This window comes from Paramisgurnus dabryanus, chromosome 9 (assembly GCF_030506205.2).
Source record: "Paramisgurnus dabryanus chromosome 9, PD_genome_1.1, whole genome shotgun sequence".
NCBI lineage: Eukaryota > Metazoa > Chordata > Actinopteri > Cypriniformes > Cobitidae > Paramisgurnus > Paramisgurnus dabryanus.
The window spans coordinates 11,163,200-11,307,378 of NC_133345.1; the positions used below are offsets into that span (position 1 = coordinate 11,163,200).

The following is a 144,179-nucleotide window of genomic DNA, read 5'->3' on the forward strand; positions in this document are numbered from 1 at the left end:
CAGGATTGACTGTAAAATGTAAGAGCTCAGGACAAAGATTTATAGTTAGAAAGTAAAACAAATTACAATAATTATAGAAATGTTACATAGAGAAAAAATGAAGGTTGATATTAGTAATGAAGGACATCAGAAGAGAGATGGATGGAAAGAAGAGCAGAGAACGGGGGATGGAGACCAAAATAGACTGTCGCAGTGTGACTAAGATGCTAATTGCAGTGGAACAGCATTCTAACATGCAGTAATAAAAAACAGCACAAGACTCCACAAGATCCAAACCAGCACAGTATGTTCAAATCCTCTGATCCATCATGAGCAGCGCTTTATCAGGGATATGGAGGTGGGAGAATCTTAAAATCTGGTGCTGGTCCTGAGGCAATACGTTGCTTAACTGTTGAAATCCTTTTGTTGAAGTACACTAGTATATTTGCTAGGAAACCAAAAATGAGTTAGCCATGAACGAAAGGGAAACAATGCGTAATATAATGTTTTTCAAAGGGTTTTTTCTTACTAAATGGCTATGGAATGTGTGTTCTTTATCAAACTGCATCATTGCAGACTGACAAACAGCCAATGATAGTACTTCTTTTTTTGAATCCAAGGTGCTAAAATTCCATTCAGGATCATTCCAGCTCAATTTAACCCCTGATCATGAGGACATTTCCCATAAGCACATTCAGCATTCCTTCTTACTATAGTCTTTTCCATATCGTCATTTCTCCCCGGGATAAAAGCGTTCTCTAAATCTGGTGTTTTATGTGAGCAAACATATGTGCAGTTCCCCACTGCATGTGTGAGCGCATGTGGGCTGTTTTTTAACAGGCCTGTCATTAGAAGACTTTCTCATTTGTACACAAAAGCTTAATGGCTCTGCTCTGTATACTGCGTGTATATCGTTTAAATTTTATGAAACTTTCACCATATGTGTGAAGAGGTTTGTATGGGTGTGCAATCGCTTATGTACCATAATCAGTTAACTTTGTTGGTGTATGTGTGTTTCTGCTGTTGTTTAGAGCTGGAATGCAGAGTCTGGCACAGTTTATAGTAAAACTATGAAACTGCACGCATTGCTCAGATGTTAATAATCTGCACACAAGTGTAAACGAAAAATACACTCGGATTTTGTAGCATTCTGACCATTTTGTTTCAATTCACATTAATGTTTCTCTCTGTATGTTTTGTACTTTGTCATATTATCTCAATAAAAAAACCTGTTAAAAGAAAATTAGATAAGTAAATGATAAGTGCAGATGACACAATACACAACAGTGAAATTGTGAAACAGTCATGTTTGGCAGAGCATGCAGTAGCAACACACTGGTCATGGGTTCGATCCCTAGGGAACGCACATACTGAATAAAAAAGGGATTAAATACAGTATACGTTACTTTGAATATCAGTGTCTGCCAAATGCATAAATGTAGATGCATAAAGTACATTTTTGGGTTAATGCTGACTTAATGTTGTCGTGCTTATAACAGAGCTATATACTTAAAGGGCCCATGTCACAGGACTTTTTTAAGATGTCAAATACATCTTTGGTGTCCCCAGAGCACATGTGTGAAGTTTTAGCTCAAAATACCATATAAATAATTTATTATAGCATGTTAAAATTACCACTTTGTAGGTGTGTGCAAAAATGTGCCATTTTGGGTGTGTCCTCTAAAATGCACATGTGCAGATCAAGTGCAAACACTGATCACAATGATGGTGGTTTGTTGAAATTGAAACTCAATTGTTCTGTGAATTATTTTCTCTCTGCACTAAATGGCAGTGCTGTGGTTGGATTAAGGGGTTGGATTATTATAATAAGAGCTCCTTATGACATCATAAGGAGAGCCAAATTTCAACGACCTATTTTTTCATGTGCTTGTAGAGAATGGTTTACCAAAACTAAGTTACTGGGTTGATCTTTTTCAAATTTTCTAGGTTGATAGCATCACTAGGGACCCAATCATAGCACTTAAACATGGAAAAAGTCAGATTTTCATGTCATGGCCCCTTTAAAGAATAAATAACTGGAATTGAATTATAGCAGACTGAAACTTTTTTCAGCATTACATCATTTTTTAAAACACAGAATTCCACAACATTCCACTCAGAATCAGAGCACATTAAGAGAGCAAAGCACATTGTAACAAATTTCCACCCACTAAAATGGAAACATAAGTTTAAAGTTTGCTTTATAGTTTTAAGTAAATTGCAATTGTGCTGTCAAAACTACACGCAGTGATAAATTATTTTTCTTTCCAACCACATTGAATGTAATTTTTGAAATTACATTCACCACATAAAAAAACATTGAAATTGAAAGCGTATGACAAAACATTTAGGGAAAAAAAAGAAAAAAGAATGATTACTGCATAACTGAATGACCAAATAGGCAGCAACAAACTATCGTTACACAATAATAAAAAATGGGTAAAAAAATATTTTGTGCCTTTGTTACACACATTACCTGTAAATATTATAGTAAATTATGTATAATTACATGCAACTAACCCTAAACTAAACCCATTCTATTGTAATGGATGATTGAAATTATATGTACTATGTAAATGTAACAATGACCCCAATGTAACCGAAAAGTTATTTAAATATTCAAAGTTTCCATACGGTGACGTACAGTCTTGTTCAAAATAATAGCAGTACAATGTGACTAACCAGAATAATCAAGGTTTTTAGTATATTTTTTATTGCTACGTGGCAAACAAGTTACCAGTAGGTTCAGTAGATTCTCAGAAAACAAACAAGACCCAGCATTCATGACATGCACGCTCTTAAGGCTGTGCAATTGGGCAATTAGTTGAAAGGGGTGTGTTCAAAAAAATAGCAGTGTCTACCTTTGACTGTACAAACTCAAAACTATTTTGTACAAACATTTTTTTTCTGGGATTTAGCAATCCTGTGAATCACTAAACTAATATTTAGTTGTATGACCACAGTTTTTTAAAACTGCTTGACATCTGTGTGGCATGGAGTCAACCAACTTGTGGCACCTCTCAGCTGTTATTCCACTCCATGATTCTTTAACAACATTCCACAATTCATTCACATTTCTTGGTTTTGCTTCAGAAACAGCATTTTTGATATCACCCCACAAGTTCTCAATTGGATTAAGGTCTGGAGATTGGGCTGGCCACTCCATAACATTAATTTTGTTGGTTTGGAACCAAGACTTTGCCCGTTTACTAGTGTGTTTTGGGTCATTGTCTTGTTGAAACAACCATTTCAAGGGCATGTCCTCTTCAGCATAGGGCAACATGACCTCTTCAAGTATTTTAACATATGCAAACTGATCCATGATCCCTGGTATGCGATAAATAGGCCCAACACCATAGTAGGAGAAACATGCCCATATCATGCTCCATGCTTCACTGTCTTCACTGTGTACTGTGGCTTGAATTCAGAGTTTGGGGGTCGTCTCACAAACTGCCTGTGGCCCTTGGACCCAAAAAGAACAATTTTACTCTCATCAGTCCACAAAATGTTCCTCCATTTCTCTTTAGGCCAGTTGATGTGTTCTTTGGCAAATTGTAACCTCTTCTGCACATGCCTTTTTTTTAACAGAGGGACCTTGCGGAGGATTCTTGAAAATAGATTAGCTTCACAAAGACGTCTTCTAACTGTCACAGTACTTACAGGTAACTCCAGACTGTCTTTGATCATCCTGGAGGTGATCATTGGCTGAGCCTTTGCCATTCTGGTTATTCTTCTATCCATTTTGATGGTTGTCTTCCGTTTTCTTCCACGTCTCTTTGGTTTTGCTCTCCATTTTAAGGCATTGGAGATCATTTTAGCTGAACAGCCTATCATTTTTTGCACCTCTTTATAGGTTTTCCCCTCTCCAATCAACTTTTTAATCAAAGTACGCTGTTCTTCTGAACAATGTCTTGAACGACCCATTTTCAGCTTTCAAATGCATGTTCAACAAGTGTTGGCTTCATCCTTAAATAGGGGCCACCTGATTCACATCTGTTTCTTCACAAAATTGATGACCTCAGTTATTGAATGCCACACTGCTATTTTTTTGAACACACCCATTTCAACAAATTGCCCAATTGCACAGCCTTAAGAGCGTAAATATCATGAATGCTGGGTCTCATTTGTTTTCTGAGAATCTACTGAACCTACTGGTAACTTGTTTGCCACGTAGCAATAAAAAATATACTAAAAACCTTGATTATTCTGGGCCCGGTTCCCCAAAACGTTCTTATCGCTAAGTAGTTCTTAACCTATTCCTTAACCTCTCTCTTAACTCTATGGCATGATTCCCAAAACGTTCGTACGCTAAGTATATCTTCTGTAAGTCACACTTTCGTAAGGTTGGTCTGGACCATTCGTAAGCTCTCTCTTAGCGTTGTTTGAGCGCAAAACGCTATCGTCGCAGTCTTTAGAAATCAGCGCAGCGCAGTACAAGTCAAACTATGGTATGCTGACAATGATTTTATGTTATGGACATTTTTAAGACTTATAATAAAATATGTTTGCAATGGATACAGGACTATTGATGCAGTTGACTTTATTTGGTATCAGAACTAATGAATCAAAGACGGCGCCGGTGTTTGTTCCTCATTGAAGTCTGTTCCCTCTATGTTTATAGCGTTTTCATCACGTTACATTTATAATTTATTTAGAAAGATTAAAGATTTCAATTGGTTATACTAAAAAGCAATATTATCATGTATTCTATTATACAATTTATTAAATATTTCATATGTGACAGTTTTATGTCTTTTAACATAGCCTGTCTTTTTCTTTTCTTTTCTTTTTTTCTCTACTGTTTGTTTTAAAACTGTTATGTTTCCAAACATAATAAATATATATTATACATATAATATGATTCATACTGTAAAAATAAATGACTTACAATCAAGAACAGTCAAGATACATTACATAAATGCACACATATACATCTCAGTAGCCATTAAAAGTTTCAATGTATATAAATAATAAACGTATAATGTGATAAAAATGCTATAAAAACACTAGACTAAAGGGAAACATAGGGGAAACAGACTTCCACACAACACCGGCCGCGTAACTGTTAAGTCCATGCCAATTTATTTATTCGTCAACCCTTAAACCTTTTGACATTTTGCCTGACGAGGCTAAATAAAAAAATCGCCTTCCAAGACAACTCATTATGGAGCTGCTTGATCTTCTCAGACCATATTCTCTACCTAGGTTGCTTTTTATTGAAAACATTAATGGTAAGCAATAGCCTACCGCATTAAACAGAAATACTGCAATCAATTCTGATTGTTAAGTACCTTAACAGTCGTATAAAAGTGTATTACATATTTTTTTAAAGTCAAAACCCATGTCAAGAAGCGGCACAAGTGGCACAATGGGATAAGGAGGGTGGATAAATAGCGAGGGATACCCGGTTCGTCTACCCGTATTACTGACAATTTGATCATTTAATTAATAGTCTATATTTTACGGATAACTTAAACTATGTTAAAATAAATGTGACTGGAATAATTTGAGTAATGTTCCATTTGTATATAACGTGTTGTCTTTCTTAACGTCGTAATGCACCTTCGCGTGAAGTGGAAAATCGATCCCTGAGTGATCGATTGCAAATAATTCAGCACCTTCACTTGGGACAGCGCCATTGTACGTCGTTCTTAGAGGCAGCGTGTTAAGAAGCTTCTTAAGAGACACTTCGGGGAACACACTTAGGAACATCAACAACTTTGGTAAGATATATCTTTTTGAGTCTTCTTAGCACGCTAAGAGTGAACGTTATCGGGGAATAAAGTCAAAACCCAGGTTAGTCACATTGTACTGCTATTATTTTGAACAAGACTGTATATCCGATTGAAACAGGCTTCTGAAATGAAATAAGGTAGGGCTAGATTTTTATTTGTCCATTGAGATTTTTCTGGATCATTTGAAGTTGGGTCGTGTTGCTAATTGTTAAGCGCAGCGATCTTCTCCCGAACCCTGCCCACCTGCCATACCATAAGACTGAAAGTAAAGAGAGATCATTTTGAGAAGGGGGGGGAATTGCGTTTCTGATTAAAGATTATGAGGGCACATTAATTTTTTTTTAAATTATGAAGCTCACAGATAATACCATAATATTCCAAAACAAATTACAGTTTTTTATTTTATTTTCATGGCGACTTTAAAAATACATAAGCATGCAATACCTCATATATTGGTCCTATCAAAGTGCAAGTTTGAGGTAGGACAGAAAGCTATGATTGAGAATTCACTTAGATATGTGCTTATGAAAACATCTCTCATGTTGTGTTTATCATTTTATTTGCACTGAAAAAATCCTGGTTGCCGTACATTTTTAAGTTAAATCAACTTGAATTTTCAAGTCATTTTAACTTACTATTTTTTATCTTGACTACTGAGCAGTTGCTGTAACTTATAAAATTAAACTGAACATTGAGCTAATTGAGCTTTTTAACTTTTTTATTGAGCTAATTCAACTACTTTTAAATTACAGCACATCAAGATAAAAGAATAGTGAGTTTCAAGATGATTATACTTAAGACAACCAGGATTTTTGTACAGTAAAGTGTATATGGTAATTAACCTAATATGTTGATTTAACTTTCAAGTAAATGAGTTTCTGTTGAGTCATAAAGCGCCTATTATGTGTCCCTTACAGCAGCCATGTGTGTATGTGTGATACAGTAAAGAATTTATGCTGACAAAACAGGTTTTTCAAGAATGAACCTCATGATTATTTCCATTTATACCTGTCAGCTTTGTAAGAAATACCATCTGCCCTGCAGCAAGCATAGAGAGAGGCTTTGTTGTAGGTGGTGTGTTTATTTGACTCTGATGTGACTTACGTGACTCTGAAGATATATTCCCAAGAGCCCACTGTTTGCTTTAATAGACTGAAAAAAAAATAGTTCTACTTGTCTGATTACTTCACAGACTTAATCAAGTGCTCTCTGGGTTTGACTGTCTCCCCACCTTCTTATCTCTTCACTTACAATCAGACAGCAACAAAGCCCTTTGGGTTGTTTTAGTGTGTGTGATGTGCTGTGTATGTGTGTTTGTGGGTTTCAGTGGGTCATGCCTTAGGCCCCATTGCACCAGTGCTGATAGTCAATCTCTGAGGTTAATAAAAGAGATTCTCTTTTGATAAGTCAGTCTGTCTCCTGGCCCACTGCATTCATCCCTCACCTGCTGTACTACTGACTCTCCACTGAGAAAAGGCTTCTTTTATCTCTGTCTCAAAAAAGAAGGATGGAAAAGCAGAAAATTTAGATTTGGTTTGAACATTATTGTTGGATTTAATGTGCCAACTGTACATATGTTTTCATAAATCATTGTGTAAATATGGGAAGGGGGTTACCTCCACTTCATTCCACTGGAAATTCTGCACAAAATATGGAATACTGTGAGCACAATTTTGCATTAAAATGTAATTTTAATTGTAAACAGGTGTAGATAAAGCCCTTACATATGATCTTTCTTTGAATTAGGTTCTGTAAGAATTAAGGGAGTTGCCCATTCTGTTTCTGGCCAATCAGGAAACCTCTCTACTTTAATATCTCAATCATTTACCTCAATCAGGTATGCAGGCATCAAGTTATAGCCTGTTCATGAAGGTTGTTGTTTTAAAGTAAGCTTTTTATACAAAGTGAGTTTAAATGAGTCTACAGCACCATGGAAGCAGTATCAGTCCTGCATCCTCACCATTACCAAAACTGTGGGGGTACCATGGTACAGGATATGGGAATATCATAATATTTTAATATATGCATGAAATGTCACAATATTCATATTTCATAATTCATATGGTCTTTAAATAATACCATACCTGTGTTATTGCCATGGCACACATCCTAAAATCACAGCTGTAAAGGTATGGTAGCATCCTCCCTTGTGTGTTTTTGTAATTCTAAAGATATGGTAAACATCTGACTACACTACTACAATATGATCTTGTGAAGTCAAAAAGCAAAAAAAAAACTGTGATTTTTATAACATTGTACAAACCTTGTTTGGGGTTTTTTCTATATAAGCTTCTTTGGAGTGATGGAGGAAGAGGTGTCACAAACTGTGAGTAATTTAGCCTGCAGTGTGCTGTACTCATAGTGCTGTAAACTGACTGTGTGACTCATTTACATCTACAGCACATACACAAACACACTTTGTCAGCTATTAAAACAAATGTTTGTTTCAGGTTACATCTTATTAAATTTCACTATTAGATTCTGCATTACTGCATATCTCACCTCTGCTCCTTCCTCTCTTTTTCTCTCTATATCTCTTCGACCCTCACATCACATTCTCAGTGGGCTCATAATTACCTTAATGACCAGAGTTTCCTGTTAATATGCAATTTCTCTCCCACAGTCTATGCTATTCCTATCTCAAAATCTTAGTCTTTTCATGTCTTTAGATTAAATGACAAATAACATAGGCCTATAAAAGTGCCAAATGGTAAAAAAAGTTGTAAAATTGGACAAAGCATTGGTTCTTAAGAAGGGTGTTGAGGAATGCACTTTACAATCAATATTGACCAAATTTGTGGACTTTGACTTGAAAAAATAAAAGTCTATTTATTTATACAACAAAGAATATAAAGCCTTACACTACTCAAGACACTCTTAATCTCACTGCTGTATGCCACTTAAAATCTACACAGTGGACCTTTAAAGCAACACTATGTAGTTTTTTTAACTTTAAATAATGTCTCTAAAATTATTTCAGTGATAGAACAACTTTTAACTGGACAAATTGTACTGTTGCTGCAACCTGAGCAGCCTCCTAGCTGCTACAAGCACACTCTGAAAGTGGCGGTGGAGGGTAGGAAACACAGCCCCGCCCCTCCCCCTGCCTGCAGAAGAGTGTCTGATACTAGGCACTGTTGCGCTTTTCAACCACACTGGGGAGCTGTAAGTCATTTTTACATGGAAACTACATAGTGTTGCTTTAAAGGTAAAATCAAAGAGGAAACGAGGTATATAAAATAACTATAGAAGTAAGAGATTCAAATCACAAAAAAAAATTTAAAATTTAAAGTAAAAAGACAGAATTTTTAATATATTTTTGGATATTTAGATTTTAATATAACAATAAAGATAATGAGGAACGATATCATTGGGATTACTTTCAGAGTTGATGAACAACAACTCACACATTACAGATAACGAAGTTAATGAAAGATAAAACATTGACAGCCAAACTAAATCAAAGGGTATTTAAAATGTAGAAGTGCAAGCATTAGTATGAGCATATAAAGTTTTTTGGTATGGACCAGGCTTCTGCACAATTCAGAATTTCAGAATTGGCCTCCATTCATTTCATGAATTGGATTTTGAATTGAATTCACTCCGCCCTACAGGAAATTGAATTTGAATTGGAATGACAGGAAGTGGAATTAAATTCATGGCTATTCAAAGAAATTCCACAGTCACACAACAGAAAGAATCTCACATATATTCAGTGTTAGGAAAGTAACTTTGGTAAATTGTGCGGCAACCATTTTTAAATACTTGGTTAAAGTAAAGCATTTTGGGAAATAAAGTTGTGTTCAATCGTGTTCCATAAAATTACAATTACAAAAAAATTAACTTAATTATTTGTTATGTGACTAGAGTTTTTAACATTAATTGCTGGGGGAAAACATTTCCTGTTAATTTAATCTGTACAAGTAGTTCAAACTAATATCATTTATAGAATATGTAATGCAATCATATCTGACATATAATGAAGGCTTCATTTTAAACACTTCACTTACTGTATAATATGTATATGAATTTCTTTGAATTTCTATTGAATTGCAATTCTGCTTCATTTAATTCAAATTCAAATTGTAATTCTAGATCCTGTTTTTGACATCAATTCAAATTCAAGGAATGAATTGGAATTCAGGAGTCATTCTCAATTCAATTCTGAAATGTGCACAAGCCTGGTATAGACACTAATATAGTATTTGTAGTTATATTTATAGTTATTGTTCTTGATGTGGCAGGCTTTTAGTTTTACTGTTAATGCATCGAATAACTACATAAAGTGGCCATTTACAAAAAAGAAAATAGACGAAGTAAATCTTAAAAATGACTTCATGTGTAAAAAAAGAAAGTTGCTAAGAAAAATGAGTTTGCACTTCACAAAAAAATCACAAGATTCTACACTAAATTGTTTATGCATACCAGTGTGATATTTAAACATGACATGTTTATTTGTAGATCCATGTGTGTGAGCTATAGTAAGACATGCAACAGCCTATCTCTGTAAAGCCTGTCTATGCTGATAGCTCATGTGATTGTGCTAATGAGATGTAATTTCTGTCTTTAATCATAGGAAAAAGTCTCTGGCGTGTGTGTGTGTTCCGCCCGGCCAAAAGGTTGAAACACTTAAATGTAGATATTCTCACTTAGAGAGATATTCAACTGAGAACATTGCTTATCTTCTGCTGAAGCAAATGGGCAGATTTGAGGGAGTCATCAGGAGTTTGAAAGGGAGGGGACGAATTTAAAGGTGCAATTAAGAGAAGCTGAAGAATTGCACCAAGGGAAATCCTAGGAATGCAGCAATGCCATAAAGGTTTACAATTGAGATTGTGTTTGTTAGCAAACACCCAGTCACATTGGGAGAACTGCAGTGATGTGAAATCTAGTGAGTAGTGATATAAGGTACATAATTCTCTCACTTTGTTTATCTGTAATGTTCTGTCTTTCTGGATTGTTTTCCCACAGTCACACTCCATTACTGCCCCACCACGTAGCTATCAAGGAGGAAGTGATGTTATCATGACATCCTGTTTTCTTAATGTGCTGTCTTTTAAACTACTGATTGTTAATACACTTTTCCAGAGTATCATCTTTTTAAGTTGATGTGTTTGTATTGGAAGTATGTGGGTCAGGCAGTGAAAATCTCTTATTTCTCTCTTTCTCTCGCTCTTTCTGTTTTTGTTATTTTGTTAAAGCTTTTTTTTCGAAAATCCTATAAACTAATGGTGCGACATCTCAGATTTTTCCTACTTCCAAATTGCACGGGAAGCTGAAACATCTTTGCTTGTAGGAAATAACAAAGTGAGTTTGCATGTGTTGGCAGGCAACTTCTCAGTCATATCTTAGCATCTTTTGTTTTATAGATGAGGATAACATCTTAACCACATGACACAACTGTAATGTTATAAAAACAAGTGGAGGTGCGCACAGTGAACCAACCATATAGATATTCGGATACACTGTTTAAGTCCAACAGCTTGTGATCCACTGTTATGGATGTGTCTTATGTGACTGAGGCTTTCAAACCTACAACCTTTGCATTGGTAATGCAATGCGACATTTTGTCAATCGCTTGGTTTCCATTTCTGTGGCATAATGTTGGATACCTATCCCCACCATCTCATTGGTTCAAATGTTTCTGTCTGGACTAATGGACAAAAACATTTCTTTTTAAATAGCGTAATAGGGAATCTGGTTTATTCATATATGCAAAAAACAAAAAATCTGACACACTATAAAGCATATATTTACTACAGTTGTATCTGTTATTAATAATATTTGTTGATCCTCTTTTATGGTAATATTTTGTAGTCATTGTCCATTGACTATGTCTTTATAAACTTTGCAAAAGTGCACCCTTAAATATTCTCAAAGATGAACTTCAGTTTATACTCCAAATACACCAATACAAAATGATTTTTTATGCATCTTTAATAAAATACAAGTGCAGTATTACAAGTTAAATAAAAAGCAAGATGTCAACTGTTCAAAGTTGAACATTACTTCTGGCCACTACTGTGTAGTAGGATGTTACATCATATTTTTTGCACTATGTACACAATTTATACGATGTAGGCTATGTAAAAGTGTTAAATGGACACTTTTTTTGAAAATATGCTCATTTTCCAGCTCCCCTCGAGTTAAACATTTGATTTTTACCATTTTGGAATCCATTCAGCCGATCTCCAGGTCTGGCGGTGCCAGTTTTAGCATAGCTTAGCACAATACATTGAATCTGATTAGACCATTAGCATCGCTCTAAAAAATAACCAAAGAGTTTAGATATTTTTCCTATTTTGTCTGGAACCGAGCTGAATTAAACCACTATAATGTATGACACTTGCATTACATACGAACGGCCCCTACGCTAATAGAATTCTGTTTTTGTCTCCCTGTCTCGTCCTCGACCCCGAGGACAATGAGACAAACAGACCCAGTTCCCGTTTATTGTGAAGGTCATCGCACCACTGATCTGTCCTTCAACGTGATGCCCAGCCGATGCGCGACCAACGACCACCGGCTGAACCAGTTTAATCCGCTTACCCGCTTCCTATCCCTACCGTGTCTATATATATATATAAACAATTTGCACTCACTTTGTTTGAGTAAATTATATCCTATATATTTGATTAAAAAGTACCTAAATTTAATTACTATGATAAAGTAAAAAAAATTAGGTAAGGTCTACCTATTTTTTCATAACTAATTACTTATAAAAAAATGAATAACATTAACCCTATTGGTATTAAGGCACAGATCTATTAAATTATTATTAATAATGATAAGCCATTAAGAAACATTACATATTACTTATTCAGAGAGGGTTGAATAAGAAAATAGTCATGCACAAGATTGCATAAATTGCTTGCTTTATTGACCAAATAACATTCTGTAAACATTTAAAACTAATTATTGGACGTATAATAACCCCAATACATTTCAAGTGAAATACAACATATCATAGTTTTACATAAAGCTTCTTGAACATATTATTTCATAAAACAAAATAAACCAAGGCTTCATGAGATGTTAAAAAACCATTAAAAGCAAGATTCCTAAATACTGTTCTTCACGTTATCATTAGAAAATTAAAGAAGACAATAATATGAGAGGAAAAACTGATCTCATTTACCTCAGTAGACTAGCATGCTATATCGATACAAACAAACATTTCAACTTCATTTAAAACTTATTAAGTGCAAAAATACAACTTCATATTATGCTATAACTCACAGTACACGTGCATAAAACATTGAACACTAACAAGAAGTACTTACATTCAATTTTAAGTGATTCAACTTCATATACAAGTCTCATATATAACATATGAACTCCGAAATACTTTTTTGAACAGACATTAAAAAGCGAAAGGCAACGTTAAGTATATATCCGTAAATGATAATAATAATAATAATAATAAAATGGCTTCATAAATGGATCCCTTCTAAAACAAAACTCAATATATTAACAGATAAATGCAAGAAAACTTTTACAGTAATTATCTAGCATCGACAGCTTTACCGTTGTTTGTTTTTCTGCTCGACGCCCTCCCGTCTGTATCGTACATCAACCGTCCGCTGCTCTCTCTCGTCACGTGGCTTGCTCAAGTTCAACCACTCATATTGAGCAGCTCCGCTGTTCACGAGATTCAGACATGTAAATAATAATAATGGAAGTTAATATTTTAATCATAAATATGGATATTTATTCGTATTCGCAGGTGCAAGAACTGGGCGATGTTTCATTCAAAGCTAACCTGACTGACATATTCTAACCTATCAATCTGTCAACAACAGAGACAGAGAAGCACGCAAATGACTAAACTTCTGGTAGATTTTACAGTTAACCAACTTAACATTTCCATTCATGATGATATCAACAAGTTAAATAAAAACTTACCTGTCAACAAACCGCAGTTCTCCCGCCGATATGATATGAAAAAATGGTGACTCGAGTCCCGCCTGGATGTTGATTCATGCGCACTTTGCGGTGCTAAGGCCAATATTTTGGGGTATATGTTACTTATTTTTTTAGTGTTGCAGTTATTACTGTTAAAAATTGGATAGTGAAGGTAGAATATACCCATTATTTTTTATTTTACTTGCTAGCTTATATACTTAATTAAATTATAACTAATTTTCATGGGTTAAATTTAACACCCTCCAGAGTAATTTTTTACAGTGTATATATATATATATATATATATATATATATATATATATATATTAATCTCTCCCTAGGGTTTTTTGTCCTTCTAGGAGTTTTTCCCACCGGGTTTTCTCCTAGGGGGGTTTTTTAGTCCCAGGGAGAGTCAGCCAACTTTGGCTTAACTTAGCACTTTACTGTATACGTGACATTATTAATACGCTCGCTTACACGGTTTATCCATAGCCGCTTTATTCTACTTCTTATACTATGTATTGATTTTCAGTGTTCTCCTCTACATCTACTCATGTAAAGCTGCTTTGCAACAATTGACAATTGTGAAAAGCGCTATATAAATAAAATTGAATTGAATATTTTAAATTTAGGCTCTTCTGTAGTTACATTGTGTACTTAGACCGATGGAAAATAAAAATTTGCGATTCTTTAGGCAAGTATGGCTAGGAACTATACTCTCATTCTGGCGTAATAATCAAGGACTTTGCTGCTGTAACATGGCTGCAGGGGGCTCAATGATATTACGTAGTGCCTGAAAATAGTCCACTGCTATTGAAAGATACTAAGGGGACTATTTTCGGTTGCTGCGTAATATCATTGGGGAGCTGAAAAATGAGCATATTTTCAAAAAAGTGTAGTGTCCCTTTAAGTCATGCGGCAGTTTCACATTCAGTGCAGAGACAGCTTGTTTCAGGAATCTTGTGGTGGTGTAAACCTTTTAAAGGAAACCATCTGCCCTCTGAGATTCACTCTTTCTTTCTAATTTACTCATTCTCAAACATGTATTTTTTTCTCACCCCTGAGATTCTTCCTCTGTAACCGTCACCCCATGATGCGTGAACTTCTCTGTCTTCTCCAAACTCAACAGAGACTGTTCATCTCAAGCATTCAGAACTGAGAGATCAAACACTCCCACACACTCATTTGAACAAAGCACCACTATAAATAAAATAATGAATCGTGCCAGTAGGAACACGGCGATGAAAAAGAGAGCTCTGATAATACTGAGATTTACACGATAATCCCTGTGGCACAGATAAGATGATATCAATTTGTATCTTACATCTGATGCAGCAATGCAGGTCCCTTCTCCTGTAGTGTTAATGTAAGAAGATGATCTCAGTTATGTTCCTGCTGGCCTGCTTTCGCTTATATCCCTGAAGAAAACTGTAATGCTGAGAAGTTTTTCTCAGTTTAGGATTTTTCAGATATGATTCATTAAGGTGTCAGCTTTGTCTCAGATGCAGAGGTGTAAAAAGTACTCAAAAATTTTACTCAAGTGAAAGTACAAGTACTGAATGTAAATTTTACTCAATTAAAAGTAAAAGTATCTGGCCAGAATTATACTTGAGTAAAAGTAAAAAAGTACCACATTAAAATTGTACTTGAGTATTAAAAAAGTAAAAGTAACCGGAAGAAGGAAAACGAGAGATTCATGTTTAAGCTCTCTCTAAAAACATGAAGTGAATGAACCACATACAAAGTTTTATCCTTTACAACTGTTTGTATTTAATTGTATTTCATTATCAAACTATAAGACTACTACATAATTTCCAACATGATCTCACAAAGTTCAGTGGTATAGTCACAGAATTTTTTGCTCATTTATCCGTGTCATTGTCACGGATCTACGCATTTTCCGTGTCTGTACCACGGACTTTCTTTTACGTGTCAGTTTCACGTATTGATTACTCCTATTTTTAAACCATCACGTGGGTTTGGGGTTAGATTTGGGCTTTGGGTTAGGATGTCACTTTAAAGGTGCTCTAAGCGAATTGAAGCGTTTTAGACCATAAAACATTTTTTGTTACATACCGGAAACATCTCCTCACTATCTGCTTGCTGCCTGTCCGCTGATCAAACTGTAAAAAAACGCGATATTTGTAGACAGCCCAGGCTTCACAAACGGCAATATCAACAAATGGCCAAACCTAGCTCACAAAACAAAACAAAGTATTCCAGCCAATAAACGACAAGAAGGATTTGGGGGTGGGGGTTGGGCGCGTTCATGAAAGCACGGAAGGGAGGGGGAGGGGGAGGAGTTAGCTACGCTCCGTCTGTTTGAAAACAGTTTCGAAAGTCAACAATAACTAACGTCTCGCAGATTCGCTTAGAGAACCTTTAACAATTGGTTTATACAATTTTTTCCATACTTTTAAACAATTGTCGCCTGACGTTAGGGTTAGGAGTTGGGTTTGGATGTCATTTTATGTTACAGAAAGTCGTTCTAACCCCAAACCTATGGGAAAATGGTAAGAAAATAGGAAAAACAATTGAGTAACCAATACATGAAACTGACACGGAAAAGAAAGTCTGTGGTACAGACACAGAAAAATGCGGAGATCCGTGACAATGAATTTTAGTATGCAACATGCTACTCAAAATTGTAAAACCTCGAACTTAATTAAAATTCAAGCTCTATCCAGCCTCCCACAGGAAGCCGATGCAGGATAAGATGTATTAGACCTTTTTCACACTGTCAGTCCAAATCCGATTTTGGTGCATATCCGATAGGAATCCAATCACATTTAGAACGGTGAACGGCTAAAAACCACATGAAATCTATTTTTCTAATCCGTTTCTGGCTACATCCAGAGGTGTTTTAAAAATCCATTTCAGTCTTACCGCCCTGATCGCATTTGTGTAGCTTTTCGGTTACGTCATGCTGTCACGTCACATAAAACATGTCAGACGTCGAGGCAGATTGTCATGCCAGCGCGATGTCATTGCCATAGAAACAGTGCAGATAATCCGGAAAACGGCTACAGGATGCACAGATCAGATCTGAACAGTTGTGAAACACAATGTGGACAGTGAGTCTGTCAAATTAGATAGGCACCAAAATTTGGACTGACAGTGTGAACAAGGTATTAGTCTTGATAGAGAGGCTGCAAACCGCAGGAAACGTGTCACACTTCATGTGTTGTCGGTTTCAAAGAAGCAAAAAATCTTTATCATTAGATGAACTGTTTGCCAATTCCTCAGTGTGGTCCAAAGGCTCCAGAATAAATAACATTTCAATTAAACTGACCATCAGCGCAATTCATTGGTTTGACAGAGCAAGCAAAAATAGATCTCTAAAATAGAAGTACTTTTTGACTGTAAATAAAATTGTAAGGAGTAAAAAGTACTTTTTTTCTTTAAAAAATGTAATTAAGTAAAAGTAAAAGTACTGATTTTTAATTGTACTCAAGTAAAGTAAAAATCCCCAAAAATAATACTTAAGTACAGTAATCAAGTAAAATTACTCAAGTACTTTACACCTCTGCTCAGATGCATCTCTTGAAGTTAACATACAGTATAAATGTGAAAAGCACTGATGATATATTTCTAAAGTATATTAACTTTTGGCCTTTAATCCTTTTTGCCTTTATGGCCTCTCATCTTCCTCTTTCCTGTCTGTCTGTGAAAAGCAACCAAGCAGAAATAGACACCCGATCATGCTTCACAGCACCCACTTTGACCCCAAGTGTAACCTCGAAAAGAACTTCAGGTCAAGCGTCTGATGTCAACCAGGGGCTATACTGCAGATGACTGTCATAACTTTGAATCTACTATATCTGAACTCTTTAAACGGGTTTTGTTTTTGTCAGGTTGCTTTATGTTAAACTGTTTGTTCAGCTTTTTTGAAAGCAACATACAGTAGAAAAATTACTTTCCTGTAACACAAATGCTTTCATCTGTTTGTGGCTGTTAAACTCGCGACATCTTTATTACTGTGAACTTTAACCCTTGGGATAGGCTTGTATGTTGAGGTTATTCAGTTAACAGTCAAGCTTCTAAGCAACGCCTTGGGTGTTGGTATTACAAACAGTGTGTGTTTATGTGCGTTATGTTTGAGTGACAGTAAAAAGTGCATCTAGTTTATCCATCACTGCCCTTGTTGTCTTATACTGCATGCAATGAAACAACATGACTACAAAATAGGTCTGAAATACTACAACTGGACATACTGGACTGTGTTCTGGTCAGCCTCGTGGAAACATAAAGATCAAAGTGTAGGTCATTAAATCATAAACCATTAATAATTTTCTTTACACTCAAAACAACATTAAAAACAGACTTTGGGTTTAAACACTGCCTGTGGAGCTAAACAATTCTTTCACAATATGTCATTTCCAGGGCTAAAGTCTTATGACTGGCAGGAATAAAAGAAGTGCTTTGTTGAAATGTTCCTCTTTTATTTTTTCCCTTACCAGCAAACCAAATACACGTCCGCCAAGCATGCAACTGCTCTTTAAGCAAACAAAAATGAAGCTCTGATAAAATTCACTTGAATGCTGCGTTCATCTGGCATTTTCTTCTTAGTAGATAAGTGTAGGCATAAGTACATGGGTGTTAAATAGATGGAAATTAAATTTTAAATATTTTGAAACACCTGTTTGCTTTTATAAAAATGGTCCCAAGCTGTCATTGTTATATACAGGGGCGTCATGCACCAATTTTTTTTAAGGGGGCACAGTGTGCACAGATACAGAAATGTATACATACACGGACATCAAACGAAATATTATAAAGCTTTCAGTCTTTTCCATGGCACTATTTTGAGCCTTCCTGCCTTCATGACAAAAACCTCCAAAATAAAAGTGTTGACTAACTTTCATATCAAATACTATTCAATCGGAATAATGACATATTGGCATTTACATCTGGAACGGCATGTTTTGTTTAATGACTTGTTTAATTGTGTCAATACATTTTGCACAACAACTGCATAATCCTATAAAATTAATGTAATTTTAAATCCATAAAGTTTATAAACAACGAAAATTACATAAGTTATAGCCAAATTGATTTTAATGTTCAATAATGATTCAAACATTTTTTTAGATAAAAATTATTAGAGAAATTTATTTTTGCATTCAACTTTACCTCATGTGAACATGTGTGATATTCCGCGTCCCCGTGAACTTTGGCGAACTTTGGCGTTGTACCAAGAAGATGAATCTAAAATCTCTACTAATATAAAGTTGAGACGGTCACATTTTAAACCATACAACCATACACAGAGGGAGTTAGCTGCACAGTACAGTACTGGGGTTTGGAAATGTTGTGAACGTTTCTTCCACGTTTTAATTCCTCAGATAGCAAAATGCAGCAGCAACAGCAAAGAGCTCGTGAACGCTCTCAGATGTTGATGACATCATTGACTGCGCTGAATGCAGCGCCTGCCGCCAGCATAAAGTAATGTAACACGATCAAAACGGCGAAAATCTCCGAAAAGTGACAAGGATGCAGCACATAATTAATAATATTGTGCATATTAAACAGATTAAAAGACAAATAACAGATTAATGGACGCTTCTTTGATTTTGAGGCTCAAAAAACCAAGGGGGCAAGTGCCCCCTCAGTTTGAATGGGCATGACGCCTCTGGTTATATAACATATTTATGTAGATACAAATTGGTGTACAGTATCAACGCTATCTCACGAGAATTCGTACATATTTTACAAGTTGGCTAATTTGTATTAATTCATATGATCACATCCGTAAGTTTTTGTATGATTTGCCTTTACCCCTGTGACGTTGGGGTTAGGCGTGGGCTTAGGGGTTCGGTTTTTTTTTTTTTTTCATGAGAATCGTACGATATTGCATGATTAACTTTGTATGAATTGATACGAATTAACCAACTTGTAAAATATGTACGATTTCTTGTGAGATCAGGCTGACGGTATGGATACCTTAACTAATATGAGCTCTTTACATGCAAATGTGTACTTTTTGAAAGGGTAACAGCTAAGGACCATTTCCACCATTTTTTAGACAGTGTAGGGGTGCGCGGGGCAAAAACTAACGCGGGGTTAGTTGTAACAAGGACTGTTTACATTGTTGCACAAGGTTGAGCGTTTTGCTTTTCCGGTATTTTTTCAGGCTGCCAAAAGATGATCTCTCGCAAATTATTGGAAATGTATAATGTTTTTCCAGAGCGTTATTGATGAACGAGTGTTTTGGTGGCATGTAAGTACATTTTTTCATCATATGTTTTTTTCGGTTTCTGAGTTGGGTGTGTAAGATACCAAATCCAGTGCTGTGTCATATTAATCTGTGTCTTGTTGACTAAAACATAGCATCGTTTTGAAATATGTCTGCAGGTATTAGCAACTTTTTTGATGGGCTTGAAAATATTTTGACCCAGCGGGGTTAATTGTAAAGCGTAATTCTTGCTGTTGTTTTAAATAGGCTACACACAAATGATTGCTGGCTGCCAACAAAATAAATTTTAGTCTTATCAAAAATCGTGTGTCAAATTTATTTTTGTTCATATCTTTAATATTGATTGAATAAGGTCACGTCAAAGATTGAAATCATAATGAAATGAATGACTAAAATCAGACTTTGATCCTCATTATCTCAGAATTTGATTTTTGAAACTGTAGTATGATTATTACAGACTGGGTCACATATAAAAAAAATGTTTTTTCATAATCGTGCTGCTTTTTCTGACATATTTAGACATTGGTATCCATTTATAATTGAACTATGGTTAGATGAGGGATAAATAGTGTAGATACCTTTCTATTATAGGCAGATATATAAACAATATCCACTTCAAGTATATAGACAAAATAGTATTGAAATATTTGCCTGCTAACTTAATTTTTAGCAAGTGTTACAACTAACCCCCTGCCTGTTACAATTAACCCCACCTACTTGGGGTAAGTTGTAACGTTTGCACTTCTGTCACGTTTGGTGTAATTGTCCAAGAATGGTAAGCACTAGAAACAAACTTCAAATGTTCATTTGTGGCAGAGATGTGTGTGTTGCTTGTGTAAAAATATAATGAATCAAACTCAAATATTTTTTGAACGATTTAGCCTAAACAAAAAAGCATTTGGTTGTGCCCCGCTCTCCCCTACTACTGTATATCCCAAAAAGAACACTAATAATATTTTAACACTTTTTTCATATTTCGACAGGCTGTTCAAGCCAACATTCTGGAACAGGGAAAACAATCAAACTTATATATAAAACACATCTTAAATGTAATAAAGAAGGCATAGAGCAAAAAATCTTAATAAAAATCTATGCATGCATGGTTGAAGAAGCAGCTATATGTAAGTGTGATATATTGTTTTGTGGAGTGGAAGGAGTGACTGACTTTGAGCAGATGGGGGTGGTGAAGTGCGGCAGCAGGCAAGTTTTGGGGGGGTAATTAAGAGTGTTTTTAAGAGGATTGAAAGAACTGTAATTATTGTAAAGCAGAGGGAGGGGAGGACGTGGGCAATGAGCAGGCCTTTCTCCCAGAAACAAGAAACCCATGGGTATTGCCACAGTATGCTGAAAAGGCACTCAGTTTTGATGCATTTTTGTAAGTCTCGCTGGCAGGACATTAATGCTTTGTTCTGAAAGATGCCACTGTTCTGCACAACAACAGGAACTTGAGGAGAAAAAACTGTTATCGATTACAATGAATATGCTTCAGGATGTGTTAAGGCACAGTTTCTGACCACAGTGCGGTTGTTTTATTGAGTTTAGCCACATTGACTGATCATTTACAAAAACACTCTGCTATTGTTATGATGAAAACTTGGTTGCTTCAGCCCCCGCAGCCTTAACTGATACCAGTCCAATTATGAACTCTTTCACCCGACTCATTCACTTCCCTTCCCCCTGAAGCTATAAAACGTTGTCATGAAAATATGTAAAAACGCACATGTCCAAATCTTCGGCAATTTTCTTGTCAGACAGATTTCACAATTTACAATTCATTTGAGCATTTTTACCCCAAAACAACATTCAAAGATCAGAGGTCATTCATTTGCAAAGAAGAGTTGTACATGTTGCAATAGTCATATCCATAAGTCGTACCCAACTTGTCTCAAAGCTTACTTCCTGTGTGCTTGGCTTAACATATACATGATATCTCACACTTCAGTTGTCTTCTCCAACAGTCTAAATATATTTTAGTTTCAGAGAGTCTTTGTCTTCACAAGAAACTGAAAGATGTGAAGCTGAAAAAGAGAAGAGATGTTTTTTTTAGTCAGTTTAGTAAAACAAATGAAAAAATAACTATCTATATACAAACACACACACGTTTCTGTTCCAGTATTACAAATGTATCACACATGATTATTGGCACTTAGAGAGAAAAATGGTGAATGAGAGGCATAGAGAGATTGCAGAAGTGCAATTACTGACCTTTAAAGTTGAAGTGTGCAACTTTTGTAAAACTAGTGTCACAAACCAGAATAGCAAATAAAGAATGCTCCATTTGTCCCCCATAAACACATACAACTCTAACATGCCAATGTTGATTTGTTGGGCTGGTTAGGATACTTGAACAAATAGAATCACATTGTTCATATATTCTACAGAAATTAACCTGTGTTGTCTCACACATTAAGCTAGATAAGTTATTCAAACTCAGCTTTCAATATCTTTTATGTGTATTAAAAGAACAGCAGTAGTTTTGCTCATTTGCACCACAAATCGTTCCAACATTGACATCCTTTGTAATGTTTCTGGGTGAGAGTCCAGAGGTGAGTACGCCCCCTGCTGGCCTTTAAACTGTGGTACATTGCATGCGCTATCTCTAAGGTCATTGCATCTTTCAAAAAGTGCTACCTTTGAAGGCAATTTCAAGTTATTGACATGAATGAAAAAAACATGCACAATCATGAAATTATTATTACAGATGACAATGAAATTGAAAACTTTTTGATACTGAATTCTTAGAATAGTCATAAGATAATAAAATACTTAACATTCCTGAGCATGTTTAAGTTTTGAAGTAGCACACACACACACACACACACACACACACAAGCTGACCTATCATTAGTGTTGTGGGTAAAGCTTTACAAGTAACGTTCATTACGTAATAATATTACTTTTCTGAAGTAACGAGTAAAGTGATGCATTACTTAATAAATGTACACATTAGTATTTTAGTTACTTTTTTAAAAAAAGTAATGCAAGTTACTTTTCAGTTTAATCAATTCAATAAAAAAAATAATTTACTGAATTAAACTGAATGTAGTCACGTAGAATACTGCACTCTATGCGTGTGCGCCTGAGCGGGAACAGTTTGAGGACCTGTTTATACCTACATGGTTATTTTGAAAAACCGAGACATTTCCCTTCGTTTGCGCCCTTCGTTTACACCCAAACGGAGAACTCGCCTCTGAATCCAATTCTTTCTAAAAACTCCGGCCAGAGTGGAGATTTGGAAAACCTTCGGTTACACGGTTGCATGTAAGCTGAGACAAACGGATGTTTAGGCAGCCAACGTCACAGTACTGTATGTGCCATAGCTCGCACCAACTCCAAAAGTGCGACCTTGTTTAAAAGAGGAACAGGAAGTGATTTGTTGCTGTTTTCGGGATTCTGATTGGCTAACGTGGGCTTGAACTTCATGTTACACTGCCACCTAGAGGTTTGGCATGCTCTTGACGGCATGGGTACGTGTCAATGAACACTTTTCTGAAAACTGTCATGTGTGCACAAAGTTATTTTTGAAACCGAAAAGGTTGAAATGTCCGTTTATGAAAATACACACTTACGTGTAAACGTAGTTTGAGTCAGAAATGAAGATTGCAGGCCAGAGCTTGACATTTTTGCAATGGAAATATGCAATTTCTGTTCATAAAAAACATCTGCAAGGCCTGAAAGAGATCAAGCCTCAGCCAAGTAAGGAAAAAGTAACACAAAATTAACTTTAAAGTAATGTAAATATTACATTCCATGAAAAGTAACTAAGTAACGCAATTAGTTACTTTTTAGGGAGTAACTTAATATTGTAATGCATTACTTTTAAAAGTAACTTTCCCCAACCCTGCCTATTATCTGTAACAATGATGTCATGTGAGTGCAGTCAAGCTTTCCTGTACAGGATATGGGAATATGACATTTTTGTTGCTGCAACTTTGGAGCCAAATGTCAACCACAGGTCAGTAAAATAATGTTAACCAACTTCCAGATGGCACAATAATCGTTACCATGGTTTCTGCAATATGTTTTCAGCTAAAGCTGGTGTGTTGTACAGTGTGCAGTCATGCTTGGCACTAAAGGGCATGGGGCACATGGCACTAATGTGCACTGCAACCCTGCCTGGCGCGAGTGGGGGATGTGTTAAAGCTCCTGTCTGTAATTGCTTAACAATAATGCCAGTTTTATCCTCAAAATAGGGTTAAAATGAGCAAAGATTGCATTTTAATTATAGCAATTAGACATCACACTATATAAAAGAATGAGATGTAAAACATGGAAAGGGTTTGAGGTAAGAAGAATTCTGGGTAATAAACTACTGAGAAGGAAGTGCAAAGAAGAGCAGAGCCACTTGGTACTTACAAAGCGAACTACAAAATAATATTGATAGTATGATGCTTGCTAAAGCACAATTGCTCATTGGATGTTTTTTCAAAATCCTCAAGTATGAAAGTATCAAAGCTAATCCTGGACTGTTCATGGTGAAGACATGAATGATACCTAAATCAATTGATCAGGTCAATGTGTGCAGCTATTTTTCTGCTACTACATTTTAGCCTGGTGGACAATAAACAAGATCATTTTGATTTACATTAAAGATGGAAACCAACCCATACACTGTAAAAAAAGCTCAAAATATGTACCCCATCTGTCACTGGTGTGGCAGGTTTATACTGGTACCTCAGGGGTACATATTGGCACATCAAATGTATATTAGGACCTTTTTGAGGGGTACTACCCCAGTGACAGCTGTGGTAGATATTTTGGCAATTTTTTCTAACAGTGTAGAGATGAACAGACTGCAATAGCTCCTTTGCCTTAGGCCAATAAGTAACCACTTAGCAACCACGCAGAACACCCTAGCAACCAAATACTGTGCCAACACAATAGGGACCACATGGCACTGGTGTTGCCCTGGCATTGTAAAGATTTTTATGATCACATTAATATTTCTGATCTGTTTTAATTATTATCTCTTCTTCGGTTAGAATATCTTTTGATCTTTCCATTCGTTGCTTGTTTGAAAGAGTTATGATAATATAATTTAATGCACGCAGTAGTACACTTTTATGTACAGAACATCTCAGAGCTCAAGGACGTTGCCAGGCTATTTCAGACCTCGATGGACCCGAAATGGATGCTTTACACCCCCACCTCAGACGCTGAGCCAGCGCTTGTGTTTTTTATTCTGTAAATGTACTGCATAACAAAGCCTTTTTATCTCTCTATTTTCTTCTCCCCAGACAGGTGAGGTGAAGATGGAGGGATGCGTAGGAAGCGTGGGCTGAAAACGACAGGCTACAGGAGGGAAACAATGTGAGACAGCGAGGGGAGGAGAGAAAAAGACGTGGTCAGATGCAGCTCTCACAGACATGGTTTTAATGGACCTTAATGATGGGTTCAACTGAATCACAGACAGGTGACTCACTATAAAGATAGAGAGAGGATAGATGAAGGACTGAAAATGACTCACTTAGCACCAATGTGTTGTGAAGAAAGAATGTGCTTTTTACTCTTTTTTGTGGTGTCATGGATATAGATGTGATTAGAAAGTCCGAAAAAAAAAAGCTTATATATTGTTGCTTAACAAATGTATCCCTTATCCACATATTGCTAACACTCTTTTAAAATAACAATAACAATATTGCGCCATTGACATTAGACCAGGTTTTAGTTGGTCAATGGCCTAGTCTAGTAAAATACTTACCGTAAAATAGCAATGCACTGACAATGCGCCTAAACACAGCTAATTTTTATACCAGAATGGGTGCAAATGCTTTTGCTATTTCAACAACGTGACGAGAATGTGAAAATGACAACTGTGCGGGCTGAAACTAGCAAAAACATTTGCGTCGCACTTTGCCCTGCATTGCACCGGGTGTATGTTGTTGCTTCTTCTCTATGTCTATTAACATACTTAAAATAAGGCCTTCAAAAAGGCCTGCACCACATTTTACTGTGGCCATTGTTGTGATATGACCTTTGGGAACCTTGTTTTACATCAATTGCCTCGTATGGATTTAGGGTTACTGCATTTTCGTAGCGCAGTAGATTTCCTGTTTCTGTCCATTAGCTCCCTGTTGTCTGTTACTTCCTTGATGTATTCTGATAAGGGGATGTTGGCTTTGCATGTTTCAGTGCAGAATAACTTTATAAGAATTTATAAGACCACAAAGGCTTAAAACTGTTTAATGAACTAATAAGGCATAATTTTTAATCATTCATAAAAAATGGACATTACAATGACCACGTTTACATGCACACCAAAAATGCGATTATTTCCAATAATGCGAGTAAGGTCTTAATCGCAGTAAGATGTTTACATGACTGGAGCTAACCTCTTCACTCGGTTTACATGCAGTTTTTATTTTCGGATTATTCACACAAAGTTCAATGCAGAGCACAAATGATGAACTCACATATATGGTCCACTGTTTTAATTTACTTACGTTAAATGACAAACACGTTGTTATAGATGTATTTCATTATCCGGTGCCGTGATGAAGATATAAATATGACAGTGCCTGTAAAGGGCGTTCACATGATATAAAAATATAGTTTTAAAAATCGTTTTATATTAAAGATAATAGCAGAGCTCACACAACAACTATAACGATAGCGATTTTGGCACATGATGAACGATAAACCATTGACAGCCAATCAAATCTATTTGAACTTGAAGTGCACGCGCACTTAAAATGCAGCAGAAAGCTCATTCATTGCTGAGGTTTATAACATAAAATTACCTCAGGTATCCAGCGCTGATGCTGTGAAATTTTTCTACCACACTGACTACGCCAAAAGGTATGATATTATTACACAAACTACTACATTCATTCAGTTGAGGACATCTGCTGGTTTCCCGCTGTGTAAATGCAACAAGAACAGCATATGTACATATTCAGTGACATGTAAACAATTGCAAAAAAAGTTTTTATTACAAGAAATATCCAATATTAGGTAATGCCGCGCTCGTTTTATCGAATTAGCATGAAGTTATCATTATGATGTGGTCACTAATATATTTATCGTTATAATTATCGTTATAATGTCATTTAAAGGTTTTATACACTGCTGTCGTGTTATTTGAGCTGTTTCTGAATGAAGGCAGACTGCTGATAGCGAGTCGTGTTGGCAGAGTTCATGTAAAACTTCCTAATGTCAAGATTAAAACGATTTTGTGCTTAAGGTGCGTGATTAAAACACACGTGCACTTAATTAGTGCGGTATAAATGCGATTAAAGCGTTTACATGGACGCATACTGCGATTATAAACGGCGTACGCCACCTCTTTTAATGCGATTTTACTTATTGCGATTATGAGCTTAATCGCATTATTTTTATCGAATTATTGCGTTTACATGAGGTAAAGTATAATCGCAGTATTGACAAAATCCCATTATAATCGCATTATTAGGGTGCATGTAAACGCGGTCAATGTTACATTTTTTTACCCTGAATCATCTGTTTATCGCTATGTCAATGGAATTAGGTCACACTGCTGCTGACCGCAAGATGAAGTCAGCCAATAAAGATGAAAGACATTTCCTGGCTGTTTTGAGTGTAGGGCATCCTGGGAAAAAGAAAAATGAAGAGGGACAAAGTACTTTTGTAAGGATGTGTCTGAGAAACTTCCAGTTTCATTTCCTCTGAGGACCGGAGACTCTTATAAACCCTGCTTCCTGCTTCTCTGTCTGTAGGTGAGGATGCTGTTAGAATCATACTTCCTTATTTTTATAAGAAAACACTTATTCCCAATGGCAACACACAGAATCTTACTTACAAAGCTGCTTCTACCCAGTTCATATACACGCTCTTAAAAGTTATTTTTAAGCCATGTTGGGAAAATATTGGACAGAAAACACACCTGGGATTAAATGAACCCAATGATGGGTTGTTTAAACCCAAATGCTGGGTTATTATAACCCATGCATAATAACAACCCAACATTGAGTCATTTTTAACCCACCATGGGGTCATTTTTAACCCAGCACGTGTTCTGTCCAATATTTACCCATTATGAGTTAAAAATAACCTGACCATTAGAGTTCACACTATACCAATGCTGCCTTCAATTTTAAGGGAAATCAGTTACATTTTGAAATCATTTCAATTTATTCTTTTATATTTTATATTTACATCAATTCAACTCATCAAAGTAATTCAAGTCAACACAACCATTGTTGATCCTAAGTGCTTTACAATAAAAAGATGCTTAAGAAGCAACAAAGATTAAAAATGAAAAAGAGGAGAAAAAACATATAGACACATAAAACATCAAAAGTACCATTCGGCATCACTCAAATGCAAGTTTGTTCAACTTATTTTTTACAGTTACTCACCACTGGTCAAAATGTAAAATAGCTTAGCAATGAAGCCAATTTGTTTGTAACAAATCTGATTGTACTTAAATAGCACCTATTTCATTGCTAAAAACATTGTTATTTTATGTATTTGGTATATAATACAATGTGTTTGTGTGGTTTATGGTTAAAAAACACATTATTTTATACCGTACATTTTTGTAGCTCCACATTTCCCTCTCTTTTGAAAAGCGCTGTGTCCCTGATTGGCCAGCTAATCTGTACGTTGTAATTTGGCCAGAATTTGAAGCTCCATATTTGAAAGATTTGGTTGCTAACAGGAGTTAATTTACAGGCTGTGAATCCGAAGCGGGAGGAACTATGATAATTTCGGTCTTGTCTACATCACCAATCCCAGGAAGTAAACTGTTGCCTACAATCCATGTTTTTGTTGTAGTTCAAGTAAAGAGATTTAAACTGGAGACGAGAACTTGCGTCATCATTTACTTTGGGGTTTGTACCTTTTGCATATCGTTAACATGTAATAATACACACTTTAACACCAAAGGAAATTTAAAAACGTGAATCGGACAACAGGTGCTCTTTAAAAACTTAAAGCAGAGTCAGAGGTTTAGAGACAGAAAGAGTGTATAAAGGCTAATGTAAGTCTGACCTGATCAACTCTTTGGCTTTAATAGAAGCTTTTCAAAGGTGAAGTTTGATATGTCATTGGGTGGCATCTGTGTGTGAGTTTGTGCATGTATGGTTACTTAGCTTCTTTTGTGCATGTATATCATTTAACTTATGCTGTCACTCAAGCTATTCTCTGACAACATAAATGAGAGATAATGTAACAGGTGAAAGCAATTCTAAGTTTACTCTTTCAACAGATTCATTTGTGCATTTTGCTCCAGTTTCTTTGAAAAGAAAACTTATGGAGAGATATGTATAGTAATGTCTATAATACCAAGAGGTCAAAGTTTGGCTGAATAGATATACAGTATTCAGTAACTACACCTTCTGTCTTATAAAAAGCTTGCTTGCATTGTGAAGGAATATAATTTCATATTTTTATTTGCATGCAACATAAATCTTAAACTTTTTGTGCAGTTTTTAGAGGGGGTTTTAATTAAATCGACTTCAGCAAAGTCTGTGGTAACTTTGGTATATTCAGAATAATTGACTCCGGTCCTTTGACGGCGGTCCTCCATTATGTAAAAATAATGCACACCCACAGTGTAAGCATTATTTTCGAATACTTCAAAGGCCCATCTTCAATTATTCCTTACTTGTTTGACATTTACAGAACAAATCCTACACCTCCTCAGGTGCTCACAAGCAAATTACGGCCAACCCAATCATATCAAACAAGTTTGATGTTAAGGATTTTTAAATCGGGATGATCACATCATTACTTTCAGAATAGCCAATGAGCCAACCGCGAAAAAAGCTGCTGTACAGGTCCGGTAGACAGTGGAGATGCAGAAACTAATTGTGAAAACAACACGACTGCCTGAGTATCGCTGCCATCAAAACTTATCATTATTGTTGACTTAGCATGACTTTCCCCACTGCTCCAGTATGCAGTGGCAGCCGGTGACGTATTTTTTTTTTTAAGAGCGCTCGATGCAAAGTTTGTCACAACATGTATGTAGTCCGTCATGTGTGTGGTTCCTTTTTCAAAATATGTGTTCTGCGCATCGAGAGATCCTGTGTGCATCACGTGTCTTGTCAAAATAAGTGCCTGCTGCAGATGCGTCTAAAGGGTTTATGATAAAAGAGACGCTTTGGTTTGCCAGATACTCGCATAATCTCATGCGTAATCAGAGTTTACTGTTAAGGGAGTGTCTTGCGTGTATTTTGTGAACGAGAACGTCTCTTTTATCATAAACGGTTTTGACACGTGTGCAGCTGGCACTTATTTTGACAAAACACGTGATGCACATGGTTCACATGACACAACAAACACATATTTTGCAAACGCAAGCAACACACGACACTCCAAACACTAACTTTGAATTAGCACCCCTCTGAAAAGGAGTTACGAGCTGCCACTGCCAGTATGAGTGGTTACATGGTATTTATGGCTAAGGTGATTGTCTTAAAAAACATTAACTTGCAGAAATAAGTTCCTACTGTATGAGCAAAGCAGGTTTTAAATGACATATTTCCAAGGGGTCTGGAAGCAGGGTACAAGTTGAATCGGATGGGAATACAAACATCCAGGTATTATAGACCTCTTTAAATACTACCCCCATTGCAAGATGCCCCTAACTGCGTTTGCCATAGTGATCGGGTTGACAAAGGAGGAATTTGGGGGGTTGACCCCATGCAGGACTTTACTTCGGTCCGAGGACCCTCACAAACACTTTTCCATTACTCACCAACTTTCCCAAAGCACCACTCTTGTCAATGTCATCTGTTCACTCTAGCTGTTTCTGTCATCTGTATACCCGCCTAAATATGAGCTAGCAATAGCATCAGATTCCTCAGTGATGCTCGACTTTTGCTGAACAGCAATTGCTTCAGGCTGTTCTGTTGTTTTATGTGCATATCGCCGGGCCCTTCTTCTCTGTGTGTGTATGTGTACCTCATATTTTAAGTTTTTTGGAAGTTGTTTTACTCTAGAGGTGCACTGTGGTTGCCAAGCAACAACTGAGTTTTGCCACTCTGTATTACTGAATGGGGTGACAGATGGACCATGGGCTTGATGGATTGTTTTGTGTATATTAATAATATTAACAGAACAGCACGTATATGTAAACTAACTTTTATTAAAGTAGTAGTGGACTGACTGCTTTATATCTTCATATTACACTTTATTACAATATTGAATGCACTTGAAAGTATAGCTGAGAGATGTTTGCATTATTCTAGTGCAAATCGACATAAAACATTTTTTTTTGATAAAACTTAACTTGATTTGAACACTTCTTTAATCCATGAATTGGCGATTACTTCTTTACTGAAGTATCCCAGTGGATTGTTGTCTCATTGCTATTCAGCACATGTTTAACAATTAAACCCCTCTATTACTTCTGTCAGTCAGCACACTGCCACCCACCACCTAGATGTCAAAGGTGAAAGCATAATGTTCATGAGTAAAGCAACTGAAATAGACCTATGGGCATACAGTGATTATAGTTTTTGTTTATACTGTGAACACAGCCTAATACCAAACTCATGGATCCTTGCAACAGTTTCCATAGAAACCATTTCTGCTCCTCTTCATCCACAAGGTCTTTTTAGTAGAGTGCAGCAAAGAGGTAAAAAGGTCACAACCTGGTCGATCCCATCTTTGTAACTCAATACATCTGTGTTTTGTCGCGATTCCTTGCTGAGGACGGGAAAATATAATTCTGGGAAACTTGAACCCTGCTACCTGGTTCGCACCTGTCCGAGGATTCCATTTGAAGAGGTTTATGTGGTCGGCATGTGATAGTAGATAGAAAGATTTATGATGAGAAACAGGGGCGTCATGCACCAATTTTTTTTAGGGGGGCACAGTGTCAACAGCTCACAGAAATTTGTGCATACACAGACATCAAACGAAATATTATAGAGCTTTCAGTCTTTTCCATGGCACTTACATTTCTAACAATCTGAAAACCCCCGCTTTCATGTAAAAACCTCCAAAATAAGATTGATGACTAACTTTAATATCAAATATTCAATCGGAATAATGACACATTTGCATCATATTTACATCTGAAACGGCATGTTTTATTTATTTAAGTCTTAATGGCTTGTTTAATTGTGTCATTAATGCATTTTGCACAACAACTACATTATCATATAAAATTAATGTAATTTTAAATCCATAAAGTATATAAACAACGAAAATGACATAAGCTATAGCCACGTGATTGAGTTTAATGTTCAATAATGATTTAAAAAAATATGTTTAGATAAAATTATTAGAGGAACGGATTAAATTTTTGCATTAAATTTTACCTCATGTAAGCATGTGAGATTCCGCGCCCGCGTGAACTCTGGCGAACTTTGGCGTTGTGCCAAGAAGATGAATCTCTACTAATATAACGTTGAGACGGTCACATTTAAAACCAGACATGTTCTACACAGAGAAGGTTAACTGCACATTACCGTACTGGGGTTTGGAAATGTTGTGAGCGTTTCTTGCACGTTTTAATTCCTCAGATAGCCAAATGCAGCAGCAAGCCAGCAACAGCAGAGAGCTCGTGAGCGCGGCCAGACGCTGATGACGTCTGCGACTGCGCTCTGACTGCAGCGCCAGCTGCCGCCAGAATAAAAGTAATGTAACATGATCAGAACACTATCAAAACGGCGAAAATATCCGAAAAGTGACAAGGATGCAGCACAGAATGTATAATATTGTGCATATTAACAGATTAAAAGTCAAATAACAGATTAATGGACGCTTATTTGATTTTGAGGTTGGATTCAAAATCCATTGGCTCAAAAAAACCAAGGGGGCAGGTGCCCCCTCAGTTTGAATGGGCATGACGCCTCTGATGAGAAAGTTCTCCAGAAGAACTTTCCCTAGAACACCTGCCACCATCATCAGAGGAAAGCATCTCACCACAGAGGAAATTATGGGATGGTGGGTCATGCTCCAAGGCAGTTTCATTTGTCAATTAACAATGAAGCTGGCATGTAAAAAGATGGGGTCTGGATAGACTAATTGCAATCACAGATCCAGACAGGAGATCCCAATGGGAGGACAGTCTCACTCTCAACTATTTGACAGACAGATGAGAAGATTGGAATGCAAAAATAGGCACCCACGACAGAGTTAAAGGGAAGTCAGTGAGCCGGTGATGGGTTTGCTGAGAGGTTGCCCCACATTTATGCTGTAAGCTCCAATGGGAGTGGTTTGACATGCACGGCCATGCTTATATAAAGTGTGACTTTCGGTCCCTGAATCAGATCTCTCTGCTGTCTCATTGTACCTTGTAGCTTTTTCTCTCACTCGTTCTCTCTGTGGATCTCATTCACTGAATGTGCGCATATTTTTCCATAAAACCACATGCAAATGTTTTTACTCAGAAATCGTGATTCATTAAATCACAGTCAAATGTTTTTGAAAGTTTTGAAACAACTCAAACCACATGGCTGTTGACTTGAATATAAGAACTCACAAAAAGTTATTTTTTGTTTTAGAAAATAAATTGTGTGCATAAAATCTTGATATGGAGAAGGTTTGAATGTGTGCTAATACACTCCCACATGTATTTATGCAGACTATTACACAATTATTTGCATTCATTATATTTAATGTAACGTAAAAAAAAGTGAAAATATAACCTTAATATCTTTAACATTGACTGAATAAGATGGGGGTCACACATGTCTCACAGTTAAGGAAGTCATCTAATCTTCTGAATGCTTTGATGCTTGATGTATAATATATCTAATATGATATAATGTCAGTCACTGTCAAATGTAGACTGAGGGAGCCTTGTGAAGTAAAAAAGTAACACCAGAGAAAACATATTATACACCTTTGATAGAAATGGAAATGAAGAGAGTCGGAGAGGCACAGAGATGATGACAGGGGTTGTAATGTTAGGAGGACAATGGAATTTCACTTTTTCATAGTGGGATTTTAAAGAAATTGTAATGTATTTCATGGCTTTGTTTATGACAACCTTGATTCTTATACTGTAACTAACTCTTAATAGATATATATACATATTTACATAGTTACATATCATTTAACCCTGACATGGCCTATAATATCACGTGTAGTACCATATTAATGTTTGTATATAATATTATTTTTGCAGCTAAGACATTAAAATAATATTTATTTATGCAGAGTCATATACTTCATCATTAGATTTTAATGTGAGTGTTACATTAAAATATTTAGCTGAGCCTTAGCTTCTTTAGGTTTGTTTCATAATAAACTTAACACTAGGGCTTTTATACATATTTTTATTTATCTCCACAAAATTAGTGAACACAAAATGTTGGACCCTCTCTTCTAATTTCAGTTTACTAGACAACATTGATTTAAATTAAATAGCCACTCAACAATATTGTGGCTCACTAAATATCTGATGGTAGTGCAGCTTACACAGAGATACCAACTCAAGTTTGTCCCTGTCAGCTGCTGTGAAACTTTACATTATCTGCTGTGTGACATGACAGACTTTAGCAACAGTCCATACTTATTTTCCCTTCCTGACTTTAAGTGCAGCCTGTTTTCAAAATGTCTTCTGAACCTCTGCATCTGTCTTTTGCTTTGTGTAGAAATGCTCTAAAATCAAAAACATTGAAACAGTCACAGATGTGGCCTGGTTGGGAGCATATGTTTAAATGCAGCTGTTTGAATCTGACTTACTTGGTTATTTTTTCATTCTGTTACAGTCTTGAGCTGCATCCAGCACTTCAAGTCTCAAATGGAGGCATTATGCTATGTGCACATTCCAATAGTCAGATAAAGATATTTATTATTTAATTATTTATAACTATAATAACACAAACTTTTTTGCTAATATCAATTATATGCAATTACTCATTAAACATTCAAACCAATAACAGGGTCATTTTTTTGTTGTTGTTTATTAAACAATATTTAATTCATGTATACTGATCCCATTTGGGTTTGTCCAGTTTTGGCCAAGCACTTTTGAAGATAATGATTATCTATAGGATTAATAGCCACAACCCATTTATATGGTTCATACCTTGACATTTTAAAAGGCTCTTTTTGGTTATTGTAACGTTAGGCAGAGGCAGCGGATCCACATGCAGCTTTTATTTAAGTGAATATAAAACAAGGTACTCCAGGAATAAGCCAGAACAAGACACAGAAACCAAACCATCACACCAACAAAGACTGACAAAAGACAACTGAGACACTGGGCTATATATACTGAGGGGAAACCGAGATAACAAGACACACCTGGGTAACAATCAAGAACAAGGACCAATGGAACAAAAGAACTACAAAAGATTACAAAACAGAACTTCAAAATAAGAGAAAAGGAAACACAGAATGAGATCATAAACTGTTTCATGTCAACATACAGCATTTTTCCCTTCCTGCAAACCATTATTCCATTGTTTTTATAATAGTTTATATAAAGTTTAGTCCATATAAGTTTGAACTGTTGCAGTGACAAAACTATGAGGCTGCTCAAATAGTCTTTTGATTAAGTCAGATACTGTAAATGAGACCATGGCTGTTAAACTTTGATCTAATCACAAAGAACTCTTTTGTTCATGGACATTAAAGCCCCATAACATAAAAAAATGTACTTTAAAATATGTTTCTAGCAGAAAACGAGTCGCAAGTGTGTGTGCTGAATCATCCTGTCATTGTACAAATACATCTATTCTTCTCTGTGTAATCTGTTGGGGATCCCCTATCAATGTGATGTCACATTGATTACGCCCCATCCATGACCGCTCACAGACTCCACCTTATGAGTGTGTAGTTCAATCTTCTGCCAGAGACAGATGTTTTGATGTAGTCCAAAGCACATGTGAAAGCGCTCTACCCCCTACTTTGCATACGGGAAGGGGAACAGAAGCACAAAAACAGCAAATTTTTCATCCACAAATGGCAAAGTTCATAATCGTATAATGAAAGATCTGTGGTGTATTTTGAGCCTAAACTTTACAGACACATTCTGGGTATACTAGAGTTTTATTGCTGAAAACACATTGATTTTCGGCCCTTTAAAAGAAAATACTGGTTAGGACTCTGCCATAATCTTGTTTGGTTATTATATCTAGTTGTGTGTGGCAGGGTCCTGACAGTACAATGTTTTGTGTGTTTTTCCCATGTCTTGTGACTTTTCCCCCGCTCCCTTGCATTTTCTAGTCTTTGTTTTTATGTCTTGTTTTGTCTAGCGTTCTGTTTTCATGTGTATATATATATATATATATATATATATATATATATATATATATATATATATATATATATTTATATATATTGTATATATAAATATATTTATGCGTTTGTCTTGTTAGGGCTGTGGTTGTCTCGTGTTTGTTTTACAGGTTCACGTGTGCTTTCCTCACAGGTGTTCCTGTTCAGTGTGATTGCCTCCTCTTGTCTTCCTCACCTGTTGCTTGTTATCCTCTCGTCTGGTCTGTGTATTTATTCCCTGTGTGTTTAGTGTGTCGTTTGTCTATGCACGTGTTTGTAACGTTGTGTGTACTCCCCAAATTTCTAGTTCTGCTAGTTACCAGTCTTGTCCTGTCTCTGTTTCCAGTTTTTGGATTTAATCTCTCCTGGTTCACCTCCTCGGTGTGTGTGTGTGTGTGTGTGTGCGCGCTCCCCTCCTCAGCCGTCTGTCCTGGTGTGGCTTTATGCCCAGACGTGCCATTGTCTCTGTTTACACACATTATTATTTGAATAAAGCTTTCTGTTAACTGCATCGGGATCTTCTGTCTTTTTCTGAGCCTGACAATACCTACATCAGCAGTGGCAGCTCGTGACTGCTCATCCAAGAGGCGCAAATTCAAAATATGTGTTCGGAGTGTTATGTGAGTTGCTAGTGTTTTCAAAATATGTGTTTGTTGCGTCATGTGAACCATGTGCATCACGTGTTTTGTCAAAATAAGTGCCTGCTGCACACGTGTCAAAACCGTTTATGATAAAAGAGACGTTCTCGTTCACAATACACGCAAGACCTTAACAGTAAACTCTGATTATGCATGAGATTGTACGAGTATCTGGCAAATGCGAGCGTCTCTTTTATCATAAACCCTTTAGAGACGTCTGCAGCAGGCACTTATTTTGACAAAACACGTGAGCACATAGGATCACTCGACACGCAGAACACATATTTTGAAATTACGAACCACACACATGACGGGCTACATACATGTTGAAACAAAATTCACATCGACCCCACTCGAAAAAAGAAGTCACCAGCCGCCAAATCAGTCTGCTAGTTGTACTGTATCAGTCATTAAAGCAGTATTAAAGAATTGATGTTCAGTATAATGAGCTGTTATAACACACCCCAGCTAACAGGTGACGAAATCTGTGAAAATGAGCTACATTATAGAGTTTGCACTGTAAAGGCATTCAAACATCATAAAAATATGTTATTGGGTCCAGTAGTGCATGCATCAGCAAAATTCTGCATTTACACACACAGATATGCTCCCTCTCTTTCTGTTATGTTTTACTAAGTAATTTGTTAAAGCATTCACTAGCAAAGAAAAATCATGATGTCAGAACACCCTTCATTTTGAAATTATAAAAACAACTCCCCGGTGAGTTGCAATGGAATTAGACTAATACATCATCACAGATAGAATAAGATTACTAAAGTTGGCTGTTAATGAATGTCTCTATTTTACACTCTCCAGAGACTTTGACTTTGCAAAGTGGAGTTAATGGAGAGAGAGAGAGAGAGAGAGAGAGAGAGAGAGAATAAAAGCAATGCACCACACTTCCTGCCTCTGGGGAGTAAATAGTGTTCAGAGTTTCATTGAGAATGTAATATAACTCTAATTCATATTCCTCTTATTCCTTTATTCTCTGCTCTGGTAATATTAATATAGGACTAATTTGGATATTAAACTAAAACTCTATCTAATAACAGTAAGCAGTATTCAGTAATTTTCAAGGTTGAGAAGTTACAGTAATAATGTTTACCTTGATAAAACAGATGCACAAATGTAAGTCTAACCATCTTGAAACAAGACTGTATCTTTAGCTGTACCATATTACCACAACTTTGATGGTTAAAAATAAATAAAGCGAAGAGTGAGAGCACAAATGCATTGACTGTTGTTACTATATAAACACTTGCATTAAGTAAACAGCTTGGTATGTTAGTGTTTCTGTGTGCATCATCCGTACTTGAAAACTGCATCAATTTAATGTACACTGTTGTGAAAGCAGATCAAAGCACTGGAAAATATGCATTTGTATTTGTGTTTGTTTTTGCATTTGCCTCTTTACACATTATTTAATTTTTCAATACACTGTAGCTATTATAGCCATTGTTCATGCAATGGGCTCTGTTTTATAGAGGATGTGACTTAATCTCCTGGCTCCATAAACAGAGATGTATTGAATTAAAACAATCCTTTAAACAGGATGGCAGATTTTATTACTCTATTTTTCTTTTAATGATATGGTGGAAGAGGAATTATTGAAGATGCATTTCTGTGATAATGTGCAGTTTACAGTCAGTTTATAGAGCTTTGTGTAGTCATGTTCTTTTACATTAAACTTCAATCAAGGCTTAACCTTTTTCACCCCCCCCCCCATAGACTAGATATATTGGTGCTTTGTCTAAAAATTAACATGTTATGCCTTTGATACTGTTTTTGAAAGACCATTCAAAATATACATTTTATAATTGTATAACTGTTAACTCAATCCTCTACTGAGCTACAGTAGTACAATGATGTGTTTCATAGATAAAATGGTTGTTTTTTGATAAATGTGTTTACGATCAAATACCGCATGTAAGCTTATATTATATATAAGCAAGGTGAAAATGATCAACCTGAGACTATTTGTTTTATTTATTAAAAAATGTTTAAAATAAAAAGTTCTAAAAATTTAAATTTGAATTAAACAAAACATATTAAATTATGCAACGCAGTGTTGTAGGTTAGTTTTATTTTTCTGAGGTTTAATTACACAGAATTTATGATAAATTCATGTATTTTATAAAATGTCATAAAATTGGGTCCCCCAGTTTGAGAACCACTGTGCTAAAAAAAAAACACTTTTGCAAATTTGCGTTTCTGTGATAGTAACTTTACGCCACTAGGTGTCAGTAAAAGTCGACAGCCACATTGGCCAAATAAATATAAGCAAAACAAAACTGAATGTATCTTTAAAGTTGATTATTGTGCAGGAAAACAAATATCCTTAGTAACGTTTTTCTGTTGCTATTTAACAGACAATGATTATATTTTTTTATATACAATACTAAATAAAACAATAAATTATTACATATATGTAGTAGTTCAACAAATAATTAAACTTATTAAGCAATCCAGAAAATGTACGTAGTTGGACAATCACAGTGTTAAACTGTACAATTGAAACAGACATGTAACCCTGGACCATAAATCCATGGTCATAAGGGTACATTTTTGTGAAATTGAGACGGTATCTGAAAGCTGAATAAGCTTTTCATTTATTTATGGTTTGCTAGGGCAATAGGACAATATTTGGCCAAGATACAACTATTTGAACATATTTAATCTGAGGGTTCAAAACACCTAAATATTGAGAAAATCACCTTTTAAGTTATTCAAATGAAGTCATTAGGAACAAATATTACTAAAAATAAATACATTTTTGTTATATTATTTACAAAATATCTTCATGGTACATGATCTTTACTTAATATCCTAAGGATTTTTCTCATAACAAATCACACAATGTATTGTTGGCTATTGTTACAAAAATCCCCGTGCTACTTATGACTTATGGTTTTGTGGTCCCGGTCACATGTTGTGCTGTGAACTTCATAAGACTGATTTTTTCTTGTTTCATTTTACACAACATTTCCCTCTTCAACACTTTTTCTCTCACCCTGCGGGTAAGAAATGATTTTTGGTCCTTTTTAAGCCTCTTTTAAGAGCTGCAAACCTTCAGCCTTCAGTGTTTAATGATCTGTGCTCTCCATCACAAAGTTTCTCTTAATAGATGCAGTTTGTCAATGGGTGTGAGAAAGCAGAACAGGAGTGAAGGTGAGAATTGTCTGACACGTCAAAGGAGTTTGAAACTAAATGAACAGTATCTGGAAACAGTGGGGGTCCAAGCTTTACTGACAGCCTCCATAACCAAGACCACCGCTGTGCCACTGCTTAACCTGAAGGGAACAGACTCCATAAACAACACTGACCTCTGCTCACCCGCAAACCTCCATACCCACGCTGAAATGAAACTATAGTGTCCTTTAAACAGGTCAATACAGTTCCAGAAGACGGTAACAGAAAGATGATGTTCAAATATTCTTACATATGCAATAATTGCAGGTTTAAGTTACTGGAAAACAGCTGCATAACTACAGTACTTTTTTACAGTGCATTTGGGTTTTGAAAAACATAAAAAACATTGGGGGTTCAAATGACATGAGGGTAAGTCAAGTCAAGTCAAAGTTTATTTATATAGCACAAATTTAACACAAATGTAGTTGATGCAAAGTGCTTTTTACAACTGCATTTATATTCTTGTCAAATTGGAAATAAGGGTCAAAATAGACACCAAGATTTTTTTTATAATAAATATAATACATAAGGTATAATGCAAAAGTTATATCATTAAAATAGGGAACAAAATCAGATCTTCCTTTTTCTTTGCTGTCTAGAAACTTTGACTTTCCCGTTATGATCTTCAGTATGCAGTAAGTATTGAACAGTTAGCATCCAAGCATGATAATCTGTCAAAATGAGTCACAGGACTTGACTGGCTTTGCAGTACTGTAGGCTTAATTATCTGCTGGAATCTCTCAATTCTGGTGGGGTTTTAAGGCATGCAAAAAGCCTGTCGAAACGCTTGATCCTTTAACTTGTTTGCATCCACTTACACAGCCCACGCTCAATTTAACCATGAGGTTCATAATAAACACTCTCAGGAGAAACGCAGTGTCAGTCCCTTCTGCACACTGCAGTGACTCATCAACGTCACTCCAAGACCGAATGTATCTTTTTCAGTGCTACTACAATACAAACTAGATCCAAAATGGCAAAGTTACATTTAAAGGACTCTGCATTTGCACGGCCAAGAAAAGACCCATGTCTGAAGTGAAGTTAAAGATGACGAGAATGAACAGAGAAAAGACGGGTAGGGGGTTATTGTGTGGGTGTGCAGAGTTTGTCTGTCCTCCAGGCATATGTACCCGCTCTCCAAACACTACAAACACATATAGCCCACGCATGAAAAGACTGAGTGGGTACTTGATATTTACAAGCCTGGACACTGTGGACTAATTTTGGAATAATGTGGAGAGGGTGTATAGGAAGAAAATGCAAGATAGCTATGAAACCAAAAGCAAGATGGCTATTTAAGGCTGAGTGAAATCTATGGATGGTGAAAATGAGGGGAAAAGCAATGGCCATGATATATATAACAGATATACTGCATAATATACTGTGGTGTAGTGTAGTGTATAGTATGGCATTGTTATGAACATCACCGTCATTGCTGCAAGACGCTTATCTTTTAAACTTTTTTAGACTTAGTTTTCACAATCAGTGAACCTTAAACCAATGCAGCACCTTTTAACCATTAATATTTATGACTTTCAAAGGTTGTGTTCTGACCTCTTTGGCTATGTGTCAAATTAGAAATTAATGTTAACAGTTTTTTGTAGCACTAGGAGGGTGATTTAATATTTAATGCCAATTAGGAAGAAATGTCTGAGCAGATGTACCTGCTATATACTGTTTTGACAATCATGTTTGCACAGCAAGATGATCTCAGACATGTGTGTGCAGAGATTATATAAATTAAAATTGTTTAGCCAATATTATTGGTGTATTGTATTTTTCACTATTTACTATGCAAACATACTTGAACCAGTTAAATATTTGAACATTATACTAAAGTGTTGGGCACAAATGTAAGAGAAATATTTGGTTAAAACTGGTTATTTACAACTCAGCATTGTCAACATTAGTCTTGTACCCTTGACAAATTTGACGTCTTGGTATAAACCCACTCTTTCTCTCTCTTATTATTATATATTATTTGTAATTGTTTTTTGTGTTTTATAATCTTATGTGTATATATAGCCTATATATTTTATATATATATATGTTTTTTTTTTCTGGTGAGAAAACTTGTGCTCTGCTGCCCTCTTGTGGTTGGATTGAAACTTTCAGGCAGAAGATACGTTTTTTTCTTGGTTAAAAAGTAATGAACTTACAAATTTAAAACAGTCACTGCTGGCTTATCTCTACTAGTAAAACTACGTAGAGAAATGTTGTATATATGCTTTCTTATTTTTCCTGTTCAGCATAGACTGCTAATTCCAAAATCCGCAAAGTAAGTTGACTTTAAAAGCATAATTTATTTGTCATATAAAAACACGGTTACTCACATTTTATTGCTAAAATCTAAGTGTAAAATCAATTGTTTAATTGTCTAATTGATTGTCTAAAATCTGAACAACACCATATTAAACCACCATATAATAAAGACTAATACAATTGCTTATATTTATTATTGCCATCTAGTGGTAGAACTGTGTACGTACCCCGCACCTTCGTCCCAGTTAAGTGTAAATAAAATATGTCAATGCTTAATATCGTATAATAATAATAATAATAATAATAATAGGCTAAAAATAATAATTATTAATATTTATATAATTATTATTATTAATGACAATCAAGTTCCAACAGGTTTTTGAATACGTTGTAAATGCAGTTAAAGACCACAAGATGGGGCTAAATATCCACTGCTCTCGTATTTTATTTATTTTCAGCATCTATGGTTATATTCATGAGTTGGGGCAATTCACCTACCAGTTACTGTCTTTGGGCTGTGGGAACAAACCCAGAGTAAACCTACGTTGACATAGGCTCAATTTAGCACTTCGCAGAATGCTTTGAATTAAATATACATCAAAATGTCGTTTAAAACGATTGGAAAAGATAAACTAAAATGATAAAAAAATTAAATACGAACTTCTTTCTGCGTCTCTAAACAAAACATCTCCCTAATCGTGGAATGACAGCGTCGCAGTTGAAACCGCCGCTTGTGCGAATGAGTGCACATGACGTCACATGAACTTGGGAACTCGTGCGAAACTGCGCAGAGCGAGTGTCAAATGACGTTAAAGTATCGCGAGAACGAGTAAAAGAACAGCTTTTAAGTCGCTCTCGCGGAACTTTGTTATGATGCGCTGATAGGTCTGCGTAGTGCGGCATGAAATTAAAAAAAAACTATTCACTCACTGCACTTCTACAGTCAGTGTCAATCTGTACTCTCTCATACACACAAACACACGCACTCGAGACTGAGACAGCGAACTTCACCAGGAGATGTAAGAGATTTGCAGTTTAAAGCACTTTTTTTTATTGTTCGCTACTCAAAAGGAAAAAGCACACGACGACCACACTGGAATTTTCAGCGACAAGAAGGATTATAATAATTCCTTACATAAAGGTACGCAACATTTCTTTCGTTAAAAGTTTTTGTTTGTTACTTTTACAAAGCGCGGAACTTACAGAGATTTATTATAGCCTGTTTTTACAAAAGTACTCTCCATAAACATCCAACATAATCAAAGTCTCTCATAAATAGTGACATTTTTTCCTTTTTCTGGATTTTAAGTAGATATTTTACTAGAATGGAGTTGAAGTTTGTTTCTTCACACACTTTTGCAGTCTGTCAGAAACTTGCAATGCCGTTTGAACTTTGTTAATAAGTGACTGATCGAAACTCTCAGAACACAGTTCACCTTCCACTGAGTTTTTACCTCTCTGTTTCAGTTTAGTCACGGTTCAGCATGATTTCTGAGTGATATGAGTGGACTCGGTATGGATTTCGGCAACGAAGTGGATCTTTCCAATAACAACATTACTCCGCTGTGGAAAAGGCGAAGCGAAAATGACATGAAGCCCAAGTCCAGACCTCTCAGTTACCAAATGGACAGAGTTGTCAGGTCGGACTTTCCTGTGGATGATAGGTGCACCATCACCCTCACCCAACCTGCTGAAAAGATCAGCAGCACTCCATCAAACCCTGCTGTGCTGAAGCACACCCTGAACAAACCTACAAAAAAGACTAGGGTGGTAAGGAGCATCAGCATTGGATATTTGTCTAATGGACGCTTCTCGCTCGCAAAGTTTGCAAAGTCGGAGGATGACAAAAATTCAGAAGCCACTAACCCTGCAAAACCACCGACTCCAACCAAGAATGGAAATGGTCTTAGCGTTTGGCACAATAAGAATATAAGAGATCCTCTCAGGCGTCTTTCAAATCAGTTGACCTTAACTTCTCAAAAAGATCAGATTATTTTCGGGGATTCATCTCCAACGACGGACATGGTTTCACCAACAAGTTTATCTCCTCAGAGCCCCGTGCGCCATCTTTCACCCCAATCTCAGGATGTCCGTAGGTCACCCCGCAGCTCCTCATCCCACAGTTCCACCTCCAGCATCCCCTCCCTCAATTCCAGCCTTAGCATCCCCTCAGACCCCCCTACTCCCCGGACACCATCGCCCACCGAGAGGTTGGGGGGAGTCCTGTTGCACCGGCAGGGTTCAGGGTCATCTCAGGGCTCTGATGGCAAGCGCCCCCCATCTCCAATCATACTGAGCACCCACAGTTCCGCAGCACATAAGATGGGCACCCAGCAGATCATACCCAGGGGTCTGGCCTGTGACACGCGCTTATGCAAGCCACCTCAGAACCAGCCCCAGCGCGCAGGCCTAGGAGGGTTTTTGGACACTGGTAAAAGTGCTTTTCGACCTCGAAGTATGTTCGAGACTGGGTCTTCTTTTTCCGCCAGCAAAGGTGACGAGCTGGATGGAGAGGAGAACGCAGGGTTACTTTCGAGAGGCTTGCGCTCGAAATCATACCGCCGGGCAGTGGTCAGTGGGGTGGACGTGGACGTGCCATCTTCAGACCCAAAAGCCAAACGGATGTCCCAGCCTGCACTTAAAGGTGTTTCTGAGGACAAGGAGATGTCGGCTAGCCCGAGTCCAACTAAAAGCAAGGTATTCTGAAATTAATTATTAATGGTATTATTAAAATGCTAGAAAGGGTATTATTTTGCAATTATAGAGGTGTTGTATTTCACTGCTGTTTGACAGAGAGGAAAGTTTGCATCTTTCAGTTGTATCTAAGATAATGATCTTGTTTGTAAAACAGTTGTGCCGCTTTTCCAAAAGTACTTTTACTACCTAGGGAAATGTAACACAATGATAGCACAGTTCGTTTATTGCTTGTGGGATCTAATTTGACATTGAAATGTAGGGGACTTTGTCCTCAAACAGAGGTATGAAGGTCTGTAACCATTCACAAATATCACTGCCCTCAAATTAACCGTGTCAGGCACAAAGGTCATCTTTAGGGTCAAAGGTTGCATGCAAATAACAATAGACTCCCATTACTTTAGTCTATCCTTCAGAATCTGACAGGTCAGTGTTAACAATCACAGCACAGAGAGTTAGTGGACCTAACAGCCCAATAAAGGCACCAATTCATTCCTATTATAAAGAAAGGAAAACAGGGAAGACTAACTCTAACCCTTTAGACACTGATGTGTGACGTACTTGGCCCACAAAGTTCCCGTGTGAAATCAATGTCACCTATCTTGTGTGTCATTGTTTTTATTTGTAATTAGATTTGGAAACAGTTTAATGCATTTCTCTACCAATAAGAGTTTAGTACCCTCAGTCTAGTTTAACACATTTTACCATTTTCAAATCCATATCACATAATTACTCAGATTACTCCTTACAGTCTGTGTTATAAAGATAAACACATTCTGTGTCATTTTGGGTATAACTATTACCATGCTTTATTCTTTACAGAAGTGTCAGAATTATCACACTAATGAACTAATTCAGCAGTTTTTGTCTTTCTTTTTTTAATGAGGACTCATGTTTCCTAAAAATCCTATTTGTAAAATCCAACTAATCAGTCACCTGTGCTTCCGGCAGAGTGCAGAGAGGAAGAAAGGCCTGCCGAGACAGCGGACATTTGACAGTGGGGGTAAGCATCGGTCAGCCAGCAGACTTGTCTATGTGCTGTTTACGTATAGCTGAGACTATAGGTGAACATCCTCCATTTCTGTGTGCTCTGCACTTAACTTTGCTTTGATCTTTCATGAATGTTAATTCTTATGACAAAGTCTGGTTTAGACGGGCCACTCACTGTAGGTAATCATTTTAAAAATAAATACCGTTTTTACAGTCTCATAATGTTTCTTTTCTTTCAGAGGATGAAGTTCTATACCAGAACTACCAAGAGAAAGCCCTACACAATGATTCAGATGAGGATGCAGAGCCCAAAGAGCCCCAGCCAGATAATGGCATTGTGGTCCAGTTCAGACCCATACGGACCTCCTGGAGTCAACTCAGTGTGGTGAGGAACCGTGGAAACAGATAAACACACAAGGGCTTGGCTTTAACATTGTTGAGTTTTGATGGACATCTACGTTTGTATGGTTGACACAACTGGTTGTTTGTTTATGAGCTCCAAGACAAATACTCTGCTGTTGCAGTGTTTGGGAATGCTGGTACAAGAATGTTGTCCAGCCCTGTTGTGCTGGGTGTCCCAGCCTGTCTCGCATGCAGAGAGAGAAAGCAGGTGGGCTTTATCCGAACGTGGGAGGGAAGGAGAAAAAGAGTGGGCTGGGAGAAGCTAGGCTGCTGGGACATGGTCAGGCAAGGCGCCAATACCAGAGAATTCTTCTTCATGGAAAAATGAGGAAAATGTAGATGGATGAAGCAGTGTGCTGACTCCTGTCATGGAATTGCGTAATCAAGTCCGGAAGGCTATAATGCAATTTTGAATATACAGTATGCATATTATTATTTACTAATATTTGGGAATGTTGAAGCAGGAATGTGCTGATGCAGATTAAAAGAGAAGCAATCTATATTAATGAACAAACAGCCACCAGTGTGTGCATGTGCGTGCGTGTGAGAGTGAGAGAGAGAGAGAGAGATGGGAGTAGTGGAAGCACATCTAAAGAGAAAACATCTAAGTGATAATCAGGGACACTAAAAGAAAAAGACATAAAAAAGATGTTGTGTGAAAGGAGGAAGGGAAAGAATATAACAACCTCAAAGTAGATGATTTCGGGTAAGGTGGTTTACTTTGTGATTTTGCAGAAGGATGTGGACTTTTTATCAAGGCAGTAAAGGCGCGTTCATTTGTGAACAAAAAATCAATGGAAGTCAGGTGAATACAATCAATTGAAGAATTGAATTTTGATGGGTGACAGCCTTGACCATCATTATGGTACTATTAGACAAAACCACCTAAAAATCTAAAATGTTACTAATGTATAATAAATATTAAAATTTAATATTCTGACATACCAGAGCAGACAATCATACAGTATATAATGTTTTAGCCTTTGAAAAGTTATTATCTATGACTTTTGTATTTATAAAATTACAGGTGTTACTGGAAAAACTCAAGGTGGATTTGCTGGATTCCTTGGTTATGTACAAATAACAATAACTAGATCATTTCATCATAAATGCATCGTAATGTAACATTCGATTTATCTACTACCCTTAGCCAAACATGTTTCATGAAATGCTTTCATCACAACTCGGTGCTGACTTTGCATTTTAGTTGTACGGTATGTGGTTTCTCAAAAGCGTTTCGATTCTCTCAAAACAGGGAGAGGTGTTTAGAGACAATATTTGCATGTTATGTAACATTATCTCTTTCCAGTCAGTTCTTATTTGGCATTTCTGGCAGCTTTTGCACAAAATCCAGTTTCAGGTCTGAACATTTCTGGGTGGAGTTACTGGTTTGTCTCTTACTTATTTTGCGTCCTTCACAGTTGCACTTTAAACTCAAAATGAAATTCTAGAAAACATCTTAACTGTATATTTCTGTAGTTTCTGTAATCTGCATCAGAAGGTTATGGATGTATAATAAATGAAATTAAATCAAGAACCTTTCTTTACCATGCAAACTTCTGGTCTGGTCATCTAAACCAGTTTTTAGGGCCCAGCCTGATTTCCTCTGTGTATACAGTGTGATAGGTATGTTTGATATAAAAGGACCCAAGAAGGTTTTGCTTGAGTGTAGATTTACTTTTCTTTGGCCCGTACGCTACTGTGCCTTCACTTTCTTGTTTTTGTGACCTGGGTAAGAATTGTTAGAATGTGCCTCAGGTGTCTGCAGTCTCCCCGGAGGAAGCATGATAAGGTTAATTAGATTTGGTGAATTGAGCAGACGCAAGTTACAAGTACAGTTGCTAAGATTTGTTTGGTTAGCATCACGCCCTTATGCTGCACAAACTCGCACACACGCACAAGACCATGTGTATATTTATTTGGTAGTTCCAATCATACCGATGATATTTTCAGAAACCACAAACCATACATCTTGATTCAAAGAGCTGTGCACACGCACTTGTATATACAACTTAACATTCTTCTCTATGAATGGGTCTGTTTAGGGGAGTTCATTATTGAAAGAGTGGTAGACTGGTGGTGAAAACGTGAATCAGTTCGGTTTATTATTTATTTATTTAATAGTTTGTCTGATGCAGTGTTTGCTTAACACACAGCAGGACCACATCATGTATACATAGACAAATCAAAGTGTGTCTTGCTGTCTTATAAACACTTAGTTTCTTTTCAAAATAATGAGATGCTTATCCTCAATTTGTCCCAGGTTAAAAAAAGTGGATTGTGTGAGAAGTTAAGTCAAGAAGAAAGAAAGAAACAAGAGGTAACGTTCCACATGTCAACCTTCACCTTTTCTTTTTTTCTAACTGGTTTTCTTTTTCTGCCAGTGTTTTTCTTGTTCTTATGCTTCATCATTCAATAAACTGTATATTTGCCTGTGTGTCTACATATCTAGTAAGAGGAACTTGTTATAGTTGGATTTGTGCAAAGCATTTTTCAAAACCAATTATTTAGACATTATGGATGGGAAAACTTTCTTGCATAGATAAATGAGTTTGATCTGAGGAATTTTAGTAACCATTTGGATCTCAAATTCTCAATGTCTTTTAGATTAGTCAGATATGTTTGGCATGTTAATCAGCTCCTTTTAACTGCCACCTGATATTATCCTGCTTTTTGTCAAAATACAGATCTCTTAGAAATGAGCTGCATAATATCTGAATTGATTTAAGTGTAGTCACCAGTGTGCATTTCTTAAGGTAAAATTCATGGTTTCTCTTCTGCAGGCCATATTTGAGGTCATCTCATCAGAGCACAGTTACTTGCACAGTCTGGAGATCCTCGTCCGTCTCTTCAAGAACTCAAATGAGCTTAGGGGGACCATTAACAAAACGGACCATCACCATCTCTTCTCCAACATAGCAGACGTCTGTGAGTCAAGCAAAAAGTAAGAGCTCTTTGCTGAATAAAACCTTGCACCTGAGATACATTTTGCAAGAAGCAGATAAATGAGTAGCTTTTACATTTGTACAGCAAGCTGTCGGCTCATCAGATGCAATCTACTGTAAGGGAACTGATTAACTACAGTATGCCACTCCCTGTTTGCCTGTTGAAATCACTGTTAGATTGACGGGTTGTCCTAAGAAGACACCCTATTTAATACCCTAATAAAGTTTAGACTAAATTGGTTTCTCAGTTTGAAATCAGAGAACTTGGTCGAGCTGTCTTGTTCGGGCATGCAAGGTTACTTGATCTTTCATGGGAATGTTTTTTTTTTTGGACAAAAATTGGAGATTGTCAGTGCTTGTTGAATATGTGAGGTGATTTATTAACTGTATGTTTTCCTGAAATTGATTACTGTGTTTAATAAAAAAAAATATAGAGTAGCATGTTCTCAAACAGTTGCCTAGCAGTTTAAGGTACAGATTTTAACGTTTTTGTGTTAAGTTTGAGAACTTGGGTTTAGTGCTGCAACAAATAATCGATACAAATCGATTATGACATTCGTTGTTAGCAGATTTCATTATCGATTAGTTGGTCTGTGACTTCTCCCACACCACCGTCGGCCAACATGCACACGCGTCAGGTGCTGTTTCTTCATACAGCGCGAGCTGCCTGCTCAAAATCAGTCACGTTTTGTTCATACAATGCAAGCTGTGCACTCAAAGGCAGATGCTGTTTCTTCATACAGTGCAAGCGAGTTGTGCGCTTATAATTAAAGTCAGGTGCTGTTTCTTAATACAAGCAAGCTCACTTTTACTTTAAGAAATCACACTTCTACACATGAATACCCTAGTTTAAGTAAATATTTATATTTTATCTGATTAGTTGATTAATCGATTATGAAAATAATCGTTAGTTGCAGCCCTACTTGGGTTTGTTATCCTTGTTGCAGCCCTACTTGGGTTTGTTATCCTTTTTTTCCCCACTTCCCAAGAGAAAATAGACTGCAGGGTTTCCCGCAGGAAATTTGTTAGTCAAGGTGGTAGGGTTGGGCGGGTGGTTGGGTCCAAGGGTGTGGCAATCAAAAATATTAAAAATATTTTAATATAGTAAATAAATAAAATATTTATTTTTAAAACACTCAAATAAAACTTAATTTTAAAGAAACTATGACATAAAATGAGCACATACGTACTAGATTATTAATGAATTTTAATGTTTTTAGCAGATACCTCTAATGGGAATAGCTGCGTTATAAAGTGATAAAAACCCAAAACATAAGTCCACTTACAGTTCTCACGGACACGTGTTTTATCAACTGGCTAGTTATCCTCCAGACAGTGACGGTCCGGACCACGTCTTTCTCATTTCGGCCATGTGGCGCGCGTCCCCGCATGCGGTGTGATGCGCGTACACGCTATTCTCCGAAATGAACATGACGGCTTTTTGTGCAGCGAATATTTTTATTTGCTATGGCTCTGGTACAGGACATCGCCTTTTTACACAACCAGAATTGGAACAGTGTATGTTCAGATAACTTATATTGTGTATGCATGCATGCTTTATGTGCTTCCCGTCTTTGCTGTCTATGCTACATCCCGACACCCACATCTGCCCATCCTCGTGAACACATCTTCTGTTGTGCATGGAGCTGTAATGCCCTGCAGACAGGAATTGCCACTGCTGACCTATGAGAGAAGCACAGGGCTGTATTTTAGGAATACAACAAATGATTTTACTTTCTCAGATACTCTGAGAAACAGCACAATCCAGTTAGAGACTGTTAGCCAAATTTATGAGTATCCAAGCTAACACTGGGATATTTATGCACATATCTAATAAGTCAGTAAAGCTGATAACTTTGAAAGCTGTGTTTAGTGTTTTCCAGCATATCTGTAGAAAAAACACTGGACCGTCATGCGGCCAAGTGCTGCTGTCTTTCACAGTGCAAGTGATGTCATGTTATATGTGTGTGGGCTTTTTAGGAAGCAAATTTTTTTGAACAGATAAAGCTTGCCCACATGCACAAGCATTGGTTTTTATGGGTTAGCTTTAATCATCCAGCTGTATGTATATGGGTTAGAGAGATGTCTTCTGTACTTCCTCTGCACTGTAACATCTCCCTCCTGTAAACATGCAGAGCTCTGATGAGCCCAGGTCTGCTTGTCTTCATGAATGTCCATCAGAGCTGTTCACTTCTGTGACCAGTGTACATTTATACCTGATGATCAAAGTCTAGTAGTCTAGAATGATAGATAAAGCACTCAAATTTTCCACTGATTTTATTAAATATTCACTAGCGATAGACATGGGAGTGGTGTCATAAACTGGAGCTTTAGGCAAAATTGAAGAGAAGGATGGTGAGGGGGTCAGGCTCATTTGTATGGACTTTCCTGCATTCTCATACATTTAAAGACGTCTGGCAGTGAGCACCGCTCTAGTAAAACATAATGAACTCCTTGGGTAACTGCATTCAACACACAGTCTGGTTATTAAACCTTGGCTCTCTTATTAAACCTGTGTTGTGTCTGAAAAGGGGCTGTGTGAACGTTATTCTGTAAGTCGCATTTCACAGCCAATTATGGAAAGACTACAGTAGGCCTATAGATGGTTTCATCGGACGCACGTGATACACGTCTGGATCCGAACCTTACTTCCGGTTTCGTTTTTTTAATGGTCTGACTAGTTGCTAAACTGATCTCTTGAACAAATGCCTCGTCGAAAATAACAAATGTTTTGGTTTCCTAGGTAATCTATGTGTTGTTTTGTTTGCTTGTTATATAAATAAACTATGTTTAAAGAATTTGTTGTTATTTATTATTAGCGGAGTTTACCGGAAGTTACGTGCGGACCGCGACAGCGGCGTGTTTATGTTGTTACCGCTGAAACGGTCTATATTGTAGCATACATTGACTGGTACTACTTATAAAAATGATTAGACCTTTATGTTGTGATGTTTCCATAGGGCTGTAAATTAAATTAAATGTTATTTTTAATCCAACAATTTCAGAACACAGCAACTTTTCAGCTTAATTTCTGTAGGTGATATGTGAAGTGAGGAAGAAATCTTGATATCTGATGTATCTTTTAGTACATCAGACTCTTATATTCAAAAGTTCATGCAAAATTCTTATCATTTTTCATGGCATGACTCCTTTAACCTGATTCTGGGTGTGCCTTTTAAGGAATGGAAACACTGTTCAGTCATTAATGCCAGCTGCAAAAACCAACAGTATTCTAACTATTGTACCACAGGATTATGGAGTCAAGACACATATAACCAAACACATATGGGTATGTGTATGCATATGTTAACTGTCATAATAGTGACTGGGAGATTGTATTTTTATGAACACACCTACATGTACTGTAATAAGCATAAGTAGCATTAGATAAAATACAAAATTTAATCCAAACAGACCCACAGTTCATTAGTAACAGGGACGGTCCCACTGGAGCAACTTGAGGTTAAGAAGGCACTTAAACTCCAGGCAAATTTTTCCTCAGCAACTTTCTTGGATAGAATTAGTGAACTGTATTTAAAATGTTTTATATGTGAAGAGCTCAAATGCAAAACCCTGACAAGTGCATCGACATGTTTTCTTATAAATGAGCATTTTTATCAGGCTCTTAATGGATTCTGCTAACAAACTGGTATTTTTAAATGACCTGAGGCCGGGATTAAGCAAATTTGAAGCAATACGCGTCGAGAGCATTTGATATATTTTATCATCATCTCATTTTTTAAGGAGATGGCATTTAACGGAATAAAGTTCAGCATTAAGTGATAATTTTAAATGAAATTAGATTTAAAAAATTATGTCTATTGAGTACATGCTCTGTATAGTTGAATGTTATAGTGAGTTTAATCGAGCCCAGTTAGCACATTTTACATTAGGAGGGCTGTGGACTATATCCAGGGCATATCACAATAAAAAGGTTGTGATGCAATATGTTGCGGCACATTGTGATATGTGAAGTGGGGCGATATAGTGGGATATTTCCTCTTTTAGGAATATAATAGGATATAATTTTATGAATGCTGTCATTGACAAAACACCACCATAGCAAAACAATTTGTTGCATGCCCTTATGTTAGTACTTCCTGTCAATGTTTAAGTTCAAAGATAGGAAGCATGTTATCTATTAGTCGGGATGTAAACTCCAAATGAAACAACTGCCATGAATCTTTTATGATTAATATATATATATATATATATATATATATATATCGCATTTTTGAGAATCGCTTTAGTATTGCCAAACTAAATATTATGATACTCACATATATCAGTATTTTCTTACATCATTTTCGTAACAATGTCCTTCCTTCCTCCATGTTTTCTTGTAAACAATGAATGGATGTATGTTCTTTTGAATTACTGGTATAGCCAGATATTTTATTTCTCAAGAACCACACACTCACTCCAGTAAATATATCGCTTACGGTCGAAAAAGGAAATTTCTGTCTTTCCCAGGTATGACCTTGTTTAGGTTGAAAGTGGAATTATTCCCTGCAAACCACAGGAAGACATTGTGACATGCTGGTACTTGTTTTTGTCTGTTACTGACACAATAATGTCATCAGTCTGTCAGTTTACAAACTTCCAATATATTCAAAATTATAAGACGCAGAACTTAATTCACGGAATAACATTGTTGCGTCATTTCCAGGAAAAAACATGGGCGTTCAAATAAGATTTTGTTTTATCTACCTATCAATCTCTCGGTTGTTGACATGACATAGTCAAGACTACTGCAGTGATGTTGTTGTCTGGCAGTGTCTAATCCAGATGGTTTCCTTGAAAACATGAGGATATCGTTTCTTTGAAACCATCTGGATATAGTCCATATAATGGGACTTTCCTCTCAGATGCCTTATGAGCCCTGATCTGAAAAATGACATGATCGTTTTTATTAAACGGACACTACTGCGGCTTACGATACAGATAAACCACACACCAACATGCTGAGATACTTTATTACAAATACAGTAGCCTTGATTCTGTTCCAGAATTGTTTTTTGTTAGAGCTGCCAGCAGAGCAGGACTGCAAAACATTTCTAAAATGTCCCACTGCATTTGTCTATGTGCATATGTGTGGGTTATAAAGTATGACAGCTTGCTTGTATAAAATAGCTCAGATGCTTCTGTTGTGTTCGCTTTATTGCTGTGTTTGGTTGTTAAAGGAAGGAGTTAAGTTTCAGAGTTTGTCCTCTTGTTGGATCTGCTGATTATTGTGTGTCTGCCACATTGTACTGTAAATCATTTATCAGCCTGTTCATTTTTCACACAAAAATACACACCTTGACAAAGCAATATTACCACCTAAACTATGCTAACCTTTTTAAAAAGTAGACTTTTGTTTTTTGCAAAAACACAACTTATGCTGACTATTTTTGATGATCACCATTCATGTAAATGTATTTTTAGTTCTTCATTCCAATCCATCAATTAACTCTGGTTTCTCTGGGAAACTTGAAGGGCTACAAACACCTGTAGGAAGGGTCTGGGGTCATTGCCCTGTGTTAACAGCCTGACTGACATTACTTCTAGATTTAGCCTTTAGGTTGTGACTTTGTGTTGTATTGTAAGGTACTGGAAGCAAAGGTCACGCTGGGTTTCACCACAGATGGCTCTGAGCTGCATCCTCTAGATCATTGTATTGGGAATACCCTATATATGGGTCATAATGTGTAATGCGTGTGTGTCCTGTCAGGAGGAGCATGCGTATGTGTGATCACGTGGAAAGCATTGAGTTTTGCCATCCCCTCGTTGGTCATTTGTGGGACTGCGGGACGTCCTGTACTCTGATGTGATTGCGAGCTATGGAAAGAGGTGTTCGAACAGCTTCCGGGCTTTGTGTTGCATATTTGCATGCTTGCGCATGCATACATGTGTAATGACTAAACAGGCTGCTCCCTGCATATAACAGTCCCTGACTCGTGTCGCTGTTATGACAGGTATCTTACAAATGTTAATGTCTCACGCAATTGTTTTCTCTCCTTGTCCCTCCTTTTCTCCTCCCATCTTTCATTCCTCCCTCTTCTAGGTTCTTTAAGGAACTTGAGGATCGGCACCAGCAGAACATTGCAATCGATGACATAAGTGATATTGTAATAAGACATGCCCAGACAAACTTTGACCCCTATGTGACGTACTGCTCCAATGAAGTGTACCAGCAAAGAACTCTACAGAAACTTTTGTGAGTACAGCGACACAATCAGTTAATTTTGCTTCTATGCGATATGAACCAATTCAGTTTCATAATATTGCCCTTTTCAAAATAAATATTGTTAGTGCTTTACAACCTCCCCCCTTCCCGAAGCAGGGCTGAACATATTTTTCAAAATCTTATCATACACAAACAATTTGAACAGATGCAATTCAGCCACATGAGAACTGTAATGTGATATTGACTTTGTGTGCATATGTTATTATTTTATTGCTTTGATTAATAATACATATGCACTTTATCATTCCCTTGCCTGATATTGATCTGTGCATTCTACCTTTTAGCTTCGCACAGAACAGAGTTTCCTGGGTAGAGATCAGATTTCCTCTCTTAACTTCTCCTAGAATTTTTTTTTGCTTTGTGCACCAAAACAGTGCTTCATCTTTGTGATCACATGACATTCTACAACCAGCTGTTAGTATAACACTTTATGTATCTCTTTAGAAACAAAAGCGTGTCCTTTAAGGAGGTGCTCACGCGAATTGAAGCCCACACAGACTGCCGGAACCTTCCCATGATCTCCTTCCTCATCCTTCCCATGCAGAGAGTCACGCGGCTGCCTCTGCTGATGGATGTGAGTGCCGATAACCATTTATCTTAACCCTTGAACCCTTAGACCCAGCTTGTGAACTCTGCTTACACCCTATGAACTCTTAAGCCTGGTGTGTATTTAGTTTTTTACTTGTACTTGTACGCAGAGGTTCGATTAGGGAAAAAAAAATGCATCTCCTGGGCTACATACTTAAAGGGACGTTCCACTTAAATATCTAAATATGCTCATTTTCCAGCTCCTCTAGAGTTAAACATTTGATTCTTAACGTTTTGAAATCCATTCAGCCGATCTCCGGGTCTGGCGCTAGCACTTTTGGCATAGCTTAGCACAATCCATTGAATCTGATTAGATCATTGCGCTAAAAAATAAAAGAGTTTTGATTATTTTTCCTGACTCTTCTTTAGTTACATCATTTACTACGGTCAATGTAAAATGAAAAAGTCGCGACTTTTTAGGCAGATAAGGCTAGGAACTATACTCATCATGGCGAAATAATCAAGGACTTTGCTGTAACATGGCTGCAGCAGGCGTAGTGATATTAAGCACCGCCCCGCAAAAAAATAGTCCCCTTGGTTACTTTTTTACCCAGTCTCACAAGGTTTCGTGATATAGTCACGTATTTTTTTTATTCTTTTTTTGTGATATTATCACGAATTTCCGAGTTTTTTCATGATCGTATAACTAATTCCTGTTTTCTTGTGACTATCACGTATTGGTTACTCATCTGCTTTTTCCTATTTTTAAACCATTGTCGCTTCGGTTTAGGGTTAGATTTGGTGTTTGCATTAGAATGTCACTTTATACATTGGTTTATTCAATTTTCTTCTGATTTATTTTTTTATGTGTCGCCTGGTGTTAGGGTTAGAGTTGGGTTTGGGTAGGGATGTCATTTTATGTAAATCTAACCCCAAACCGAAGCGACAATGGTAAGTAAATAGGACAAAACAGTTGAGCAACCAATACGTGATAATCACACGAAAACAGTTATTACGAATTTGTTATACGATCACGAAAAAACACGGAAATTTGTGATAATATCATGAAAAAAGTACATGACTATATAACGAAATTTCGTGAGACTGGGCTGTTACTTTCAATAGCAGGGGACTTTATTCGGGCACTGCGTGATATCACTATGCCTCCTGCAGCCATGTTACGGCAGCAAACTCCTTGATTATTAGGCCAGAATAAGAGTGTAGTCCTAGCTATATCTTCCCAGAAAATCGCAACTTTTAATTTTTTGTCGGTCTTAGTACACAATGTAACTACAGAAGAGTCAAGTTTTAAATAGGAAAAATATCCCAACTCTTTGTTTATTTTTAGCATGATTCTAATGGTCTAATCAGATTCGATGGATTGTGCTAAGCTATGCTAAAAGTGCTAGTGCCAGACCCGGAGATCAGCTGAATGGATTCCAAAATGGTACAAATCAAATGTTTAACTTTTGAAAGCAAATTTTCAAAAAAAGTGGAATGTCCCTTTAATTCTCCTGAACACGCATGCACTCCCTACGCATACAAAGTACGTGCGTTTACAAAAATCAAGCAGTGCGTGTACAATTCTGGTGAAGAGATTTGCATCACGCACACTGTATGCTGACCCTCACGTATGCATAAAAACTTCTAGCTTAACTTTATCAACATTAGCGGCATCTCTGTGTCCATGAGTTTGATCTGGAGGACTTTCAATGTTATGTAACACAGCACATTAATCTAATTAAAGTCCCCAGCTACTCCTTGTTTTTCTTTCTCTTACGTTATACTTTCTTTTTGTATTCCCACTCCCATCTGGTATTAAAAGGTTTTTATTTCCCATCATCCTTACCTTTTACTGCATTCGATATTTCTTTTTTATTGTATTTCTGCTATTTTTGTCATATTTCAGCTAATTGTATAAGGTTTGGGTTGGTTTTGAGATCATTTTATTAAATTTCACAGTTCATTTTCTTTCCTGTATGTCTTTTCCTGTCTTAAGAGGTTTGTGTATGTAATATAATGTGAGGGAAGCCGCTCCAAAGATGACCTAGAAACATCTCTATTCTCTTTACTCACTGCTCAGGATTTCATTTTCAGTCCTTCCTGTAAATCGCTTTTCACTTTTTCATCCTCCCACCCTTCTGTCACTTTGTTAGTGGATCCCCTGAGCCTGATTGTGGGTTTCTTAGTTTAGGACAGTACAGCAGAGCTGACTGGCTCTGAGCATGAGAAAGTTTTCTCTCTCTCTCCCTTCACATGACTCGGGAACAAGTTAAACTCAAGCTCAATTTTTTTCTAAGAAAAAGTTTGAGAACACGATTAGAGAGAAAGTGTTTCAAAACGTCATTAGAAAAATAAAACATGTCTGATCAGGACACAGTCTGTTACATAGCAATGGCAGTGTACATATTGTAGCACCAAGACTTCAATAATCATTTATAATGAAACTATTTTTGGGGATTTCTTTTGTAGACCATATGCCAGAAGACGCCTAAAGACTCTCCCTATTATGAAGCCTGTAAGAAAGCTCTGCATGTTGTCAGCAAGGTGAGACATTACAGGGGAAACAGGTGAAATTACCACTTCACTTTAAGTGATGTCTGAAAGGTATTGAGGGATTTAATCACCTTATTTTTTTTTTGTGTGTGTATTCAGCTTGTGAGGAAATGTAATGAGGGTGCTCGTACCATGGAGAGAACCGAAATGATGTACACCATCAATTCCCAGCTGGAGTTTAAAATAAAGGTAAGAAGGATTGTGTTTATCTTGAATCCAATTCCAGTTCTGTAAAAAATCTATCGAACTACCTATGAATAATAAAAGCTGTGTACAAAATGTAATAAGTAAGGGATAATTTATTGGCAGCCAATGGTTATCACAGAAATAAGCCCATACAGAGTAATCAGGACCCAACGCGAAGCGTTAATTAAACTTATCATTTGTAAATATAATGTTATATATTAACTCTTTCCCGACCAGCGTTTAAAAAAGGGTTCCAACCAGCACCATCATTTTTTATGATTTTCACACAAGTTAATGCCTTCCAGAAAATGTTCTGCTTTAAATATATAAACATAATATATATATATATAAAATGAAAGAACAGACGATCTGCTTAAAAACAAAATTCATTCTCTTTTTATCACCTCTTAAATATGGGTAGGTTTCTTCAAAATACCACCATTTTTTATTAAAAAAAGCTGAAAATATTGCGTTTGTTTTTTTTGTTTTTTTTTTAAGGACTTTTGATAGAGATCAGATTCAGATTGATTATCAAAACATACACAGAGTTTTAACTGTTTGCCCTAAGGGAATACTTCCAGGTTTTATAAGTTGGGTAAGAGTGCCACCTGGTGAACAATAGCGTAAATACGGATTGCTGGAAAAACTCGTCATTGGCAGGGAAGCGTTTTCTCTTAATTAACAAGTTATTGGCGAGTTAACTTGTCTATGGTGAGGAAAGAGTTAATTTATATATTTATATATCATTTTTTGTAATAATAAACTGTTTCTGTCAAAATGATTTGCAGCATGGGTTACTGTGTCTTATTAGTTTTGAGCGGTTGTTATCTAGGAATAACAAACCTGCAAATGTAGTGACTGGCCAATCAGAATTAAGCATTGCAATGAGCCGTGTAATAAGTAAGGAATAACATACAGCTTGCTGGTTGTTATTGCAGAATAAATCCCAGGCAGAGTGATCAAGCCCTGACATGAAGTGAAGGGGTCTTGTATCACCCTGAAGGGATTTATTTCCAACAATATCTGGCTGTATGTTATCCCGTTTATTACACAGCTACTTGTCACATGTATGTACTGAAGCATTGTTATGTTATTAGCTTATTTATAACAAATACAGACCTTTTGCAAGGAAAAACTGTTTCTAAGTGGATTCAAATCAATACAAACATGCATTTGTAGATAGAAAGTAAGTTCAATATTGTTCTGATAACAAATACAATTACATGTTGTCAAAAAAGCAGCATCTCAGTAATTGCACTTAAGTGTCACACAATATAACACAATAACAGCCTGTTCTTGGCCTATTCAAGTTGCACGCAAGTAATGTCTTGCAGTTAAGTCAATAAATTACAATAGTGTTTTGTTTGTATGCTGGACTACACCAGTTGCATTGTATGTTTGTTGTTACGTGCAACAAGTGAGTATAACAATAAGAAGTGTTGTCTATTTTTATCACACTACACCCCAGTCTGTCATTAAATTTAGATTTGAATCTCACACCTCAATTTCTAAAACGATTTCTATCTACATATTACGGTACATTTATTTGCGTTATAGGGCTACCTCTTAATAGCAATGTATTGAATGTTAACAGGGTATTTTAGTCCGGCATTTAGTCCACATTGGTGAAACAATGACTTTATAAAAAGAAAATTTAGAACAATAATAAAACTGGTTCTTAATCCCTAAATCTAAAGAAAAATGTGTGCTGTTTTTTTTTGACAACACCCATAAAGCTGTAAGACAGGTTTAAAAGACTTTATGGTATCTGGCTGACAATGAGTCTCTAACACCAGCTGATGACGAGCTTTTAAAAACATCTGCAGAGAGATGCATCTTACTACGCATATAGTTTCCCACTATTATACATATTTCCTCTGCTCTTAAGTAATATCCTGCTAAACACTGTGTTCTGTTGAGCAGTCTTTGAACTTTACCACAAAGCACTTTATTGTGTTTGCACTAGCGTCCACATCACAGCAGAGATCCTACTCAAATTGACTGAGTTGTACAAATCCCAGTCACTTGAGAAGTTAATCCAGCATGCTCTCCTCAAAGACGTGCAGAGGGAAGGGATCTGGTTTGATATTGTGTGAACACAGCTATCTGCAATTTTTTCTCACAGGGATTAATACGAATTCACACTGTCATCTCTTTAATCATGCGATTAACCCTTTACATTCTTTGCAAGCGTACCTTAACCTTTATAGTGCATCGGAAGCAAGTGGGTATTTACTGTAACTGTATGTGTGCACACGTGTTTGACTCCCTTTGTAAGCGCACTGTAATGTACTGGACACTTGCACAAATGTACTCATAATTCATGGGCTTGTGTGAGTGAGGACTGTGGGAAAGTCCTGTTGGCACGTTTGGTGCTAGCAGATGTCTGGAGGCTTCTGCATAATCAGAAGACTTTGCTCTTTCCAGCTGTTAGAAGGTCAGCTGGTCTCACACCAGTCACCACGCATACATATACAGCTGAACTCAAATGTCATAATGGAATAGAGGGGCGTGCATTCTGGCAATACAATATGTGCTAAGTAATTTTAAATATTCAATATAAACGCGTGTAATAATTGAAAAGCAAATAATAGCCAATGTCCAGAATTGGGAAAAGTTATTTTAAGATTTAAAGAATGAAGATTTTGAAATTATATTTGGCCACCTTTATATACCTCATATATATGAGTATGATATGAAGTATGAGATGAGATACTGTAAAACAAAATATAATTGATAAATTAAATATATATTTAACAACAAAAATGAAGGAATGTAAGTAAATGTATTCCTTATACTGCAGTAGTTACTAAAGATGTAAGTACAGCAGCCACAAAATGACATATATGTACACCAGTCAAAGGTTTGACTGAATTTATGCGTTTTATGGTCTTGAACCTTTTAAAACTTTCTGAAAAATGTGACATTTGTTTTGTAGAGAAATGTAAATCATATCTATGTGTCATGACCTCAAGCACTCTCGGTTTACGCAATCAAAATGAACAAAAACACATCTCTCCCTCTCTGAAATGTTTTATTTGCATTTTGCTTATCAAACACTTATTTATACCACTGTAAATATTTGATCATGATGTCTATATCAGTACACGTCTTCATTTCATTAGTGTTGCATTGAAACAGTGATTCTGTTTGGCTAACATTGTCGTCTTTTACACTTCGTCTCTTGCAGCCGTTCCCACTGGTGTCGTCCTCTCGCTGGATGGTAAAGCGTGGGGAATTGACGGCTTACGTAGAGGAAAATGGGATCTTTTCCAAGAGGACGTCTCGACAGCATGTCTATTTCTTCCTCTTTAACGATGTCCTCATTGTCACAAGAAAAAAAAGGTGAGCTGGAGACCACAAATGAGTCTAAGTTGTGTTTCTGTTCTTCCCTACTGTTATTGTGCCCTAGAGGACACTACATAGTGCAGGAAATTGTTGGGATAAGGGTGTGCAGATATGGAGTTAGAGCCTGTTATGTGTGTGTGGGGTCGATGTAAGATGTGTGTTTTTGGAGGTAGTATAATGTTTACTACATTGCTAATGCTGAAAGGTGGATGGAACTAATATAATTTGTTAAAAGAATGGAATGAAAATAACCCAGTAGACAGTTTTTTGGCTTCTGTGTCAAAATAAACTAGCAGGTGATGATAACGGACTATAGAGCAGAGACCTCGGGTTTGTTTTTGTCTGATCTATGACCTTCAATACATCGTAAGGTAGTTTTTAGAAGCATGAAGTGTGATATATCTTTTTGGAAAAGAAAATGGTTTGGTTGTATGACTGTAGTCTGAATTAGGGGACGGTATGAAAATTTCATATCATGATTGTAGTGACCAAAGTTATCACGGTTATTAGGGATGCACCGATAGGATTTTTTTAGGCCGATACCGATTTAAACAGACAACTTCTGGCCGATGCCGATACCGATATTAAACACTTGTATACAATACTATACATTTGGTCTATTAGCTAGTTTATTTCTGCATCAAATTTTTTTTTTCTGAACATGGATTGGATCTAATTAAAATTCAACTTACCAACATAATAAGAGAGGCACAAATTAACCAAAAAATATATAAGACAGCATGACAACCTTCAAAGGTGGTTTTTGCTATTCAGCATTTATTTTATTAACAACATTAACTCATTTTTTACATAATGGATTTCTTTATGCAGTTAATTAATAAACAATCGGTATCGGCCTTTCTCGTGCTATTGCCGATACGCCGATGGTTTCAAATTCATCAAAAATCGGCCGATAAATATCGGCGGCCGATACATCGGTGCATCACTAACGGTTATCAATATTATCATGGTTTTGTTCAAATGAGATGGAAATGTTCAAAAAGAACTGATACACACACTAAAAACATTTGAACAAGTTTTATTTTTGAATGTCACATTTAATCTTTCATGTCCCTGAAATTATTTCTGTGGTGAAAAAAATAAATAAATCTGTCTAATAAGTTTACAGTGAATTAATACAATACATTATCCCTTAAATGTCTTGCATGTGCGCGCCTGCATCAAACTGATTCTTGCTGGACAGGATTTACCGCAAGTTTTTTAAAATCACAGTAATCAAACACGGTTGTAATGATAATTAAATTTTAACCGGTAATTTTAAATTTTAATTCTGCTTGTATTAGAAAGAGGTTTCTCACACAATCACCAACTGAACACATTGCTTTTATGATTGATGTATACATTTGTTTTTAATCCATCGTGCTCTCATGACATTGAGCTAAAGTAGCCGTAACCGGCAGATATAGTAACCGTCAGGACATTTTATTGTGGTTAATAGTGAAACCAGTAATCGTCCCATCCCTAGTCTGAATGAGATACAAATTCAATTAATTTTAATTCTTGTAGTAATCACACCAAGTTAATTATTCATTATTTCATTATTAATTCTTTTTGATTATCATTCTTAAATTCCATTCCGTACATTCCATTATGCTTATTCTTGGACAGAATTTTAGGTTTGAGTTTTCAAACTGGGATCCAGATTGCCCAGAAGGTTCCCCATTTCAAGAGAAAAAAGACAAAGGAAAAATTGTGATGAATCTATGTGTAGCCAATAATTTATTTTATATTATTTTGTATCACAGTTACTATTTATCTAGCACAGTTGAAATGTTTCTTGATTAAAAAAATAAACACACATTGGAGAAAGGAGTCCTGCTTAAAAGTTTAATTTTATGTGGGGTTCCTACATGGGATTAGTGATGCACCGATGTATCGGCCGCCGATATTTATTGGCCGATTTTTGATGAATTTGAAACCATCGGCATATCGGCAATAGCTCGAGAAAGGCCAATACCGATTGTTTATTAATTAAATGCATAAGGAAAACCATTATATGTAAAACAAAAAAAAATGAGTTAATGTTGTTAATAAAATAAATGCTGAATAGCAAAAACCGCCTTTGAAGGTTGTCATGCTGTCTTATTATATTTGTTTTAGCTTAATTTGTGCCTCTCTTATTATCTTGGTCAGTTGAATGTTAATTAGATCCAATCCATGTTCAGTAAAAATTATTTGATGCAGAAATAAACTAGCTATAGACCAAATGTATTGTATTGTATACAAGTGTTTAGTATCGGTATCGGCCAGAAGTTGTCTGTTTAAATCGGTATCGGCCCAAAAAAAATCCTATCGGTGCATCCCTACTTGGGATGTGACAATAAATGGCACTATACACTAATAATATGTGGCCAATAACTATTCTGAATTGTACAGCCGATATTATGCACAGCGATTTCATGTACTACGGCTTTTGATCAGTAAGTCCTTATCGATCTGAAATCACTGTTTGTTTGAGTCGTGTATAACACACGTCAAACATAATCATTATACATATTCTTTATTATCAGGAAAATACCTGAAAAGGTTTCAAGAACAGCAATATAAATATATGTTTAAAACATTTCATGGAGCTGCGTGTGATACCTGTGTGTAATGGTTCTTCTTCTGCAGCCCATATTGAGTCTTTGGATGTAGCGGCATTTCACTGTAATCTATTGAGAAGCATCATCGGCCGATATATTGGTACATCCAAAGTACATCCCTAGTTCCTACCATCAAAAAGTTTGAAAACCCCTGTGCTAGGACACATCTGCTTTTTGTTCTCGGTTTTTGTGGTTTGAGACTTCACATTTTGGACTGAGTATAGAAAGATTTGAAAAGTTTATCAAAATGTTATTGTTGCGGTGTTGTGCTTCATTATAGAGTACTCTGTGTTTATCTTGGTGTGTCACATGTTGTGTTCTTGGCATGTTTGTATGCTGTCTGCTACTTGCTGTTGCTGCACATTTGTCTGTCTGTCTGTCTCTCTGTCAGTGAGTCATGTAGTTACTAGTAAAGCTCACTTTGTTATTGTTCTCATCATTTCTGGATATGTGCACGCACCCGGACAACCTCCTGGAAAAAATAAGGTTTTCATTTCCACAAGCTCTGTTTCTGGGATTTAATATAATAATTGTAAAGGAAAAAGAAAACCCTTTTTTTTGCTGCATACATTTGTCTGATGTTTATTCTGATATGTGGTCTGTACAGTCTGTGCAGAGAGAGCCCGAGTCACGCTACTAGAACAATACTGGAGCAAAACAAACCCGAGCATGCCACTCCACTCCCTCCACTCATTTTCTGCAGTATGCTTATGTAACTTGAAAGCAGCTGGCTGTTTCTCTTTCTCTTTTTCTTTGCGGGTCTCACTCCCTCGTTCCAAAAATCAGCTTTATTTCGCTGATCCTTTTCAATTGGTAATGACTACGTTTACATGTGCATTAATAATGCAATTATTTCCAATAATCAGAGTAAGGACTTAATTGCAGTAAGATGTTTACATGACTGCAGCTGTCCTCTTCACTCCTGTTTACACGCAGTTTTTGTTTTGTGATTATTCGCTAACAATTGTGCTTTTTATTCACACAAAGCCCAATGCAGAGCACAAATGATGAACTCACATATACTGTCCACTGGTTTAATTTACTTGCATTAAATGACAAACACGTTCTTATGGACGTATTTCGTTATTCGGTGCCGTAAAAAAGATTATGATAGTGCCTGTAACGGTTTTATACGCTGCTGTTGCACTATTTAAGCTGTTTCTGATGACTGCTGCAGGGTTCCCACTGGTCCTTGAAATCCTTAAAAGTTTGTGAATCTGGGGGGGGGGAATTTAAGACCCTGGGAAGTTTTTGAAAATATACATACATATATACAAGTCATTGAAAGTGCTTACATTTATTTTAGGCAAGAAGTTTTCTGGAAACAATCCATATCATTCCATGTGTAGTGTAGGATAATATCATAAATATTTCTAGATGTTTTAAGCACACATGCTAGACTGTTCGCTTTAAATGATTATATCTTCTGTATGCGAATGTTGATTCATACCAAAATGCTTTTTTGCATAGTTGTGTTTGACACATGAAAACGTCTCGGGTTACGTATGTAACTGTTGTTCCCTGAGAAGGGAATGAGACGCTGCGTCTCCTTTGCCATACTTCCTGCGTCCATGTAACGCCGTCTTTGGCAATATTTCAGATAGCAATATACTTCCTGGCTCCCGCGTCACCTTGTCTTTGTTGTTAAGCCTCACCATTGGTTGAATTTGATATACACATTCAGAAGCACTTACCCCTGGAGGCGTCCCCAAAGTGTCACCGCTGTGATGCAACGCGAGTTCCCTCGAAAGGGAACTGTTACAATGTATCTTAAAAGGTAACACGATGTAACCTTGCTCTCACTTGAAATGTGTCCCCACATTTAGTCCTTAAATTTGAGGGTATTGGACCTGGAAAGTCCTTGAAAGGTCCTTGAATTTAAAGTTAACTAAGGTGTGGGAACCCAGCTGCTGACAGCAAGTCGTGTTGACAGAGTTCAGGGATAACTTTGTCGAGTTTAAAATACTTAAGGTGCGGGACAATAACACACATGCACTTCAGTTAGTGTGGTATAGATGCGATTAAAGTGTTTACATGGTCGCATACTGCTATTAAAAATGGCGTACCCCACTTGTTTTAATATGATTATACATGCTGCGATTATGAGCTTAATTACATTATTTTTATCAAAGTATTGTGTTTACATGAGGTAAAGTATAATCGCAATATAGTCAAGATCCCATAATAATTGCATTATGAGAGGGCTTGTTAACATGGTCATTGTTTACTAATATTGTAGAGAGTATAAAGAGACACACTGTTCCCAACATTGTTGTTGAGTGTTGAGTGATGCAACATTTGTCTGAATTCTCATTTTGAGGCATGGCACACAGTAGTCCCTTACAGTACACACTGAAAGTCACTGGATTAAACTCATGCGCCTCTTGTATATTAAGTATTGACCAGAATCAACATCTGATTATGGATGTTCAGAAACACAGAACAAATCCGATGCTAAAAAGTTCATGTACTGTACTGATTGGTCTGTCATGTCGTGTCTGGTAAGGACACAGTGTTAAACTTCACAGTCATGATCTCATCCTGCTTTCTGGGACATGACCATTCCAGTGTCGTTATACTCGGATACAGCATGCCTTTCATACCAGAACAGAGGCCTGTGTGTGTATGTTTACATGAATGTGATGTGTGTACGTGTGTGAATGTAGCTTCCATGGAATTTGAACAACTCTGGAGAGGATGTCATTACAGCACCGGGAACATCAGATTGCTGTCCTGATACAAAACTATCTGCTGGGTGCTGATATGAGCATGTGTATCCAGCTATATTATATGTCTGAAGCAGACGCGGGTGTTATTGTCCATAGCGCCCTATTGACTGATGGGAGAGCTGGTTTAAATTTAATTGGCGCCACTCCAGGTGCCCGCTGGGGCCAGAAATCTCAGTCCCAGACTGGAGCCATGTAAATGTGGTCACCATCCCTGACAGATGGCCTGGGCCTAGATGTGGGGAGGGACAAAATAAAGGAGATTTTTAGACAGCAGGTCTGCAGTGTGATATTAATGTACACATCTGCACATACTGAGAAACACGTGGAGTGTGGATACAAACAGGATACATTCAATTACTTTGATCTGTGTGTCTGTCTGTCAGCGGCACTTAAAGTTTGTTATGAATCATTGTCAACCAATTTTCTCAAGTTTAAGTTGTTCATTTAAGTTAATCTGTCTCTATTTGACTTTCAATCTCCTGACTCACTACAGGTAGGGTTTACCTCCAAACGTGAAGCGGAAACAAATGCGAATTAGGTGCGTTTCCATCTAGTTGTTCGAGCGAATGACAGTAGGATAGGTAGAAAATGGCAACAGGACTGCATTTAGTTGCAATTACAAATTTGTACATTTACTAACAGTGCAGCTTTTAATTGCCAAACTGAATGCTGTGTACAAAAGAAGGAATGCAGAATTTTTGATGCAGGCACTAGCAGCAAGGGCATTGGTATGACATCAAGACTCATATCTGGTAAAGACAACGTCAGCTGATACAGCTAGATCAGGGGTGCCCAACCCTGTTCCTGTAGGGCTACCATCCTGCAGATTTTAGCTCCAACCCCAATCAAACACAGCTGAAGCAGCTAATCAAGGTGTTCAGGGTTGCTGGATAATTACAGACAGGTGTGTTGGAGCTGGGTTGGAACTGAAGTCTGCAGGACGGTAGCCCTCGGTAGGCCTTGTGTGGACGTTTTCCCGCGCGCTAATTTTGGGTCTGATTAAACGCCATAGAATACCACCAACCTCAAACGGCACCTGAAGGCTCATCAGGTTGATATTTTTTCAAAGGTAACTAACAAGTCACGCTGTTAACATATCATATACATTCAATTTTACTCAACAGTCAGCTTGTGACACATTTCATGGCTTTTTTGGAGTAAAACAGTGATTCTGCTGTTACCACTTTATCTGAATGTAATGTTGTAGTAGCTCAAAAGTTTTTTGCTGTTTAAACTTTAAACCATTCGTTTATTACTGTGATTATTGGTGAAAAAAGCCAATGTGCTGAAATTTTAGAAAAGCATCAATTCATGGAAAAAATATAACTTGAAATATGGGCATAAAAGATTTCAGTACAGTTTGGCAGCACTACATCTCCATCAATGAGAAAGTCTTTTTTATTATGCAAAGACTCTTGTTTTATGAATTGCAACACTTGCTACAACATGTCAAACATAAGCCCATTTCCAATACTTTTTAACCTAAATTAATTTGTTAAAGACTTTTTTTTACTAAAATTGACTTGAACTTAACTAAAACCTTTTTGTGTTTTCGTCAACTAAAACTTGACTTAAACTAGCAAGTTTATAAGGGACGAAAATGTGACTAAAACTAAAAAGCATTTTCGTCCAAAAGACTAAGACTAAAACTAAAAGGGCTGCCAAAAACAACACTGCTTACGTTTCCATCACTCGTCTTTTATGCAATACTTCAAAATGTGCATAAAATCGGGGTGATGGAAACACAACTTATTTTGCTTTCAGACTTAAGATAATGTGTTATGCTCTAATGGGATCTGTCATTCTCAGCCAGTGGAATGTAAATGATACTCTTGAATGTGTAGGGCAGAGCCCAGAGGATAATTAGTATCTGAACAGGAGGATCTGAATTCAATTATTCAATTATATCTACACAAATACAATTTATTATCTGGCTGAAAAAACACTGATGCCACACAACAAGAATTTTAAGTTTCTTGTTGCCCTTACAGTACATGTTACACATACTTTAAATGTTATTATACTGTAGTATAAAAGAAATACAGCCCATGTCAGTTGTCATACAAATGTCCGTCCTTGTCCACCAAATGGCATTTTTCAGGAAAAGAACATCTTGCACCCTTACTAATAAACAAAAAGTGGACAAAACAGCTACAGTTTTGCAGTCTTGGGGCTGTCAAGCTATACCGTGAAGAATTGATAGGCAAGTGCACAATATACAACATTTTGGGTGGAATGTACCTCTGTTATACATTAATAAATTACATTCCTGGGTGAATCTCAAAAGTGGCATATTTTACCTAAAAGTTAAAATAAAAAAGAAATTATATGAAATATCATAAACTGACGCCTGTTTTAACAAACCTGTATAAATGTATTTGTTCTGATGAACACAAAGGAAGACATTTTAACCAAACCGATCAGAAACCACATTGACTTTGGTTACAAATCAAAATATTTTATTCATGTAAATGAATATCCAAATATAAATTTTTGTGTGAACAATTTTTTGCATTGTGATAATAACTTTTAAAAAATAACTGTAATTTAATTAATTGTACTCGAGTACAGCCATGACAATTTTCCTGTTTAACAAAACATTGTTTATTTAAAAAAAAAATATGTTCAATATATTAAATAATTAGGTGTGCATCGATAAATCAACCTAATCAGTATCGGCCAACAAAATACTATTTTCTCATTATCGGACATCGAACGATTGTTGAAGAACAGCTGATCATCAGGGCAGATTATATTTTGGCAATCAAAAGGGGCGGGACACTGGATTAGCGCTCATGCAGTGTGATTATTTTAAATTGAGTGACAATGACAACAGAATTGCAGTTTGTATCCTCTGCACATGTAGGATTTCAGAATATGATAATGTGAAAAGAGTAAAAAGCAAACCTATATGTACCTATCAGTATTGGTAGATGTCATTGAATAGTAATTGAATATCGGTATCAGCACAGAAATCAGTGCATCCCTACAAATGTTATTGTAGTATTTGTGGGGTATCGCATCGCTCATTCTACTCTGAGAAAGTTTTGATTAATGTGTGTAACAAGGTTTGATGGGTACCTGATGACCTAAACTTGAAACCTATAGCTTTTTCCTGAGGTCACCCCTAAAGTATGATGAAATGTGCATGTGTGTTTGTACATGTCACGCTAGGCCAGTAGTCCCCAGTCAGCAGTTTGAGGCTGCTGTAGGCAAAGCACATGTGCGTGATATTATTGTTGTACAGTTAGCGGCCGTTGATGGGTCTCGGCAGAGTCCAGGAGCCCCATGTTTCGCTGGTGAGGGGCCATTAGACCCGGCTAAACCAGAACTCACAATCATTTCCAGATGGCAGAAGTCGTCTGGTTCAGGAAAGCACTAGACCAGCAAGTGAATGAAAACGTAATTGGCCACAGATGGTTATTGGATGTGTAGGCATATGGGCTGAAACCTGGTTTGTTGTCTTCGGGAGGTTGAGTCATGTAAGGACTGAAAACTGACAGTTCAACTTTTCACAGCAACAACAAACCTTTAGTGACTCCACCCAACACAAAGATTTGTTTTTAGCTCTCAAAGCAATTCAGAGGCACAAACTTTCAGATTTGTTTCAGAGATATTAATATCATGTCTACTTTTATTTTTATGGAATATTTATTATTATATGATATATTATATAGTAGTTAAAGGTGCACTATGCAGGATTTTCAGTTAAGCACAACATTCAGACTTTGGCTCTTCCTATCAAATGAAACACCACCAGATGTGCACACCAAAACAGTAACCAAATATTTTTTCTTTAGTAGGTATGTTAACTTCGATAACTTCGATAAAAGCGATATGGATGGGTGGGTCGGTGGGCAGGTGGGTGGGTGGATGGGTGGATGGATGGATGGATAGATAGAGATAGAGATAGAGGTTGGTAGGTAGGTACTAAAGATGGATGGATGGATGGATGGATGGATGGATGGATGGGTAAGTAGGTAGGTACTATAGATGGATGGATGGATGGGTAGATGGATAGGTAGATGGATAGGTAGATGGATAGATGGATGGATGGATGGATGGATGGATGGATGGATGGATGGATGGATGGATAATTAGATGCACTGGATGGATGGATGGATGGATAGAGAGATGGATGGATAAGTAGATAGATAGATGAATAGATAGATAGATGCACTAGATGGATGGATGATGTATGGCTGAGTAGATAGATAGATAGATGCACAAAATAGATGGATAGATGCAATAAAAAGATAGATCGATTCACTAAATAGATGGATGGATGGACGGACGGAATAGATAGAAAGATGCACTAGATGGATGGAGAGAGAGGGGGAGGGAGACGGAGAGGTAGAGAGAGAGGTATAGAGAGAAAGATAACTAGGGAGATAGATGGATGGATGGATGGATGGATGGATGGATGGATGGATGGATGGATGGATGGATGGATGGATGGATAGATAGATAGATAGATAGATAGATAGATAGATAGATAGATAGATAGATAGATAGATAGATAGATAGATAGATAGATAGATAGATAGATAGTTCAACCTACTATTTTAAATTTTGACCTGTGATAAGTTAGCATAACTTAAAAAACCTTGAAATTGTTTAACTTAATTTGTTAAAGGCAGGGTGCACGATTTTTGAGAAACACTTTGGTAAATGTGTGGGGCGGGTCTATCAAAACAAGGTCCAGATTCTATTGGGGTAGGGGCGTGTTTGTTTAGGTGATTTCAAATATCAACATTGGCTTTCAGAGATCATGCACCCGCCTTTACGTTAAAGTAACATAAAATATACGCATTGACAAAAATGCTGCATATGTTTTACAGTGCATTTATCTTTATTTTACACAATTACTAAAAAGTTACTCTGGAATAAAGAGAAAATATACGTTTAAAGTTTTGTAATTTTGGTTAGAAACTCAGTATGTCAACTGTTGTTTTATGAACATGAATATTTGTTTTATGTGTGTCTTTCTTTCTGTTTTTCCTCAGTGAAGAGAGTTATACAGTTATTGACTACGCACTAAGGGATCAGATCAGGGTGGGGTCGTGTCAGGCAGAAGACTTGAACCTCTCTCCTGTACGTGCCACGGCGGGAATGTTAACGTCAAAACAGAGCGCAGCCAGTCACCTCTTCCAAATCACATTCCTCAGTAACCACTCCGGAGACAAAGTGACAATGGTCTTGGGGGCAGAGCTACTGTAAGTACTTACATGTTGATATTCATTTTGCTGTTTAATATATTTTTTATAAAAGCCATTTTATTATTTTAAGCAAGGTTTTCTAAAGTGAAAAATTCCTTAATTTCACTTTCACTATTGAGGGCATTTAGTTTGCTTGCGCTCAGGTGAAGATGTTTATATATTTATTTGTTGCCAATGTCATTATGCTGTGACTCATTCATTCTTCTGGATTTCACGCTGAGATTAGATTTTACAATAAAGTACACATGCTGACTTAGCGTTTAATTGACTGGGACTTTCCATGCGTTTTACCACCCCATCAGTCATCCCACGACATAGTGCATCAGATACACATTTACTGGAAATTATTCCTATTTCAGGCAGTCTGCTAAACAAACATGATCGATTGGTTGATCTACCACACCCTATTCCTACTTCCTTTAAATGTTCCTTTAGAATGTTTGTAACTTTACTGTAACTGTAGGTAAAGTACATTTTATAGTGCCAAGTGCTGCTCATAAATTGTGAAGAAGAGGGATATCAGTATATTTGTACTTGCAAGTCAGTGTATGACTGTCAAACAGGTTTTGACAGAGATGTTAAGCAGTGTTTTGCACTTGTTTTGAGGAACTTAGGTCAAAAACGTGGAGACATAAACAGAAGTTTGAATTTTTGTCATGACTGCACTGAAAAGCTGCACATATGTATCATTCCTTTACTTATCTCTCCAAAATAATCCTCCCCTACCATTAAAAAACAGAAAACCTTAAAGGAGACATGTCAGGATACTGTTTTAAGAAAAAATGTGGCGTTTTGGGTGTCTCCTTAAAAATGCAAATAAGCGGATGAAATTCAAACACTGATCGCAATGATGGTGGTTTGTTGCAGTTGAAACTTGTGCTGTCAATTATTTTCTCTTTCTCTCTGCACTAAATAGCTGTGCCGTGGTTGGATAGTTGAGATTAAGGGGCGGTATTATTATAATAAGATCTCCTTATGACATCATAAGAAGAGCAAAATTTCAATTACCAAATTTTTCACGTGCTTGGTTTACCAAAACTAAGTTACTGGGATGATCTTGTTCACAGTGTCTATGTTGATAGAAGCACTGGGAACCCAATTATAGCACTTAAACATGCAAAAAGTCAGATTTTCATGCCATGGCCCCTTTAAATACATTGAAATGAGGCATATGATATTCTTTTAAAGCATTTTATTTAGCCAAAATCCATCTAATACCATCTACAGACTACTTGTGCTTCTGTCTGTGTATATAGGGTTGGTCTGATGACTAAATACTAAATAGGTACTGATATATAATCATAGGCAGGGCTCCAGACTGCCCCCAAATGGTGACATTTTGCCCCTAAAATTTGAGAGTGTGCCACTGAATTTTACATCCAGTCGCACATGTGCAACCAGTAAATTTGACATTTTTTTCCAAAAGTGCACAATAAAATGTGTCACCGAATTTGAAAAAACACATTGTACTTTCTGCATCTATCATTAAAGTATTTATAAGTAATACATTGGAAATTAGTAGAAATGTGAATATTTGGTTAGCATGTTGATTTACGGTGTGTGCCCCTAAATTTTCTGGTTGCGCCCCTAAAATTTTCAGTTGGGGGCCACTGTGCTCCTAGTGAAAAAAGTTAGTCTGGAGCCCTGATAGGTGGTGGTCATATAGCGTGCTCTCATGTGCATGACTGGTATGAATAAATTCTCCATATGTTTATGTCATGCAGCAACAGTCTTATATAACTTGCTATGATCGCAGCCCTGAGTGCATGTATAAAAACACATCCTCCCTCACTCCCTGCCCAACATCAGATAGTGCGAGCAAATATTTGACTTAAATAAACATTCGTCGTTTCAATTTCCTCTCTTAAATAGCTTTGGTTTTCTTTCCAAAGTTTCTTCTGTTGAAAACGTTCTTAAATTTATACACTACTGTGCACCATGTATCAAATTGTCTTTTTCTGTTTTGTTCAAATAATTTGCAGCACAGTCTGTCTGGCTCAGACAGCACCCATAAACCTATTTACTTTAAAACCCTGAAGAGTGACACGGTTCTTTATTGCCACTAAAAGACTTTTGGCATCTAATTGAAAGTGAGATACGAGTTAGTTTTCATTTTAGTTTGATATGTGTGTGCTGAATTTTTGTTTTTTGGCAGTGCTTGTTAAGGCGCAGGTGCATGGCTTATTTTGAAGAGTTGTGTTAAGTTTTTAACATGATGAACTGCTGTTGTGAAGCAATACTTGATGACATTCTGGGTACATCATGTACAGTACCTTAAAAAATAGCTGTTTTGGATGTTAAATTTTATGATTAAACTAAAATGGTACCAAAAATATTTTCGTGGAATTGACATTTTGATTAAGAGACATCTGGAAGTGTCAGTGATGTATTATCATCTATAGCTGAATGATATATGCTCTGGTGTGTTTTCTGCTTTGTCCTTTTCTCTTTTTCTTTCTTCCTTGCATTGGTTTTGTTTCGTTTAAAGGATCAGAAAGTTTTTCTGCTAAGCCACGTTGTAGCATTGTTAGTGTTATGACGTGACATCTACCAGAGATGCTTGTTTACCTCGGCTTCTGGTGAAAAGTCAACATGACTGTAGTTCTTTCGAGGAACGTTCGGCAGCACAGGACGAGTTCTCCAACATTTCTGGACCTCTGTGTGGCTCCACCCAGAGCAGTGTCTAATTACGTAGCTCCTGCTGCTGTAACAGGGGCGTTCATTGTTCACTAAGTCCTTTATAACAGTTTGTGTATTTGTGCCAAACTTCACCACTAGTATGGAAAGCCCCCAAATCTCCTTCTTTTTGAAAATGCTTTCGACTCTAGACCCTCATTGTGATGTCATTAGCAAATTTTTTGAATGTTGTTCACTCAACTGTACTACCTGTGAGATGGGACATTGTTCAAGCTGTTTCCAAGAGATCAAATGTTGTAAGGGGCTTGAGCTTACTCTCCGCCTCCTGGCAGACTGGCCTGCTGACTGCCTCTTTAGGTATTCATCTCTACTGTATTTAAAAGGAGTCCTAAATACAGTATGAAGGGCAAAGACACTCACTGGCCCTTACATTACTGTATGAATGATTAAGATAATGTATTGGTTTGAAATTAAATGATAGGACAAATTTAGACATTATTTTTAAAGATGACTATTTCATGGTCATGTTTTATGGATGTTCCTCATCGCTTTCTCTCAGTTTTGCCTTTAGGTAGATTTTGAATGGTGACTTCATAGCTTCTCCTGGTACTCAAGATGCTTTCACTGACATTTCACCTCATGTAAAATAATCTTTACAGGGCGCAATAGGTCTGGTATTTTGGCCCTCAGCTGTCTTAAAGCTTGTGGTAGCGTGTTGAAGCAGAGCAGCATGCAGGAGACTCCAGTTATGTATGAAAACGTGAGGCCTTTCAGGCGTTGCTGGTTTCTCTGGTGTTTTAAAAATAAGTCTCTGCATTTGAATGATCCTATAAGAGTATAATGTACAAGTGATGAACTGACACTGAACCAAAATTGTTTATCAGACAAAACAAAGACAAAATAAAAAGCATTCCCTTAAGATAAAACATTAAGTAAGGGATTATGTATAGGCAGCAGGTTGTTTTGCAGAAATGTGACCCTGGACCACAAAACCATAATTCGTAAGTTGCACAGCTATATTTGTAGAAAAAGGCAAAAATACAGATAGATTTTTCTTTTATGCCAAAAATCATTACCGGTAGTATATTATAGGGCTGTAACGATAAATTGCGTGTCCCATTAAAAAGACCTGTCTAAAATCGATTCGATTTGTTTCAGGCGCAGCTTGTGTGTGTACTATGGCGTTTTGGTCAGTAAGAAGTCCTTATTAATCTAAAATCATTATGAGTCGGAGTCGTTTATAACGTGCATTTAAAAAGAGCAACACTCGTTAAACACAATCATTCAAAATATTCTTTATTATCATGAAAATACCTGAAACAATCTGAAGAACGGCGATATAAATATTCTTCTAGACATTTCCTGGAATAGGGTTTGTAACACTGATCTATATAAATGACTGGATTGCGCATGACGTCACAACTGTGAAGCGACCGTGCCGCCATGTTGGTATACCCAAACATTCTATTAATTCAATGGACGCGATCAGATTTTAATGATAAAACATCACTTTACTAGTCTTCGTTTTTATATCTGAAGTTACCCTGTACATTATTACAACACAAGCGTCCTAAGCATGTACATAGTTATTTACTGAAAATTGTACATTTTAGTTTTTAATCAGTTATTATACATTCATCTTTGTTACAGTATCAGATCAGCACACAGACCGCAGCATATTTAGTATTAATGACAATAAACGTGCTCATTCTGAAATCGAAATAAATAATCATACTTTGTATGCATGCAATAATTTGCTGGTTTTATGTTATCTAAACTTACCTAAACTTATTTAGAGAAATAACGCTGACCGTGTAGCTGAATGTCAAAAAAAACTTTATTTATACCCGTGTCATTAACAGAATGCAGCAGAGACACTCACCTTAACGTTTTTTATAAATCCATTTTCCTGCCCGATTAAAACATAAACATTGGAAATAACACCAGAATTAAAAATTAATTTACGTACACGTATCCTATAAATTAATCTAGCATGACTGATACGCTGTAAAGCGGGTGAATTTAAAACATGATTTTGAATGGAAGTCAATGACGCCCTCTGCCGGTTGGGTATACCAAGATGGCGGCTCGAACTCTGCGCTGGCTTCACCTCACCCTGTTACGTTAAGCGTTCTATGCACAATCCAGTCATTTATATAGATCAGTGGTTTGTAATGGTACTTCTTCTGTGGCACAATTGGAGTTTCTGCACGAGAGCGCCCTCTGGCTTTTGGATGTGCCCGATTTTGCCGAAATTTTTTCAAATAATTCATTGAGAAAACACGCATTTGCACAATTAATCGTTACAGCCCTAGTATATTATGTAAAGATCATGTCCGATGAAGATTTTTGTAAATTTCCTACTGTAAATATATACAAACTTTATTTTTGTGAGTGGATGCAGTGGCCAGAAATTCGCCTACAAACTTTGCATTGCTACCCAGTCCTAGGGGATTTTTAATTCAATTTTTTAAATGTAATTGCTTACAACTTCCCCAATCCTGTCAATGAGGTCATTACAGCAATAAGACGGTAGAGAGTGCTAAAAACATAACTTTTCCTCTACTAATATGGGTTAAAAGGACTTCATTTGGACTTGAACTTTAAATGTGATTTTCTCAGTATTCAAATTTTTGCAATCTCAGTTTCCAGATTTTTAATTCTCTACCCAATTTAGTCCTATTCTAACAAACCATACATCAATCAACTTTCAGATGATGTAAATCTCAATAAAAAAATCTACCCTTATGACTGGTTTTGTGGTCCTGGGTCACAAATAAGCCCTGACTTATTTCGCAAATATAAAAACCTGCTGCCTTTTTTCTTACTTATTACACGGTTATTTACCTCTTACGTAATGTAAGGAAGATTTAATATTGATTTAAAATATTTTACTTGCTCATTTTATAATGATTTTTAATGTTTACTTTCGGTTTAACCTTCTAAGACCCAAGCTTTGGTTTGTCTGTTTTTCAGATTTCTTCCAGCTATTTGGGGTTAGATAGAACCAATAAATATAATAACCAAATATTTTTCTTTGAACATTATCTCGGAATAACATACCTTGCAATCTCGTGACCAATCAGAATTTTAGAGTGCTGTGAAATAAATAGTGTTAATATTATCATGAACTGCATAGTCCCAAGAATAAGCAAAATTATTAAAATTTACCAACCAGGGCTGAATAGGAAAATTAAGTTGGAGTTTAGTTTGAGTGTTTTTCACATGTTGTTCAAATTTATACATGGTTTCATGCTCTCTGTAGTCAAAAATTCAACACACATTGTGATCTGCACAAACCATGTTTATCCTAATCGCAAGCAGCCTGGGTTGTACTTTTGTTTTTATACATGGTTTTCTGTAATCTTAGAACAGACCTTTTTTGGCTAAACAGAGGGGAACCAATGTGCTGATCTTATGTAAAACAGTTTGCTCCCTATTTAGTTTTTAATCAACAAGAAATTGGCGTTCCTTATTTACCTCTCTCTTTTTCTTTGTCATATTTGTACACTTACTCTCTTCAACACTGTAATTTCCACTTAACTCTGAGTCATATATAAATGATTGTATAATTGTACTCATGCACTCAGGTGCAGATGGGTCAGATATGCAAGTCATCTGCTGGTGTGGTGTAACGTATAGCAGTGGGATGGCGTTCGCTACCTGTTGTTATCGTGTGTGCTCAGATTCCAGGCATGTATAAAGACAGCTGCCCTTCCCACGCTCACCAAACACCCTGGAGAGAGCGGCTGGGGTTCATTCGAGCATATTTGTGTTCATAATTGTCTCTTCACGCTCTTTGTGCCTGTCTAAATATTAGATGCATCAAGAATAAATGGTGGTTGACTGTCAGTTAGTATTGCTTATTTGAACAAACCCTTGAGGTATTCGACTGTATTAAAGCCATCACACACCATTTGTGTGGTTTGAGTAATTTCAAACATTTACATTTTTCTAATCAGCTTTATCTTTTTGTCTAGATATGCATGGAAGTCTGAACATAATACAGAAAAAAAATATATTTTGACCTGAGTACGATTTACCTAAGAACCTTGCATTGTGGCAGAGAGTTTTGCATTGAAAAGCACTATGCACATTTCAAGAAAATGTCAAAGTCCCGTTTCACATGTGCAAAATTTGTTAAATCATTTATCAGCACAATAATTTACATTTAGATTTGTATGAATACTCGGTAGTTCATCCCCTCTACTTTAATGGCTCTATTAAACACTAATTCATCTATAAACAGTAATTGGTCAGTGAATGAGTCATTTTGGACTCGTGAACATTAACGATCCCAGTAATGGAACAGACGAGGGGCCTCCCTGACCCTTTCTGCTGTAAACCGAACCAGAATGAGCCAAGCATGACTCACACAGCTGGTCACTTCGGGTGGTGAAAGCGAAAGAGAAACTGGGCCGGCGTCTGTGTGTGCTCCGGTCAGGCCGGGCATCCCGCAGGTTGACTGCCTCATATTACTGTAGCAGCCGATTCAGTGCAAGTACAGTGCAGCTTTGCAAAACACCATGTGCTTGTTTGTCCAGTTTCTTAAATGTGTACAGGGTCATGCACCTCAGACTTGTGTCTTGCATTTGAGCTAGACAGGATCTACACAAGACAGGGGCCTCCAGACGTGTTTTTCAAAATACAACTAATTTTAACTTGACATGAGATGCTGATAAAGACCCCTATGGCTGCTTGTAACATGCAGGTTCAAAAAACACCTTTCTTTTCACACAGACTTTCGTCCATTAACGTTTCAGGTGATTTGTGGTATTTGTCTCTTCAACAAAAGTGACTTCTTTCTTATGTGTGTTACAGAAGTTGAATACTTTGAGCTGAGAGATATCAGTTTTAACTTGTTTATGTCACAGCTCCAGTGTCGTCACCTGCCTGTTCTTTCCTTTTTGTCTTTTCTTTTTTTTTTCTTTCTTGGGAGCTGCCGTGTGCTCTCAGTGAAACTGAATAAACACAAAAAAAGCTTTGAAGAGAGAACAGAAGCTTCTTGTACTGTGAATGCTACCGGCAAGGTTCAGTTTCTCCTTGTAACATTACCCGGAGTCTGGAGGCTTGGATCTATGAATGATAAAGAAAGCACTTGTGACGTCATATACAAAGTTATATAAAAATTTATTTTATGGTCATTAATTAATTATGTATTATCTGTTGTTGTTTTCGGGCAGTAATGAAAGGGCTCGCTGGATCAGTGCTCTCGGACAGAAAAACAGTGAGAAGAATGCAGACAGATCAAGTGAGTAAAACTATACTTAGACAACAGCACCACCCTATGGTCAAGCAGTGTATTACATTTACACTTATTAGCTATTTCATTACTACTGATCATACCAGAGGCCAAGGATTTGAACAAACCTCTAACTCTAAGTAATAGTAACCTCTACATTAAAATTTGCCATGAACCAACATTTATGACAATAGAGGTGTTTAATTAATACTTTTTAAGGAAAAAAATCTGGTGTTAATAAATGCATGTTCAATTGTTTTCATAAACATAAATAATAACATTACATTAATATAAAAGATGTAATGCTTTCACTGTGAGACGGTGATATTAAGTGTGATGTCATTCTCTGTTAGACGCCATGCAGGTGGAGGTGACAAGGACGTACACGGCCAGACAGCCAGACGAGCTCTCTCTGCAGGTGGCTGATGTTGTGCTGGTGTCTCAGACAGTGGACGGTGAGATCATCCACATCATGTTTTCTTCTGTCAAAAAAAAAAAGTTAGACTGAATTATACTGAATGCATTAGTTTTGCTTTTGGTATGTAGTAATTGGATTTGTAGTGATTGTTTTTTAAAACATCCTGCAACCACAGGGATGTGTTTTCATGTAAGGGATAATGTAAGGCAGTCGGTTGTTATCGCATAAATAAGCATTCGTTAAAAATGAGCTAATAATTTTGCAATAACAAGCGGCTGCCTGTACATTATCCTGCTTATTAGACAGCAATTTACCTCCTAAGTAAGGTAAGGAATATGAAATATTGATTTCCCTTTTAACAAATGCAGACCTTCCTTGACGTTCATAGACATTCAAATGTCACAAACACACTATTTGGTTTAATTATTTGTAAATATAATTTGATACATGTTATTAAAAGACATATTCATATTTAATTTTGTGTAGCAATAAACTGTACCTGTCAAAATGATTTACAGATTTCGGGTTACCATGTTTGATAAGTTTGAGCGGTTGTTATCTGGGAACGACTGGCCAATCAGAATCATGCATTTCAACGAGCCGTGTAATAAGTGAGGCTTAAGCTCTTGGTTTTGATGCCGGTGGTCAGCGGGTCAAGCAGGGGTCTCGCTTAATCTGTTGCTCGATGACTGGCTTTCATGATGAAAGGGCAGGGTTTACGAGATAGGGCTTCAAAGGGCACTTCAATCTTTTAATGGGCATTAAATATACAATAGACAGTTAAAAGCAGCCTGTTTTATTTTAATCCACAGGTAAAGAGAGATTTTTTCACAATAGTCATCAGGGAGAGCAGTTTGAGTTTGAAAAAAATAAATAAAAAGAATTTACATTTTAAGACCTACAGTATGTGTTTATTTATTTGTGAAATGGTTTTTATGAGCAATTTGTTTGTGTGTAAAAAACTTTTTTTATATATATATAAATATACAAAACTTTATACTTTTATGTAAATAATTTTGTTCCAAACCTGTATGACAGTTTTGAGAACAATAAAGTAAGCTACATTTTTCAGTTGCAGTGAAAGTAAAATGGGTGTCAGACGCTAGAATGACCAACAAATATGAGTCGTATACAGTAGGCTATTATTTTTGTTATTGTAGAGCTTGACTGCCCCAGTCTCCTTTCATTTTTCACTTAAATTTGAGTCACAATTTCCCCTAAACTTGCAGAACATTACTTTAAAGTTTGGGAACAACATGAGGCTCATTTTTTAATTTTTTGTGAATTGACATTTTGCTGTGGTTTCAGGCTGGTATGAAGGGCAGCGTCTGCGGGATGGAGAACGGGGTTGGTTCCTCTCCGAATGCGCTGAGCTCATCACCTGCCAGGCGACTATCGAGAAGAACATGCAAAGGATGGATCGTCTGCAAAGCCTTGAGACCAACGTCTGAGCCCGTTTGACTCTTTTCCCTTTTAAAATGCACATGAAGATAAATGTGGATGGACTAACCACTACACAAAGAGAACTGCTTCAGTTGCATCCAAACACAATTACTGTATCACACCACATGAAATGACGTTTAAACAGCTTTTATGTAAATCTAATTATTGTTGACTTGAGTTCAAAGCTCATTTTAAACATGAGGATAAAAATTTGATCAGGTTTTTCTGCTAAAATGTGCCTTTTTTACTTATTCAAAGTGACAACGGTTCACGCTAATATTTTAATTCAAAGCACTCCTGCATGCCGTGTGAACTTAAAATGATGAATTAATAGAGTTGTGGAATCCCTATTTAAAGTGAAGTTATTATAGCCACACAAAAATGTTCACTCACACTTGTATTGAATCTCAGGGAATCTAAACATGAATCTAACCACTGTAAATCATACCAATGTAAATATGTATCTGATAACCTGAATCTGTCTATATACCAGATGCTTTAATGTGCATTTAAACTGTAAATAAGTTTCATTCCTTGAAGTCATTCATGGTGTGTTTCACCAACCAACATATATCATATGACCAATATAAGTATGTGTTTGTAAATATACAGCAGAGACCTCCATATGGATTGCATTATGATAAATGTAATGAATTACTGTAAAGAAAATCTACCACTTATAAAACATTAATAACAAAACAGATGTGTAATAGCTCCTTCTGAACAATGTCTATAAAATAAATAAGCTGGTGGTTGATAGTTGATGCTCATTGGCTGTCTCTCTTTGCATCTCCAGCAGGGGTTTCTTGTGTGGTGATGAGGTCAATGATGGAATGACAGCACAGTCTTTAGATTGGCGGTCATTCCAGTCCACAGGTCGTGGTCTCCTTATCTTTTCCTCCAGCAACACATGCAGCTCCTTCCTCAGGTCCTAATTAATACATCAAATTTGAGGCACAACTGCAACCCAGAATCCAATGCATAACAACGCACCCTTAATCCCCAGTGGCATATGGGCATTTTTTCAACTATCTGCACTTTTAGCCTTGTGAATTTGAATAAAAAAACTTGCTCAAAAGTCACGTCACACAGTTTGATAAGTTTAAACAATTTGTCTAGTTTTAAGGTCTGTAGGAGGACAAACTTAGATTAGAGGAGAAACTGTTAATATTTTACATTTTGTTCAGACCTGCAATAAACAAATGTCATTTCCACCACATCTCAATATATACATTTGTTATTTAAAAATAGAATAACTTATTCCACTCCACAATTGACTAAGATCATTTTTGTAAGTAGTTTTACCATTTTTTCTACAATGTACAATAATTATACACTTGTAAACAAGATAAATTAACTGCCCTAAGGACCAAATGCTGAACTGTACACCTGTCACACTCTAAAATGTAATTTTGGTTTGAGTACGATCTTATTAGAAAATAAATACCTTGTATTGTTATATTAAGTAGAACATTATCTCATAAATTGTGGGTACATATTTAATGCATGATGAGAACTTTTTAAAAATTCTTTAAAAATGCATGTTTTGATGGAAATGACAGGGTGTTGTGGAAATGACAATGAATTAATGTGAACGTAGAGAAACAGTAGACATATTCCTTAGAAAAATTCTTAAACTCATCACACTCATTAAACTCAATTCACAAAGTCATTAAACAAAACCACACCTTTTTTTAGTGTAGTGCTGAGTTTGAGTCTCCCCTGCCCCTGTCCCGCTCCACCCACTTCCTCATTGTCAGCTGAAGACTTTTGCAAACTTTTTCACCAACAAAACATAATCCATTAGCCACCAATTTTCTAAACCACAAACCCTCAGGACACACTCATAACTGACATCCATTTTGTTCTCTTTTTCTTCACTGACTGACACTGAAGTTATGTGGATTTTATTTGCATTGACCCTCAAAACTTGGTTCATTTGACTCGCGCATATCATCAACACCTCCCTGCTCACCGGCACATTTCCATCCACTTTTAAGCAGGCCCTGGTCACTCCCTTGCTTAAAAAAACAAACACTGAACCCCTTGCTCATGGACAGTTATAGACATTTATGTTGTCAAATTGCTGTATCCACGTTGGATTTTGACATCGGATCAACGTTGGATCTTGACGTCGGATCAACATTGCAACAGCTCGGATAATTTTCCAGAAGCTTAAAAAGGCTCATGTAACACTATTCTTCAAGTCGCTACTGCTTACTTACAGAACTTTTACTGCACCAACATACTTTGCTACATTCCAACACCTCATCCAGAACGTTATGTTCAGCACATGTGCCTCAGTCATACCTTCACAAAAGGAAACTAAATCACCTTCCCGCTCATTTCGTTCCCTGCTTCCTGATGGTGGAATGATCTTCCTATAGCAGTCCAGTCAGCCACATCTCTTGCAACATTCGAAAAAGAACTAAAAACTCATCTCTTCCAAAAATACTTGACAAATAGATATTCACTGCATTTCCACCTCATCTATCTTTATAAAAAACAGGTACTCTCTTTAACAGGTTCTGTTTCGGAATAGTGAAAACTTGGTAGCACTATGTATTATAATGTATTATTGTGGAAACATCTTAACCGGCTTTCTCGCAGTTTTCTTTATGTGCGCATAAACTTGATAGATAAAGGTCACAGGTGGCAGTTAAGCACAAATTAATGCATAAAAGCCTCTGCTCGACTAAAGCAGTTGAAGAGAAACTGTGAAAATTAAAGCTCATGTTACATTTACAGGTTCTGTAGACAAGAGAAGAGATACAACAGTATAGCTTAAGATAGATATTATGTCTGCTTTTTTAAACGACTATTATGCACTATAAGCGGTGATGTCACTGCATGCGCAAAACCTGACAAATCTCCGAATTCCATGTAAACGCAGTTTTCTGCATAGCCGGTTTACTGATTTGCATGTAAACACATCAAACAGTTTTCTATAATAAGCAGATTTTTGATAGTTACTTGCATATAAACAGACATATATTTTCCACCACATTCTGTCTTTTCCACAACAGAGTGCAGTGTGGCGGTAATGAAATTTTTGGAAAAAAATTTATTATCATTTTTTTGGGACATTTTGCCTTTTATTGATAGACAGTAATTAAGAGACGACAGGAAAGTATAGGGTGGAGAGAGGGGTATTGGATCGGCAAAGGACCTCGAGCCTGGATTCGAACTCGGGTCGCCGGAAGTGCTTTGCACCATATGTCGGAGCGCTGCCCATTATACCATTGGCTCCGACATTTTTTTTTTTTTTTTTTTGTGAAAAAAATCGAAGATAGCTTCACTGATTAGTTTTGAATTAATACTTAGCATTTCATGTATGCAAAATACTCTTATTTAACTTCAATTTTTTATTAGCTTTTTAAAAACACCCTTAAAGGTACATCAAATTTGGAAATGATTAATAATAAATGTATTTACTGATTAAGCAATATTTGATCTGACTTTTTCTTCATTTGTTGTTTATTTTTTTATTTCCTCCATGTCCAGCATGTTCTCTAATGTCACTAAAAATTTCCATAAAAACCCACTAAACAATTTTTAAATGCACATTACAGTATTGTGGTGAAAATTACACCAATTCTGTGCGACAGCTATATTTTGTATAAAAAGTAATATTAATAGTGGTCTCACATTAACTATTATAATGAATTTTAATTATTTTACTAGTGCTTAAATCAGGTACATTAATAGTTACCAGATAAGTCATATTTTAAAACAAAATTTTCATTGTTAAAATGTAAAGGTCTGGGTGTGCGACAAGCAGATAACAGCGAATTTGACACCTATTATGAGTTTAAAAAGTATGAAAAAATCACAATAGAAAGGTCATACAATTTTCTAAGGTGCTTTTATTTTAAGTTTGACAAAGAAAGAGGAATTTGTCTAAAATTATATGTATTTTGAACATATGACCTAAGTACATAAAAGTACCCGAAGTCTAAGAATCACCCATATAAGCAACATAATAAATAAACATGTTGAGTTATTAAAGATCAACACTAACCTTAACTAAGCAATGTGAGTCGGGGACTGGAAGACAATGCATTCATCAACAGCAATGGTCTCATGATCCTGGTCCTTCTGTATGGAAATATGATATCCCCTCCAAAAAAAAAAACAGCAGTGAAAATGGGGAGACCTCTGTGCAGTCATACAGGAAGATCTGAAAGGAGACATAATTAATCTTACTCCACAAACTGTGACCACACATCATGTTTGTAGTTTTATAAAACCAACTCAATTAAGCTGCAATACTTGATGTCTCTTTTACGTGCAACTTGACTGAATCAGAAATTTTACTCATATTTAGCATCACAGACATATTTCAATGATGCATGCAAAGGCACACAAACACACTTCCTTACACTGCCTCTGACCTTCAATGTAATGTGTTTCATTATATAGTGTGATGCTGAGAAATAAAATGTTTGTCTGCGCGTGAAAATGTCACTTTGCCCTGTGGCAGAGCTGTGTTCTTCTACACACATGCACACAAACACAATGTGTGAAATGTGACAATAATCTAGAAAAGGGGGAGATAAACAAAGATAGAGAAGAGTAAGTGTGTTAGTTGGTTCAATATGGCCTGCTTGTAGAGCATTCACCTTCTCTGGAAATCTTTTAATTAAAACACCTCTTTTGACATAGCCTACTCCATCTTGCCTCTTCGCATGAATTAAAAAAATATATTTTGTTAATTGCAGTACACATTTTAGAGTCTACATAAATGTATAATGTACGGAAATATAAAGAAAACACTTGTGCTATGTAAATCAATAGAGTCAAAAGGGATTATTTTGTAGGCCAACCCGGAAGTAAGCGAGTGACTAAAGCCCATTAATTTTTTTCCATAGACTTTTGGATTATTTAAAAAAATAAGCTTTGTGTTTGACAAAAGTTAAAGACACTTACACGTTTTGTCCAGCAAGGTAATCTGCACATATGAATACAAATTTGATGAATTTTAAAGTAAATGCATTTACTATAAAAAGTCAAATATTTGACTTCAAAATTAATAAAAGTTATATTCATCTGTGACGACTACCTTGTTGGAAAAAACGTGTGCCATAAATTTTGTTAAACAGACCTTTTATGCGATAATCCAGAAGTCTTTGGGGAAAATACGTGTTTATTTTGCGAGGGAACCAGCAGAGCATATGGCTCTGGAAACCAGACAGTGTCCCACTAACTTCCGGTCTGAATAAAATACACTTTTAATTAATGGCTTAATTAAGTTATATCATTTAATTTTCTTACAGTATATTTTTTAGAAAAACCTTTGCATTTATTTTGTAAGAAATGTCAAATGTTTGGACAGATGTTGCTTTTACAATGTTTTCACCAGCAGGTGGCGCCATATTTAGGTGTTTCGAGCGCTTTGAAACAGTGAATCGTTTTTCGAAACAATTCAATTAATTCAAAGCTTCAGAAAGCTTTGTTTCTCCCTCAACTAGCATGATTGACTATTAATGAACTAAAGAGCTTTCCAAATTCAACAAAGAGAAATCGGACCAGCGGCTTTGTGTGCTCCGATCAGGCCGGGCGTCCCGCAGGTTGACTGCCTCATATTAGCAGCTCATTCAGTGCAAGTACGCTTGCTTTGAAAACACCACGTATTTGTTTGTCCAGTTGCTCAAATGTGTACAGGGTCATGCACCTCAGACTTGGGTCTTGCTTTTAATTAAACAGGATCTACACATTGCAACACAACACAGGGGCCTCCAGAAGTTTTTCAAAGTACAACTAATTTTAACTTAACACGCTGAGATGCTGCATGGCACGAGATGCTGATAGACCCCTATATGTCTGCTTGTAACATGCTGGTTCAAAACACCTGATTTGAGGTGTTTGCTTTTTAACAAAAGAAACAAATTTTTTTCTACCCCCATGTTCTATTATTTGAGCTGAGAGTTATTAGTGTATTTAACTTGAGAACTTTAATAAGAAAGCACTTTAACTGTTGTTAAATATTTCGGTTCAAAATTTCAACAATAACCCCATAGACAAAATGGTCAGATTTTGATTATGTATTATCAGTTGTTTTCTGGAAGTAATGAGAGGGCCCGTTGGATCAGTGCTTTGGGACAAAAACAGTGAAGACAGATAAAAAAATGCAGACAGATCAAGTGAGTAAAACTACACTTAGACAACAGCACCACAATCTGGTCAATCAGTATATCACAGTTATGATTTTCAGTGGTTCCCCACCATTTTCTTTGCCCCCCCAAACTACTATATTTATATTTAGTAATTTACAAATGCTTTTGTCCAAAGCGACTTACAAATGAGGTAAACAATAGGAGCAATTAGAACAACAAAAGAACAGCAATACATGCACTAGAACTAGTCTTATCAAGTCTAACACAGTGTACATGGCCAAGGGTTAATTTTTTTAAGGACAGAAAATATAAAAATATTCAGCTCTATTGAGATGTTGGCAGAAGAGATGGGTTTTAGCTTATTTTAAAGACAGCTACAGAATCAGCAGATCTTGTTGCAACCGGCAGATCATTCAACAGATATGGAAGGGATTCAGAGAAGGTACTCAATAGTGATATTTTCATATTTTTTTGGGGATGGCACCACAAGCCGTCGCTCGGTGGCAGAGCGCAGGATCTAGATGAGAATACATAAGTCTGTATATGCGAGTGAATGTAAGGGGGTGCTGACCCAGTGGTGGTTTTAAAGGCCAGGAGCAGAGCTTTGAATTTGATGCAAGCTGCTATAGGAAGCAAGTGTAACATGACGAAGAGAGGAGTGACGTGCGCCCACTTTGCTCATTGAAGACCACTCTTGCTGCTGCATTCCAGTCTATCTGTAGGGGTTTGGTTGTGCAGGCTGGGAGTCTGGCCAGTAACAGAGCCTGGACTAGGACATGTGTAGCATGCTCAGATAGGAAAGGTCTAATTTTCCCAATGTTTTAGACTAAAGGATGAATCTATAAAAGTGGGTGGTGCTGACAACATGGTTCATGAAGCTAAGCTGATAATCAATTACATCCATGTTTTTTGGCTGACCTTAAAGGGGTAATGGTCGAAGAACCTGATTGAATGGAAAGATTGTGATGAATCTTAGGGTCAGACGATGTGACAACAGTTCCATCTTTGCAAGGTTCATCTGGAGATGATGATCCTTCATCCAGAGTGAGATGTCACTCAGGCATGCTGAGAGGCAGGCAGAAACCACAAGATCATCAGGCTGGAACTACAAGTGGAGGAGTGTGTTATCCACATAGCAGTAGTAGGAAAGGCCATGTTTCCGAATTACAGAACCTAGGGAAGAAATGTATATAGAAAAGAGCAGTGGTCCAAGCACTGAGCCTTGAGGTACCTCAGTATTAAAGGACAAGTTCGGTATTTTAGACTTAAAGCCCTGTTTTCAGATTGTTTATGGTCAAATAGAATGGTTTTGACTGAAATTTCGACATTTTCGGCTGCCCTGAGAATTTTCGCGTGTTTGTGTTTCAGCTCAGACCTCTACAATGGGTTTAATGGTGCACTGGAACAATCCTTCCTAAAATGCATTAAACTTTCGTTTACAAAGACGTGAAACTCACCGAGTGGTCAGGGGTGTTCACTGGTATGCTCACACAAAAATCGCTCCAAAAGACGCATTCCAACAGGTTTTATCGTAGTTTTTACCAACTCCATTGACTGTATTAGACGTCCGGTGAGGTACGGTATTACTCCGCGCCGGGAACTTTGTTTCTATTCTTGCAATTGGCAAAGGCGGATTAGCGGCACCACCTGGGCTGGAGTGTTTATTATTCAAGCTCTAAGCGGAAGAATGTACGGGTGTGAGGCGTTTGGGGAAATAGGTCCACAAGTTAACAACGAATGCTAAAACAGCTGTTGGAAAGCATCTTTTGCAGTGATTTTTGTGTGAGCATATCAGTGAACACCCCTGACCACTCGGTGAGTTTCACGTCTTTGTAAACGAAAGTTTAATGCATTTTAGGAAGGATTGTTCCAGTGCACCTATAGACCCATTGTAGAGGTCTGAGCTGAAACACAAACACGCGAAAATTCTCAGGGCAGCCGAAAATGTCGAAATTTCAGTCAAAACCGTTCTATTTGACCATAAACAATCTGAAAACAGGGCTTTAAGTCTAAAATACCGAACTTGTCCTTTAAGACTGGGGGTCAGAGACCTCACCTCTCCAGGATACTCTTAATGACATTCCTGAGAGGAAAGACTTGAACCATAATAGATCCAATCCAAAGACCCCCATAGCCTTGAGGATCGACAAGAGGATGTGGTGATTGACAGTGGCAAAAGCGGGAGAAGATCCAGTAGGATCAGTGCAGATGATTTGGAGGCTGCCCTTGCCTGCCTTAGGGCTTCAATGACTGAGAGCAGTCCCGGTAGACTGACCGCTCTTGAAGCCAGACTAATTGCTGTCCAGGGGGTTATTTTGTATGAAAAAGGAGGAGCTGGTCAAAAACCACATGCTCAAGAGTATTGGCAATGAAGGGAAGTAGAGATATTGATCTGTAAGTATCCGGGCCTTTTAAAAGCTGTGGAAAATGTACCAGAGGAAAGACACAAGTTTATAATGTGGGTAAGAGCATTGTAAGGATATGATTTTTAAAAACTTTTCAAATATTATTTTAATAAAATGTTAAGTTCAAAGCATATCGGATCCCATGACACCCCCCACCCATGAACTCTTGCGCCGGACCCCAGGTTGGGAACCACTGAGCTATAGAGGTGTTCAGTTGATACTTTTTAAGGGGTAATTCCGGTGTTAATAAATGCATATTAAATTGTTTTCATAAACATAAATAATTACATTACATTACTTACATTATTAAAATATGTAATGCTTTCACTGTGGGACTGTGATATTAAGTGTGATGTCATTCTCTGTTAGACGCCATGCATGTGGAGGTGACAAGGACGTACACGGCCAGACGAACTCTCTCTGCAGGTGGCTGATGTTGTGCTGGTGTCTCAGACAGTGGACGGTGAGATCATCCACCTCATGTTTCCTTCTCTCAATCTCAGATTCTGTTTTCAGGTTTTCAGAAGCAATTTTGAGTTACGCTGAATACATTAGTTTTGCTTTTGGTATGCAGTTATTAGATATTTGTCGTAATTGTTTCAATCATCCTGCAACCACATGCATGTGTTGTCATGTTGGTCTCAATTTTGATGCTGATGGTCAGCGGGTCAAGCAGGGGTCTCGCTCAAGCTGGTGCTCGATGACTAGCTTTCATGATGAAAGGGCAGGGCTTACGAGATAGGGCTTCAAAGGGCATTTCAATCTTTTAATGGGCATTAAATATACAATAGACAGTTGAAAGCAGCCTGTTTTATTTTTGAACATTTTGTCCATCTGTAAAAAGAGAATTTTTATAATCTTTTAAAAATAATTATAAAATTAGAGCAGAACAACGATTTTACAATTTTAAATGTAACACTCATGTGTTTATTTGTGAAAATTAAAAGAAAGGTTGTGTGAAAAGTTTTATGAGCAATTGGTGTGCATGTTAAAGAAACTGTTTACTTATATAAATAATTTTGTTCCAAACCTGTATGACAGCTTTGTGAACCACAAAGTAAGCTACATTTTTCAGTTGCAGTGAAAGTAAAATAGGTGTCAGACGCTAGAATGACCAACAAATATGAATCATATACAGTAGGCTATATTTTTGTTATTGTAGAGCTTGACTGCCCCAGTCTCCTTTTATTTTTCACCTAAATTAGAGTCAGAATATCCCCCAAACCTGCAAAAAAGTACTTTAAAGTTTGGGAACAACATGAGGCTCATTTTTGTATTTTTTGTGAATTGACATTTGGCTGTGGTTTCAGGCTGGTATGAAGGGCAACGTCTGTGGGATGGAGAACGGGGTTGGTTCCTCTCCGATTGCGCTGAGCTCATCACCTGCCAGGCGACTATTGAGAAGAACATGCAAAGGATGGATCGTCTGCAAAGCCTTGAGACCAACGTCTGAGCCCGTTTGACTCTTTTCCCTTTTAAAATTAATATAAAGATAAATGTGGACGGACTAAGCCAGTTCTTCCCAATCCTGGTCCTCGAGGACACCTTCCCAACAAGTTTTAGTTGTCTCCTTATTTAAAGGGACTTTACAGGTTTTTTACAGACGCTAGGACACATTTCTCAATACTTGGGTCACTTTTGCAAAACTCTTTACACAGTTCTCTTCCAGAACACTAGCAATCGTTGACAGCCGACAAACACACTTTGTCACCCACAAAACAATGACCTAAAAAACACTAACAATGTATAGCATTATACCATGTTTCCTCTGTTTATAATTCACTGCAATATATGTAACTGGAATGAAACAGACATGATGCAGAATTCTTCAATATTTTATGTTGTTTATTTATTTTAACTTTGTTGCATTTTGTAATTCCAAAATGCCATAATTTGTATACACACCATCCACTGATACAGATAGATACAATAGTAATGCTAATCTACTCGGCTGTGGCTGGTCCAATTACCCAATAGTTTTTATAGCATTTCATTTTAAGATTTAAAATATATTTCATTAAAATATTACTGTAGAAATGTAGCAAATTGCTGTCTTATTCAGTTTTGTATTGTTATTGTTTTGAACATATGTTTAACAGTTTTGAAAACAGTGTGTAAGCATGTGCAAATTGGCCTGTATGTATAAAGAGTTTTGGCAGTTGTTGTGCCTGAGTGAGAAAAGAATTCCTGAAATTTGAGAGATGTAGTCATTGAATGCATTTTGTGCCAAAGCAATGATAATTGATCCTCAGTTTAGCCCACATAGACTTCTGCTGTGCTCACTGTGTGAAGAGTTTTGCAAAAGTGACCTAAGTATTGAGAAATGTGTCATAGCATCTGTAAAAAACTGTAATGATGAGGAAAATATTTTGATAAATGATGGTAAGCACACAGTTGACAATACCCAATAAATTTCATCATTTTTTATTCCTACTATGGAAGTTAATGGTCACCATCTGCTGTGTATTTACCATCATTTCTCAAAATATCTTTTTTTTTGTGTGTTCATCAGAAAAAAGAAATTCATACAGGTTTAGAACATGAGGATGAGTTAATTCATTTTAAAGTGAACTATACCTTTAAAACACTTGATTCAACTTATCAGCCTGCTTCCAAAATTGCAAACATGTCTCCCTTACAAGCTGATGAGTTAAATCAGGTGTGTTAAATAACTTTTTGGGATGGGTCAACAAGGACCAGGATTGGGAAGCACTGGAATAACCCACTACACAACAAAAAAACTGCTTCGATTGCATCCAAACACAATTACTGTATCACACCATGTGGAATAATGTTTAAACAGATTTTATGTAAATCTAAATTACTATCGACTGAGCTCATTTTAAACATGAGGATAAAATGGGATCAGGTTTTTCTGCAAAATTGTGAATTTTTTTACTTATTTAGACACTAATATTTTAACTCAAAGCATCTCTGCATGCTATGTGTTACGTACGTGTGCCGTCTGTTTGTGTTTTACTCTCTGTCTCTCTCTCTCTTTTAACCTTTGTTTTCTCATATGCCACCATGTTGATTCCAAACCGAGGCTGTGAAGAATGGATGTCCAGAGCGTGCACTTTTAAACCTATTGTTTTGTATCAGGATGCTGGTCATAGCTATTCAAACACAAAATACATTGTTGTTAAAATCATTGTTAAAATGAAAAGGAACATATGACCTCATTTGAGATGAGAATAGCGCATTGTGCACATATTTCATTCACTCCCATATTTTCTAACTTGGGTGGTATTCAGTTTTTTCTTAGTTAATTGCAATTACGATATTGGCAAATTTTCAGTTTTCAAAATCTGAGTTTCAATGCCAGGCTTCACTCCTGGTCTTAAAGAAAGTTTACCTTAAAATGAAAATTCTGTCATCATTTTCTCATCCTCATGTTGTTCAAAACCTGTATGAATTTCTTTTTTCTGATGAACACAAAAGAAGATATTTAGAGAAATGATAGTGATATTTTTTTATTCCTACTGTGGAAGTCAATGGTCACTATCTGCTGTGCGTTTACCATCATTTGTCAAAATCTCTTCTTTTGTGTTCATCAGAAAAAAGAAATTCATACAGGTTTAGAACAACATGAGAATGAGTAAATGATGACAGAATTTTCATTTTAAGGTGAACTATACCTTTTAATTTATAAGCACAATTTTTCACTGCATAGGTATTACATCTGGACTAATAAGGACATTGTGTATAAGCGTAAATCCTTTTTTCTTGAGTATTGGTTTAAGAATGGCATAATTGTGGTAGATAAGTTGTTTAATTCAAATAGTTTTCACTTTTGGTTAATTTGTTTTTACAAAATCCCTGTAACACCAAAGGATAATGTCAGTTTTTGATGCCATATGAGAACTTGATTTCAAAGAAATATTGTACACTCTAAAAACCGTTGGGTTATTTGTTTTACCCAATAGGTGGGTTAAACATATTGGGTTGTTCTGTTGGGTTATTCCTAGCTTGTATTGGGTTATTTCCATAACAACCCAGAGAGTTGGGTTAAAATCGGGCTCACGTCACGCATTTTGAATTTCAACGGTTGACCGGTGCCACTGCTGAGTGCGGACAGACACGAGAGGTACGTTTTAAAATATATCTCTGTGTAATGTTTTATTTTGCTACAAAGTGTCTTCAAGCTCTAAAACACAGTAAACTATCAGTCACGTTTAAATAAGTGTACAAAAACGCTGCTGTCTAGTTTTTGTCCGTTACACCTGTTCCATTGATTAACTGTTACCGATGCCAAACGCGTTTTTAAGCCATCATAAACGTAGAGAGACATCGCAATTTATTTTAATACTAAACAGCACCAACAGCATGGTCCCTTACAAAAATGAATCATTTCTTCTTTTAGTAGTATAACGTTAGTTTCATGGCGTATTGATTGCCATATTGCTTTAAACATGCTTTCTGTAACAGACAATGTTTTTTTGTTTAAAGTGTAGTAAAAACCGTTTTTTAACTTTTGTAAGGGATGCAACCGGCTGCTTTTTGCTCCAAATATTTTATTTTGGCGGTCTGTGTTATAGACACAGAGCTGTAATATAAATGTGATTCTGAATGTAAATGTCTTAAGAAATGACTCGATGGCATTTTATTGTCGTTTTACTTCAGTATAATCCCTGATAAAGCGCTGTTTAATCCTGCACGTACTGTTTACTGTAACCCCGGTAACGGTTGAATTTGCAATTCAGCGCCATCTACTGTCAAAGTAGAGTATTTATTCAGCGTGCCAGATGTGTTTGCTTTGAGATTTAATTAATTATTCTTTTCTTTAAATGTAGACATTCTTGGAGATGTTGCATTAAAAACCTTACAAAATGGCCAGCAAGATGATTCAGCCTTCCTACAGTACCAAGAGGCAAAGCAAACATTTATTAATTTGCAACCTGTAAGTATCATTTATGACACTTAGTTTTTTATCCTGTTTATGTGTGCATATTTACATTGTGAAAATTCTGTCTTCAGGTCAGAAAACAAACATAATTCAGTATTTGGAGGAGGAGGTATGACGAAGACCCCATGTCCTCCTATGGGATGAATTCGACTAATCACAAGCCTTTGTTATCGTGGGGAGGCATGCATGGCCCAGGAGCAAGACCAGCAGTTGACACATGCTTTAATTTTTTTTTTTTACATTTTATACAGAGTATCCCAAGCCTTTCACTACTGTTAAGTAGTTTTTGTAACACACAATACATTTTGTACCATGTGATGTTTCCTGAACACACTGTCACCTGCTTAAAGGGACAGTTCCCCCAAAAATGAAAATTGTCATAATTTTCTTCCTCTCCTGTCGTTACAAACCTGTACACATTTTTTTGTTCTGATGACCACAAAGGAAGATATTTTGAGTAATGTTTAAACCAAACAGATCATGAGCCCCATTGACTGTCATAGTAGGAAAAAAGAATACTATGAAAATGAATGGGGCTCATGATCGGTTTGATTTCAAACATTCTTTGAAATATACCTTTGTGGTTATCAAAGTAAAGACTTATATACAGGTTTATAACAACATGAGAGGGAGAAAATTATGACAAAATGTGTGAACTATGCTTTTAAGCAGTTTGTAGTTGGATAAGATTGAGTAGATTTGTTTTGTTCTTATGTTTTTGTTTATTTATGTATGTATATATTTATGTATGTGTGTATGTATTTATGCTTCTATACATGTCTGTATTTATACATTTAAATGCAGGTGCAAATGACTAAATGAAATTAAAGCATTATAAATGTATTTGTAAGTTTTGTATTATTTATTTATAAAGCAAATAATAGTAATAAATAATAATAATAATAATAATAATAATGGGGTTAAAACAGCATTGCAAAAATAACCCAACAAATTGGTTATTTCATAACCCAACTAATTGGGTAAAACTTTCTACCCAATGCATTGGGTTAAAATAACCCAACAATGGGTTGGTGCTATAGTAACCCACCATTGGGTTATTTATTGGGTTATTTTTAACCCAACTGTTTTTAGTGAGTATCTTTGCCTTGTGTTCATTCATTTGGGAACCGGTTTAAAGTTGTTTGGAAAAAGGTTTGGTTAATTCCAAATCAATATTAAATCACAAATAAAATTAATGAAGTTTCATTTAAACTTATTCATAGGATCTACCAACGCAGCAAAACATTTCCTTGTGAAATTTAAAAGTGATACAGACACAAATTGTACTTTTAGTAATAACATCTTAGAATCTGGTTCACTTATATTGGCACTGCCCACTTGTAAAACCCTTTTGGGAAAATGTTTGTGATTTTACTGTTAAGAATATTAATGATTTTGTTTTATTTTAGAAAGATATACTTTTTTGTGATTTAAAGATTCAAAGAGACTACCATACTACCACTAGTATTTACATAATACATATTCTTCACAATAAATACATTCTTTTGTTAGCAAAATGTCATATTCACAAATGTACATTTTCTTAAAAAAAAAAACCCATATCTCATTTAAAAAAGAAATGATACTTTATATTTATTCAATAAGATTTTATTTAAAAGGTTTAACTCATGTTTATATGTTAATCCCTTTTGTATGTCTGGAGAGGAGTGAACAGGTAAGGATGTCACCTGACGTACATTTTACAACACGTAGAGTTCTGTATTTACAGTTTTAGTTCATTGGGTTAGGAGCGAGCCACCCATTGTATGTTTTCCTTTTTTGGTTAAAGAGTGTAGGTAGAGCGTCTTGGATGCTGAAGGTCCTTTGTTTTCTCTCTTTGCTGGCAGTTTAGAAATTTAAATGCGAGATAAATTTGTTTGGTTCTGTTTATTTCTTTAATTAAGCACTGCTCGTGTTTTCTCTTTCCTACCTCTCCCCTGGTGTTTGTTTGTTACTTTTTATATTGTTCACCACTTCTTTTTGCACCGCACCAATGATTCTTTGTTTTGCCCGAAACTTTATTGTTACAAATAGCCTACCCTCTTCAAACATCTATAACGTAACACTGTGTGAACTTAAAATGTAAATGTGTGTCTGATAACCTGAATCTGTAAACTTGCAACGTAAACAGCACACAAGTCTTTATACCAGATGCTTTAATATGCATGTGAACTGTAAATAAGTTTCATTTTTGAAGGCATTCATGGTGTGTTTCACCAACCAACATATATTATTTGACCAATATAAGTATGTGTTTGTAAATATACAGCAGAGACCTCTATTGACATATAGATTGTATTATGATAAATGTAATGAATTACTATAAAGAAAATCTACCACTTAAAGGTGTAAAAACAAAATGACTCCAACCAATGCTAAAATAAAACATTAATAAAGAAACAGATGTGTAATGGCTACTTTTACACACCCTTCTGAACAATGTCTATGAAATAAATAAGCTGGTGGTTGATGGTTGATGCTCATTGACTGTCTCTCCTGGCATCTCCAGCAGGGGTTTCCTGTGTGGTGATGAGGTCAATGATGGCCGAGATGACAGCACAGTCTTTAGAGTGGCGGTCATTCCAGTCCACAGGTCGTGGTCTCCTTATCTTTTCCTCCAGCAACACATCCAGCTCCTTCCTCAGTTCCTAATTAAGACATCAAATTTGAGAAACAACTGCAACCCAGAATCCAATGCATAACAACCCACCCTTAAAATCCCCAGTGGCATATTAGCAACATAATAAATAAACATGTCGAGTTAATACAAATCGACACTAACCTTAACAAGGTGAGCAATGCGAGCCGGGGACTGGAAGACGATCCATTCATCAACAGCAATGGTCTCTTGGTACTCGTCCTTCTGTATGGTAATATCACCTCCAAAAAATAGCAGAGAAAATGGGGAGACCTCTGTGCAGTCATACAGGAAGATCTGAGAGGAGACATAACACACAATGTTTGTGGTTTCATAAAACCAACTCAATTAAGCTGCAATTGCGACTTCATGTCTCCATTATGTTAGCAAATTCAGCATCACAGATATAATTCAACGATGCATGGAGAGGCACACATACAGTATGCACGCAAAGACACACTTCCCTTCAACTGCCTCTGACCTTCAATGTAATGTGTTTCATTATATAGTGTGATGCTGGGAGCTAAAATGTTTGTCTGCTAGTGAAAATGCCACTTTGCCCTGTTGCAGAGCTGTGTTCTTCTACACACATGAACATATGGTGTGAAATGTGAAAATAATCTAGAAAGAGGAGAAATAAACTAAGCTAGAGAAAAGGAAGTAGCTGTCTTGGTTCAATATGGCTTGCTGGTACACAGTATTGAGTATTAATCAGGCTCCCAAGGGCCCAATGGAGGTGAAGGTTTAACCAGCAGGTCAGCGCTGAGGGCTGTGTGTTAGTTCGGACCAGACATAAGAGTCCTCAGAGAGCCAGAAAAAAAGAGGAAACGGCATACATTCTGAATAGAAGGAAGGACATTAAAATTCAGTCCACCTCAATTCACTCCCTCAAATCAATCTCTCTCAATCTTCACAAATACCCTTTTTTTGAGCGTTCAGTCTGCCTGCATCGGTCTGTGTCAATAGAAAGTCTTATTCAGTTTTCTCCATCTCTCCTTCAACGCAACTGTCTTTTCTCTAATCTCTCCGTTGACTGGTTTATTTAACTTTTGTTCACGGTATTTTCCCTTTCAATCTCACTATCCAACACTTTTTTCCAGGCAGGCAGCCGCCTTGTCAGTCTCTTAAAAATCACATTTTCTCTACATTCTGTCAGTGTCTCACAGCAGCAATCATGAATAGGGTGCAGGAAACAAAGACCAGGCGTTGGAGTACAGGAATAATATACCATCAGCTGGCCATTAAATCAATCCCACAGGGGTGATGCAAAGCCCAGGGTAATACTTACTACACAGCTTCTTCATTAAATAAACATGAAATATTGATCTCGGTTGAAATTACTATGCCAGAAGAGACTATTGAGTGATACAAGAACTTTATTAGGTTTGCAATGTATTGGTTACCTGGAACGATGGTCAATCATAGAGTTTATCTATCATACAACTTTTTCTGCAGAAAGCAACAGTTAAATTAAAAATGCCTACAGTTGGATCAAAAGTTGGCATCTTTCTAAATGTGGAAAATGCTGAACATTTGCAACTGTTAAGTGTCGGGTTCTACTAAAGTCCATTAAAATGATTAAAATCCTGGAATGTTTTCCTTATAAAAAAACACAATTTCTTCTCGACTGAACAAAGAAAGACATCAACATTTTATCGTGACATGATTTTTTAAGAAAATTGACTAATCCTTTAAGAATCTGCTGATATTGAGTAAAATCCATGTGACCCTCAACTTTAACCAGATTCCCAGTAACTGCAATGGCCACACAGCCCCACAGCATGATGGAACTTCTTCCAAGTTTTACTGTGGGTAGCCATACAGGGGCCATTTCTCAATGTCAAGGATACTTCCTTGGCAGGACTAGTCCTTACACGTCACTTCCTTCAGAGGCTAGGCGAGGATCCTCTCAAGCTTTCGGAGAACACCTTAAATGGAACAGGCTAGCAAGTGCACGTCATTGCATCAATGAAAGGTTTGCTTTCGGTGCTGCGCGCATATGATTGTGGGGAAGTTCAGTGCGCGTAGAGCACTAAGGATACACATATCCATCCTTTCCTGTATATGGGATATTTCTCGAATGAAGGACTCAGTCCTTGGCCGAAATTCCGAGGATCCTCGACATTGGAACAGTCCTTCGACGGACGTCGATGACGTAGCATCCTCAAAATTCTGGCTTCCGAGGATCCTTCCTTGACATTGAGAAACGGCTTGTGTTTTTCTTGTAGCGCTGTGTTCTTAAGCCGCCATGTATAATGCCTCTTGTTATGACCAATAAACTCAATCTTTGTTTAATTAGTCCACAGCACCTTATTCCAAAATGAAGCTGGCTTGTCCAAATGTGCGTTTGAATACCTCAAGCGACTCAGTTTGTGGTGTGTGTGCAGAAAGGGCTTCTTTCGCATCAAAGTGCAAAGTGCGCTGAATTGTTGAACGATGCACAGTGACACCATCTGTTGTAGGTCTTTGGAGGTGGTCTGTGAGCTGTTTTTGACCATTCTCAACATCCTTTGCCTCTCCAATTTAAGAGTTGTTTTAAGGCCTCTATGTTGCCACTCTTCAAGTCAAAGAGAACAACAACTTGAAATTGGCCACCTTAAATACCTTTTCTCATGATTGGATTCATGTGTCTATGAAGTTCAAGTCTGAATGAGCTCACCAAACCAATTTTGTGTTCCAATTAATCAGTGCTAAGTAGTTACAGGTATTTAAATCAACAAAATGGCAAGGGTGCCCAAATGTATGCACCTGTCTAATTTGGTTTTGATGCATATTGCACGTTTTCTGTTAATCCAATAAACCTCATTTCACTACTGACATATGTGTCGTTCAGTTATTTGATAGATCAAAATGAAATTGGTGATCCAAACACCCAAATATTTATAAATGAAAATCATGGAAAGTGCCCAAACTTTTTCATACGGCTGTACAAACACTAAGTAAAGGTCATCACGATTCATGAAAAGTCAGGTGGGTGTAAACCTCTGGAAATGATCATTGGTATAAGTTGTTATTATTTTGTCTTCTGGGAAACATATGTATTTATCGCTTCTGAAGGACATTACTAAATGAAAACTTAAGACATTTAAATAAAATAAAGCCTATTTATTCTGGCGCCCTGTCCAAAAGTTTACATACAGTTGACTTTTAAATGTATGGTACTGAATTCTTGAGCACCACCGAAAGTTGATGTGATCAACTCCTCGATGTGAAAAGATGAATCTCAAAATCATCCAGTCACTAGTGAACGGTGTAGATGGACGGATGGACATTCAGATAGATAGAAAGACAGGTGGACACAGACAGATATCATTACATGCTTCTCAAGAAACATATTCTGATTCTGACTGCTGCTTTCTACAGAAAATTTAATGTCAGATGGACGGATAGACAGACAGATGGAAGAGATAGGGTGATTGATCGACAGATAGACAGACAGCCAGATAGATGAAAGGAGAGAAAGATCGACTGATGGAGAGAAAGGTGGATGGACAGACAAATAGATGGAAGGAGAGATAGACAATTAGACGAACAGACAGACAAATAAATGCTTTTCATATATCTGGGTGGGTTTCTATCTCTGTTAACGTGTGGAAAAAAAGCACAAAACTTAATATTGTTTGCTTCTAACAAAAACAGCTTGAGGCTTGTGTGTGCATGTGTGAGAGAGAGAAAGAGAGAGAGAGAGAGAGAGAGAGAGAGAGAGAGAGAGAGACAGAACTGAATTTGTACTCCTTGATATGGTAAGAAGCTTTGATCTCTTTTGAGAGGACATCAGTTGAAAGGCAGACAGAAACTGAATAAAAGATGGACGGTCTTAAAATGGAGCCTGCTTTAAACTACAAACACACGTCCTCTCTCCACACAACTAAATCGTGCTCTTCAGCAGAGTGACATACAATTACCAGAGTCCTCGCCTTTCCACATGAGTGAGTGGGTAAACAGCCTGCACCTTTAATGTGGGCGTAGGTTCACTTAGTTTCACAAAATTAGTTAATACATTATCCAGATCAGACAAAGCATCCCTTTGGGAGTGGGGGCGTCCTCAAAGCAAAAATGTATGCATGTAGTAAAATAAGTTACTTGAATTTTTAGAATGCAAAAGCTAGTTTAACTTAGTCTGGAAAGTAAATTAATCTGTATTTACATCAAACCCAAAATCTGTAACATTAATGTAAGCATGTGTTAAAGGTACGTACACTTGTGGTTCTCATCTTCAGGTGATAGATGAGCCATGAGTAGTTGAAGTTAGCCTCCTCCGCATTAACAGATTTAGGGTGGATATACACTCTTCCCTCAGTCTTAGTGTACACCTTTGGTCTGTAAAAAAACACAATGTAAAAAACGTATGAGCATGTACAGCTTAATTGTTTGAATTTAGATTTGCCCATCACAAAACATGATACAAAAAGCAATGTGATTGGTTGTTTGCTTTGTGTATAAACCAGTGAGTTGCATATTGTGTTCCTGTCGCTAAGATTGATTCCCAGCCTGATAAAATGTATACCTTATATCACTTTGGATAAAAATGTAAATTTGTTCAGTTAGTTTGACTGTTTTCTTTGACGGTCTATAAATCGACTGTGCCAATCTATGAGGCTAGACGAGAACAAGCTACAATACGCGTCAGGCTTCACAAAGATTTGCCGAAAGTCTGGCTGACAAGACATTCATACAAAATGAATATTTCAATCCAGCACTGGAAAAAGCAGACAAAAGCTTCTCTGAGACTTTTCTCACACATAAAAAAAACAATGGTAGTCTTTCTGTACAAACTCAATAAGATGTGTTCTGCTTCTGCAGTTTTTAGTAATTTATATGAAGCTGTGTGATGTATTACTGCCTGAATGTAAAGCAGCAACAAATGAACCAAGTTTTGAATTACAGGCAGAACGGGAATGAATGCAGAACCTTGTGCATAATGGATATAAGAAGTGTGAATAACACATTAATTGAATGGCAGGGTGTACAGTGGCATGAATGAGGTGTGCAGATGATGCACATTGTGTGCGTAAAAGTTGAAATCAAACGTCACTGCTGAGCTCTGCCTCTTCAGCGTCATGGCGACGATATCTTTAAACTGCCAGCGTGACATGGCTAATAATAGAGCCAGACGAAAACCAAGTTCAATAGACACGAGTTAGAAATTAAGAGAAAATATTACGCTTTGCAGTATGATTTCTTTATGGACATCAATCCTACTCTTTTGACGTTAGATACCAATCTTTCAAGTATTACTTTCTTTCTTTTTTCTTTCCTTTATCCATTAGAATGGAACAGTGTCTGTAAACACTCTAAAAAAACAAACGGTGCTATATAGCACCAAAACTGTTGCTTTGGGTCATAACCATAGAAGAACCGTTTTTAGTGCCATATAGCACCGGTGAAGCACCTGTGTAGCACCTTTGTAGAACCATGTAGGGGCCATACAAAGCACTATATGGTTCTACACAGGTGCTTCACCGGTGCTATATGGCACTAAAAATGGTTCTTCTATGATTACGAGCAAAGAACCACTTTTGGTGCTATATAGCACCGTTTGTTTTTAGAGTGAATTTCTAAATTGGGATGATCCTACCAGTGATATTTTAATATAAAACAACTACTTTTGTCCCTTTTAAGGCAGTCGTGTCACTCCGCCACCATATTTTCAGGTTTGGTTTAAACAAGACAAGTAGTACCCCCCAGTTAGATTTGGGTCGGGTCAGCTTACTTTTAGGAGCATTTCCACTGGGTGCAGTAAGTAGTACCCTATACTTTTTTTTAGTACCACCTCAGGTTGGGGTTCCTAGCGACCCGAGCTGATACCAAAACGTGACGTGAAAACACTGTAGATCACTGATTGGTCTGAAATGCTACTTAAATGAGGCTCACCTGAGCGCGTCAACTGACGCCATGGGTGTTTGTCGTGTGAGACAGGTAGTGATAAACGTGATGTGCAAACATCTATTTGTGGTGGTCAATTAAAATTTTGTGGTGGACTGAGAAATAAATGAATGTATGGGAATGTACAACAACGCTCTCACTTGTATGGACAGCAGTAGGCAGCGCAGATAACACAACATGCCTATAATCCCTTCCACTCCGAAGTGTTACTAAACTCAATGGAAACCAAGCCAAAATGAGGTGAGCTGACCCAACCTGAAGCAAACCAAACCATGGGGTACTATGCAATGTAAAAGCGGCACTAGAGGATTCATGGTTGGCGATTGGCTCTTTTAACTCAGAGGCGGGACTAGATCCGCCATTCTGACCATTGCAATCTGACGCATCTTGTTAATATTAAATATCTTTGATGTTGTGCATTTTCCATAAGCAGAGAAGAGAAATCTATCCCACTTACAAGGGTCTCTTGTTAAAGGTTACTTACATTCTACTGGGGCGGACCTTGGCAACTTTAGGATACAGGCCAGCTACGATCACCGCCTTTATTAGCTTCTCATTAGCTACGCCACATAGAAGAGGGATAGTTAGATTTAAATGTTAATTTTAATGGACACATACATACATACGGCAGTAAGGAATTCGGCACAAACAACAATAATAAAAGCCAAAGTTAAATATTACAGGTGGGTACTAAATAGAAACAGAGATACCTGAGTTTATGTTAGAGGTGGGATCTTTCGGGTCCTTGCTATTTACAAACCCAGTTGCCAAAAGATGCTCTGCAAACTGCCCTTTCATGTTCTGAAGCATCTGTTAGGAAAGAAAAAGATTCATCATTAATGCAGTTTTCAACTGAAGTGGAGGGACAACAGATGTAATTTTATCATAACCGTATTTTTTGAACTATAAGTCACACTTTTTTTCATAGTTTGGCTGGTCCTGCGACTTCTAGTCAGGTGCGACTTGTAAATCAGTATGAATTAATTTGGACATATATGATCCAAGAAACAACATTACCGTCTACAGCTGTGAGAGTCTGTTATATGCTGTTCCTGTATTTATGTAATTCAATAGATTCAGTGATGTGGAATGACGAGACTGCAAACTTTATGCACGTTGGCTTTTTCTGTTCATTTAGCCTATTCAGCCTTCCAGGTATTTTCATTATGCTATTGTGTATCATGTAAATAACTGATAATGTTACGTTAACGTACTGTACAGGCATCTATTCAGCCTGCTGTTCTGTGTGCTATTGTTTAATTGAACAACTTGCCTTTCCAGATTAAATGTCTGTTCTTCGTGAACAGACATTTCCTCATTTTGTGAAATCATTTTCTAAATAAATGCGACGTGCAGTCCATTGCGACATAAATATGTTTTTACGTCTTCATGAGGCATTTTTGATTGATGCGATTTATAGTCCGAAAAATACGGTACTAAAAACAGAGCTAAATGAAAATAATTGTTAACTAAAAAAATACATATCATTAGATACAAAATGAAACTAAACCAATGTAAACTTTCCATAACAAAATTGGAACAAATTAGTAAATTGTGATCCAGTCTGTGAAAACCCAGCTAAAGAAATTGTTTTTGTGATTTACTGTTTTCTACATAAAGTCATCCTATATAATGTAAAATATAACCTTGACATCTTGATATCTGATTAAAAGCATGTCAAAATTAAAATCATAGTGAAAACAATAACTGCAATCTCAAAATTAGATTATTAGACTGAATTTCACAGACAGGGTCACATTTTTTATAAGAGTATATTGTATATCTTAAACACTCAATGCTTCTGATAATTTTAATGCCCAAAATTTAGACTAACCTGTAGTGTGTTAGCAGATAGGAAGTTTTCCCAGCAGTACTCTCGCTCAAACCTACCGCCCTCTCTCTTAGCATCCTCCCAGCCCTGATAATACATTCAAACACACGCACAGCATCATCATCAGCAGCACAAACTAGACATTCAAATATGAGCTCAGAGACAAACCACAGCACTTAAGGACTATTGCACTGAGGAAAATCAATCAGCTTCCTAGGGCGTTCATCTAAAGATTTGTTTGTAATTTCATCAAGGACCTACCCAAAAAGCATTGACAACAGTGAGATGATCACTCCTGGTGTTTCTGGAGAGGATTTTTCTCCTGTTGTCTGCAATCTTCTCTTTCCCCTGAGATAAACAGATCGATCAGTCCACAATTCCTCATTAAAGCACACACTATGGGATTGCTTTTAAAGCTCTGTATTAGAGATCCTGCTGTCTGGGGAATTGAACATTTGTTGACGTATGTGTGAACGTGTTTGTGAATTAGGTTGTGTTTGTAAGTACCAGCGGTATGATGAAGGGGTCTTTGAAGCTAAGGCTGGTTGCGATGGTTAGCACAGGGTCCAGACAGCTCAGAAGAGCCCCAAATATAATCATTTTTCCAATGTGAGGCTCTACCGGCACACGGGCGAGATGGTATCCTAATGGGGTCAACTCTTCATTGTGATCCAGAGCATTCTATGATACATACAACATACACATTTATGAGACTTATGACAGGCAGTCTTGAGTTTTAAATAGATTAAAGAGTGCTGCAGGGATGATGTATTTTTGTAGGCAAAACTTGAAAGCGAGCTAACATTTTAGCACTTCCGGTTTTAAAGGTCCTGTTTTTCCTGTGTTTTTGAAGCTATGATTGTGTTTACAGTGCGCAATATAACATGTGTTCATGTTTTGTGTGTAAAAAAAATGCAGTATATTTAACACAATTTATTTATCTCTATAGCGTTTTCACTGTCCTAAAAACGGGCTGATGTCTTCCTTGATTATAAAGTCCCTCCTTCAAAAATATGTAACAAGTTCTGATTGTATAGTTTGTTTAGTGTGTTGTGATTCGACAGCAGCTTAGCTTAGCAGAGCCGTTTGAGCCAAAGCTGGGGACTGACATATTCCTGTGGGCAGAGGTTAGTCAGAAATTCTTATTTTGACGTCATTTAACTGGGAAGTAGAGGGCTTTCCAAACCAGCCGTTCGCTATAGGCTTTGAAAGGGGAATTCTGTTAAAGGGGACATATCATGAAAATCTGACTTTTTCCATGTTTAAATGCTATAATTGGGTCCCCAGTGCATTTATTAACCTAGAAAATATAACTTTTGGTGAACCATTCTCTGCAAGCATGTGAAAAAATAGCTTATTGAAATTTAGCTCCCCCTGTGATGTCAGAAGGAGATCTTATTATAATAATACAGCACTGCCATTTAGTGCAGAGATCAGATCATTTGCATTTTAAAGGACACACCCAAAACAGCACATTTTTACTCAGACCCACAAAGTGGCAATTTTAATATGCTATAATAAATTATATATATGGTATTTTGAGCTAAACTTCACATACGTACTCTGGGGACACCAAAGATTTATTTTACATCTTAAAAAAAGTCTTGTGAAATGTCCCCTTTAAAGAAAATATATAGCTTGGCATTGAACTTTGAGCTTTATAATATTGCAGGTATTATTTATGCTCTAACAGCAACATTACACACTAACTAAAGTTTGAAAAATGGGATTAGGTAAAAAGGGAGCTTTAACCTCCCGAAGTCAAAGCTTGTAAAGTTCGCTTGTAGCCTAAAGTTATATATTTATTTTTAGTTTATGCATTTAGAATTCAAAATTTATGACAATTGTGTTTATCTGTGAAGAATATCTTGTAGTACAAAACGTTTAAGTGTCTAACTGTATTACATTTAGCAAGCAGTTGTTAAAAGGATAGTTAACCCAAAAATAAAAACTTTATCAGTGTTGTTTTGGGTTTTCTGGTTACTATGAGAGCATTTTGGGTGAACTATCCTTTAAGTACAATGCTCTCTGGATTACTTTACTCTAATTGGTCAAACACAGCACTCTACTTTAAATACAATTAAGAGTTAAATAATTTAATCGACTAATGTCCCATGCAGGCAACCCATTTCCTTAAAATCGGCATCTCCGTCTCTCTCACGCACGCACACACACCCCTATTACTCCATGGTAATTTAAAATTAAATCAATTGGATCATTCCAACTATGTTTTCCACTTCTTTTAACCCCTGATTCCTCTTATTTCTTCTTCCACCTACCAGCTCTATCAAGTGTGTGATGGCCAGACCTATCGCCGTGTCTGATGGAGGGTCCAGAGATTTGTGAAGGAATGACGCAATGGAGCCTAATTTCAGGATCTAAAAGAAACAGAAATACATGTAACAAAAGTAACATTGGCAAAAAAGTCATTTTGGACCCGTCACATAGGCCTGACTACAAAAAAAGCAGACACAGTGATAAAGAAATACAAGGCTCTGTTTCCCTCATGCAACTAGTGTTAGAGCCTGATGGATCGTGGCCTGGCCACAGGGCTGAAACAACTGGGAGTGAGCAGCCATGTGGAGGTGAAAATGAGCAGTAATTGACACAGCTAAAATGCCTTGTTAGACGATTACACTGCCTCTCAGATACAATGACAGTGATTAATGTCCCTTTTAATCCATTAGTTTGTTTGTGTGCTCGGATGTTACAGTCACCGGAGACTATTTGTGAAACCTCTGCTTTAGGCCCCATTAAAGCCACACACAGATACAGTGTGTGTGACTGTGTTTGATAGCGTGAATGAGTCATTGGTAGAAATTTTCAGTCCAATCTCCCACAACCACATCTGTGAGAGGCTCTTTCTCTCTCTCTATAGGGGTTGCCAAAAAAAACCCTGATTCTTATGCATTTTAACAGCATACACGGCCACTACCTGCACCAGCCAATACAAACAAAAAGACAGGTCCAGAAGTCCTGTGTGATTCACAGATAGCTAGATCTACGCTTCATCAATCACTGCAGGAAAATTCAGCTATGCATTTTGGTGAAATGTAGAAGAGCATTTGATTGGATACCTTAATTTGCAAGCAAAGCTCTTCCAGTGGGGTGCGTTGGATCTCGGGTAGCTGGTAGTTATCGAGGAGGCTGGCCCTCAATCCGTTATACAGGTGGTAGCATTTCCCCGGAGACACCCTGCATACGTGCACACACACACACACACATATTTACACACAAAGCAAATGAGATGCTGAGAATACAATATCATACTGCTTGCAGTTGGAGACTCCGTGTGATGAATGTAAATTACTGCTGTTGAAAAGCAATTGGGAGTTCAGTCATCTGTGTGAAACAATATATCATTCACACATAAACACAATAACATTGATTTACAGGACACTTGTATCTAAAGCGACTTAGGCACGCATGGAATAATGAAAGAGGAACAAAGATGCTATAAGCACATAGAAAGGCGGACTGGTAATGAAAGTTGTTTCAATGATCAGAGATTAGCCTAATATTGCACAGTATGTGTTTATTACATCTAATTTGAGGATTAGTTTTGCATGCCACGCAGCTTCTTTTACAGTATTAGTTCATCTGTATGCAGCATGTATGTATGAATGAACCCACAATATACAGTACAAACAAACAAGTAGATAAAACATTACATTTCAATTGCGTCCTCTATACAGTAAACCACTCCTAAATCCCACAAAAAACAAAAACTCAACTTGACCCTCTCTGCCTGTCTACAGTGGGTGACAGGTAATGGTTGCACAATTTATCTGCTGGTCAAAAGTCGAGCAACGCAAGAACAGACAAAGCTTGCTGATGTGAAAGTCAATTTGCTTTCCCATGAATAATGCAGAGCTATGGCGTTACCATGGCAACTGGGCGGTGCATGTGCATGACAGTGTCGTGCACAATAAGAGAGAGGGTGTACATTTGGATGTTTATGTGAACAAGTGTGAAATTGAAATGGTGTCAGAGCAAGGGCAGATTCATTTAAAGGTGTACATCACACATGCGCACGCACACACACCTCTCTCCTCATTCACTCACTGTCTAAAAGCATGAGTCACATGTCAATTCAACCCCAAACACATACACACCAGACACAAATAGGAGCTGGTTTACACACACCTGAATATGTTTGTCTGCCATCTAAATACCAATCAAACATCATCATAACCATATGTTACAAACACTAATGTATATTCTGTTTACCAGAAAAAAACACATTTGCTTTAAATGAGAAAAAAACAGATTTGATGACAGAAATGAAGCGCTCAGGAAGAACTTTTCCTTTCAAATGACTGAGATAACAATGAACCGAAGGCCACGTTTTCTCTCTGTGGACTTTAGATTAAAGGTATTGAAACTGTGAGAGAGGCACTGAAGAAGCTTGCAGGTGGAGGGCTGGTGACCTTCATGTATATTCTTCTACTAGTCATGAATGCATGGAAAGAAAGCCTGAGAGGGCTCAGGGACATATGGAAATCATTTCATACTGTAAGTTCCATACAAAACTGTATTATAATTCATTAGCGATATAGTGATTCATCAAATTAATAATTAGCATATGCGAATGAAGAGTGAAAAAAGATTAAAGATAAACAAGGGAACTTTGCACACTGTTAATCTATTCCATTTATTTATAAAAGATGATATCTATCAAAGGATCTTCATTGAGAAAAGCACCCAGATGAAAATAACTTAAACACAATTAACCCTTCCCCTGACATGTTTCTTAGTTTTTTTTTCTACGAAAACAAAATAGATATGTTCATTTATAGCCGCAGCTATTTATAGTACTTGTAAATGCAAATACAACAAATAATATACAGTAGAGATATGTTTATTCTGCTACACTGTTATTATAATTGGATTTCCCTTGCACATTTTTGCAGATCTTTATACTTTGCAGACATCTGTTTTATGTTTACATTTTATTAATATGTAATATTTTATACTGTGCTATTTTCTTTTCCTAAAATGTATTTTTGTAGCTGTTAGCTAGAAGATCTGCAGAATTTGCTTCAACATATACAGCTGTGGAAAAATAAAAACATTAAGAGACCACGCCAGTTCTGCCTTTCATAATCATTTCTAAATGTATTGTGGCCATTTCAGTCCAGTGTCTTTTGAATTCCAACAAAAGCAAAGATCAAAAAGAAAGTAATGGCACCCAACAGCAATGTAAAATACAGAGAGCATGAAGACACATGAAAGAAGTTATTAAAAATCACGGGTTTGTATTGTGTTGTTGAAAATTAATTTGAACTTGTTTTCTTTGCAGAAATCAAGATCTGAAAACACTGCATCTTTTTTTGTTCTTTTTGACCATTTTGCCCGTATTTTAATTTTAATAAAAAAAATAATAATTTGGAATTTATTGGCAGAAATGTTGTAATTACTTGAAAGAATGAAAAAAAATGTTATTTCACTTAAACACATAAGTTGTAGATATAGATATATAAATAGTAGACACAGAAAAACTAAAAATAATCTTGAAGTGGTCTCTCAATCTTTTCAGTGGCTGTATGTGACAAAAAAATCTCTTGTATTTCACTGCAAAAATGAAATCCAATGCAAAGCTAGTGGCATCTAGGGAATAAAAATTGAATTAAATGAATCTTTTTATCCCACTGCATTCCTTAGATCCCCTGAGAAAAGCATATACTGCATACTCTGAAAGGATTGACATTATACCGAGGGCTGCAGTTCCTCTGAATGAGATTTGATATTTGTGAATGGATTGAGGAAGAGCTGCAGATATAAAGGTATAACAGATAAAGGAGAATGGATAGAGAGCGTGGAGACAGAGAGTGTTCTATACCTGCCAGCACGGCCCTTCCTCTGTTTGGCGTTGGCTAAGCTCACCCACTCCGGAGTCATGGTGCTGATGTTGTTTTGGGTGTCAAAATGAGTTTCTTTAATCTTCCCTCCATCAATCACGTAAACCACATCATCTATTGTGATACTGAAATACAGAGAGACTGAAAATGAGACAAATATAGTGTATTTGTGACAATGCTGCAGAAACCACAAAATCGAAAATGGCCCCATATACTGTCTTAACTTTTTCCCCGCCATTAACAAGTTATCTCGTCAATTAAGAGAAAATGCTTCCCTGCCAATGACGCATTTTTTCGGCAATCCGTATTTCCACCATTATCCACCAGGTGGCACTCTTACTCAACTTATAAAACCAGCTCAAAATTTTGTATTTTTGAAAAAACCTACCCATATCTGAGAGGTGATAAAAAGAGAATAAATAAAGGTATGATTAAACTTTTTTTTTTTAAAGCAGAGGGTCTGTTCTTTCATTTGATATATTGTATGTTTAACTCATTCACCGCCATTGACGAGTTATCTCGTCAATTATGAGTTAATATTTAACTAATAAATATGCCTTTCTGGACGAATTTCAAAGTGAAAGTGTAATACCGCTTTTATCCAAACCGAATTTATCAAAAACGGAAGTTAAAAAGATTTAATGATTTATTTTAACTGCCTTTATGTTTGATAGTCATTCTGAGTCTGATCTCTAACATAAATTCCTTTACAAAAATGCAATTTTTTAAGCTTTTTGCTCAAAATGTTGTATTTTTGAAGAGAAATATCCATATTTCAGTGGTTAAATTAAGTGGAAAAAGTAAATATATAATGAAACGTTTTTTCCCCATTTTGTTTGTTTGTTTGTTTGTTTATTGTTTGTTTGAAAGCAGAAGGTGTGTTCTTAATTTGGATATAATTTGTATGTTTATATATTTATAGAAGATAATTTTTCCTGCAAGGAATTTTGTGAAACTTTTGTTAAAATCACAAAAATGCAGGTGGGCAACTTTTCTCAAAAAGGCAGGCGGTGAATGAGTTAAATATTTAAAGAATAAAATTTTCTGGAAGGCATTAGACTTTTGTGAAAATCCTAAAAAATGTCAAAGCTGGCGGCGAAAGAGTTAATAAGAAGTATGTTACTGGAGTTTCTGTAAATTATGTTGTTTTTTATTACAAAAGGTATACATGTAATGGCACAAAGTCTCATTTCCTCCTCACAACCTTATTAAAAGAAACAGGTGACACAGCAAAGTTGCTGACCATGTGGACACAGCATAAGACGTTTCCGCAATTCCGTTTTTTTTATATAAAATTCTTTAAGTTCAACATCACAAGACTAAGTATCCTGACTACTTATGATACTGAACATAAACAACAAGAGATCAAAAAATGAATATGTCTGTACATCTCATAAAATTTTCGAATTTGGAGTCTTTATGGAGTTTGTTTGTACAGACGATACTGGAAGTCTGTATAACAGCTGTGCCCGTGTTAGCGCATTGAGTTTTAATTAGCTGGCTCTGTTGCCACTTGGCCATGCCATGTGTTTGACTTTTGCATATTGATGACACTGGCTTCATTAGCAGTGAGAATACAGTTAATATTCACCCAGACTGACAAATGCTACCTGACTCGGATCAAATCATAAAGTAACAGGGACAGTAAACTGCAAAACACACCTTAAAAAAATGCACATCATAAGCATTCATGCCACGTTTAAGTACACACAAGCGCACCTGGTTTCTGCGATGTTGGTAGCAATCACAATCTTGCGCACTCCCGCCGGTGGCTTTTTGAACACCTGAAGTCAGAGAGAGAGAAAGAGAGACGCAAAGTGTCAATCATGAACATAACAGTGCTAGTGATGGTTAGAAACAGAGCTTAGAGATTGAATTCAGTGCAGGCAGATGGGAGGGCAATATCACATTTGAAAGCTGCGGTAGGAGGCAGAGAGCTCATCGCAGCTGTCTACACTCACCTGAGTCTGAGAGACCGTGGGCATCAAAGAGTGGAGGGGGATGATTATAAACCTGTCTGAAAGAGCCGAGATACAAGAAAGTCAGATCGTAGGCCGTTGCTACTAGTCTACATGCATTCACTGTTATTTCTGCATTAGGATTCATTTAGTGTACAGAGACCAAATTTTGACACTCTGGATTTCTACATTTACAATCCACTTTTCAGTATGTAATGCTTAAGTACACATCATTACATATATTTCCTGTTTTCTGTGTTTGCTTTTTCAAGCTTTCTTTGAAACAATGCAACATAAAAAGTGCGATATAAATAAATTTAAATTGAATTTGACACATACACATGGCTATTCATATGTATTACTTTGTATTTGACCAAATAATGCGAAATTCACTTTCAAAGATTTTGTTGCTCCTGTGTCAAAATCATTTACGCATTTTTCTCTGCATATTTGTCTGCAAATTATGTATATTTAGCTGTTCAAAAACAGCTGCGTTCCCATTATCCTACAAATTGCGCAAATTGACATTGAAAACTGAAAATAAGGCCAATGGAAGCACGTCAACTCCTAATCATCCCAAAAAGGTTTTTTAGTTTCATGAGGTGTTTTTTTTAGGCAATTGGAAAAAAGTGTATATCACAAAGCTGCAATGAAATTTCAGGTCACCTGATGCAAGAAACTATTATTATTTGAAGATCTGTACTAAAACACCTTAATACGTGTCTGCTCCCAAGTATAAAATTCTTTCCTTGCCATTAATGTTTGGATAACACTCCTACATCTCTTTTGATAAAAATAATGTACTTTTTCCTCCAAGAAAAACCTAACATGCCGCTCCAAAGTATAAGGGGCTTTTCTTGGAATTAATGTTTGAATAAAACTCTAAATAAACATAAGTCGATGTGATGTTTGTAATTACTTATAGCAAGAGGAAAAACTATGTTTCAGTTGCATATCATCGTTTAATGGAAACACCTTTTGACGACATTTAGAAATAATGATAACGTTTTGTGCAAATCTGCAATGGAAATACAGCTAGTCGAAATGTCTTTTACAAACAGCTAAGAACCTTTACAATTCTGTTCCTAAAAATTTTGTCATGTTTTTTTGCAGCTTAATATTATGAATATTGCAGCTTCATGCTCAAATAACATTGAAATAAAATAAATAAATAAACAAATAAATTAACCTGTGAGAGGATCATCCATCATTTCATTAGTAACAGTCTATGTTACAATTGCAAGACAATATTAACTCTTATTTGAGTCTTATCGAGTGTATTTTTAGACATCTACCTGATCTAAACATCTTATCTGCCATAAGCAGATCATTCAGGGTGCTGATGTTGTCCCAACCAGGCAGAAACACTAGAATAGCTCCATCCTGAAAGAAACAACAGCATTAAGGTGTCTTCAATTGCACATTCATATTCACACACACGTTTAAGTTAGTGGGACTTGCTAGGGTAGGAATTGCTTTCACGACTGCTTAGACCTGAACAAACAAATGCTTGTTGCTTAAGTCATTTTTATGTTTGATTTGCAGATGTAAGCTTACTACCGGCTGTGCAGCTTGTTGAGGAAAAAAAAATAGATGTACGATTTTACCTGGTGATAAAAGGTCTTGTGGAACAAGAAAAGTAATTTACGGCCAAGTAAATAATACAGACTTGGGATTTGGTACAGTTAGACGATTTTGTGGCATGACTTTTCCTTCGGTATCAAGGTATCACCACCCTAACACAGAGGAAACATGTACAAGGAACACAAATAAAAAATCACCCACACGAGCACCACGATTTGATGTGCTGAACCAAGTGTAGTAACTGCCAAGCCACAGCTCCCAGCGCAAATATACTTGCACACGAATAAACCAACGTGATTTGATGCAGTCAAAATGAAATGTTTTCTCTATGTGCCACCTGGCAATTTGTCCGAATATTTTTGATAGATTCCAAATCACAAACTGCATTGACATGCTGTGATCTCAGGGGCAAATTTATGTCCTAAAAGATGAGTCACCCACCAAAGCCAGATAAAAGTGAATTAAATCTATTACGGTTGGAAAAGCAATCTGAGGATTTTAACCTCATAAAAATGCAGTGCGTGTCGACGGGGAGGAGGAGGGAGATAAAAAATGAAATCTCCCCAGACAGCCCTAGTTCTATATTTAACAACCCTGCAACATCACATCAAGGGTACATGACAAATTAAACAGTCTACTTACTTCTGCAATGTGTGCATGCGTGTGAGCTTTACTGACAGGCATCTGTGTGTGTGTTAAGGAGTTTCAGAGCATCCTGTGACCCAGATTCCTCTGTGTAATGCAAACAAACCTTGACATTCAAACGCCCAGGATTCTGAAATTTAATGGTTAATTAATACTAAAACAAATCTCACTGTTCTGCTCTGACGTCCTAGACTGTTACACTGATGACGCAAGCACTCATTTTTATGAAAATCTCTTCAACTTCCCAAGACAAAGAAAACATTGAAGCAGGTGTGCTGAGACTTTTCCCTAACATAAATATATACATATTACATGCCACATAAGCACGGTTACGTTTCATTGAAAGACGACCTTATTTCTGAGATGTACAAGTGGGAGTTCAAGGTTAGCAAAGGCCAATCATAAGTCATGGTGGGCACATAGAGAACACATTCATTAAAAGTACTTTTAATCCTCTAAGTATAATTTCATGGCTTAGCTTTTTAATTAGCCAATCACAATGCTCACCTTTACAAAGACAACCCATATCTCTATATCTGACAGATTGTCATAGCCAATTAACTCGCAATAACTCCTCTTTAATGTCTTTTATATTTCCAGGACTTGTACGATCAGTGGACTGTCTTTTATATGTCAAACTGTTATTTGATCTTGCCAAGTGTTTTGACTTCTCAACTCTATTAATGTTTGAGGTCTCTTATCTATTAAGGTAATCGTGCCCTTTTTACAGACAGGACAGTAACCAAAGGGCAGAAAATAATGCTGGCAATATTCAAACATGGGTTGACAGCATGAAACAATATTGCTCATTGAGTGACGATGTAACAAGTGGCAGGTTACAGCTTCATCTGATATTTTCAAATGCTATATTCAGGGGTGCACATAACTGGTGCGCATTAATGATTAAAATAACAATTGCGCAGCAGACACTGCTGTAAAAGGCGCTTTTGTGTACCAACGCTGTTGGAATTTTATTAGTGCATAATTGATAAGATAATTATTACAAACTTATTAAAATGTATGTGTTGTTAGCAGATGCAAAAGTCACTGGCCCGATTGGCCAATTGAAATATTAAATCACAACGCAAAACACATCTCATGCCATCTACTTACACACATGTTGTTTGACAAGTTTTGTTTGCACACACCTCAAGCGCAGACACGATCTGCATTTCATGGCTTCAGACAGCTTGCTAGTAACTTACAAGCAAATGGTAAGACAGCGCGCCGATGCCAACTGAGTTTTTTTCTTGCACTTGAGCGGACATTTTAACACAAAATTATCTCAAAATGCCCTTATTATAGTAGTAAAAGTATTAAAGGGATAGTTCGGCAAATCTTAGACTCCTCTGTATTCAGGAGAGAGTTTTAGCGTAGTGTACGCACTTTTCTTAGTGACGTATGACAAATTCGGAGGGCGGGGCACAGAGCCGCAGCAGAGTAGCCTCCGTAGGCTGCCTAAGCTCTCATCCTGAATGCGGACGCGACTAAGATGGCGGCGCTACCGGAAGGTATTTATTTTCGTTAATAAAGTTTTAAATATGGATATTTCTACAACAACACCACGCGGATTACCCTCAGAAGACCTTTGTTTATCATCCTGGAGCCGTTTGGATTTAATTTGTGAAATGAACGCAATTTTTTTGGACTTGAAGGTCGTGGACTATGGGTGGACCCCGTAACATTACATTTAATCAACTGAAAGATCTAAAACATTTTCTAAAATATTCGAAAATGTGTTTGTCTGAAAAACGATGGACATATGCAACTCGGACAGCTTGGGGGTGAGTAAATCATGGGTTTAATATCATTTTTGGCCAAACTATCCCTTTAATACATTAAATACAAGCAGTTGAGAAATAAAATGCGTGTTTAACAATATATCGGATCAATGCATTTAAAGTGACAGTACACCCATTTTTAGAGTATAAACCTGATGCTGTTTTAAATGTTAATCAAATAACAGACAAAGAAATCATAATTTCCTTGTCTTGATAACGTTTGTAACTTTAATAAGGATTAATCCAGTTTACTCAGTAAACACTATGCAATATTTTCTGATTACTTTATTTAGTTTCTGTACCTGAAAACTACAGACCAACCTGAAAACATAAACAGCACTGTTTATTTCATTTGTATGTTTGTTCTATTGTTTTTATTTGTGTTATTGCTCATAATATCTTTAACAATATTTTAAATTTATATGAGTTAGTAGTCATTTATAAAGGTTACATGGGTTAAAACAATAACCAGGCATATTTTATTTTATGTACATCATTGTCTACCATGTTTAAACCAAAGAGATATGGCGAAGAGAGTAGTCAGGAGATTAGTGATGATGACAGCATGCAGGATGATGTCGGTGCTACGAATAGTCTGAGCACCAAGCAACATCTCCAGTTCCTTTGAGAACCAGGCCAAAAAAGTTATGTGCACCCCTGGCTATATTATACTTTTATTAAGGCCTTAATGCCAGAGTTATTGTTCATTTCGCATGTAATGATATATAAACCCTGTCTAAAATTAAACAAGTGTTGTTTATAGTAAACAAAAGTCTGATTTTAACAACCTGATGCAAGCCACTTCAATATATAATGACAGCTTTGAATTTAATATCCAATTTACATTTAGATTTATGCATTTGGCAGATGCTTTTATCCAAAGCGACTTACGGTGCATTACAAGGTATACATTTTAATCAGTATGTGTGTTCTCTGGGTTCAAGGCCATGACCTTTTGTGCTGCTAACGCAATCCTCAACCACTGAGCTACACAGGATCATAATTATTAATTAAAAATAAGCAAACTGTGAATTATGTTTTCTAGTAACAATTGACCAATGCATGAGAGAATTACATTACTAAAGTCTTTGTCCCAACTGTATGGTCTAATACAAGTATACCCTCAATACACCCTCAAGGACTTGCTGACTAGAGTCCCACGGGTCTTTGTTGCTTACGTCATCACAGTGTGTGCTCAGGAAAAAAACACAAGGACAGATGACGGCATTTGAAAGGGAGCCTTAAAGGCACAGCAACAAAAATGGTGCATTCATTTATAAGAATAAAAAATTTAATGACAGTTGTGGTGCAAAAAATTCACCTCAGGACAAAAAAAAAAAACATGATGACTCTATGGAGAATATAAAAGAGGGTTTAAGCTGTCAGTTGCTCACATTTGAGCAATATAGATTTGGCATTTGAGATGTAAGCAAGAAATGCAGATTAAGCATGAACATGTAGGTGTACTGTATGAACAGGGAATAAATGTTGCAGTGAAAGGGAGAGATAACCAGACAGAATGATTGATGTTTTTTATCTAACCCTCTCTGACACATCCCTGCACTCACGTGACACACATGGCAACAGTTTTCCACATAAAAGAGCCGCAGGGGGAAAAATAATCCCAGAGGTATTAAGAGAAGCATGGGAAATGGAGTTCACACCAGAAGAGAGAAGAGTAACATAAAAAGGAAAGTGAGGAAAAGAGAGGACAGAAAAGGGGAGTATAGAGAAGAGGACAGAAATGGAGAGAAAAGGAGATTTTCTGATAAGCAGAACCATTAGCACACATTTCATGCCAACACGTTTTTGCTTTGCTGGAGCTTCACCATCTGTTCCTGCTTTGGCCAAAGTCACACACACACAGTAACACCCAGTAGTAATGAGAGGGAACTCACATTCTCATATATCACGATGTGACGGATCAATGCCACGATAAGCTCCAGATTAATCTTGTCATCATCATCCATCAACTCCAGTGCGTCAATGGTGCTGTCTGAGTACCTGCCAATCAAAAAGCAAAGAACGTAGGTGATGACTTCTTACAACAGTGACTCAATACAAGCACAGCTACTCATAAAGATCTCACTATTGTGGGCAAAGTCACTCTGTGACTGATACCTGAAAGATAAACGTCAACCCAATCTAACAATTTATCGCCAAAAACGAATTTTCAGCTGCACTATATATCTTTGTCATAGTGGCTAAGACACAAGTTTTCATAAAATGCATCACAGTAATGCAATTCATCAAATAGACCATTTACATTTAATGACTGCCGCATACATTTCGAAGAGTAAAATTTGTCGCATGAAAGACTTGCAGGTAATTATAAAGTACAGACTGTACTGAACACTGTGTGAAGGTTAATAAATACTGACCGATCTCTGAGCGTGCGGGCGTAGGTTGGCCAACTCTCACTGTACTCAGCCTCTTTCTGCTCCTTCTCTGGGCACATGTTCTTGCCGCGCATAAAGTTTCTCCTGCAGCGAGATCGCTGTTGCTTCGGCTGGTGTTGTGGTTTGAATCTACAGACCAAAGTCAAAGTTAGACACTCAGAATTCAGTCAATCTGTTCCAATGGATCTGCTTTGACCATTGTGGTAAAAGGTGTAAAAAGAAACTCTAGCTTAAAGTGATCAAGTTGCCCAAGCTGAATGGCTCATTGAGTTCCTCACAAGTTTTAGCCAAGTTTCCAGCACTGACCAAGATCTAAAGATCAAAGTCAGCTCCATCAGCTGGAAGACCACCTGGATAACCCAGGTAGGAAGCATCAAAGAGCTACCAGGTCATGATAGTTTCAGATAGAATTTTGAAAACATTTTCTAAACTCTGTAATGAGTTCACCTCAGCATTTCCACTACATCCTCCAGTAAATACTCTTTCACAGGAAATGTGTATCCGGGAATATGGACCATGGGGCAGTTATCTGTAAAATAAAAGATTGGTTTGAGGGGAAAGAAAGAGGTTTGGCAATCCCAAGTGATTCCCATTGTTCAAGGCTAGTCAACTGGATGCCCGCAAACATCTTTATCCGGCCCGACGGTCAACTTTGTCTGATGTAAAATCAGCGTGGTTACTTTAAAGCTGCCTTTCCACTGTTTATGACAAGTGACGGCTGATAAACCGGAAGGAGGGTCGTAAAAGGGCTGTGTGGGGTGCCAACTATCTATGGGTGCGTAATTTTCAGATCCAGTTTGAGCTTTGAATGCACTAAAAAAATAAACTTGTGTGACTACACTGCATGGGACAAGCAGACGGAAGTGATTTATTTCAGTGTTCAAATCAAAACACTGTGTGCGAGGTGAAAATAAGTAATACTTTTTTGTTAAACTTTATCATTAACACCTGAATCCTTTAAAAAGACTTAAATACTATTAAGTAAATTATTAAGTATAAATATATGCGTAGGTTAAAGGCTCTTGCGCTGGAATGAGATTCTCTCCCATGTTGTCACAGGTTTATGATTAAACTTAAAATTTATTACCAACATAGTGTACAATGGAAAGGCGGTTTAGCCTATATATCTTTAAAATATTAAAAGTTAAATTTATGAAAGTTTTTTGCAATGTTCATTGTTGTACTATTACTATTTGGCTCTTGCAATGTTAAACAAGATGTGTGCAAGTAACAAAAACAACAGTTATAACATATATAATAATTTCAATAATAATATATTTAATAGGGAAAAGTAAAAAAAAAAATGTATAAAACGTAAAAATAGGTTTTAAAGTTCTGTATCATATTTAGATTTTTTTAATCTGGCCCTCGAAGAAGAGTAGTTGAAGATTCCTGCCATAGTCACATGTTTGTAACCTATTGCATGCATGGATTCCCACTGTTCACGATCCGTCTTGTTTGCTTTTGAAAGCTAAAGCTATTATTCCGGTTGTTAGTGCTATACTAAGCCCTGTTGTATTCTGTTCTTTTAAGAAGTAGAGAGAGCATTTTTTTAACTATTTATATTACACATCCACGAAAGACCACACACACATACATCCCCAATTAAATTTAGTACTGTATAAACCAATATATGAAGTTCCTTTCATTAAAAGCACAAGCACTTCCTATGTGTAGAAGTTAATTGAATTCTCTTACTGAAATATCTGCTAAATTTTTCAGCATTAAGCGTGGCACTCATGAGCACTACTTTGAGGTCATCTCGAGTGCGCAACAAGTCCTTTATGATGGTGAGGAGAACATCCGACTGAAGACTCCTCTCGTGGATCTCATCCAGGACCAGATGACTTATGCTGGAGAGATACCTGAGCAAACATACAGAGCACTTGAGCAAAGAACAGACTTGTATATGGTGAATAATTAAAAACTTATCAACAGCACTAAACATTGACCTAAAGCAGAAGGTAAGAAAGAAGAAGATTCCTAAAGCCCTGCTCACAAGGCCATGGGTTATTTATGATAAAACTTTATAATGTTATAAAAGTTGATATCTTTAATATTTAAGTCACTGTCACTATGATTTCAGGTGTTGTTCATGGATATCAGAAGAGTAGTAAAGGGGTTGACCCAAATATCCATTTAAACAAATAGCCCAAGAAATTATTTATTAATTATTTCTTATTTACATTTAGGCATTTAGAAGACTGTTTTATCCAAAGCGACTTACAAAGATTATCAGTCTAGCTAGCGACTAAATTGATATCTGAAAAAAATCAAGCATGGATTTCAACTGTGCGGATAGGTTTGAGGCAAATATTCAAGGACCTGTATACATTAATTTTACACAGTAGCGTTAGCTCAGTGTAATAGTTGATACGCGTTAGATATGATATCTGAACAAAGGTAATTAACTTGTCATTTATGTCCCTTTTTATCAAAAAAGAAACTACTGTAAAAGGAGTCTACTGTTGTTTTTTGATTCTATGTGGAAGTCTACCAGAAGTTACGTTTAGTCCACAAAAGCTATTTGTTTATGTTGTTGCTGCTGAAACCGTCTATTAACAGAATATTTCAGAGTCACATCTGTTGGGAAATGGTTGTCAGTCTCAAATAGGGATGCAAAATTCTGGGAATGTTGGAAACTTTCTTTAGAAATTAAATGGGAATGTATGAAAAAAACAATTGTGGCCAACGGATACATTTGAGTCGGATGTCGAGTAATTGTATGTATTACAGTATATAAATTAAACAACATATACAAATAATTTATTTTAAAGTTTATAACTTGGAATTTTCCAAAATTCCCCAACTTTGCAGCCCTAGTCCCAAACACAGTGTGAATGTATCATAAATAACACTATTCAGATCCCTTACAGGGTTTCTGTCACAAATTCTCTGTGTTTTAATATTTCAGCAGCAAAACAGAAGAGATCAGAGTAAAAACAACAGCAACAGTGCATAATGTTTTCTCTATGTGGGTTGGACTGAAAGCTGTCTGAGTGGATGAGTCAAACTAAGAAGCATGGCAGGCAAACCCCCAGAGCAGCCTATGAAATGGATTTAATGTTAGTGATATTGGATGTATGTGTGCAATAATAAGTTTGTCAGTGCTTTGAGTATGGATAAGTGTATGTGAGTGTGCAGTACACCTGCTGCGGTCTGATTAAACAACGACACCTCTTACTGGGTAAAGAAAAGGCACAGATAGAGGATGGAAAGGCATAATAAAAGAGCGAAGGGGTGTGAAGAGAAAGAGATGCAGAGCACTTACGGATCCGAGCGGAGCCATTGAAGAATAATGCCCGTCGTACAATACAACACTGAGCCTTGTTTCCGTGGTAACCGGCTGAAAAGCAGACCAAGAGAGTGGGAGGAGAAATAAAAGAGAAGTCAGTGTAAAAATTTATTTATTTTCAATTTGAGAGCTAAAATTGTTACAATATTTTATATGTAAATGTATTTAAAAAATTTAACAAAACATACAATTTTCTAGACTTATAAACTCATAAGAAAGTAAAAGATAGACACAAAATTGTTAGGGAAATAAGGAGATTATTGTACATGTCACTGGCCAAATTCAAAACTCCATCACCCGTGAGAGCAACACATAAAGAAGATACACTGTGCATGTTAAATCTGTTTAATTTCAACAATTTCAATGTTTCCCACAACATAGTACAGTGTCAGTATTTCAAATAAACCTCCTATTTTATCTGTGATTCTATTTTACAATGTTTCCAGGCTAAACATCTTTATCTACTCCCCCACACTTACATAGCCGATCACATGAGAGCAATAGGAAAATATAGGGATTGCCACAGGCTTGTGTAACCGACGTGTAACAGAGAAAAAAGATTAACGGGCAGAATGTGAGAGGTCCTGCACATATTAACCTCTTATGGCCTAAAGAGATCATTTGCATCCTACTGTCTCTTCACCTCTGTCCTCCTCCTACATTTCCTCCCTTCCCTTGATTATTCCTACTCAGGTTCAGTACTCTACACTTCCACACCATCACAGCAAGACAAGATTAACAGCCCATTTCGGCTCACCCTGTCTCATACCCCTTCTGCACTTTTTCAATTACTCAATCTCTCTTGACTCTGATTCACCCCTCCATACCCCACTTCCCCCTGATGTCTCTCTTCTTGAGAGATGTCAAGTGTGTGACCTGTGAGAAGAATTAAACACCTGATGAGTTGAAGCCTTCTGTTCCCTCTCTAACTCCTTGTGTATCTGCTGCAGGTTCTGTCTGGCTTCCATAACAGGTTTACAGTCGTACAATAAATTATTCGAAGGGCAAGCAGTGAAAACGGAGCATAAAGCTTTTTTAGAAGCCATTAAACTGTGCTCTGCTTTAGTTTTTGGTTTATTAGGCAAGCAGGTCTTTGTCTGTCGGTTAAACTGCAACGTTCACAAGATGCAGAGCTATATATTTTTTCCATATTTTTTCATTCCCAAATTACCAATTTGTTTGTGACTTAAAGGTGCTCTAAGCAAATTCATGCATTTTAGGCCATAACATTTTGTTTCATACAGTAAACATGTCCTCATATCTGCTAGCTGCCTGTCCGTTGAACACACTGTAAAAAAAACGTGGTCTCTGTAGACAGCCCGGGCTCCACAAACTGCAACAAAAACAATGTGGTCAAACCTACCACCATGAAACATAACAAAGCGTTCCAACCAATAAACGACAAGAAGGATTTGGGAGTGAGGGTTGAGCGTGTATATGCCTCTTTCAGAAAGCACGGAAGGGAGGGGGAGGAGTTAGCTACACTCCGTTTTGTTTGACAACACCTCGATCGTCAACAAGAAGTGACTTAACACAGATTCGCTTATAGACCCTTTTACAGCCCACGTCACTGTGACGTCACCGCTCTAGCTGGAGGCAAAAAATAAGTAGGAACTCATAGCCGGCGCGCTAAAAGTTTGAGTTTTTGACTTTAAAATGTCATCTTGTTGTGTTTTTGGCTGCCAGATTAAAAGGAACAGCACTTTTGGTTCAAAAATTAAGTTTTACCGGATCCCGGCAGACATTTCTTCACAGAAATCAAGAAGCTTGGTTGTGGTTGAATGCAATACGGCGTAAAGACTAGACGGAGACGATAAAAAATAATACTCGTGTTTGCAGTGCACACTTCATATCAGGTAAAATAATCTATGCATATGTACTGTTGTGTTGGTTTTATCTAGTACAAATCAGCAAGTTTCTGTTTTATAGGTGAAAAGTTGCCAACCGCGCTATTGTTTAGCTTAAATGTTAAACAAACATTCAGCGATAGATGTGTATGCCATCGTTTGAATAGTCTCTTAAAATAATCCACATTGCTAATCATAGTTAGCCCAGTGATAAGTTACATAAGACAGTAAGCCTAGACAAAATTACCCAAATCCACCTGAAAGTAATTCATATGTTGTCTATGAAATATCTAAAACCTGGTTAAAATCGCAAGAGTTAATTTACAAAAATACCTGTCACGGTCCCGCAGAATCAGTGACTGTACATATTCGGACAGATCCGAAACTTCTTCTGCATCCATGCACTCAAAAAAAATATTTTTGCACCTTGTTTAATTTACTTAAATTATACAAGTTAATACAACACAATTTTTTATTTTTTTTGTCTCAACCTATTTTATAATGTTCAATCTGCTTAAATTTAAAAAAATTACATGAACTCAATAATTTTATATTGGGACCACATTAATGATTTTTGTTGCTATTACTTACTGGGCCATGAATCTGTATTTCCCAGCATGCTTTGCATGCAACTGCCTTTGGAGAGTATTTTTTTAAATTAAGTGTTATTTTATGCATTTTTAGGTAAAGAGAAATACTTTATAGTGTTTAATGTTGGTTTATCTTATTGATTTAGAAGATTTTGTGTTATATTTTTACGAATTGTTTGGTTACCATCGTACAGAAGAGTGGCGCTTGTGGTTAAGTTGTGGATGTGACATATGTACTTATTTTAAAAAGCACTAACTGTGTTAATGACTGTTTGAAGATCAGTCTCTTTTCACATGTTCATCCAATGTGTCATTAGCATGCTAACGTGTGCTTATGCTAATTAGTATTATATAGAAACTGACAATTGGTTTAACTAGACTTTTTTGCATGAATGAACATGTTTTGTTTTTGTTGAACAGACCAGAAATAATTGCGTGGAAAAGTTTTCCTTAACTGAATTTAGTTTATTGAACAAGATATTTTTATGACCAATATAAATATATTTATTAAGTTGGTGCAACAAAAAATTATTTGTTTAAATTAACTTATTGTATTCTTGTTGTACAAGCCTAATCTAATTTCGTGGAAAAGTTTTCCTTAATTCAGTTATGTTGATTGAACAAACAATTTTTTTGAGTGTGTTTAATAAATCCCTCCTAAAACGTGCTAGTTTAAGCTTGTCAACATCATAGATATGTATATAAAGGCTAGATGGCTCAAGGCGGAGTCAGCTGTGTCGTCACTTGGCGGCCATCTTAGGTCAGTGCTGCCATAGTGCTGCTCCCTGCTGCTGTGGACGGAAGGTGAGTGACATACGCCAACTAAAATGCTCGTAACTTGCTGAATTCTTGACGGATTTACAAACGGTTTGGTTTTTTACAAACGTTATTAACGTGGCTATAATTATGGATGCTTTAACATGTTTCATGAATTTTTTATTTATTTTTAGTATACGTATTCAGTGTCATAGGTACATCTTTGACGTTTATAACAAACCAATCCGTTTGAAAATCGGTAAAAAATTTGGCAAGTTATGGTCATTTAAAAGTACCTGCATCATTAAAACTCAATGCTACGAGTCTGTCCTAAGATGGCCGCCAAAATGCGGACGTTCAACTCAATTGGCCATCAGCGCGGACGAGCCATCTAGCCTTTATATACATATCTATGGTCAACATAGCCTCTGCGGCTCTTTCTGCCTCCAGCTAAGCCCCGCCCACACAAATACGTCACAATGTTTACCAACTGTAAAAGGGTCTATAGCGCTTTAATAGTTTTGAAAAAATATCCACATTTATTTCACCATATGAAGGTCTTGGGAAAAATAAATAAATCTCTGATGGTAAAACTTCCACTGTGGTACAAGTCACAAGATAATTGAAACACGACAAATGTCTAGTAGTAGACAGTGTGCATATAAGTTTGCATCAGCAAGAGGCAGATAATCAAACTGATAAATCACTTATCAGTTACTTTGGTGAAATATTTGGTTATTTTATATTTTTTCACATTTGGTTTTGAACGATTGGTAGTTTTGAACCCTATATCTGACAATACAATAAAGGAGATTAAAAACATTAAAATGCTATCCTCATCCCAGATATACAGTATTGTGCAAAAGTCTTAGGCCACCATGCCAGAATTAGATTAGTTGTTTTTGCAAATTAGTGATTATATATACTTGTTTCTTAGTTTCTTTAATTGAATACATCCAGAAAATACAGGATATGTGTATATAGTATTAAAAACTGTATAAAAATGTAAACTGATGTGTCAAGTTTTTAGGGTAAACTCCCCTTCCACTTGAGCAATAGCAGGAAACAACAGGATCTGTTAAACCTAAATAAAATTAAATCCTAATTTTAAAGAAATTAGTCTTTTTACTATATTCTGCTCAATAATGCTCAAGATGTGTTTAGTCCCAAGAGAGGTCACACTAAACACTGACGATGCCTAAACAGGGCTTAACAAAGGCTGCACGGTGGCCTGGGACAAGGGTGAGAGACGTTCGGGCCAGTACAAAGTATTGTCACTTGCCCGATCGGACCCTCAGTCACTAAAATATATTTTCATTAATATATAAATAATTTAACGGAAGCAGACATTTACTTGGGTAGAACACGACAAAAGAAACAATGCAACACAGTTTGCTGTCAGTTTACAGGTAAAGCAGAAAAGTTTTTCTGTTGTATACAATTATATTTGACTTGTGTGATAGACACTGATATTTTTATTGGGGCCAGTAAAAATTTTGGCAGGGCAAGTGAAAACCTTAATATACCCGTCCGGGCCAGTATAAAAAAAAATTTGCGTTGAGCCCTGCTAAAGTAGACATTTAGTCCTGAAAATTATTTTTATTTTTTTGTACATATTTCCTGTATTTTCTGTTTGTACCATTATAAAATAGATTGAAAAATAAATATGGATGGACATTAAAACTTCTTTAATCTCCAGACGGTGGTGGTGACCTAATAAGACTTTTGCACAGTACTGTATATGACTTCTATTCTTCAGTTGAACACAGACAATTTTAAATTAAAGTGCCTTCCTGTTATCTTCTAATATAGGGTTAAGGATTCTGAAGCTTCAAAAAAAGCACAGATCCATCTTTTAGGTTATTGGTAAGATAAAATCATTTGTATTTAGTTGAAGAAATGAAGATTTTCATTATTGTTTCAACTATTCCTTTAACAAAGAATAATAAATGTTGTAAAAAATATACTGTTTATTTTTACCTTGTGTTATCGAACTTAGCAATGAATGAATAAATGTTATACAATGGAATTTCATTGTGAAGCTATTACTATAAAGTATTTAAACATTATGAAATTATTTGGCAGTCTCCTGGGATAAGTCCAGTCCCTGACTAAAATGCATAGAGACAGAATGCAGTTATGCAAATTGGTAAACCACGCCCACCGGGGGGAAACAATCCAACCGTCTCCATTGACTTTGTATTGGGAGAGGCCGCCTCCTTGTCATTTCTGGCTTATAATAAAAAACTGAATAATGCCTAAAAGCTGCTGACAACAAGATGTTACTAACAAGCCAAAAAACCCAGAAATAAGTTTTTATAAGGTGTCGAGCCGTAAACCTCAGCCTTTAAAGGGGACACGGAATGAAAAACCATTTTTACCTTGTCTTTGTTGAATAATGGTAGTCTACCCGCATTCACGAACATACAAAAAGTGCTAGACATGCTAAACATCTCAGTCTCATAGAAATTCCTCTTTTAGAAATGTCAGCCAGAAAACGGCCCAATCTGAAAAACTGATGCTTATGACATCACAGGCATCTCCCTGTCCCTCCACTTTAAAATAATTGGCTACATTTTTTAAGTAGCAGCAAAGTCAGCCAATCAGTAATGAGATTGCAAGTTAAGCCAGTAGGGGGAGCCAAATAGGTGCAAAACCACTTGTTTAAAATCCCCCACCCTAATAGAGCTATCTGAGAGAGGTTTTTAGGAAGCTTCTAAAGCATTACAGACCCAAACAAATTTTTTTTTGTCCACATGTCACATCACAGAACAAGGATAAATACCCCGTTCAATCATTCTATGTCACCTTTAAGGAGAAAAAATTGGATCGCCGACTACGTTTCCCCATAGGGGGCGCAGTTCTATTAATAGTAGTACTATGAAAAGTTGCCTGTTTCCCTTTTTTGTGTCTTTAAACGCTCGTTTTTTGGGGTCAACAGTATTTCTGGGACCCCACGGTTGGCGTGGTTTTCAGGTTATGACGTGCTGCGCTCTGTCTCAATGTTTGAGCTGTCTTAACTGAAAACGGCTTGCACTGACACATCTTAAAATATATCAATACCACTTTGTCTCAACAAGCACATTAGTAAAAAGCAACTTAAATGTCCTAAAATAACTATAAGGCTTAGCCTAGTCCTGGTTTAATCTAAACAATGTCCGGGAACCCCAATAGGTTAAAAGCATCTTAAAGGGGCCATGACATGAAAATCTGACTTTTTCCATGTTTAAGTGCTATGATTGGGTCCCTAGTGATGCTATCGACCTAGAAAATTTGAAAAAGATCAACCCAGTAACTTAGTTTTGGTAAACCATTCTCTACAAGCACATGAAAAAATAGGTCGTTGAAATTTGGCTCTCCTTATGATGTCATAAGGAGCTCTTATTATAATAATCCAACCCCTTAATCCAACCACAGCACTGCCATTTAGTGCAGAGAGAAAATAATTCACAGAACAATTGAGTTTCAATTTCAACAAACCACCATCATTGTGATCAGTGTTTGCACTTGATCTGCACATGTGCATTTTAGAGGACACACCCAAAACGGCACATTTTTGCACACACCTACAAAGTGGCAATTTTAACATGCTATAATAAATTATTTATATGGTATTTTGAGCTAAAACTTCACACATGTGCTCTGGGGACACCAAAGATGTATTTGACATCTTAAAAAAAAAACACCCCTTTACTTGAAAGAACTTTGCCTACTGAAATGGAAAGCAAAGGGTTAGACATCTGAAAAGACACTTGTAATATAATGTAAATAGCCATTAGCCTTTAGCTTACATTATACCAATAAACATGATTTGCAAATTGATCAAGTTAGTCAGAAAAATCTGTAGGGGACAGGGTGCTAATTCTTAACTGAAAATCATGTTACAATGCAAAAATTAAGAATGGTCCTACAATTATGTACATGTGTATTATTCAGCAGGTGCAAAAGTTACATCTGAACGGTTTAAAAAGTGACAGCACAACTTTACTCAACAAAATGAAGTATTCTTTCTGTTTGACCAAGAGTGTGTGTGAGAGGAATAGTAATAGTGATGTTGCCTTAAGCAAACACCACTAATAATAAGACAAGATGAAACAAAGGGCGATGGAGAAGGGTTGTGAGATATTTGTAGTAAGCTCTAATCAGTTCACTCTCTTCTATCACAGAAGAGAGGCAATTATCTGCACTCGGACACAACATGTTCCAGTGACCTCACTCCTTAATTCACTTTTCTCTCGCTCAAACACTCTCAAGATAAAACCGCTAGAGTAAATATATACAGGCAGACCTTCCCAGTATTTCAGCTTTCCACAAAAATAAAATTACTTATAAAATAACTTACATTAGATTTACATTATTCAAATAAAGCAATGTGTTATGTTTTATATAAACATGAACATTTCAGAACAATGTCATAGCAGTAAAAAATTATCAAAATGTATGCAAAAAAAATAATAATTGCATGGAACGACAAATAATGGAGAACAGCACACGCAGCTTTGTGAACATAAAACTTGTCACAATGTAATGCAGGCTTTGCAAAGAGGTTGTTACTGAAGAGAGGGAAGTGCAAAATGTTGACCCCACAGTAAACCAACAGCAAGTGGTTTACTAAATAGTCTCTATTAAATAAACAGAATGTGACAAAAAACAGTATTTAAATAAAGATCTAATATATCTGCAGTGTTTCCTCTAGGATTTTTTTCAGCTGTGGCGGCAGGGGGCGCCCATGATGATTATAAATGTAAAAAAAAAAAATTAATGTAGAATATAGGCTACAGTAAACTAACATGTATTTTTTTATAATTTTCACGCTGTCATTTACTTTTCCTTATATTTATAGCATATTGCTTTTCTATGTTTGATCTAAACTGTATTTTCTTAAAAAAACGTTACACAGCTACGTACGTAGTTCGGATATTTCATTGTAGTTTTAATGTAGTGTGCATTGCAAGTTCGTCCTCGTGTTTAGCGTACAGAGCTGTTACAAAGTCATGCAGTCCTGTTTGATAATCCGCACCGCTGTGATTGACAGAACAACCGACCAGTTATCCGACATCAGCAGCAATTTTATTTCACACCCGTACCATTTGACATAAAGACTGTGACCCCGAGCCGGTCACACCGCAAATCGCGCAGTTAAATATAAACCTTTACCGGTCTTCAGACAGATCTTAATCACAAATAAGCACGGGACATTTAAAAACGAGTCGAATTTTGGTCTTGGATGTAAGACCCGCATTTTACTCTTGTCTATTGAGTCCCGACCTGCATCTACAACACAAATGACACGCGAATAGCCTATTATACCCGTTAGATCAAATATTATGCGGTTCACCCGCGGGTACCCCGACCCTGCTGTTTCGTCTGATAACAGATAAAACAGTCTCACCGTCTGCCTCAAGTTTCTATTACCAACGTACTTCTCTTCCACAGGATAAATGTAAGTTTACTTACAAACAGATTCGACTATTAATGTCTTGCATATAAGTAGTATTCAGTATTTAGCCTTTTGTTTTTGGACAAATATCTTATCATTTAATGTGAAACTTTGTGAGTGTCGATCTAAAGCACAGACGATTGACTGACAGCTGAGCGGTCAGCAGCGCGCTGCGCTTATAGCCTATACTGAATAACTAATGGCCAGATAAGTTGATAATATGAGTACAGTGATTACAAATGAATGTCCAAAAAACTCGTAATATGTTAAATCAAAAGTTTAATTATGTCTTTTCTCGCAGCCCTGCGCTGTGTTGGTGTAGATATGCGCCGGTGAACATCATATGCGTGATGACCTTGCAGCTTAAATTACCCTAAATTTATAGTCATAAAGATAAAAGTAAAACAACATTGGCAACTTCAAATGATGTATTTTTATTTTTGTAAACTCACAATAAGGAGAAAACCTTGTGCTTATTTATAATCATTAAAAAACATGACGTGCTTTCTGCTGGTTTGGTTTTAGAGCGCGTCACAAAAAAAGAACATAAACTCAAATACTTTTTTATTCGTTTTGTCAATTTAATAATTATTTAAGTGCAACATATTTCGTATAGGCTTATTTATTTTATTATTATTTCTCAAAACAGAAACGTAGCTTAATAATCCTCTGTTGATTTAAATCTATTTGTGCATGAAACTAAACCCATGGAGGAAATTATGATATTTTAGGAGATTTATTTATAAATGAGTGAACAACGCAAATCCAGAAAGGAATTTATTTCAAGACAGCCAGTCTCGCAGTAGCTTTTTTGCGAGCTCCCGCTGTGGGTTTTGTCTAGAAGGGATACAGCAAATGCCGAAAAGTTACGGATTAGATTTGGAGGTAGGATTATTAGGATGAAAACAGCGGTTCTGGCTAAATTAGATACAAATACATCCTACAATCGTGTGAAATTTTGTGTTTAGAGTTGGGTTTGGTTAAAGGATTAGGATAAAACAGTGCTCATCCAACGAGATTTCGTTTGCTGTATCCCTTCTATCCACAACCGCAGGCGTGGCGGGGATGTTTTATGAGTGGCGGGCCGCCACGGTTGAATGTATATAGCGGAAACACTGTATCTAATAGCCTTTATTTCACCTCCAAGTGTAACTTACTTTAATACTGAATTATTAGTGCAGAAACTTTAAAAGCTAACCTTAATATGGATTTTATATGCTTATCATGAAGAATTCATTAGTTACGGTTTCTTGGTCAGTTGCAAGTCTAGAGAGAGGTTTAATTCTTTTCATTTTTTTTTTCAAACTTTCCTTACAGTGTCTGCATAGTGATTGCAGCATTAAATCACTCACCTCTGCAAACGAATCTGATACCCACAAGACTTCCCATCTCCCACCGTCTCTGCCCGCTCTGCAGCTACTCTCTCTGCTACCTAAACACAAGCACATACACTTAACATACTGTACACCTATCATGCATCTACACCTAACCAATGGTGCTTGAAAACCTGCTTGCAGACAGTCATGGTTTTATAAAAAAAAATTACAAGTTTTATCTTAAAAGGGAGCGCAGAATTCCCTTCAAATAATGAAAATGTATTTGTACTTACTGATATGGCACTGATGCGCCGTGGCTGGGTGCATACCACCCTGCAGAGAGAGCCCATGCCCTTCTGAATATAATCATCAAGGATGAACTGAGTAACCTGTGTAGTCTTCCCACATCCTGTCTCTCCACTGATCACTAGTACCTGGTTAGCACCAATCAGCCTAACCAGCTCCTATATAGCAAGAGAGAATGTTGCATGCTTGTTTGTATTTTTACACTCGCATAAGTAAAAACTTAAAGACAAGTAAATCCAATATTAGTTTGTATACTGTACATATAGTGTATATTGAAAGTATTGACATTTACCTCTCTCATTCCATATGATGGAAGCTTTTCTCTGAATTTCTGAAACGGGAAACCACCACATTAAAGCATATGTTTTTGTTAACTACTTTTTTATAAAAAAAGTTTTAACAAAAGTTTGCCCATCTCACCAGCATATCATTGTATCTATGGTTATCTCTTTTCTTCTGCAGATCTTTCTTAAGCTCCTCATCCAGAGAGGGTTTTTGAACAACATACTGAAATAAGTAGTCCAGATCAGTGTCAGTGAGTTCTCCTCTTACACTCGACCCAGACTCATCCTCTTGCCTCTCCTCTTTGGGCTCAATTTTTGGAACTTTCAGAATGATTTCAGGATCATCTGGAGGATCGTCTCCATCAAAGTAACTGAAGAATAGAGACCTTGGTGTTAAGCACATCTTGAATTGACGATTAACAGCATAAGGTCTTATAATAGTAAAATTACTTAAATAGTTTAGTAAAGAAATGGTAAAACAGTGTAAAGATACTTAATGCAAGATTAAATATTTAAGATAAAAATAAATATAAATTATATCAATTTTAATTATGGATTCTAAATTTGACAAAAAAACATATGCTTGAAAAATGCTTGTACATTTTCAAGATTTCCAAGAAGTTAATATTGTTTTTCCACCTGTGGCTGACTGGCTCCTCTTTGACTCTCCAGTTGTGAGACAGGGAGGGATGAGGCTCTCTGTCTGCATCTCTATGGCTGTTGGGTTCTTCCTTTACTCGCCAGCTTTGAGACGTGGAGGGAAGAGATTCTGTGTCTCTACTTCTTCGGCTGTTGGGCTCCTCTTTCACCCTCCAGCTTTGAGACGTGGAGGGTAGAGACTCTCTGCCTGCATCTCTTTGTACTGAGTTCAGCAACTGAGTGATGCGCTGCTCTCGCGATGCATCCATCTTAACAACAGCCCTCTAAACATGACACAAAGAAATTTTCTGCTTTATAATGCATGACATCACATTATATATAATTTTTGCAACTGCCTAACTTACTAACTTACATATTTAGCCAGACAAAAACTACTTACCGATTTCCTTTCTGCCTCGGCTCTGTTGAAGCCTCCGTTTTTGGAATACCACAATCCAATTTCGCGACCCGTCAGATGGGGTGGGTGTTTGCCGACTCTTCGTCCTCCTCCATGCCCCTGCTCCTCTACTGACTCCCATTCAGAGCTTCTCTGGCATCCTCCTCCAGACTCTCTATTCCACCTGGATCCATCTCCGAAGCGCCGGCCTCCTCCTCTTCGCCCGCGTCTGTTACCATACCCATGGCCATAACTCATGCTGCCAACCAGACTACAGCAGCAGACACACACTGTTAAACACTGACTATAGCTGCAGATACACAGGAGCAAACTGTTATCCCTCGCCTACATGCATCAAACAGCCGTTATACTGTCGCCGTTATTAAACAAACCGCCGGTCGAGTTAACAGAAGAATACGTTCGTTGCTATGACCCTTCTATAAACCGACTGTTTTTCGTTGTATTCAAATGCTTTATTTTTGTTCAAATATTTTGCTCGACGCACATGTATGACGAAACAAGTTAAAGCTAAGACGACTAACATTGACGTCGTTGATAGACGATTGGCTGTGTGCTCACTAGTTCTACAGCGTTCATGGAGCGCTGCGCAGAGCAATCAATGTATGACATCACAGTACCGCGAGAGTCTCAAAAGCACACCGATACTTTGATGTAAATGTCATTCAAGCACATTTACAAAAAATTAGTACAAAATGAATTAGAATAAGGATATTTAAAGTATGTTTACAGTTTTGCGTTGAGTTTGATGCACATTTGATGATGACAGGTCAATAATAATGAAATGATTAATGCAACCATGGCCAGGATACATATAAAATACATGATTTTAAAAGTGACCAACAACATCGACGATGCAATAAACGTTAATGTTTTAGTGCTAATAAAATTATTAAGCCTATTTTGAGAGAGATGTTTAATGTGACAAAATTTCAGTCATCGTGTGATAACGAAAATATAACTGTTCTGGGCAGGTGGTGTCAGTGAACAGGCTGAAAAAAAAGTTGTGAATTTGTTGCAACATTAGATCATGACTTACTCTATGCTTAAGTGATGCTCAGACTCGGAGCTCCAGTGGTTCCTCGGTGTGTGTGGTTAAACGAGGATGATGGTGAACAATTTCAGGATAATGCTTTTTTTCATTGCTTGTTGCGTTACATTTTACTCAGATACAATAGTGCTATTTTTTTCTGATTGGCTAATGTGTAGCCGCTTTCTTCTTCTTTTTTTTTTTGATTGGCTGATAATGCTCGACTAGAACTACAGGGGAGACGCGCTTGAATCATCCCCGCCTGTTCCATAGAGGGAGCGTCGCGGCCAGATACATTTTGGGTACTGCGGCATATTAAATATATAGTAAATAGTTTTTCTGCGTGAGAAATACAAAACGACCGAAATAAGTTACTGTTACGCTCAATGCTGATAAACTTAAAGAAGTGTTTAATGTAATCATCATTAAACAATTGTATCATAATTTATTTAAGTTATGCTTATTTTGTTTATCACATTTACTTTAAAATGTATCTTTCCAGGCTGTACTTTGCCTGTGGGATAAAGTACACCCCCCTCCCCAGACACTTGCAATGCTCTTAAAGCTGTATTGAATTTGTACTAGACATGTCTTGCCATTTCCCTGAAAATAGGCACAAACTATAAGCACAAACCTTTAAATCAAACATAATTATAAATTCTGCTAGGTATGTCCAAAACATTGACTGGTACTGTTAAGAAGAAAATTAAATTACCTCTTTAATAGATACAGAGGTCAATATGCTTATTAAAGGGAACAAATGATGTTCATTTATATTTAATGGCAACACTCTTTGTATTTAGTGGCAACACACAGAATACATTAAGCAAGAGCATCCCTCCCGACTTCTTTATTCCAGATTTACCATAACACATCACCACTGATTAATGGCCATGTTTTATGATGTCTACTTCTAAAGTCAACATATGCCTTTAGAGAAAATACATACACCTCAGAAAACAAAACTCTGCTTACACTTTTTTTCTTTGGAAACGAAAAAGTTTGCGACCATATGTCATGGTGAATCCTCCTAATGTTCATCTCGAAAGCAAGATACACTAATTATCTTCACTTAGCATCTCTTTAGTTGGTGTAATCGTACAGCTACATCCCTGAGACTGAGAGAAGTTATTGTCTTCTGGTTTCCTGCTGGATTTCAGAGCAAACATGGTCTCGACAAAAGGAGCAGTGTGTTTACTGCCACAGAGCGTTGAGTCTACAGGCACTTCCTAATGCTTATTTTCTAATTGCCTATGCTCACATTGTCATCAGTGTCTTTTTAAAAGGGAGTGGAGCAAACAGGGATTAACAGGGAGGTAAAACATTGACTGTTTTAACAGAGAGCAAGGAGATAATTAGAAACCTGTGGCGTTGTGTGTAGTGGAGGTGCAGTAGACTTACCGAGTGGAAGCTTCCAGACACAGGCATGAAATATGTATTAGATCTTTACCATCACAGCAAGTCTTTATTTAAATGAACCAACACCCACCTACTCATTCTTTCCCCTGTCTTGCTTTATCCTCGTTCTCTAAAGCACACACTTACATATCTTGCTTACATTATGTAGTTTAACAAAAAAAACTTTTTGTATTTAAAGTAAAAATTGCATTTATTTAAGGAATAGTGTGCCCCAAAAGTAGAACCATTATTTAATAATTTACATTTATGCAAAATCTTAGTAAGAGCCTCATTTACTTTCACTGTATGTTTAAAGAGCAGCGTTAAGTTTTTCTTTTGTGTTTGACCATGCAGTTTATTTCAATCTAGTCCAGCACATGATCCTTAAACAGCTTTAAACACTGTTTCTTTCCACTCCACCCACAGACCCATGGTAGGACTCTGAAGCCTTTCTCTTTACATTATTAATTAGGGGCCAAGCCCGCAGGGCGGTAGGCCACTATTGCAATTGATGGTTTTCTTATTATTATTATTATTATTATTATTATTATATTTCTTCTTCCCCAATGGGAGTCTATGGCAGCCCTATGAACCGTACATAGGAAAATGAAAAAAATTTGCCACACTTGTAGTGGTGGTCCTAAATAGTTATGTGACCAAATATGGGGTCTCTAGCATTAACTCTATAGCGCCACCAACACTTCAAAAATTCAATATTCAAATGGTTATAACTCTAGAATAATTTGATCAACAAAAATTCTACTTAGTACATCTGATTGCTCTCCTCACGCTCATTACAATGAACACCTTACATTAAGACTCCACCCATTACAGTAGCGGCCATTTTGAAAAGTACAGTATTTTGTTTTTTCGCTACTACTTTTGCAGCGTTCATTGCATTGTTACGCAATTTGGCACAGATAATCTTTGGACCGAGGTGCAGAGAAATGACCGAACAGAATTTTGATTTTTATCTTTGTTCAAAAGTTATAAATGCGTACATTTATCGATGTCGACACAAAATTCGTTCTGATTCATTATCTCGGTCATTCTTTGATCAATTGAAATAAAACTTGGTACCCTTCATAAGGACCATGAACTGGGGTACCATGTCAAATTTGAGGACAGCGCCACCTATGGGTCATGAGATATGAAAAATGGCTATTTTTGCCCATAACTTTTGAAATGTTTGATAGAAAATTATGCTCTTGGTGTCTATGGATTCCTTGGCTCATGACAAATCTGTCGATATATATTATGCCAGAAATTACCAAACCGCCTGTCCACCATTTTGAATTTTGTCATATATTGTGATAACTATTATTCGATATAATGTATCGGCACAAAAATCGGTAGGGAGCATCGGTATGATGTCCTGAAGGTACCTGGGAAATCTGAAAACAGCGCCACCTAGGGTTTATAAACTATATAAAACAGCCTATAACTTCTAAAAACTTTGTCCGATATTCATTTTCTTTGTGAATTTTTATTCACTGGTTTCTGTCGATTGCAACGATATCTCATTTGTCAGTTTCCAACATTCTGTTAATATTTTATTACATAGCATATGTGAAGTAGTTTTTTCGGTTCTACTTTTGCAAATTAAGTCTATTTTATGCCGGGCTCTGCTCACATAAACTTTAGAGCAATCCGCATAGAAATGACCAAACACATTTTTTATATTCTCTGCCATTCCCGAGAAATACCTCTCCAAAGTTGACTGTCCCTGTGACATTGTCTCTTTGTCATATTAAATTATTATGACTGTATTATAACATGTTGTGCATTCCTATACAACATGTTTTTCTTGACTTAAACTTTAACTGTTCTCACTTAAACTATCTGATTCTCATATAAATTGTAATTTTGTTATTTCTGCTCTGCAATGTCATGTCTGCATCTTCCTTGATTGTGCCATTTGAATGTTTGCAGCTCTGAAAACCTTGGCTAGCTACACTGCCTGTGTAGCGCAGTCTACTAAACGCATGCATCAAAACTCAGAGGTTGAGGGTTCGAATCCCACCCGATGCATGTGTTATGTTTTACTAATAAGATTTTGTTTTGAGTTAATTCTCACCTATTATTCTTAACCAGTCTGTTTTCCATGTTCTGCACTGCTTGTCATAATTTGGTTGCCAATCGCCACCACCATTTCAAAAATGCAGTAGCAGCCATTTTGAAAAGTACAGTATTCAGTTTTTTTGCTACTACTTTTGCAGTGTTTCTTGAATTGTTACACAATTTGGCTCAAATTTTCTTTGGACGGAGCCGCAGAGAAATGACCGAACAGAATTTTGATTTTTATCTTTGTTCAAAAGTTATAAATGCGTACATTTAACGATGTCGACCCAAAATTCGTTCTGAGTCATTATCTCGGTCATTCTTTGATCAATTGAAATGAAACTTGGTACCCTTCATAAGGACCATGAACTGGGGTACCATGCCAAATTTGAGGACAGCGCCACCTATGGGTCATGAGATATGAAAAATGGCTATTTTTGCCCATAACTATTGAAATGTTTGATAGAAAATTATGATCTTGGTGTCTATGGATTCCTTGGCTCATGACAAATCTGTCGATATATATTATGCCAGAAATTACCAAACCGCCTGTACACTATTTTGAATTTTGTTTTAAATTGGGATAACTATTATTCTATATAATGTATCGGCACAAAAATCGGTAGGAAGCATTGGTATGATGTCCTGAAGGTACCTGGGAAATCTGAAGACAGCGCCACCTAGGGTTCATAAACTATATAAAACAGCCCATAACTTCTGAAAACTTTGTCTGATATTCATTTTCTTTGTGAATTTTTATTCACTGGTTTATGTCGATTGCAACGATATCTCATTTGTCAGTTTTCAACATTCTGTTCATGTCTTATTTCATAGCATATGTGAAGTAGTTTTTTCGCTACTACTTTTGCAAATTAAGTCTATTTTATCCCAGGCTCTGCTCACATAAACTTTGGAGCAATCCGCACAGAAATGACCAAACACATTTTTGATATTCTCTGCCATTCCCGAGAAATACCTGTCCAAAGTTGACTGTCCCTGTGACATTGTCTCATTAAAATTATTATGACTGTATTATAACATGTTGTGCATTCCTATACAACATGTTTTTCTTGACTTAAACTTTAACTGTTCTCACTTAAACTATCTGATTCTCATATAAATTGTAATTTTGTTATTTCTGCTCTGCAATGTCATGTCTGCACCTTCCTTGATTGGGCCATTTGAATGTTTGCAGCTCTGAAAACCTTGGCTAGCTACACTGCCTGTGTAGCGCAGTCTATTAAACACATGCATCAAAACTCAGAGGTTGAGGGTTCGAATCCCGTCTGATGCATGTGTTATGTTTTTCTATTAATATTTGTTTTGAGTTTATTCTCACCTATTATTCTCAACCAGTCTGTTTTCCATGTTCTGCACGGCTTGCAGTAATTTGGTGGCCAAGCATCATCACCAGTTCAAATATGCAGTAGCGGCCATTTTGAAAAGTACAGTATTCAGTTTTTTTGCTACTACTTTTGCAGTGTTTGTTGAATTGTTACACAATTTGGCTCAGATTATCTTTGGACCGAGCCACATAGAAATGACCAAACATAATTTTGATATTTATCTTTGTTCAAAAGTAATACATTTGTCAACAGGAATAACTTTTAAACCATTTAATCAACTAAACTTCTATGGAGAATATTTGATGAGGTAATCTATGCCTTCCCAGTAGCTCAACCAAATGCGTGATGGGCATGAAATCCAGAGGTTGCGGGTTCAAATCCACCATACGGCGGCAATCAAAATGGTTGACAAATTTGTGTCATGTAGAGTCAAATGTGCGAACAGGTTTGACTACCTACAGGGGTTTTAAAAAATATTCTCTTCTTGAGAAAAATCTCTCCAAACTTGAACATACACATTGTCACTTCAGCAATCTAACTTAAGCAGCTGTCTGTATGTATGTCTCCCCTGTAGCTCAACCAGATGAGTGACAGGCATGACACCTGGAGATCATGGGTTCAAATCCTGGCTAGGGCAGCAATTGAAGTCTCTTACTTTAGAGTCAAAAGCTTCAATTCATTATTTGTATTTTACTTTATTATTTTAACAGGTATTATTTCGTTTGTGCTCTTTTGGTTTAAGTCTCATGTGTAACATGTATGATGCTTTAGTGGTTCAATTGTTTTCTAGGTCAGCATTGGACTAATCGGTCCTTCTTTCCACATGCACATAAATATTATACTTCAAAATTTTTTTTTTTTCATTATGTTCATTCTCATCTCTGAGTCCTGTGTGCTGATAGTTCCCATACATATCTGCTACATTGCATTCTTCAATTGCATGTCCTTTCAGCTTCGTTGCGTGTTGCAGGACCATTGTTGCTTGGCCCCGTATCGCTGTCTACAGCTATATTTTGATGAGTTTCTGACAGGCTATGAAGAGTGTGTGTTATGTTGTGCGTTTGCACGTGTCAGTCCATCCATGCACAATAAAAATGTGTTACTTTGGGTTTGTTTGTGGTACAGAGGCAGGAAATGCTGGGTGACAACTTGCTGTCAAAACACAGACCATCTGAAATAGGACATGTCCTCTTAATGAATAAATGAATGACCATTTATGATTGGTCTTCATTCCCGTTTATGATCTGTCCCACTTAATCCTTCTGCTTCTTTGTAAACGTATAACCTGTCCGTCAGTTAGTATGACAGGTTGCAAATCTTTCTATTCATGTAACCATCTTGTTCTTATTTTTTTACTCTTTAATCACCACCTCTGTCACTTTCTTTTTATTTAAAACCCCCTTTCCAGCAACCTGCCACTCTCTCTCTTTGCACAACAATGTTCTGCTTTAGATGCAACTCACAGTTAATTGCTTTTAAACACAATCCAAAAACAATGTCAGGGTCTTATAAAGAACTTGCCTTGCAAGAGGGAGGAAATATGGACTGGGGGGTGTGTCAGTCTTCAAAATGGCTCTGAGGTTTAAAAAGGTGGTAAGAAAGCTTTTCTTTGATAAGTGCAGGTCTGCTGTAAGCATCTACCATTAACCTCTGGGTCTGCAGTTTTCTGCCAGTGCAAAAAGCAGAACCAAATGAAGGAAAAATTGTCATAGTCCTTGAAGCACACCATTAAAACTGCCACAAGCTAGTATTACACATAGTGTTAGAGAGGTTTGTGGTGGCGAAATATTAAAAAATGTCATAACCTGCAATTGAATCATCTATTCAGTACTCAACTTAATAAAGTTAATTATCTTGTTGCCTTGAAATCTTGAGTTAATGTAACTTAAAAATAAAGAGGGTTTTCACGGCACGTCATCAATTCTTAAGTCGGCCATATTGCCGATACTGAGCGCAAACAATGCCATTGAACTGAACGGACCTAACACATTTTTGCTGCTGAAAATGGTCAATAACTCTCATGTTTTGGGCTGTAATCAGTCTGACTGAGAAAAAACATTTGGAGTACTATAGACTGCCAAAAGTTATAACAAACCAAGAAGAAGATGGCAAAAAACTGTCAGAGGAAAGAAGGCGCTTGTGGTTGGCCAAACTGAACCAGGATTTCCAGGGCAAGAATGTTGACATTCGTGTTCGTTCTTCCCAACCCACAAGTTGTATTTCTTATCCATACATCATGAATATAAGGCCACTTAAGGAATAACTAATAGAAGTAAAATTTTACAAAACATGTAAATCTTGCACTATTAAAGTAGATTATGAAATTTGATAAAAATCGAATTTTTAGCAAACAGCAACGTAATATCAATATAAGTGCATACTATTATACTACAAATAGGGTGGCCATTCGTACAGTAACAGTTCCGCCAGACACTTCCCGATTTCGGAGGCATTCTCCGGAAGTTGCGTTGCTCGACCACATACGCCTTTGAGGTTCTCATATTTCAGTTAAAATACATTAGAAAATTAAGATTTATTTCTTTTAAGAAATACAATCATTGTAGTTTCATTCTTACCTTGAAATGTAACGGTTGCTTTTCTGAAATTAAACCCAAAATATTTAACCTGGATGACGTATGCGGTCGACCAACGCAACTTCCGGAGAACGCTCCCGAAAACCTGTTCGGGACGTGTCCAGCGAAACTGGCACAAATGGCCACCCCAACTACAAAGTTAGTTAAGATATTAAGAAATCGGAAGAAGAAACACAAATGTTGTCAACATTCTCATTCCATAACCAAAGAGCCAGCTTGTACAGATTTTTACCGCCTAATAACTTTAGTTTATCAAAATATTGCGCCCTTTCCTGCCAACTTCCACAAGCTTTTTCAGTTTTTTCAACATAAATTAGTAGGACAACATCTTGAATACTACTTTAACCATGCAACCTATGCTGTTGTTTACAGCTGAGTATCTTCTCCACCATGGCCGCGCATGAAATTAACATCAAAATCTAAACACAACCCAGTCACTTACTTCTGTAAGTTTATGTTTTTCAACTTTTAATAGTTATAACAATAAATAATTATTAAAACTATAAACAGTAAAAGTATACAAGTGTGACAGTGTCCCTAAATGAGTCTAAAGGGAGTCGCACACCGGACGAGAAGCGCAACACTGTGTCGCGTCTAGGACAACTCGGAGGT

The 144,179-nt window shown here is 36.7% G+C and overlaps 3 protein-coding genes and 1 long non-coding RNA gene across 5 annotated transcripts in view; 2 read left to right on the top strand and 2 right to left on the bottom strand.

Annotated features, from left to right (window-relative positions):
- The first annotated feature begins 43,027 nt into the window (after positions 1–43,027).
- Positions 43,028–82,999, top strand: LOC135769762 (rho guanine nucleotide exchange factor 26-like). Of its 2 annotated transcripts, XM_073815704.1 has the most exons (15): positions 43,028–43,209; positions 43,536–44,765; positions 45,714–45,765; positions 45,992–46,137; positions 48,418–48,474; positions 48,938–49,098; positions 55,146–55,298; positions 55,773–55,902; positions 58,329–58,403; positions 58,512–58,601; positions 61,789–61,943; positions 72,288–72,497; positions 80,321–80,388; positions 80,733–80,834; positions 82,106–82,999. In XM_073815704.1, the coding sequence occupies exons 2-15, from the start codon at positions 43,569–43,571 to the stop codon at positions 82,246–82,248; spliced, it is 2,739 nt and encodes a 912-aa protein (XP_073671805.1). In that variant the 5' UTR covers positions 43,028–43,209; positions 43,536–43,568; the 3' UTR covers positions 82,249–82,999. The 2 variants fall into 2 exon arrangements, with proteins under 2 accessions (XP_073671805.1, XP_065139037.1); XM_065282965.2 differs by lacking the exons at positions 80,321–80,388; positions 80,733–80,834; positions 82,106–82,999 and having other exon boundaries at positions 61,789–61,942; positions 72,286–72,423.
- An 11,648-nt stretch (positions 83,000–94,647) lies between these two features.
- Positions 94,648–96,766, top strand: LOC135773135 (uncharacterized). Its single transcript, XR_010543453.2, has 3 exons — positions 94,648–94,848; positions 95,555–95,661; positions 95,739–96,766. It is a non-coding gene; the product is annotated as an uncharacterized lncRNA (long non-coding RNA).
- Positions 96,767–97,316: 550 nt separating this feature from the next.
- dhx36 (DEAH (Asp-Glu-Ala-His) box polypeptide 36) lies at positions 97,317–135,647 on the bottom strand. Its single transcript, XM_065282966.2, has 25 exons — positions 135,124–135,647; positions 134,724–135,007; positions 134,221–134,455; positions 134,093–134,131; positions 133,788–133,958; positions 133,531–133,610; positions 123,522–123,596; positions 121,949–122,115; positions 120,698–120,779; positions 120,233–120,379; positions 119,750–119,855; positions 115,137–115,224; positions 113,845–113,900; positions 113,603–113,667; positions 111,865–112,008; positions 109,100–109,217; positions 108,302–108,400; positions 106,530–106,703; positions 106,284–106,370; positions 106,026–106,109; positions 104,902–105,001; positions 104,676–104,751; positions 102,505–102,625; positions 98,450–98,602; positions 97,317–98,315 (listed from the first exon to the last, which is right to left on the bottom strand). Exons 1-25 carry the CDS (start codon positions 135,376–135,378, stop codon positions 98,148–98,150), a joined length of 3,174 nt encoding a protein of 1,057 aa, XP_065139038.1. The 5' UTR covers positions 135,379–135,647; the 3' UTR covers positions 97,317–98,147.
- An 8,479-nt stretch (positions 135,648–144,126) lies between these two features.
- LOC135773408 (probable G-protein coupled receptor 149) overlaps positions 144,127–144,179 on the bottom strand; it is an 11,549-nt gene continuing 11,496 nt past the window's right edge. The window contains exon 4 of the mRNA XM_065282967.2: positions 144,127–144,179. This exon is cut by the window's right edge and continues 2,893 nt beyond it. The gene's annotated coding sequence lies outside the window, so the exon portion shown is untranslated.

Coding starts and splice junctions, on each gene's coding strand:
- dhx36 (XM_065282966.2), bottom strand. CDS start 135,378: ATGAGTTATGGCCATGGGTATGGTAACAGACGCGGGCGAAGAGGAGGA. Junction 134,456..134,723: donor GAGGAGCCAGTCAGCCACAG/GTGGAAAAACAA, acceptor TCTATTCTTCAG/TTACTTTGATGGAGACGATC. Junction 108,401..109,099: donor AGCTTTGCTTGCAAATTAAG/GTATCCAATCAA, acceptor TGTTTCTTTTAG/ATCCTGAAATTAGGCTCCAT.
- LOC135769762 (XM_073815704.1), top strand. CDS start 43,569: ATGAGTGGACTCGGTATGGATTTCGGCAACGAAGTGGATCTTTCCAAT. Junction 61,944..72,287: donor ATTGTCACAAGAAAAAAAAG/GTGAGCTGGAGA, acceptor GTTTTTCCTCAG/TGAAGAGAGTTATACAGTTA. Junction 80,835..82,105: donor GGTGTCTCAGACAGTGGACG/GTGAGATCATCC, acceptor CTGTGGTTTCAG/GCTGGTATGAAGGGCAGCGT.